General features: G+C 43.5%; 1 protein-coding gene across 13 annotated transcripts; it reads right to left on the reverse strand.

The window, feature by feature from the left end:
• Nucleotides 1-890: 890 nt before the first annotated feature.
• On the reverse strand, nucleotides 891-72,818 carry LOC123773130 (probable phosphorylase b kinase regulatory subunit beta). 13 transcript variants are annotated; one of them, XM_069315246.1, is made up of 27 exons: nucleotides 72,636-72,815; nucleotides 69,855-69,970; nucleotides 68,119-68,254; nucleotides 66,609-66,816; nucleotides 66,181-66,377; nucleotides 65,470-65,629; nucleotides 64,802-64,888; nucleotides 64,265-64,375; nucleotides 63,731-63,869; nucleotides 62,702-62,775; nucleotides 62,053-62,232; nucleotides 50,495-50,638; nucleotides 34,380-34,472; nucleotides 32,836-32,973; nucleotides 31,967-32,154; nucleotides 31,617-31,732; nucleotides 31,204-31,346; nucleotides 30,441-30,573; nucleotides 19,348-19,490; nucleotides 17,168-17,260; nucleotides 13,960-14,069; nucleotides 13,589-13,726; nucleotides 13,091-13,160; nucleotides 12,221-12,391; nucleotides 11,559-11,666; nucleotides 9,973-10,150; nucleotides 891-1,323 (listed from the first exon to the last, which is right to left on the reverse strand). In XM_069315246.1, the coding sequence occupies exons 1-26, from the start codon at nucleotides 72,737-72,739 to the stop codon at nucleotides 9,992-9,994; spliced, it is 3,459 nt and encodes a 1,152-aa protein (XP_069171347.1). In that variant the 5' UTR covers nucleotides 72,740-72,815; the 3' UTR covers nucleotides 891-1,323; nucleotides 9,973-9,991. The 13 variants fall into 13 exon arrangements, 12 of the variants coding, with proteins under 12 accessions (XP_069171347.1, XP_069171346.1, XP_069171349.1 ...); XM_069315245.1 differs by lacking the exon at nucleotides 891-1,323 and adding an exon at nucleotides 8,322-9,007; XM_069315248.1 differs by lacking the exons at nucleotides 891-1,323; nucleotides 50,495-50,638 and adding exons at nucleotides 47,892-47,906; nucleotides 54,440-54,460 and having other exon boundaries at nucleotides 9,196-10,150.
• Between the last annotated feature and the right edge of the window lie 71,361 nt (nucleotides 72,819-144,179).

A 144,179-nucleotide genomic window follows, 5' to 3' on the forward strand; every position in this document is an offset into this window, starting at 1 on the left:
ATGCGGTTAAGCGGGTAGCTGCATCCTGAGGAGCAGCAGCAACGACACGTGTACCGAGACGGGAGTGGTTAAAAGTAACAGAGGCATCTACCGAATCAACAAGGTGTTTATGGAGGAAGAAATCGCTAGATGTAGAATCCAGACAGTCGAGATCGAAGTATTTAGCCCACGTAGCAGGACCAAACAAGGCATGGTACGTATTAATACGGAAAGGGATCGGGTGAGTGCGGCCGTGGCAGGTACAGCATTGAGAACCCCCAGAGAGGAGGTTAAAAGGCGCAGTAGTCACAATGAGAGACGGAGCCATGCCAGGGGACGAGGTGGTCACCACTGGGGACTTGGGGCTCGACCCTTCCACAGAGGGAGGGAAGTAATCCTGTCAGGACCCAATGTAATGGGAGCTACAGAGTCTGGTCTTCCATCACAGTCCGACTCTGGGACCTGGTCGCCCACCCCATGAGCCTGGGTAAGAGAGGTTGTTTCGTTTTCCCCATACAGCATTCGTTCTAAGTGGATGGCTGGGTGTCCAGGTTGGGGCTTAAAGGGATAATGAGGTCTTGGCACCAGTGTGGGAGAGTGGATGAAGCAGGAGGACTCCCCTGTTAAAAAGGGGGAGCACCACTGGGGACGACGCACCCCTTCCTGCACTGGTCCGCGCTCCACCTCCCTGGCTTCCCTGGTAGGTGGTATCCCTTGGTTCCAGGGCCCAAGGGATAATGAGATAATGGGGATAACTGGGGCCTGGAACCAAGGGATACCACCTACCAGGAGAGCCAGGAAGGTCGAGCGCGGGCCAGTGCAGGAAGGGGTGCGTCGTTCCCAGTGGTACTCCCCCTTTTTTACAGGGAAGTCCTCCTGCTTCATCCACTCTCCCACATTGGTGCCAAGACCTCATTATCCCTTTTTGCCCCAGCCTGGACACCCAGCCATCCACTTAGGGCAGCCCCTCAGGGGCGAGCCCTCCAGTGGGCGGTACTTTGACTCAAGGACCCTACATGGTGCCCTTCTGTATGTACAGCACCCAAAGAGGGGCAGGAGAGGGGGCGAAGGCAACCCTCACCAGTCCCAGGGAGGTGTATGCGAGCCCCTCACCATGACAAGGCAACACGATGGAGGAGGGGATCCTCGTACAAACTATATTTATAAGTATCATTCACTTAATTAAGATTTGGTATCCAACACACAGCATTTCTTTCAGACACTGAACACAATTTCTGCCAAGAAAAATTTGACTATCATATTCCCATTGCCGACTGACTTCTTACAACACTTCATGGGCAATGATGAATCAACAGACACCAGCTGTTTCTGCAATGCTGCCTTCTGAAAAAAAAAAAAAAAAATTTACACACTTAAAACAAAACTTTGGGAATTACCTCCGACACTGCCTAGGTATGGCAGTGTAGGTAGCAAGGTATGGGGGATACAGTAGTTCATAACATGATAAATAACTACAAGTTAGTTTTTGTGGGATATTCTGATGGTTTTATCTATGTCTAATGTTATGAGGGAAATATTTGGTAAAGTTCTGCCAGTGACAAGTTTATACACTGGAATGTTGGCCAAAATGTTTAGAGCCCCATTGATTTTGTATGTTTTACTTTTATTCCACATGCAAACTTTTGAATTTAAGACTATTGACTTTCCAGTACTTTCAGCAGTGTATATATTAATTTAAAATTTTTACCATTTCATGTAACTTATCATGTTCCAAGTTCCTATGACCACTTTCTATAAAATTTGCATCCATTGGGATGTTTAGTACACTCCTAGTTACAAACTGTTGATAGTGAACAAATCCTCTCTGAACCTAGGACAAAACTTCATTTGAGAGTGAACAGTAAACTTTTTTTACTTCAATATAATTTACCTGCAAACATTAATACAGTATTTTATTCCTTTTAATAATTCTAATTAATATAATCTATCCATGCTGCTTTTAACTCTGGTATGCTGTATGTCATTAGACTAGACCTGTAAATATTTGCTAAAGAAATTAGAACTGAACCTTTCTTGCAACTTAATATTCAAATACGAAGAGATTTAAATAATTAAATGAACAAATCCACAAGGACCATGACGAGGATTCGAACCTGCATCCGGGAGGATCCCAGACACTGCCTTAATCGACTGAGCTACGACAGAGTAAAAGGGTTGAAACTGAAGTTCTACTGAACTTACTGGATCCCGTAGCCTCTCCGAGGCACAAACCAGGCTTTTACACAACCCCCCCCCCCCTGCACCCGAGCTATGTCAATAGGCCGTTCTCCCTCTTCGCCCCCGAGGTTTGTGCCTCGGAGAGGCTACGGGATCCAGTAAGTTCAGTAGAACTTCGGTTTCAACCCTTTTACCCTGTCGTAGCTCAGTCGATTAAGGCAGTGTCTGGGATCCTCCCGGACGCAGGTTCGAATCCTCGTCACGGCCCTTGTGGATTTGTTCATTTGATGCATCACGTTAGTGTGAGCTCTGTGTGTGTTAAATAATTAGTAATTTTCAAAGATAATTCAAGTAGGAAAACCCCATCCAGTAAATCAAATATACCAGTACATATCACAACCTGCTAGAACAAAAAAAAATATGCCAAATATTCTGGAATGTAATAGTACAAAAACAAAATTGATACATATTTTCTTTAAAAAAAAACACAGCTGCTCTAACTGGAAAAATGTAAATTAAAAGTTTTTGTGTAACTTTTCACTTTGGCATTCATACAAAAATAATACATTAAAATAAAGGTTTAAATTGTAAATTACCTTAAAATAACACAATATATTTGCTCTTTTAAAAAATTTAAATATGAATATATTTATCTTTGAACCATTATATGGTACATGAGCCACCTGGGCTAGTCGGTAGAGCGACAGTCTCGCTTCATGCAGGTTGGTGTTCAATCCCCGACTGTCCAAGTGGTTGGGAACTATTCCTTCCCTTCAGTCCCATCGTAAATACCTTATCCAGATCCCTTCTAAGTGCTATTTAGTCATAATGGCTTGGCACTTCTCCTGATAGTTCTTTTCCCTATATGCAACATGTTTTCCTTCTCAAGCTCCTTGAGAAGCCTTGAGGCATTGTGGGCAGGTAGGAGGCATGGAGGGGGTGGTAGGAGCCATGGAAGGGTGGGCTGGTAGGAGGCATGGAGGGGCTGGTAGGAGCCATGGAGGGGCTGGTAGGAGGCATGGAGGGGCTGGTAGGAGCCATGGTGGGCTGGTAGGAGGCATGGAGGGGCTGGTAGGAGCCATGGAGGGGCTGGTAGGAGCCATGGAGGGGCTGGTAGGAGCCATGGAGGGGCTGGTAGGAGCCATGGAGGGGCTGGTAGGAGGCATGGAGGGGCTGGTAGGAGCCATGGTGGGCTGGTAGGAGGCATGGAGGGGCTGGTAGGAGGCATGGAGGGGCTGGTAGCAGGCATGGAGGGGCTGGTAGGAGGCATGGAGGGGCTGGTAGGAGCCATGGTGGGCTGGTAGGAGGCATGGAGGGGCTGGTAGGAGCCATGGTGGGCTGGAAGGAGGCATGGTGGGCTGGTAGGAGGCATTGTGGACTAGTACGAGCCATGGTAGGCGGCATGGTGGGCTGGTAGAAGCCATGGTGGGCTGGTATATGGGTCATATTTTGCCCAAACCCCCCTGCAGTTGGTGGTGGGGGGGTTAGGGTACCTTTTACCAGGAGAAATGGAGGGCTGGTAGGAGGCATGGTGGGCTGGTAGGAGCCATGGTGGGCTGGCAGGAGCCATGGTGGGCTGGTAGGAGGCATGGTGGACTAGTAGGAGCTATGGAGGGCTGGTAGGAGGCATGGTGGGCTGGTTGGAGGCATGGAGGGCTTGTAGGAAGTATGGTGGGCTGGTAGGAGCCATGGTGGGCTGGTAGGAGGCATGGTAGGCTAGTAGGAGCTATGGAGGGCTTGTAGGAGGTATGGTGGGCTGGTAGGAGCCATGGTAGGCTTGTAGGAGGTATGGTGGGCTGGTAGAAGGTATGGTGGGCTGGTAGGAGCCATGGTGAGCTGGTTGGAGCCATGGTGGGCTGGTAGGAGGCATGGTGGGCTGGTAGGAGGCATGGTGGGCAGGTAGGAGTCATAGTGGGTTGGTAGGAGGCATTGTGGGCTGGTAGGAGGCATTGTGGGCTGGTAGGAGGTATGGAGGGGCTGGTAGGAGCCTTGGAAGGTTGGTAGGAGGCATGGAGGGGGCTGGTAAGAGGCATGGTGGGCAGGTAGGAGGCATTGTGGGCTAGTAGGAGCCATGGTGGGCTAGTAGGAGCCATGGTGAGCAGGTAGGAGGCATGGTGGGCAGGTAGGAGGCATGGTGGGCAGGTAGGAGGCATAATGGGCTGGAAGGAGGCATAGTGGGCAGGTAGGAGGCATGGTGGGCTTGTAGGCGGCATGGTGGGCTGGTAGGAGCAATTGTGGACTGGTAGGAAGCATAGTGGGCATGTAGAAGGTAAGGTGGGCGGGTAGGAGCTATGGTCGGCTGGTAGGAGGCATGGAGGTGCTGGTAGGAGCCATGGTGGGCTGGTAGAAGGCATTGTGGGCTAGTAGGAGCCATGGAGGGGCTGGTAGGAGGCATGGTGGGCAGGTAGGAGGCATGGAGGGGCTGGTAGGAGGCATGGTGGGCAGGTAGGAGGCATGGAGGGGCTGGTAGGAGCCATGGTGGGCTGGTAGGAGCTATGGTGGGCTGGTAGGAGGCATTGTGGACTAGTAGGAGCCATGGTGGGCTGGTAGGAGGCATGGTGGGCAGAAAGGAGGCATGGTGGGCTGGTAGGCAGCATGGTGGGCTGGTAGGAGCCATGGTGGGCTGGTAGGAGGCATGGAGGGGCTGGTATATGGGTCATATTTGGACCAAACCCCCCTGCAGTTTTCAAAATATCTGAAATATCGAAAATTTGACTCCTGAGCGTGATTTTTTAGTCGAATTCTGACTCTCTGCAACTATTTTCATTTTTAAATTACGAATTTTTATGCCGAAAATATGCCAATTACTGAAAACGGGGATGGGTCATATTTTGACCAAACCCTCCTGCAGTTGGTGGTGGTAGGGGGGGGGGGGTTTATGGTACCTTTTACCAGGAGAAATGGTGGGCTGGTAGGAGCCATGGTGAGCTGGTAGGAGCCATGGAGGGCTGGTAGGAGGCACGGTGGGCTGGTTGGAGGCATGGAGGGCTTGTAGGAGGTATGGTGGGCTGGTAGGAGCCATGGTGGGCTGGTAGAAGGCATGGTGGGCAGATATGAGGCATGGTGGGCAAGTAGGAGCTATGGAGAGCTTGTAGGAGGTATGGTGGGCTGGTAGGAGTCATAGTGGGTTGGTAGGAGGCATTGTGGGCTGGTAGGAGGTATGGAGGGGCTGGTAGGAGCCATGGAGGGTTGGTAGGAGGCATGGAGGGGGCTGGTAAGAGGCATATTGGGCTGGTAGGAGGCATGGTGGGCAGGTAGGAGGCATGGTGGGCAGGTAGGAGTCATAGTGGGTTGGTAGGAGGCATTGTGGGCTGGTAGGAGGCATTGTGGGCTGGTAGGAGGCATGGTGGGCAGGTAGGAGGCATGGTGGGCAGGTAGGAGGCATGGTGGGCAGGTAGGAGGCATGGAGGGGCTGGAAGGAGGCATGGAGGGCAGGTAGGAGGCATGGTGGGCAGGTAGGAGGCATGGTGGGCAGGTAGGAGACATGGTGGGCAGGTAGGAGGCATTGTGGGCTAGTAGGAGCCATGGAGAGCTGGTAGGAGGCATGGTGGGCTGGTAGGAGGCATGGTGGGCAGGTAGGAGGCATGGTGGGCAGGTAGGAGGCATGGTGGGCAGGACGGAGGCATAGTGGGCAGGTAGGAGGCATGGTGGGCTTGTAGGCGGCATGGTGGGCTGGTAGGAGCAATTGTGGACTGGTAGGAGGCATGGTAGGCTGGTAGAAGTCATGGAGGGACTGGTAGGAGGCATGGTAGGCTGGTAGAAGTCATGGAGGGACTGGTAGGAGGCATGGTGGGCTGGTAGAAGTCATGATTACTTGACCAGAGAGGGGGTACATACCAGTATGATTCCCGCTCACACAACTAGATGAGTAATGATGATGTATGGTTGACGATGGTGCTCCGTCGTCGCCTTTCCACTTGGTGATTCTCTAAGTGCTAGTAGATTGACGATGTCGATTCTTTTCTACACAAATCTCTGGAGTCACAGTCACCACCCAACAAACACAGACACAGTTCCACGGCGGGCCGTCCCACCTGGCCGTCAGGTCAGGATGTGTGTAGGTGTGTAGGTGTGTGTATGTGTGTAGGTGTGTGTATGTGTGTAGGTGTAGGTGTGTGTATGTGTGTGTGTGTGTGTGTGTGTGTGTGTGTGTGTAGGTGTAGGTGTAATTACCTAAGTGTAATTACCTAAGTGTAGTTACAGGATGAGAGCTACGCTCGTGGTGTCCCGTCTTCCCAGCACTCTGTCATATAACGCTTTGAAACTACTGACGGTCTTGGCCTCCACCACCTTCTCCCCTAACTTGTTCCAACCGTCTCTCTGTTTGCGAAAGTGAATTTTCTTATATTTCTCATGTGAGTACTCAGTTTCCACCTGTGTCCCCTTGTTCGCGTCCCACCAGTGTTGAATAGTTTATCCTTGTTTACCCGGTCGATTCCTCTGAGGATTTTGTAGGTTGTGATCATGTCTCCCCTTACTCTTCTGTCTTCCAGTGTCGTAAGGTGCATTTCCCGCAGCCTTTCCTCGTAACTCATGCCTCTTAGTTCTGGGACTAGTCTAGTGGCATACCTTTGGACTTTTTCCAGCTTCGTCCTGTGCTTGACAAGGTACGGGCTCCATGCTGGGGCTGCATACTCCAGGATTGGTCTTACATATGTGGTGTACAAGATTCTGAATGATTCCTTACACAGGTTCCTGAACGCTGTTCTGATGTTAGCCAGCCTCGCATATGCCGCAGACGTTATTCTTTTTATGTGGGCTTCAGGAGACAGGTTTGGTGTGATATCAACTCCTAGATCTTTCTCTCTGTTCGTTTCATTAAGTACTTCATCTCCTATTCTGTATCCTGTGTTTGGCCTCCTATTTCCACCACCTAGTTTCATTACTTTGCATTTACTCGGGTTGAACTTCAACAGCCATTTGTTGGACCATTCACTCAGTCTGTCTAGGTCATCTTGTAGCCTCCTACTATCGTCCTCAGTTTCAATCCTCCTCATAATTTTTGCATCATCGGCAAACATTGAGAGAAACGATTCTATACCCTCTGGAAGATCATTTACCTATATCAGAAACAGTATAGGTCCAAGGACTGACCCCTGCGGTACTCCACTCGTAACGTCTCGCCAATCTGAGACCTCACCCCTCACACTGACTCGTTGTCTCCTGTTACTTAGGTATTCCTGTATCCAACGGAGTACCTTCCCTTTCACTCCAGCCTGCATCTCCAGTTTTTTCACTAGCCTCTTGTGTGGCACTGTGTCAAAGGCTTTCTGACAATCCAAAAATATGCAGTCTGCCCACCCTTCTCTTTCTTGCCTTATTTTTGTTGCCTGGTCGTAGAATTCAAGTAACCCTGTGAGGCAGGACCTGCCATCCCTGAATCCATGTTGATGCTGTGTTACAAAGTTCTTTCGCTCCAGATGTTCCACTAGCTTTCTTCGCACAATCTTCTCCATCAACTTGCATGGTATGCAGGTTAGGGACACTGGTCTGTAATTCAGTGCCTCCTGCCTATCCCCTTTCTTGTATATCGGGACTACGTTAGCTGCTTTCCAAATTTCTGGCAGCTCCCCTGTTGCCAGTGATTTGTTATACACCATGGAGAGCGGGAGGCACAGTTCTTCTGCTCCTTCCTTTAGTATCCAAGGGGAGATTCCATCTGGACCTATAGCCTTTGTCACATCCAATTCTAGTAAACACTTCCTTACTTCCCCGCTGGTAATCTCAAACTCTTCCAGTGGTTCCTGGTTAGCTATTCCCTCTCTTATCTCTGGGATTTCTCCTTGCTCCAAGGTGAAGACCTCCTGGAATTTCTTATTCAGTTCCTCACACACTTCCTTGTCGTTTGTAGTGAATCCTTCTGCCCCTAACCTTAATTTCATAACCTGTTCCTTTACTGTTGTTTTTCTCCTGATGTGGCTATGCAGCAATTTAGGCTGAGTCTTTGCCTTGCTTGCGATGTCATTTTCGTATTGTCTTTCTGCCTCTCTTCTCATCCTAACATATTCATTCCTGGCATTCTGGTATCTTTCTCTGCTCTCCAGTGTCCTGTTATTCCTATAGTTTCTCCATGCCCTTTTACTTTGCTGCTTAGCTAGCCTACATCTCTGATTAAACCATGGGTTTCTCATCTTCATTTCACTGTTTTCCTTTTGGACTGGGACAAACTTGTTTGCTGCATCCTTGCATTTTTGCGTGATGTATTCCATCATATCTTGGGCCGTCTTTTCCCTGAGCTCTGTTTCCCATGCTATATCTGCTAGGCATTTTCTTATCTCCTCATAGTTTCCCTTTCGGTATGCTAACCTTTTGGTTTCGGTATCCCTTCTCGAGTTCAATAACCCTTCTTCAATCAGGTACTCAAACACCAATACACTGTGGTCGCTCATTCCTACTGGGTCCTCAAAACTGATTTCTCTTATGTCAGAGTCGTTCAGGGTGAAAACCAGGTCGAGTCTCGCTGGTTCGTCGTTTCCTCTCGTCCTTGTGGGTTCACTGACATGCTGGGTTAAGAAGTTTCTAGTCGCCACCTCCAGTAGTTTGGCTCTCCACGTATCCTCGCCTCCATGCGGTTCCTTGTTCTCCCATTCTCCCACACACGGTTCCTTGTGTGTGTGTGTAGATGTGTGTGTGTAGATGTGTGTGTGTAGATGTGTGTGTGTAGATGTGTGTGTGTAGATGTGTGTGTGTAGATGTGTGTGTAGGTGTGTGTGTGTAGGGGTGTGTGTGTAGGGGTGTGTGTGTAGGGGTGTGTAGGGGTGTGTAGGGGTGTGTAGGGGTGTGTAGGTGTAGCAGGAGAACGGAGCAAAGGGAAATCACGAAAGTGGTGCTCAGGAGTAACAGTCCAATACTGAAATGATGTACTGTAGCTAGAAAAGTCATGATTTTGCTTGAGTAATATGTTTAAAACTTTTACAAATACGGTACTTTAAATAAATATTAATTCTGTACATTAATACTGTACCAGCTTTATGCACTTTCAACACTCACTCGTTTGCTAATTAAGCAAGAAGTCTGTTTTTGTTATCAAACCTCGAATATCTTTTCAGTTTTAATATTCACGAACTAGTGACTAACATCAGGGATTATAACAATCTACAATAGTTCCCTGGCACATCGGTTCACTCCTATACTGCACAATCAATGAATTACTGGGCTTTCCAAAGTAAACTTTTTACAATACAATAATGCCTAAACCGACTTCTCAATAAAGATAGAATACCTGTATAGTTCCAGCAGTATTAATGTTTAATAGCTATATAGTACACACAGTGTTTTTATCATTACAAACATTATTTTATCCGAACACCTAAAAATTGTAATTAGGTAAAATTATTTTATTAAATAAAAAATATATCTATTGAAGAGGCAAGACTGGCCCAGGACCAGTCTTAGACCAGAGACCAACCAATATCAAAAACAAATGTTTACATTTGTGAACACAATTTAAAACTGTTTAGTTTACACAGTTTTGTTGTTCACAGTTTAAAACTGTGTTTTAAACTAAAACACAGTTTAAATTACTGTGTTGTAATGAAATTCATTTGCAATAAATTAAAATTCTCTTAAAAAATCCATTTCAATTACAGACTTTTCAGTTAAAAACTAATTTAATTTTAGACTTAAAATATTGGAAAAGCTAATTTAAAAAGAAATAAGACGTTATGTACAATAATTACATGCAATTATTTTTTACAAGAAAAAAAAAAAAGACCTATGGTATATAAATACTGACATATTTAAGATTGTCAATTTTACTTTCGTCTTAAAATTTCAAATGCAGTCAATCTCTGTACTTAACACCAATAAAGCCACCTTGCAATTTTTGTGAACTTTATGATACGCGGCAGAAAGTGGAACCTTCTTCAATCTCACTACGGATATCACCCGACAGCATGAAATTAACAATAGCCCGCGCCAAGTAGCTCGTCACAGCGACTTGTGATGCATTGTAGAAAGACGACATGTCATTTGTCCAGTCTCTACCCAAGTCCTGAAGAAATAAAGACATTTTAAAGTACTGCAGAGGAACAAGAAAAACAGTCCTGCTGAATGATGCAAAAAATAATTACAATATTTAATTACAAGAAAGTACAATTAAAAATAGAATTTAACCCAAAGTTAAACACTCCAATACACCCTTCTTGATACACCACCAAAAATAAACTTTTTAATCCTTTTTAAACTCTTTGACACCTAAACAACTTCACCTTAAACAGTTTGGTGCTATGACCATTATCAGTCTAGTATCCATTAATAAAAATTGGAAACTGCATATCTAGAAAATATTTTGAATACAGTAAACACAAAAAAACTTAAAAACATGTATGTTTTTAGACATTTTACAATAAACTCCTGAACAGCTGGTTATTCAATTTAATAACTTAATAATACTGTACTGTACCTGTACTGTATAGTACAGCCATTTATAGATGTTACAAAATTTAAGGTACTGTACATTATTAACCAGTTTATAGTTTTCAAAGAGAGACATTTGTCCAAACTGAAAAAAGCAGTTCAGGAAAGGGAGTTTTAAAAATATTAAAAATGCCAACCATACCATACCTTTCAATTTCAACGGTATCACCGAGATCCAGCACTCTGAGCCAGCCAAGGCAGTAATTTCACCACTTTGTAGGTGCATGATACTCTCATGAATTGTCTTTTACAAAAGTGGCATATAATTACTCATTCCCTTTTAAACAGATTACCCTTATTCTTGTACAATATTGTTTCACGCTGCTTCTTCATACTCACTATACACTTCCTCCCACACTCATTTAGCCATGCCTGTCGGTATCCTTCTTGAATACACACTGTCTTCCAACAGCCATTTATCTCACAACAAAACCGACGCAGTACTCTCATTATTCTTACAAGTAACCAACTTTGCCATTCTACATATTGTCTTGACATTCCCTATTATATTCATCAAGCATACCACATGTTGCTTTAGCTCCATCTTTCATGCTCTCGCCACAACAGCATTTCATTTCATTTATCCACATGTACGAGTTGGCACTACCACCCACTAATGCAATGATCTATTCACATCCTATCTTGTTTTAGCAATCGAGGCCTTTCATTGCAGCAACTATATTAAAGCAATGGTGCATACTTTTCATCAACCCATTTGCATAAATTCCTCTTAAAAAATCACATTCAATGTATTTAAACTCAAACTTCCAGAAGCACTAAATATGCCATTCACAGGATTGCATGCAAATTTTCATTGCTCTCCATGCCTATGAACCTAAGCATGCACAATTAGAAAACATATAAAACCTAAACAATTAATACAAGTTTGCAGTTTAAATGCTACCTGAATCTGAATTACACAATCTAAGAAACCAGTAATATCACATGCATATGTGAAAGGAACAAAAGAAAATCCACCTTACCTTTAAAAACATCTTAAAAGCCTCCTTGACAATCTCATCCAAGTTCAATTCATGAGGGAATTTGAGCTCAGGATTTCTCTCTAGTATCGTTGCTACCACTGAGAAAAGCTGAAAAACAATTAACAAGTAAAACCCCAAAATAGACACTTGTTTAAATCATAAATAATAAGATCTGTATTTCAGAGTACATATATATAGGAGACACAAGAGAAACTACCTATAAAAGAGAATGTGTTTATCTATCCAAGGTTGGAGGCCAGAAGCTTGGGGCTACTCTCACAAAACTTTGCAACACAACACACAGCGAGTATGGAAGTGTCGGGTCAATTGGGATCAGCCCCAGTGCCACCCTTAAAAGAAATATTGGCATCAATAGTGACCCCTGCAAATTTCACTGATATTGATTATTTGTTTTCCTGTATAGTTTCCTTTTTAGTATTTTCTTGTAGCTGCTAAATTTTTGATAGACAAGAGGAGAGAGAGAAGGAAGTGGGGAAGACAGAGGGGCAGCAAATACAAGGAAAGAGGGACTTTTGTTGCCCATACTAACTTGTTAACTAATCTCTTACACCAACAAGGTTTACATGTAGTACTACTACTGAAATAATGTCCACAAATGATTAAAGAAGAATGTCATCCTACTTGAGTTAACAGTACAGTACCTCAACAACAATTTGTCGATATTCAGGGTGCTGAATGCGGTTGAGAAGCGACTGGACAGCAAGAACAAAGTTTAATTCTCCACACGACATTTCAGAGATGGTGGGTTGTTGTGGAAGTAACTGGTCACAAAGACGAAGTCCCTGTGAAGTCTTGGACAAAATGTTAAATACCTGAAGAAAAAAATATATATATTAATTAAGCAAAGAGAGTATTTGGAGTACCCCCACAACCAGTATATTGAAGTTGTATTTATCAGTCAAATTTACTGTACAAAGCAAAAACAAAGAAAATTTTGAGTATGGCAAGTAGTTTATAAATGAACTACTGTATCAACTGCAGCATTAAAAAATAATTATAACAAATTACCTATTCAGAATCCAATTGGGCATCATACTCATACTGCTAATCATGGCTTAAAAATAATCAGTCATATAGCTGGTCACGTTTAGTATGTACAGCAAAAGTATTCAACATTGGTACATGTTAAGGAAATGCATGGGAGAGGAAGTAGATTAGTGCCTGGCAGTGATGGTGTGAACAATTCACACTATTTGGGCCATAACATTGTTAAGGAAGTGCTCTGGCATGTGCTACTTGCTGGGTATTACTGTATGAACAAATGGTTTGTTATTGTTTTCCCCAGTGAAGAGCAGAGGTGCCATAGGCACAATCAGAGAACACACTGTAAACACCAGAGGTCTGCGGTTGTTCAACGTCCTCCCAGCGACTTTATAAGAAATATTGCCAGAACAACCGTTGCCATCTTCAAGTCATGCCTGGCCTCGGGCCGGGCTTGGAGAGTAGAAGAACTCCCAGAACCCCATCAACCAGGTATCAACCAACCTCTAACTCTTAGTAAACAAACAAACCTTTTCATAAAACCTTTTGGGTGTTCGTCCTAGACATCCATCAATGACTCGAATTTGTTGTGGACATAATCTGAAAATATAAAAGGAAATGACGTTAAGTGTAATATAATTTAAATCGAAATACCCATCCATTTACCATACATAACACACTTAAAATCCAAGAACAAGCATGATCATAATGAAAATGCAACTATAAAGGCAGATTTGGGATATAATTCCAGCACTTACAAGAACATACAAACAGATAGAGGAAATAAGACAAGAGGACACTGGTGGATATTAGAAATACAAATGTGGACAAATACTGTATACCAATCCTTAAGGTTAAATGCAAAACAATTGAATGTCAAGATATTTAAAAATGTTTTAAGTTTCAAAAAGCTACATGAGGCAAAGAGCTACGCATTACTCTCCATAGACACTAAAAGCTAAGCAAGTCAATAAAATCACTCTGAGCAACTGTATAGCCATTTCCAATACTGTACAATGAAAACCTACTTTTCCTTTTGTGCCCACTCGTCTAAGGAGAGCACCTTGACGACCAATCGTCGGACTTCATTTGGCGCCAGCGACTCTACAGTTTCCTTTCTTTTGCACACATCATGCAAGTAATAGGACATGGCTTTGATCACCCATCTGTATAGAAAAACTTTCATTATAATCATAAGAAACATTGATAAAACTTGTATCTTTAATTCATCAAGCCTAATTTAACAAGGTACTCTTTTATTCTTCAATGGCAATATGTGAAATACAGATTAATAAAGACAGCAACTAAAATGTAGATCTCTCAAATGAACCAGTACTGTACTGTGTATATTTTTAAAGAATTTGAAAAAACAATCCTGACAAAAAAAATGGTCCCTTACCCAACTCTAATGTTCAAAATGCCATTGAAGAGCTGCGTGTGTGTAGCAATAAGTTTGCCACAGTAGAGTACAACTTCTTGCTGCAGAACTGCTTGCACAACACTATGGCCCTGCCAATACAATACACGCCAATAACTGAACATGTTTACGAAACAACAGTAATAGGATAAAAACCCACACTTCTGTATACAGTATGTGAAATTGTGTATTTAAAGGTTACAAAACATACAAGACAAATGCCTAAAGGTTATGGATCTCTTGAAGCTCCTCCGCTTCTGGACAGGAACCGAGGACGCAGCAAGCATTTCCCCTCTGGATCGCCACACTGAGACGCTGAAACAAAAAACTGAAAGCCCTTGGGTCTCTGGTGATGTCAATGAGCTTGGAACCCAATTCCTTGAGAAATCCCAAGGCACAATCCCAAGGGTTGAAATTTATGTAAGGAATTTACAGAGTGCTTGATAAAGCAATCAGCTGATTGCAAAAGACCGTGTAAATTCCTTACATAACTTTCACATATACACAAGTGTGTGTTTTTATCCTATGTTATGTCTGTGAGAAGACATTACCATTACTACAATGGTAATGTTTCAGCAATTGCAATTTCATTATCTAATCATGTTTATTTTACAAACACTAAAAAATACATTTTTCCCACTCATCACTTTTTTTAACACTTTCGCTCACCCCGCACGCCACCCCTCAATAGTGCGATATGGGACCCAGGGTGTCACGGGAGCGTGCGTAAATTCTGAAAAGTGTATACTCTCTTCAACTTTGTCACCTTAATTCTCGTCCTACGAGATTAAATTTGGTATCATTGTGTTCGCAATAGAATTCTCTACAGCACTAAATGCATATAAACTCCAAAAGCCCGGCTAATTACCCGCAGCAAACAGAGAAAGTGCGAACGAGTTACCCAAGAGCGCGCAAACGCGATAAAATGTTTTCACTATTTTCACTCTGGTCACCTCAATTTTTGTCCTAGGTCTTTCATTTTGGTCTCAATGGGTTCGCAATAGAATTCTCTAGAGGAACATTAGCATATAAAATATAAAACCTGGTCACGCTCCAACCGCCGATGAGTTGAAGACGGGCCACGCGTTAGCCGGGAGTGAGTGCTCAGACGCCTTCCAGCTACACTCCCAATTCCCTTCCTTTTCAAGCCTTTCTTTCACAATTTTCTTCCTGGAAGGGCCTTGTTCATGATCACTATCCATCGTGGAGTAAGCGTAGATAGTTTCTAAAGCCGCAGTAAGAAATATAGCCACGGAAAATAGACGAAATGTTCACATGTTTGAGATGTGAGGGGAGGCGACATTGGTCACAACAGTGGAGCGAAAAGAATGGGCCGACATCGTGTGCCAAGCCACCTGAGGGCCACGAGGCTCAAAGAAAATGGGAAGACATCGGCGCACATTTTAAAACCAGTCCCAAAAAAATCGGATAATAACCTGATTTTTTGGCGATTATTTAAAGTGGATGACGCAATGCTGCGTCATCCCCGGTATTACCGCCAGTAAACGGATGACGCAATGCTGCGTCATGCCCGGGCGAAAGTGTTAATATGTTAATTACAGAATAGACTGCAGGAAAGACAGGTTCCCACTCAACAGATCATGGAAAAATTAGCTATAATTTCCAATAAATCTCTGTTAGCTTCTTTAAGACTGGAGATCACAGAGACCACTAGACTAAGCTTTGCCTCCGGACCTTTGTTGATTGGACAAAGATGTACTGAGCTTTTGGGAGTTTCAAGGATGGTTAGTGGCCTATGTCTAGCCTTGAGAGTTCATCCCTAGATTGTTAGGGCCTTCCTTTGTAGTTCTGAGTTGGGTGGTCTGATGTTTCTACCTATCCAATGTGCTACTTTCTGGACCCTTTTTTATGCCCTTTATTGGGCTTTGTGATGCTCTGGGTGACATGGTTGCTGCCATATACTTGTTTGCTTTGTTAAACTTGGGAGGTGGCCTCTGAGGAATGCTCTGCTTCTGGACGTGGACCGTGGCCTCCCTGCAAATCTCTTCTTTCTGTTTGGTAGTTTTGCTTTGTGATGCCTCCTGCTAGTGATGGCATGGTGAGCTGGTAGGAGGCATGGAGGAGGCTGGTAGGAGCCATAGTGGGCTAGAAGAAGGCTTGATGGGCAAGTAAGAGCCATGGTGGGCTGGTAGGAGGCATTGAGGGGCTGGTAGGAGGCTTGATGGGCAGGTAGGAGCCATGGTGGGCTGGTAGGAGGCATCGAGGGGCTGGTAGGAGCCATGGTGGGCTGGTAGGAGCCATGGTGGGCTGGTAGGAGCCATGGTGGGCAGGTAAGAGGCATGGTGGGCTGGTAGGAGCCATGGTGGGCAGGTAAGAGGCATGGTGGGCTGGTAGGAGGCATGGTGGGTTGGAAGGAGCCATGGTGGGTTGGAAGGAGTCATGGTGGGCTTCTCAAGGAAGCTGGCTTAGGGACACACACACTACTCTGGGTTTGTTTTAGTGTCCCTCCTTGTTTCTGAGGCCTCCTTTGCTTTCATGCTAGTCAAATTTTGTGGGCTACTGCACCACGTGAATGTGAAGAGGGAGCTCTTCACCCTAGCTCCCTGGGAGCTTCAGGGAGGTAGAGTGGGCCAGCACACAAACTGACAAACTGAAGGAATGATCCAATACCATTTTTTAGAAAAGCAAAAAGTGTTGGGGACATTTTGCAATGGTTGTTTGAATTTAACCCAAGCAAATGTAATGTAATGAAGACAGGTGTAGTGAGCAGGAGGCCAGATACACGGTATCATTTGGGAGATGAAATTCTTCAAGAATCAGAGAGAGAAAGAGAAAGATCTGGGGTTGGATATCACACCAGACCTGTCCCCTGAAGCCCATATCAAAAGGATAACCGTGGCATTTTTTTTTTGTGTCAGTACTTGACAACTGGAATGCATTAGGAAGTGATGTGGTGAGGCAGACTCCATATACAGTTTCAAGTGTAGATAGGATAGAGCCCACTAGGCTCAGGAACCTGTATATCAGTTGATTGACAGTCGAGAGGCGGGATTAAAGAGCCAGAGCTCAACCCCCACAAGCACAACTAAGCGAGTACACAAACACCACACGTGGACAAACAGAAGCTATGATGTATGCACAATCTAAATTTTTGCCAACTGTATTTCTCCACTTCTTAATGTGGAAGGAATAAGAGGCAACACTTGAGAATGAGGAACGAGTAATGTACCTGAAGAGCTGGTGTGTAGAAGAGATCGTGTATTTCTGACGGTTGAACCGGTTTATCAAGGAGGATCTCATCCTTGCCATAACCAGCTGTTAACTGTAATTATATAAATTATTACATAAATAAAATAATAATAGTAATAGTATAATAAAGTTTACAACTATGGTAATTTCATTTAATTTTTTTAATAAAATTCTGAGTATTCCTGGCATGCAGTTTATAAACTAATTAAATATTGCAAGAAATACAATATTTCCTTTTTAAGACATCTACAAAAGTGTATTGGTCACATAATATAAATGACTAAATCAAACTTTGCTGTAGTTGCAAAATAAGTTCAAATGCTCTTAAGGTTATTCTTAGCACCATTAGTCAAGAAAATAGTAAACAACTGAACATTTATAGTGATACATATTAACCTAGTCATTGTTTAAGGAATTAAGAATAGCAGTAACTCAAAGACAATGAATGGAAGCTGAAGCAATTATATATTCAGTTACAAAAACATAACACTGTAAATGTCAAGTGACATCCATCTAAAACTTTCAAATTACATTTATACTTACAAAAGACAATCATATACATATTATGAAAACAATAACCATGAAAGAAAATGAAGCAGGAAATACTAGATCGCTTGTGTATGTGTGTGTTCAAGCACATCCTTGGAATGAGTTGAAATGAGGGATGAAATAGGCACGAAAGTGCTCAAGTATTTGAGCTTCATTTTCCTTCACGATTATACGATTTCATATAAATCATCACAAGGGAATTTCGTGATTTACGCACAAATATTTCACATTATACTGTATAAAGAATGCTAGCTGCCGAAATAAATGGAATGTGTGCACAGTGGGAAGGTTAAGAACGAGTGATAAAGATGAGTGTGCTATTTGATACATTTCTCAAGGCATCTCAAGTGTCAGAGCTTGCTGTACAAGATTTGTGTATCATAGATATGAAGACAATAGTAGGCTTAATACAGTGTTATAATATGATCAAATCTGTTATGACTAAGAGATTTAAGACTGCTAGTAAGATATAAGAATATGTGGTAGTATGTTTAAAAGTGTTAGCAAAACCATTTTGCTTGGGCAAAACAAGACAAAAAAAACAACAACAACAAAGTCAATCAGTTAGTAAGACATCCAATAATACTACAATAAATACAGTCAGAGATTTATAAGCAATACAACTGAACCACCAACTGACAAATCACAGGTTACATTTTTAACAGTTTTATCCACTACCTGAACAGCCATTTTTTTTTTTATCTTGTTTTTCCGGAGAAAAAGGCAATGATGGCTGCTTAGGTCAGATGTTTTGGGGAAAACTTTGCAATGTTCCTCTGAATTCAATGACAAATTAGTTACCAATAAATGTTTCACCAAAGCAAACCAAAATTGCTCCTCTTCTACAAGACTTCTGGGACTACAACCAAATTGGGGAAGAGACTTAAGTCTACCAAAAGAGTTTCTGAACCTCAACAATAAAAAGAAGCCAGAGCTGTACAAGATGAACACAGTTAATTTCTTAGCTTTATGTGAATAGTTGGCTCTCAAGACGGTGGTCTGAGTGCATGCTTGTATATAAAGTTTGTAGGATTTTTTTCCATGTCTGCTTATATAACTAGAATTATATCTCCGCACCAATAAATATTGTCCCTCTAATGTTTACAAATACCTGTAATATTAATTTGCCTAGAAAATTGTTAATGACTGACTTTAAACCATCAGTTTCATTTTATACCATGATACTGTAAGTCCAATATATATAAAGCTAATGATTGAAAGCAATAAATATATTCTCTCAATACAACCCAAACAGTCTTGTCATTAGAATATCTAAATTATGAGCAATACAATACAATCTTCATCAACACAAACTCTTATCCTTACTTTGATCTAACTGTAGCAATAATTATTATCCTTACTTTCATCTGTGTTAATACCTTTATAATTAACAATCATTAAACAAAAAGAGCATAATGGAATTCTATTCAAAAATCAAATTAATATGGCATAAAATTCCCCAACTTAAAAATCCAGCGAACTTTTGCTAGCAATACTTCACAGCTACATGAATCATGTACCCCATTTGAACACAGCTAAAACACAGCAGACAAATGAGAGACATGGGACATTTTCTCAAACTATCTGTGGAATCTCAGTTCCTGGCATTACCTGTTTTCCTGAAACTAAGACAGTAGTGATGTAAGGCGAGATTGACTCCACCTCCTTGGTGAGCAATGCAGTACACTCTCGCACTGCGGCCCAGTATCGGAGAGAGGAAGCCTGATGGAGCAGTGCACGAACTCGGTCTTGTACTGATGAAGGGTAGGGAAGGGCAGCATGCATATAAAATGAGAAACGAGTTAAGAGTTAAGCAGGCAGGGAGAAGCAGAGGAAAAAACCAGCGTTGAATGTAATGAAACGCCTTTTTCTGGGTGAGCCCCGGAGGCTCCCTGAAGCTATCCGAACTGATATGTGCTAAATTTGTTTGGGGTCATCAGTCACACGAGTCCTTATGCCTACCGGGGACCACGAGCCAAAACCTGGCCCCCCTCAGAAAGCCACAGGGAGCAAATGAGCATTTTATGAACATTTTACATTTAAAGCACACTATGTCATAATTGCCATCAACTGTGGAAGGCCCCAGAAAGGTAAGTGAATCAAAACCACCACCATCTGGTTAACCTAACAATCTACATCCGAAAAGATGAAAATAACTCCCCTAGGAAGAAACCCAACAAGCAACACTTCATGTAACTAGCACTCCCGCTCCTTAACATTACCCCCCCCCCACATAGGGGGAGTAAGGGGGAGCCGGCAGCCCCCCACTCCAGTTCATGAGCGATGAAAACCACCGACCAGAGTGAGGGATGGTTTCAGGGAGCCTCCGGGGTTCACCCAGAAAATGGCATTTCATTACATTCAATGCTGGTTTTCTGTGGGAAGCCCCTTTGGCTTGCTGAAGCTAACTACCTAAAGATAAGTAAATGGAGGGACTTACCCAAGAGGTGGCAGCACCGCAGGTCTCAAGACGAGGAAGAGAAATATGGCTGTGACAGGTTCCCCAAAACTACACACGGCCGGGAAGGAACCGGAATGTTCACGAGACACATAGTGGCCAGGACTGTTCGATCACCAAAAACCCCCGCGCCCGAATGTCGACCCAAGACATGTTGCTAAAAACTGCTGCGAGAGCAGCATACTTCTTAACATCATGGGCACGAGGGTAGACCGCAAGCTGGCTAAACTTGATGACACTGCAGAAAACCTGAGACACACAAGCCCTAGAAGAGGGAACCAAGGACAACAGATCCACCCAGAGAGCGTCCACTGGAACAGAACCAGTTGCCTGCAGGTAGTAGTGCCAGCTATCTCATTGTACACCAGAAAAGAAGGCAGCAAATAAACAAAATGATCACCTGGACCAAATGAACAGAACCCCCAGCATCATAGGAGAGCATGAAGCTCCCAATCCGACCCCCAGAGGCAAAGGCCCACAAAAATAAGTCCTTCCAAAAGCTATCCCGAACTGAAGGGGCCACAACATAGCGAGGAGAAGAAAGAAAAGAAAGAACGGGGTCCAAAGACCAAGAAGGCTAAGGCGGTGCATGAGCAGGTGGGAGAAAAAATGCATGAGAAAGCTATCAGAATGGAGTGGAAGTAACATCCACCCCGAACACAAGCAGAAGCGGCTCTACCAACGCCATGCGATACGAAACGAAAGTAACAGGCATGGGATGCTAACCCAGAAAAGCCAAGAAAGGACAAAACAACCTGGTACAAAATTGACAAAAACTGTCGGAGAGAAAATGAAGGAAAGACCGCCTAGAAACTCCATACTGTTGCTGAGAAGAAAACTGCAGGTGGGACACCAACAAAGAAGCCACCTAATCACCATACAAAGGGGGGATATACAAGCATCAGAAAATCCAGTCATGTAGTGTAGAGCAGCAAGGTGAACCAGTGAGGTACCTCACCAGCCCGCTCTGCTAAAAAAAGGTGGAGCTGCGGAAAAACTGCCTGGGTTCGGACACCAAGATAGCAGTACCTGAAACCAAGGCTGGGCCAGCCACCATGAAGCCAGGAGAACCACATGCCCCCAAAATGAATCCAGCCGAGTCAGAACCTGGAGCAACAGCAGGACCGGGAGGAAAGAGGGGACAGGAACCCCCATCTTGACAAGTCATTCCAAAATGCGTCTACTGCGAAGGCCTCAGTCAGGGAAACACCCACACCATGCTGGGAGGATACAAAGCCCCAACCGAGAGATGAGGTGTTCATGAACACATCAAGCGAGGGGGGGAGAGGAAGGTACCATGACATTGAACTTCAAAACCCGAAAAGGACTAGTTGCAAGTCGTTTGTTGGTTTCTTTCTAGGGAAGTTACTTATTTTGATCTATTCAGATGTAAATTGCACAGGTTAACCAGACAATGGTCTGTTTTGATTCGCCTAACTTTCTGGGTCCTTTCCCCAGTCGATGGCATTTGTGACACTCTTTAAATGTAAAGTGCTCATAGGCCATTGCTGCCTCGCACCTCTCTGAGGGAGCCAGGTTCTGGCTCGTGGACCCCGGTAGGCATAAGGACTCCTGTGACTGATGACCCCAAACTAATATAGCACATATCGCTTCAGGGAGCCGATGGGACTCCCCACAAAAATATCCGTAGTCTGAACACAAGCACCACCATCATACCCCTTATCTACTACTAGCTCAAGCACCCCTACCACATACAGTACTGTATTGTATAGCAGTTTGCCCAGTTAATACTTTATGACAAAAGATGTTAACCAATGATCAGTTTTGTTATTGTGCCTTTCTCACTTGTTACATAATGCTATCTAAAGCACACTTCACGGCAGAAATAGCATGGTAACGCAGATGAATATTACGGCACCAAGATATCTTTGAAGACACCAAATATGAAACGTTGCAGAAAGGAGGTGAAATGTCCAAATGAGGCTTTATCTCCTACACACATTTCTATTTACCACAAATAGCTTCAGAAATTTAGCGATTGGTTAAATATACTTAAAACTCCATGCTATCTTAGAACGTTACTCACCATTCCTATGTGGTTTCGTAACTCGCTTATAATTACTGTATACCCAATTTTAATTGTTAAACACTTTTCAAATGTTGTATTCTTAATTTTTGTTTGTGAAGATGCACAACTACTTGGAAATTATTTCATATACTGGTAGTTAAAAAGGAATGATACAGAAAGGTTTTTCTGAAATCATTTAATCAACTTGTAACTTTTTTTTTTTTTTTTTTAGAAATAAGTTAATGGCTTCAGTCCTCTAAACTTTCATATACAAAAGTAATTCATGACAATACCCCTGGCTTAACTATCTCTAAATACCAATGCATTAATGGTAAGATAATCTCTAAACACTAAGATCTGCTATACAAGTACACTATTTTACTTTGCTGCTTCCCATTACTTGTGCACATCATCTCCCTTGTTTTTCTAAATTTTGTGTATGTTTATGGAGAAAACCCTCAAATGTACATAGGTGCCTTACAGCTCTTAACAAGAACAGGACTAGGATTTATCAACCATTTACACAACCACTCACAAAACCAGTACATCTTTCAACAATTATGGTGGCGTTGGTTACATTTACTGAACAGATTTCGAGATATGAAGCAATGAAAAGTCCCAACAACGTGGCTGAAAAATTTTGACCAAACCACACACTAGAAATTGTAGACCACAACGACGATGTTTCGGTCCGTTCTGGACCATTATCAAGTCAATTGTGTTGCTTCACAATCCAAGGTTTATTATTATTACAAGCAAGCTTGTAGTGCTTCAGAGATCACAAACTGTTTAATATATGTAAACAAACATGCCATAACTAAGGATGTACAGGTTTCATAAGAAGATGTGTAAAGGCTTGACAACTCCTGAGCCACTAGTCCAGATACACTAGTGTGAAGAGAAACACCAGAAGCTTGTGCTTGAGCAAAATGTTAGAGAAATTAAAGCTTGTCCCCTATTAAACCCATGTGTGTGAAGAGAAACACCATTTTGCTCAAGCTTGTGCTTGAGCAAAATGTTCGCTCGGGTACAGATTAACTGTTCACCCCAGAAGCTACAGTGGTAAGCAACATCGGTAAGCAACATCGGTAAGCAACAGCATCGAAGTCCTCCAGCTTAGAATGGTTACACGTTTTTATGTCACTTCACTTTCCCCACTTGCGATTTGAAATCTGTAATGCTTGAAAACCCCACTGTACATTCTTGTAAACATTTAATTGAATGAATAAATTAAAATATTGATTTGCATTTTTTGCAATTTTTGTGCAAATTGGTTTGCAACTCCCACCCTCCTTCCATCACCAACACTCTGACCCCTCCCTATCTTGATCCTATTGTATTCTTGTGTGATTATGTCTGTCACTGAGGATATATGAGAGTCATCCAGCCCATCTTCCCGTTTTGAGAGTACGTACCATACTTATAGTAACCATGTCTACCATCATGCATATATTGATGTAATGGACAATTATAAAGTAGAATTTGGTACAACTGAATTTGGACAAACTAGAAAAGATTTTGTATTTATGTTGCTAATAAAACCTAACCTAATCATCTCAGGCCTAATAATGCTATCCGAGGCCTAATACAGTACATAAATGTGCTATACATGACATAGGAATATCTAAGTTTGGTTTTTAGCTTTGTTTTGCTGGACTGTACAAAGGAAACAGTACCAAATTCTATTCTTCTAATTGCCCATTACATCAATATATGTACGATGGCCCACATAGTTACAAACAAGTATGATCTAAACAGGTGGATGGGCTGGCGTCGTATGTATCAACAAACAACTTTGTCTGCTAGCAGCGACATCACCTGCGAGCCGACACCCCATACTCACACCCATCAACCACTCCCAACACCCATTACCATATAAATACTTGTCAATTTTTTATGCAAATACTTGCCGTGTAAGAAATTAAGGTTCACCTGAACAAGCTTAGTAAAATATTTTAAATATGTATTTATGTATTAGTAATAACAGGAGAAATACCTATGAGGCTTTGAGATAATATGAAAAACATCTTTCTGAACAGCAGATTCAGTTGCTCCACAAGACATGATCCATCTTGGTCCCAAAGGATCATGATATTCAGGGTAAGAGGGCATTCTGTACCAGTGCAACAATGATATTTTCAAATGTCCGTATTGAGTCACACTGATGCTATGGAAGCACTGGATAAAATAACAATCTAGTTCACAGTGACCAAAAAAAATTCACAAACACTTAAAAGCATATCCAAGCCTAACTTGCTACCATAAAGAATGCTAAGTAATAGTCTTGCAAACCTCCAGCTTGCCTACCTGGCTGTTATTACCCAATTGCCATTAGATGGTAGCACCCAAGTACCTATACTTAAGTTGACCAGACCACACACTAGAAGTTGAAGGGACGACGACGTTTTGGTCCGTCCTGGACCATTCTCAAGTCGATTGTCTTGACAATCGACTTGAGAATGGTCCAGGACGGACCGAAATGTCGTCGTCCCTTCAACTTCTAGCGTGTGGTCTAGTCAACATACTTCAGCCACGTTATTGTGACTCATCGCCTATACTTAAATATGATTTGTGGGTCAAGTCCTCGTTTGCTATTGTTTGTTCGTTAGTGTTCATCCCAATAAACCATATTGCAAATTCCGAGGAACTACAGCTCTTACACTTACATTGTTGACTGAAGGGGTGCTTGAGGTTGGGTTCAACATTCCTCTTGTGTTCCTGGTAGGTTGTCTGGGGGATCTCCGTACCTCCCGAAACTTTTAGTCCCCCCCCCCTCCCTCCCAGATGGACTGGTTAACATTGGGCACAATGGTAACCCATAGCAGAGAGAACTGCACCCTCCAAGGGTTAAGCTAGTCTCTGTAATACTGTACAGTACAGAATAGCTACATTCCAACAGCTTTTCATGAAAACCAAATGGTCCACTATGTAAGGAAGGGACCCTAAGTCTATTTTACAATGAACACTTACAGAGTACATTTGAATATTCTATTAGAAATATATTTTGAAACTCAAAAACACTGGGACACATTGGCGGGAAGGACAAATGCAAAGTGCGACTGTCATTGTGTGTCTGGTGGCAATACCGAGGCGACCCAAAGCGGGAGACTCGTATCCTGGTCAATTGTAAATGATCTTTTGCAGCACCAGAGGAATGTTGTCTGTAATCTTTACGTATCGGTGCAGTGTGGTATATTGTGGGTTTGTTTTTACAGAATAGTGTAGGATTTCAGAGAATGAGTAGGTTTGGTAGAGCTTTCTTATGAATGTTCAAGCTAACCTCGGCAATGTTTTGATTTCAGCCTTTTGCGTGCTGAATGGAAATCTGTGGGATTTAACACACGTTCTTTAGTAAATCTCAAGTGCAAAGTACCCTATATGGTGGTAACTTCACACTTCTAATCATACTTACACTCCCCTTAGAAAAAACTGTTATAAAAAGAAGAGAATTAATTACATGCTCCTTTTTAGTTCTTTTGAAAACTTCAGATTAGCTAGTTTGGGAAGTACATGCTGTATTATTATACTGATTGTTCTTGTTGATCGAGTCTCACTTCTGCCAGACAATTCTAGTTTCTAATTTAGAAGCAATTCAATTTTTGTCAATTCGAGTGAAGTACTGTAACTCTAAACAATATTTTTATAAACTAATTTTTAAGGCTATTAACCACTGTGCTGTGCAGAGCGCCTGAAGGCGATCTGAGAGTTGTGCTTTTTCTTAATTAGGGTATATTTTAACATTTTTTTAATGTTTTCATCACATTTTGTGTTTTGAAATTAAAATGTTTGAGTTAGGAAACATTTTGACATTAACTTTACCTGAACATTTATAAAAAAAACATACGTTCTTGACAATTGCACTATGAAGTTTTTGCCGAAACCAGGTGTGCAGTGCGGTGGTTAAACAGGTTTACAGTATTTCCAAGCACTCATTTAACCTAATCCTTTGTATTAACCATACTTGATTCTAACAGTAATAAGGATGAGTTCCCCCTCCATCAAGGCAAAGTCTCATTTAGAATACTAAATGAGATAACCTAAAGCTAAATACTTTAGCTTTAGGTTACACGTTTGGTTAAATGCATAGACTCGGATGGACTCGACATTCTCATACTGTACTATTTCTGGTACTTGTATGTAGCAAGAATAGGAGAAACAAGCTCATACCCTTACAACTAATACCCAGCCAAACTGTAAGAGTTACATATCTTTCTATCTCTCCCTTGCTTTGTAAGAGTGGCAAGGCAACAGAGTTCGTAAACTGACGGATTCATAAATAATTGGGAACGTTTACTCAATACACGCTAATGTTAGCAAGTCCATACGAAATAACGTCTTGAAATATTCAGATTAGTAACCAAACAAAAGGAGAAAGGAACCATGAGTTAATTAAAAACCTGATTAGTGGAATACAGGTGAATTGAAGTGACATGGGTTACAGGGCAAGATCAGAGTAGGTGAAAATAACAGCAATAGAAAACAGTAACCTATACAAGTGAAGTGTGTATGCAGGTTGAGGTAAAGTGATAGAAGTCTTGGAAAGAAGTGCCAACAAGAAGTAGTGTGCATCCTGAACAAACTACAGTTGCATTTGTCAACTAAACTTCTTCGGTGACTATACATTTGGAGCGTCAGCCTCCCCATGTACCCCAGTAATTCCCTAAGGATCTCTGTACTACCTTGAACAGATAAAATATAATATAGCTACATTATGCCACTCATATGTATCCTGAACTTCCCTACAGTGAGCTTGAGTGAAAGCAAAACCGGCAAAAATATTGAGACCGCATCCAGGAATGTGGGTTCAATCCCATTATACACTTAATTTTTTCTCATAGATCCTCTAATCTCTCTGCATTAACTGGGTATAATGAAAGATTGTGAATAATTTATAAGTTGGCTAACCACAGCATTCAAAATACAAGTATACTGTAATTATAAACCCCATTAGCATTATTAACTTTATTTAAACAAAATCCAAGCCCTATATCCTTGAAATGAGTGAGCTAAGAAAACTTAAAGAGGGAAGATATTATTCTACAAGGTTTAGTAATGCTACTGCAGGGTTTGTGTATCTTTGGAATCAACTTTTAAATATTCCCAATGCAGTTCTCATCGGTTGTCTTAAAATATTTGCAGCTCATTTTTTCCATTGTAAAATCAATGCTTACCAAAAGGAACATGTAAACTTCAGTGTTCAACTTCAAAGCTGTAGTATGTAAATATAACTTGCAAAAGCAAATGAAAAACAGTGTCTATCAGAAGCCATCTTTGAAAACCCGTCAAAGCTCATGTAAACAATAGAACATTTGTTTCCAACATTTTACTACACACGCACACACTGATGCACCAAATGTACAAAACAGCAGAGTTTAGCACAGCAGTTTCATGTGTAGCAACGCATACAGGGAAGGAGGTCACTCATGAAGCAATGTCACTCTCATAAAGCCCTCCACAGTCAGTCACAGTCACCTGACAACCCTGCACCAAAATAGTTGTGATGTGCGACACGGATGGGTAGAGTTTGTTGAGGGTAGCAGCTGCAAGACGCATGGCACCCCAGAAGTGGCATTCGCTGACCTCCTTCAGCAACCTCTCCAGCCGCACCACCACTAAAACCTCATTCCAATTAATATAGGTACTAATTAGCACCAAATATAATTTTAAATATCAAATTATTTAACCACTCTCCTCAAAACAGATCATTATTTAATTGATTTACTGCTTTCAAGAATAAATTTTATAACCAATTTATAAGTTGAAGATATTTGTATTCCGATTGGTAATTGATAAATTTAAAAACCATCTGAAAAAACTACGGTGAAAGTAATTATTGAGGGAAAACCGTTGTCATATTTTGATTGAATGTGAGGCGATCTAGAAAAGTATGAACAAATCCACAAGGGCCGTGACGAGGATTCGAACCTGTGTCCGGGAGCATCCCAGACACTGCCTTAATCAACTGAGCTACGACAGGGTAAAAGAGTTGAAACCGAAGTTCTATTGAACTTACTGGATCCCGGAGCCTCTCCGAGGCACAAACCAGGATTTTACACAACTTCCCCCTGCACCCGAGCTATGTCAATAGGCCGTTCTTCCTCTTTGCCCTTACATCATTACACATTTGATGCATCACGTTAGTGTGATCTCTGTGTGTCTAGAAAAGTATCTCAAGGTCAGAATATCTTTGAATACAGAAGGTGTTGTAGGAAATACCACATATTCTACCACTCTTGCTGCATTCGAGTGTTTCCTTACAATTCTGTATCTCTCTTTTTCCAACTCCCACGTTCTCTTGTCCTTGTACTCACTAAATGACATGTAAGAGAACAGCTTTACTGAAAGGAATAGGCAAAGGTGCTGACCAGTGGAAAAAGCATGCACAAGACCAGGATTCAGGAAAAGCAGCAGCAGTGGCACACTACCTAAACACCTCAAAAGCATGGTAAGGACATGGGACAACCAACCAGGAATAAGCAAATTGCCAACACCCAAAGCAAGAAGGAGGGTAGGAAACAAAATGGCCAGCAAGTGGGTCCCAGAAGGAAAGAAGAAAAACACCACAATCAAAAGTGTTAAAACACACCAGCCAAACAAGGCCGACATAGGCCACAGCCAGTGGACACTTCTGTCCAACCAGCAGATTGAGACAAATTGGACAAGGACCAGCCAAGAGCTTAGCAGAAAAGACCATACCAGAGAAACAAAAATTCTACTGTATCCATTCCAAGTTGCAGAGAGTAAAATCCCCCACAAAAGACCCCCACCACTACCACACATGCATCACACGAATATGCGAGTGAAGGTGTTTGTTGACAACAACCCTCTGTGATGCGGAGCTAACACCAGGTGGCTATCAGGTAAGCTGGAGAGAGGGGGTTGTTTACACTGCCAACTATCATCTGCCTTGTTTTCTAAAGTTTTTAGCTGGTACTTGGCAGTTTTCTCATTTCTTTGTTGATATCTGATCCCCAGGCTCCTCTCACTCTGATGAGCAAACCTAATTCTGGTCCTGATTTGGGTAGCCCTGTGCATGTCCAAGGCCCTGGTAACATGCGAGCGATACCAGAGCCTACCCATGTGGTTACCTTGCTATGATTTCGGGGCTCAGCGTTCCCGCAGCCTGGTCCTCGACCAACCTAAGAAGAGACTGAAATGCCAGCCGTAAAGTATTTTTATTTTATTTACTATTTAAATCAAAACTAATGATTTTTTTATAGTAAATATAACAAGAAACACTTTTCTTAAAAATGCAATGCAAATTGGGAACAAATGTAAATCCCACCCATCCAAATAAAATACCCCCTTCCCAAAATTTTTGTTTATGATTAATGTTCTTGATTGTAATTCTAATGATATTCTGTGTTGGCAACATGCATATGACATGGTTCTGTATCGAGTTATTTGGACTATATTTTGTATTAGAAAATACAGACAAAATATGCGTTATTTTCACCATTACCACTTCACAATTATGATTGTTATTATTAATTATTATTTTTTGTGGTATCACTGGAACTCGTAGAGTGTCTTGCTATAGATTTAAACTTTTTTTATTTATTTATTTTTTATTTAGCCCCATAATGACAAGAAATTTATGAGGGTCAAAATGGAAATTCTGCAGCAAAATAGTTAAACTATCCTTGTGGTAGGTAGTATGGCAGCAGGTGGTGGTGCAGTGGTATGGTCGGCGAGAGTGTGTGTGTGTGTGTGTGGGACATGATAATTAACTATCAGTATTTATCAATTTCTGTGGGTCCTGCTTCCTAGCTACTAGGGCTTCGTGCATTTTATATTTCTTCATGTTCCAGTTCTCTGTCCAATTTGCTCTCGAAACTGTGAATGGCGGCAATTTCTACTAATAGAAATTAGTAGAAATTACCTGCTTAAAAATTCCCTAGTAACAAAACTTTGAACTTCCACTCCCACCCCCACTGATTATATGTATCCCTGCCATTAAGGAACTGCCCTTACTCACTCATTGTTTCATTAACAAGTATGCAATTTGACAAAGCTAAATTTATTGTTTAATATGCAAAATGAATAAATTGCTACAATAAATTTGTTTCATTATTAACTTATAATAAAGAATTTGTATTTGATTAACTGCCAAATAATTCATCATATTAAATTCTTTTTTTTAGGATTTCTATAGCATTTATGTATAACATTTTTCAACTAAGCACAATATCAAAATGACAATCGACTGTAACTAACCTGAAACTCCATCCACCTGGAAATCGTGTCCTTCTCGTCGCAAGAGGATTCCCAGTAGCTGGGTCTGACCGTGCAAAGTTGAAACCGACCTCAACACATTAAGAACTTCTGAAGTTGGTTGCAAATCCATATCCTGAAGAATTAACAATCAGTTAACTTTACTTAATTCCCTAAAGGGATACATAGGAATGTCATTCCTATACTTGTTCACAACAGAACTTCTAACATGAGCAAAAACAATGTATGTAGATTATCTAATTTATTTGTATAAGTTTCCATTATCAATATAGCAATACTACACCTTAAGAGGAATGACACTGCAGGACCACTATTAAATTAGCATTGGTCACAAGTTTCAAAATACCTGTACAGTAATGCACTGGGTCGAAATATTGTGCTACGTACCTTCAACTTGAACCCAATCTGCATTCACAAGCAGAAAGCAGAGACAGCCACCTCCTTCAACACTGTTGCATAGCTGGTGCTGCCACTGGTCAAGTGGCAGGCAGCTCAGTAACTAGTAATTACCCAAGTGTAGTTACAGGATGAGAGCTACGCTCGTGGTGTCCTGTCTTCCCAGCAATAGTTAACAGAAGATATTATCCTTCAGATATCTTAACAGAAGATATAACTATATAGATAAAATTATCCTTCTGTTAATAGTAGTTAACAGAAGGATAACTGGCTGACCTGATGACCCCAATTACTGATTGAATGGGGGTATTGCTACTTTATTTTTCTGTGCCTGTTGGCTTCATCTTACCTTAAAGCTCATTGAATCCTCAGAGTAAGTGATGGCAGTTGGAACATCAGTAAGAGACTGATAACCAATACTAGCATGCTGAAGCTGCTCAAAGGCTTTGATATCCAAGTCAATATCCATCGCACTCATGAAGTCCAGATGCTCTGAAGGGTAAAAAGAAAAAAGTTTTATATTCAAGTAATTGTTTACAATATAAATAATGAGTGCAGTACTATACAGTGATTAATAAAAGAGCGAGCAAAACAAACAGATCCAAGCTAAGTACTGTACTAAATAAAACGTGAAAGTGTTCAATTTATCAATTAAAACTTGGCTTACCCCTAAAGCTTATTACGTTTTAGATGAACAGTATTTTGTTTTTGTTTTTTACTTTAGCCTTTTTTTAGGTACAAAATAATACTGAATATAACTACCAATACAGGACGATGAAATAAGGTTCTGCAGTCTGCCAGTACGGACTTTGAGCCCATCACAGTATCCAGTCTTGAGCATTGCCAATAAATCGAGCAGCTCACGGAAGTGTTCATCTCTACAAAACAAGAGAATTCACTCATACTTAAAGAGGACAAGTGTCTAAAAATTAAATTGCATACAATTTATAAAGTGAAATAAAGCTCCACTAATAAGGAAGAATTAGTCCAAAAACAGGTCTAGAGTCAGGTTTTACTGCATCTGACTCTTATAACAAAGAATTCCTCATTCATTTGTAAATTTGCTTTTAAGAAATTGAAATTCATTTGTAAGAAGCTCCAACTTTACCCACCTCATATGCTCTTCTCTTATGAGAATGCAAACAGTTGGGCGACCTGATAATCTCCAGTATTTTCCAACAAAGTGCAGCTCTGTTTTAATGTCATCAATGAGAAGAGCCATATCATGCGAGAGGTAGAAGTCACTCACTTCAAACACCAAGGGGTAGCAAAGTACTGTCTGGCCACATACACGATATATCTGTGAATATTGAAAATATTGTAGTAACAAACTTTTAAGCAATGTAATGCATTTTTTATCGATACTTTTCTCCTTCCCCAGGTCGCTCCTCGAGGCATTTTTTTATGGTAAATTGCTTAGGGGTAAATGACAATCACATGGAAGAGACAAAAGTAAACGAGGAGGATAAACCAAGATACACATGCATAATCATTATCTAACTTCCTACTTTTATTGACAGCAAGTATCAACTTTGAGAAAGAAGATACTGTAACTGATAAAGATAAAAAGGTTAGAGACATTAAAAAGATTAAAATACCACACTTACTCATTCATTATGTCATTCACACTATAGTGGATAGCACCTCAAGAAGATACAGTACACGTCATTTTTAGTAAACTAAACTTGTAAAGCATACACAGATAAGGAAGTTGCAGTAAATAAGATAGTACTTTAATTTTGCCTTTCCTATAAAATACTGCATACAAACTATGCTCGTCTCTCCATAGAGAAATAGGCAGGTAAACAGCACACACGTGTTCACCTATTGCACGCTTTGAGATATATAGGGACACAAGCAATTGACATACAACAATCTTGAGCTCAAGCCTGTACACTACACTGTCCTAGAGTTTTATAGAATGACCATGACCAACTGGGCTACAGCTGCATTTGTAGTAACAAAATTATTCTGTGTTTACCTTGCTTGTCCCTAATGCACCAATGGGTCGAGTCGGGCGACCTCTCAGGCCTAATTTTTCACTGACGCCAAGGTTCTGGTACACCTTGACCAACTCTCTAGGAGGCCAAATCTGCACTGGTTCTACTTCGTGTGGAGTCTGAAAAAAAAAAAAAATATCACTTAAAAATTTTATTGTGTTAATTTAATGCAAAAAAATATTGTACAGTATTTGGGGAGATTATAAAAATCAGGCTTTGACTGTACAGTATATGAAAAGCACCTGTATAAGCAGGTCAATCAGTTGTTCCTTATGGTAGGATCCTACTGGTCCCATGGATAAGACCATGCTTGCTCTCGGAAGATCAACATTCTGCTCTTATGCACCAGCAGGGATCTTTCAAAATTGGAACTGCTAATTCTTACTGGTGCTAGGGACACGAGAGAATACTCAACCCAATCTTAAACGATCTGTACATGGCTCATAAACACACACTCAAAACTGCCACAGGATCATCATCATCTGGTCATCTTTATTGCAAATGGGTGGCAGCAATTGCACCACAACAGTGTCCTCGAACATGAGCATCTTCTCATTCTAAACCAACTCAAAAATTAACTCGGAAAAGGGATATAATGGAGTGCCCAGGAGTAGCAGAATGTCCTGCTCATAAAAAGGAGCTTTACACATACAATGACCTAAAAAAAAATCTGGCCCTTATTATTGCAGAAACCTTAATATTTCAGAAAGACTTTTCCTGTAGGAACACTTTTTCAAAGATCAAAATAGAGCCTGGAACTTTCCACTCCCTGAGAAGTGGGCAGTCCAGTGGAAATTAATGTAATAAAAGTTCCATACTAAATGCAGATGGAGTTACAAATAATGAGGTAGAGCTACAAGAACAGGTGGTAGAACTTCACCCTAACATTAGTGCAGTTACAAAAGACAAAACTTATGATAGTGGTAAAGGATTAGATATTTGCAACAGGATACCAAGTAGTAAGGAAAGGATAAACCTGGGGGTTTATTAGTAGGTAGAGCAGCAGCCCTACCAATACAACAACCTTTAGAATTTGAGCAAATGGAGATCCCAGAGGTAACCAACCAACCAACAGGACTACATATTAGGTATGGTACCAGCGAGGACCATGAAGATAACAGTAGGGGGTTATTTACTACCCTCCACTAAATGCCAAGAAAGTCAAGAGAGGAATAGGGCAAATGCAACGAAACGTGCACGAAGCCAATAGGCAGCCACAATGGTAACAGGAGTGAGAGAAACAATTCTAGTAACATGGTACTAGAATCTTTTAGTACTCTGGAATAATGTTCTGTGACCCAACAAAACCTCAATGTTTATCCCTAAAAGCTGAGTACTTGGTTAGTCTCCTATTTTTTCACCAAAAGAGGGAAGCTTCACAAACCACATTCAATTGCCCATCAAGACTGCGGAGCATACAGGGTCCCCACCAACACTCTGCCATTTTAAAAGGAAGTGCAGCATATAAAAGGTACAGTAGATTAATTTCCCCTTCATTACTATTCTGAACAAAAATTCAACACACCTGAGTTTGAATACCATATGTTGCCATCATTGCTTGTAACCGCATACTCTCTGCAATTAGGACAACCTGCACTACCAAATCACTTGCTGTTCCCTGCAAGACAATCGTGCAAAACACTAGGTTTATCCTTCAAACATTTTTAATATATATTTTTCATGACCTGAAACCCAATTGTATGTCAGCATTCCAATATAAAGGAACAAATCTATTAACAATGTTTGATATTTATAATAGATTTAGTCATGCCTCAATTCTTCATAAAGACTAACAATGTCCTTACTCTGGTGATGTACTTATACAGTATATATAAAAAAAACGTCAATCAGGTGGTGTAACCATTATTTATATATACACGAGTACCAAACAACCACATTAAACTAAACAATGTGAGATGCGGGTAATACCACATGCTCCGGGTAAGGGTAATACCACATGCTCCGGGTACACCTGCCTGACAATCCAACATAATGTGCTGTTCACTCTAGATTTAAACATACTACAGTGCAATATTAAGTGTGCTTATTAAATTTACAAAACACTTTTTGTATTTACACACACTTTTTACACAAAACAGGATACTCTATACATCACCAGAGTAACTAGAAAGGACTATGTGTCTAACTTTATTTATACAATTTTGTAATTACTTAACTAAGCCAAGTTATGTGAATCTGAATTACTGTACACCAATTTTACAAGATAAAAAAAATAGTCAATTATATATGCTGCCTCATAAGTAATCACATTTTTATGACGCACTTGGCAACACTGGGCCCTAAATATCATATAATGAAAGGTGACGGTATTATTTAGAACACCTGATCTTCCAGACTGTGCATTATTTTTTCAATATTAAATGGAATTTTAACTTTAATAATGGTATGCAATTAGGTCATGGACACGAGACATGTGATTTACCAAGTTTATACAAAGTTTAACGTTAACCTTAAAAAAATAAATAAAAGGGTTCTGTATCTATGCTTTCAGTTACAGTGTAAACAGACCATATACAATCCTCTTCAAACAAGTTACTCCTTATTACATTTACTACCAATTACAAAAAGAATAACAAAACTGCTAACATCGACGAGTACATTAGCACAAAACACTACAAGATAGGCAAGAATGTCTGCACAATAGCTCAATTGTACCCAAATTAAATATAAACATTTCTCACTTGCCAATAAAATTAATATGCCAAGTATACACTATGCAGTTGTTTCCCAAATGGTATACAGTAAATGGATATATGAAGTGGTTCAAGTGGTCATGCATGACACAGTAAACTTTTAATGCAGTAGTAGAGAGATTAGTAATGCAGTAAGAGTGAACTAGCAATGCAGTAAAAGTGAACTAGTAATAAAATAGTAAACTAGTAATACAGTAGAAAATCTAGCAATACAGTAGAAAAACTAGCAATACAGAAGAGATAACTAACTACAATAAAAGATAATCAGCAATACAGTAGAGGAAATAGAAAACGGATCGGTATTAAAATGACCTCGAAAGTTATTTTATTTAGAGATAAAGGAATTCATAAATGCCGGTACAGTACTGTATAATAGTGCTGTTTATCAACCAAATCAATTGGTTAAGATTTTTGAGAGAACTATTTATGTGTAACCCAACTCCTTAGAACGCATTTTGTATGGACTATTTTGCCGTGTAACTGGGAAAGCAGCCTATGATAACAGAACACAGAAAAAGTTATAAATAATTTCAAATTTATAAACAAGCCCTCAAGTATTGTAAATATTAGGGTTTCATATTTTTCTACAACTGACATGGGTAGTTATTGTCTCCAGTCTGTCAGTTCAGGGTTAATTATTGGCTTGGTAATATCATATAGACTAGTTACAGTACTTCCATTTACCAGTGATCTAAAATTTTGTCGTTGGTTATGTTAGGGGATAGGGCCAAGGATGACCCCTATTGCAATGGATTATAGTTTCATAATTTAATATTATTAAATGTAATATTTGCTTGGTGCTTTGGTCCTTGTCTGCACCATCCAAACATCTGCACTAATCAACACAAATTTCATGCAACATAGCATAAAACTAGATCTATAATGGGAAAACTAGATCTAAAATAGGAAATGACACCAAACCTATTAACTTAAACAAAAATATCTCAAAGCTCATTTTGGATTTGCAATACATGCTTTAGAACCAAGATGAATCAAGAATTTTTTTTTTACAGTACTTCACTAGACTCCCAGTTCTATACCGGGATTTAATTAACTGATAATTTACTGGATAATATTTGAGACGAATTTTAGTTTTAAACGGTCGACTCTCAGTTTTACACAAGTTTGCCTATTTATGTAAATTGGCAATACCAGAAATTAAAACCTGCAGAAGTAAAATGAAAATAATAGAATTTATTGTTACATTCTCTGATACCTAGCAACTTTTGTAAAAATACATAGACCATCTGGCAAGTTTCCTAATGCAACCTAGTACCAATGTACAGAATGTCACTTGTTAAACTGTCCCGATCCTTGTTCAGAAGACACGGATCTTATCCGTATTTTTACATCAGAAAACCCTGCACTGCATTGTAGTTTACCTGCAGTCAGTCAGATTTGAGAATTATTCTTCTCCTGAAGTCCTACCTGGAGGCCAGGCTTGTTTGCCAATACTTTGTTTGGTCAGGCTGTTGCTTTCAGCAACCCACAGGCCCACAAAATACATCCACCACTTTAAATGAATCAATCTTGTTCCAGCAATATTTCTTATACTGTACTTGATTGAAAGAGGTTGAAAAGCCATGGACCTCTAACATTGCATTATGCCATATTAATGAACCATAAAGTTGAGGTCTATGTTACAATATTTACTTTATGTAATAAAGATTCTTGGACATGGAACACATCTTATCTTTTCTTGGAACATCCTTAAACAAAAATACCAAGATGAATGGTTTAACGCAGTGACTTTAATGCCTTCTCACATGTACTATGATGATTGGCTTGATGCAGGGTCTTGAGAAATGTATCCCCACATACAACTGGGAGTCAAATTTATAAAAATCATAAAAAAATGGTACAAGAAATATAAAAATGAAATTAGATACCAAACTCAAATGTGCAAGTATTTAATTTTTTTTTTTTAAGTACTGTACTATAATATGCAAAACTCACCATTTTTAGAATTTAGCAAAATCATAGAATTTTGTGAAATCCACAATGGGTAAAATAGAAAATATTATAATTTGAGAGCATAACAGATGAATAAATCATTAAAATAAATAGTTTTAAATAAAGCAACAATTTACAACACTCCCTACATTACCACCTTTAGCTTTCTATGCGACTACATCAAACAAATTACTTACATTTATCTGTCTGTCTTAGCCTATTGGTGTCGTGTCGTAGTCATTAAATCTTTAACCTGTTACACAAATAACATCTACAACACACAACAAAATAGACCAATACCAAAGAAACAAAACCACTTAAACCAAACCCTTATCCTGTCTTGTCATTTTCACTTGGTTTTCTCAAGAAAGAAATGTCCTTAAATTTAGTTTTCAAACTGCAAAATATAAAACACAACAGGAAACTCGTATTGTGTGTTGTTGTTGTTGTTGTACTAGACGTATTGTGTGTGTATTGTTGCAGTACTAGACGTGTTGTGTGGTGGTGTTGCAGTACTAGACGTGTTGTGTGGTGGTGTTGCAGTACTAGACGTGTTGTGTGGTAGTGTTGCAGTACTAGACGTGTTGTGTGGTGGTGTTGCAGTACTAGACGTGTTGTGTGGTGGTGTTGCAGTACTAGACGTGTTGTGTGGTAGTGTTGCAGTACTAGACGTGTTGTGTGGTAGTGTTGCAGTACTAGACGTATTGTGTGTGTATTGTTGCAGTACTAGACGTGTTGTGTGGTGGTGTTGCAGTACTAGACGTGTTGTGTGGTAGTGTTGCAGTACTAGAAGTGTCAAGCGATAGGCAAGACATTATCTAAGTGCAGATTCAGATCCCACAAGTAAGTAAGTAATTATCAAAAGAAGGCACCAAACCGGGAAGGCTATGTAGCACCATCAAATACGCAAAATAATCAGAGGGCGCTAAATATCACCAAGGATGCCAATACGAGAACAAAAACGCATAAGGCGAACGATATCAAAAGTATCCGAGTCACCAAGAATTCTATCGAGGGACAGGTGACCGCGAGGGGCGGTCGGAAAGCAAGACACACGCTCGTCCTGGAAGTCAGGACATTCAAGAAGGACATGCACGACCGTAAGAGGGACAATGCAACTAGGACAATAAGGAGCAGGGCGGCGCTCCATCAAGTGACCATGGGTTAAGCGAGTATGGCCAATACGCAACCTCGCCAGAGCTGTTTCCCACCGCCGGTTACGGTGGAAGGAGGACGGCCACGAGGAAACACAACATTTAAGAGTACGTAGCTTGTTACCAGTAACAGACAACCAAGAAGCCTGCCAACGGGTAAGGACTGAGGAATGGATAACCGGGTAAAAGTCGGAATACGGAATGCCTTTACGAGAGATGGGACAAGAGCGGACAGCTTCCTTAGCGGCAGCATCCGCACGCTCATTTAAAGACACGCCAATATGGCTGGGAACCCAACAAAACTCAACCGACTTAAATTTACTGTGAACGAGAAACAGCCAATGCTGGATCTCGACAACTACCGGATGAACTGGATTAAAGCACCCGAGAGCCATGAGGGCACTACGAGAGTCAACAACAACCACAAAGGAAGACTGACAACGAGAAAGCAGGAGACGAAGAGCATAGAGAATAGCATAAAGTTCTGCTGTAAAGATGCTAGTCTCCGGAGGCAAGCGACACATATAAGTGCGATCAGGAAAAACAACAGAGTAGCCAACACCGTCCGCTGACTTAGACCCATCGGTGAAGACAGAAACGGAGCGGGAGTGAGAAGAAAAGTGCTCGAGGAAAAGGCGTTTTAGAACTGTAGGAGGGGTAAAAGCTTTAGTGATACGAGTCAAGGATGTACAAAACCGCGGAAGAGGGACCCTCCACGGGGGCAAAGAAGGAACAACACGAGGAGAAACATCAGAAATACGAATGGAAAGAGAATCCTGGAGGCGAGATAACCGGACAGAAAGAGGGAGGTGGTGAAGAGGAACAGGAACCGCAGGAGGGGTAAAAGTCAAAGCACGACAGAGGCGAGAGGAAGGATGTTGCAAGGACCGCGCAAGATAGCGAAGACAGTAGCGATCACGGCGGTCCTGGAGAGACAGGAAGCCAGTGTCAACATACAAGCTAAGGACGGGAGTCGAACGAAAGGCACCAGAACTGAGGCGCAACCCAGTATGGTGCAAAGCATCAAGACGGCGAAGAGTAGAAGGAGAAGCAGACGAGTAAGCAGGGCAACCATAATCGAGCTTAGACAGGACGAGAGAGGAATGTAAAGCAAGGAGAGTGCGCCTATCAGCCCCCCAAGAAGTATGGGACAAGACCCGAAGGAGGGTAAGGGACTTAGAGCACTCAACACGGAGGTAAGAGATATGGGGAGACCAAGACAAACGAGTGTCAAGGAATAACCCCAAAAGCTTCGCGGAATCTTTGTATTCAAGGGGATGACCATAAAGTGACAAAGAGGGACGAAGAACAACCCGTTTCCGCGTAAAAGTCATGGCACAAGTCTTAGAAGTAGAGAACTTGAAGCCATGACCTGTGGCCCAAGACGACACGGCATCAATCGCAAGTTGAAGCCGGCGTTGAAGGAGAGGCGAATCATCACCCTGACAACAAAGGGTAAGATCATCGACATAGAGAGCGGAGAAGACACCAGAAGGAAGAGAGGAAAGAAGACCATTGAGGGCAACCAGAAAAAGAGTAGTGCTCAGAACACTACCCTGGGGCACACCTTCGTATTGCTGAAAAGGGGGAGAGAGAGCGGTACCAAGGCGCACCCGAAAGGAACGACGAGAGAGGAAGCTGCGGAGAAAGAGAGGGAGATGACCACGAAGGCCAAAAGAATGAAGTTGAGATAGGATATGATAACGCCAAGTGGTGTCGTAAGCCTTTTCTAGGTCAAAAAGGACGGCAACAACGGAGGTCTTCACAGCAAAAGCAGTACGTATATAGACCTCCAAGTTCACCAGGACATCTGTCGTGCTGCGGCACTTGCGGAAACCAAATTGAGAAGGGGAGAGGAGGTGATGGTGTTCCAGGAACCACATCAGACGAACGTTAACCATACGTTCAAAGAGTTTGCAGACACAACTTGTGAGAGCAATAGGGCGAAAGTCCTTAGGGGAAGTACCCAGAGACCCTGGTTTGCGAACAGGGAGGACAACGGCATCGAGCCAGTCCTCAGGGACTGACGACGACTCCCAGATCCGATTATACAGACTCAGTAAATACTGAGACGTGCTCGGAGGGAGATGGCGAAGCATCTCATAATGAATACCATCGGAGCCCGCCGCCGTAGAACCGCAGAGGGCCAGGGCAGAACGAAGTTCAGAGAGAGAGAAGGGATCATTATAGGGAAGCTGAAGATGAGTGCAGAAATCTAAAGGACGAGACTCAAGGACAGGTTTACGAAGAAGGAAAGATTGGGGAAGATGAAGACCAGAGCTAACAGAAGAAAAGTGGGAACCCAGTTCGGAAGCGACCTGCAACGGGTCCGCCACAAGAGTATCATGGAGGTGAAGGACCGGTGAAACATCGGGAACGAACTTACCCGCTATCTTGCGGATACGCTTCCAGATCTGGGCCAGAGGGGTTTCGGACGTAATTGTCGAGACATAAGATGCCCAACATTCACGTTTAGCCGTACGGATGGCCCTACGGGCCACCGCACTCGCTCTCCGAAAGAAAAGAAAAGAATCGGCCGTCTGCCTACGGCGGTGCTTCTTCCAGGCTGCACGCTTACAGCGGACAGCCCGAGCACAGTCCGCATTCCACCAGGGAACGCACTTCCGTGGACCCCGAGAGGAAGAGCGAGGAATAGAGCGGAGGGCAGCGTCGAAGACAGTGTCATGAAAAAGGAGGAGAGCGCGAGAGAGGGGCAGAAGGGAGAGGTCAGAGAGAGTAGCACTGAGGGAAAACAGGGTCCAGTCCGCCTTAGCAAACTGCCACCTAGGGAAAGAGAGGGAAGGGCGAAAAGAGAAAAAGGAAACAAGGATGGGGAAATGATCACTTCCATGGAGGTCATCAAGAACCTGCCATGTGAAATCTAAGTAAAGAGAAGAAGAGCAGAGAGAAAGATCAAGACAAGAAAGGGTGCGAGTTCGAGAGTCCAAATGAGTGGGCTCACCAGAATTCAGAAGAGACAGGGAAGAAGAGAGGAGAAACGGCTCAAGGAGGCGACCCCGGGTATTCGTCAGAACGTCACCCCAAAGAGAATGACGACAATTGAAGTCACCCAGCAGGAGCACAGGCTCCGGCAAGGAGTCTAGGAGGTGTCTCAAATCAGGAAGAGAGAGCGGGACACTCGGGGGGAGATAAATGGAACAAACTGTGTACCATTTCCCCACAAAGATACGAGCAGCAGAACAATGGAGAGGCGAAGGAAAAAGTAAAGGAACAAAGGGAACATCAGCCCGAATCAAGAGAGCAGAAGAATTAGAAGCCCCAGCAATGGCTGGGGGGGGGGGAGAGAAAGGAATAGCCACGAAAACGACCAGGACGAGCACCAAGCATCGGCTCCTGGAGACAGACACAAAGGGGCGAAAACCGCGAAACCAGAAGTTGGAGTTCGAGGAAATTGGCGTAATAACCTCGAACGTTCCATTGAAGAATGGACAACGACGAGAAGAGAAAGGACAAAAACAGAGAACAAGGAAGAAACAAAGGCGAAAGACCAACAGAGCACGTTAAAGAATATCAGGGTCGGGATCAGGGTCAGCAAAGTCAGGGTTAGGGGGCATGGGTAAACTGAGCAAAGACGGAGGGAAGGAAACGGGAGAACAGATCAGAGGTGGGCGGGCAGGGTCCGGAGGAGGAGGAGGAGGAGGAGGAGGAGGAGGAGGAGGAGACAACGGAGAGGAGCAGTCAAGGACAGCAGCAGGAAGAGGGGGAGTAGAAAGAGAGGAGCGCACCCCAGCAAGAGCAGCAACCGAAAGGGAAGCAGGGGCCAAAGAAACCTCCATAGCAGGAACAGGGGGCGCAAGCACTGAAACGGGAGTGGAAGGAGCAACAGAGCCAGAAGGAGGAGCTGAGGAAGAAAGCGAAGCCTTCTTACCCGCCGGGGAAGAGGAAGGAGAGGAGCCAGGCTTACGCTTCTGACTTAAAGAGACCGGTGTCCCAGCAACTACGTACCGGGCAACGGATTCCAGTGTCTCAACAGGAGAAGCCGAACGAGAGCACACACGACGGCCATTAGGAGAGCGATGGACATCCGCCCGCACCGACAGGCGGCGGGGAGAGCCGATAGATGGAGGAAGAGGATGGGAAGGAGGATCGGAGGGGGACGAGGAAGGAGACACAGAAGACACGACAGACCGGGTAGAAGGAAGGGGAACCCCAGACAGAGGACCAGGAGGAGGATCCTTCGGGAGAGAACCCAAAGGGACAGAGGAGGGGGCAGTGGGCGCATCAGGGTCCAAGGCCTGGAAACGGTTGTGAGTCTGAGGAAGGCGGGAAGGACGAGGAGAGGAAGAGCGCAACACGCGAGCATAAGAGATATTAGCGTAAGGCGGGAGCCGGCGAACCTGGCGCCTCGCCTCAGGAAAAGATAAACGCTCCCGGTGCTTCAAGTTGAGGACGGCTGCCTCAAGCTTGTAATGGACACACGCACGGGAGAAGGTAGGATGGGCCTCACCGCAGTTGAGGCAACGAGCCTGGGGAGAAGCGCACTCCGACTTAGAGTGACCTTCGCCACCACACAAAGGACAGAGAGAGACAGTCCCGGAGCAGCGGAGGGCACCATGCCCAAACCTCCAGCACTTGTTGCAGAGCCGAGGAGAAGGAATGTACTCCTGGACAGAGCACCTAGCACCAGCAAGAATGACAGAGGGTGGAAGGGTCCTACCATCAAAGGTAATCTTCACAACCCGGAGGGGTTGACGGCGACTACCACGAGGGGGACGAGTAAACGTGTCCACCTGGAGAATAGAATGGCCCTGGGCAGCGAGGATATGTCGAATATCGTCGTGGCAGTCGCGTAGGTCCCGAACACCGGTCGCAACATGGGGCGGGAGCAAAATAGTGCCAACACTGGCATTCAACTGGACGTTCTTCGAGACCCGAACGGGGGTCTCGCCAAGGCAGGATAAGGCAGCCAAGCGGGAAGCAGCATCCTGAGAAGGAGCAGCAACGACACGCGTACCGAGACGAGTGGGGTTAAAAGTAATGGAGGCATCCACGGAATCAATGAGATGTCGATGAAGGGAGAAATCGTCAGGAGGCGCAGAATCAAGAGGGAGGAGATCAAAATATTTGGCCCACGAAGCGGGACCAAACAAGGCTTGATAGGTAGCAGAACTGGAAGGAATCGAGCGAGGGCGGCCGTGACGAGAACGGCGGTGAGAACCCCCAGAGAGAGAGGGGTTAAAAGGCGCAGTAGTAACAACTAGAGAAGGAGCCGCGCCAGGGGACGAGGTAGTCACCACTGGGGGCTTGGGGCTCGACCCAACCACAGAGGAGGGAGGGGAGCCAGGGGAAGGAGTCAGAGAGGCCAAAGGAGGAGCAAGGTCGGGGCCCAATGCAGCGGAGGCTACAGAGCCCGGTCTTCCAATACGGACCGACTCGGGGGCTTGGTCGCCCACCCCACGAGCCTGAAAAGGTAAGCCAGAAGCAGCCGAAACAGGGGTTATCATCTTGACGAAATTACGAATTCACTCACGAATGTGCCCCCACACCCACCATGGAGCCACAATTAGAGGCAGGACACCCAACAAGAAGCTATCGCCGATCTTGTCGGGGCCTCCTAGGGGTGCGTCGTGAGTATACGCCCCACAAACGCCACCTTAAGAAACCGACAGTCCGTCGAGATCGGGTTCAGTGACGAAGTGGGGATTGACAATAAAAGGTTCCCCTCGCTCTCGACGTCGGGTACTGCAGTTCTACGGGTGCAAGAGTATGCCTCCTCAAGCACCCGGGCGTCAAAGTAGAAGAAGTCCAAGGGAAGAACCAGAACGAGCAAAAGGTCGGCAGGAAACGGCAAGCAGATAGGAGAAGAGGGGGGAGAAAAACGAAACAGAAGGAAAAGGAAAAGATGCCCAGCAGAATTGGAGAGGACGGCAGCAGGAGCACAAGGCTAGAAAAGGACAGAGGACTGTCCCAAGGAGCATCACACTCCGGCAGCCGCCCACTAAGCCCCCAGACGGCGACAACGAGCTGAGCGGGGAGGGGGTCAGATCCCACAAGGCTTCCTTTATGCAGCTTCATGATGCACAGAACTCTTCCTCATACACTGCTCTCTCTCTATATTATTATTATTATCTATATAATATTATTATATTATATTATTATTATATTATACTGTATTATATAAAGTATTTTATGCTATTATCATTATATAATTCTATTCTATTATATTGTCATTATTATATTATTATATATTTTTTATTACAATTGTGTTTATTATTATATTTATTATTATTATTATTATTATTATTATATTATGTTATTATATTATATTTACATTATTATTATTATTATTATTATTACAAACAATTAAAAAAAGCTATTTCACAATGAGATGCATAAAAGAATAAATCTACACTTGGCAACAATGGTAAATTAATACCTTCACACACTGCCAAGATATTCACAAACATCTCTACCACTTCACAGACTACACGTTACGATGTTAACCTCACTTCACAAATAAAATATCAATTATCCCTGCCCAACAAAAGGGTTTCTCAAACACTCGCCATAGCTGTCCATCTTCCAAGCCTCTTCTCCTCCTCTTATCCCTCGTCAAATATGACATGACTATCATGCACTCAAATCTTATAAATCACAATTTTTCTCCCTTGAACATTTGAGAAAAGTACTACAGTTCCTTACACATGTAACCTCTTAACACAATATACTCCTCAGATTATTCCTTTCTACTAAGCAAACTTTCTACTACTACACAAATCATAAGTGTTTTTTCAGCCATCTAGTAGAGATGAAACGACAACTGCTCTTCCTTATCAAGTTTTCACTGTACCAGTCAATGTCCTTTCATAACTATTCTCAACTTTCCACCCAAAAATGCTACTTTTGCCAATCTCACATTTCAGGAACTGAAACATTTACAGATTTCAATACTTTTCAATTTACAGAATTATGATTTCACATTCAAAATCTTCCCTCTTTGCTCTCAAAAATATGTTTTATTAATTTTCAGCTATATTTCTTCCAATTATTTTACAATATCTACAAAGTTTCATTTACTCAAAATGTGCATTTTAATCATAGCAAAAAGCCATAATTTGCATACACGAAGTCAATCATGCTCCATTTACTTCAGTCATGACTCAAATTCATCTTATTTATAGATGGTTATCTGAATAGGGAAATGAGTAGTAGAGTTAATATCAGACGGAATTACATCAGGGATGTTTCTATAATATAAATGTTATAAGTTTGGCGAGAGAATTAGGTCTCTGTCCGATAGCACAGACGAAATACAAGGCGTGTGAGTAAGAGGTTTCAGCACCCCTCATCATTACCCATATCTTCCATTTTCATGGGCTGGGTATGCACTTTCTAAAAGACAGGAGAGGAACAAGGTATAGGAAAAGAGGGTTAAAAAATAACAGCATTCAGCTCACAGTTATCCATCATATGATATAAAGTTATCATATGATAGATAACTACACTGTACGAAGAGAACCTAAATTAAGAGATAATTCACCCTTATTGTCAGTACAGTACTGTATGTCCCAGCATCCTGCACCTTAAACCTTATCTTTGAAAGGAAGGGCTATGACTCCAAATTCATGTAAATGAAACACAGCCATTGACTTTCCATGCTCAAAACTTTGCCTTTACCACAAGATTTTCTATGAAACATCTTGTGAAACAGTTCCAATTAATAATGTAGGAGATGTAATTTCATTTCCTAAACAATATTTCTGGCATTTCCACTGACCTAAAGTGACCTCCACTGAACAATAAAGAAAGCCCAATATAAATTTTTGTTTTGTTTTAAATATGATCACCAGGAATTTATCTTACTTAATGACACAGATTTCACAGTTGCTCTCTCCTGAATCCAAACTTTTTTATAAATTTCAAAACTTGGAATGCAGATTATGTGGCTGAATTTGATCCAATGGCTTACCTGGAGCATTGGATTTTGGAAGGAGAGCATTGGATGGAGATCCAATGCTCTCCATTGGATGGAGAGCATTGGATCAAATGAATTTGATCCAATGGCTTACCTGGAGCATACCTGGAGATGGTTCTGGGAGTTCTTCTACTCCCCGAGCCCAGCCCGAGGCCAGGCTCGACTTGTGATAACTTAGCTAAAGGGATTCATTATAGGGAGATCTGGATTTCAGAAGTGTAACTGTATATCTAACAATGCTGGGAAAGCACTGGTGTATACAAGAAAAGTGAAGACCAGAAACAATACAAAGTATGCTCAAATATTCATCTCAGAGCTCAGTTTAAGTATGCAGTACAGTATATGGAATTCTACCCTTTAAATACACAACAGGGTAATACTGCTGAAACAGTGTGTACAGAATAATAATAAAAAATAGCAGGAAATGGCTGCCAAAATAAGCTACAGTGTAAGATAAAGGACACAAATACAGTACATAGAAGTATAGTAATATAGAAAGACGAGCAAAACCAAATACCGTATTTTGTAAACTAGTAGTCTTGGAGGATTCCAAATACACTGTACTTGAGAGCTTTAAAAATGTAAGACAGTTATAGCTTCAGCCATGGGTTTGAAAAAGACAGCCAAAGTAGTGATAGAAGGAATTAATAAACCAAACAATTACAAATGATTTTCACGTTTTGTGTTTGTTCACTAATGACCCCTATATTTTTCCCACTGATTAATCCAATGGAAAACGCTGCAAAGAGTATTACACAATTAAGGACTACTTTAAATCTTTAGCTATTTCTCTTTTAATATTATGCAACTGAATAAATCCTTTCTTATCTAGCATTTAAATACTAATTAGTATTCACGATTATTCAGAGAGTATTCTGATCATCAAATTGACAAAACGCAGCTTTCTTGCCGAATATTACGAAAGCAAGTAATTGTAATACTGAAATGCTATATAGAATAAATCAGCATTCACTACAGTATCATATTTTACACTAGAAAACAATCTAAATAGAAATACAATATTATCATGCTCATTATCAATATTTTATAAGTACAGTACAGTATAGAAGAGCATTATAGACAGTATATCCATGCACTAAGAGTACATGTCATTGATTAGTCTATAAAGAATGGTCACATCCTCTACAATCTCTAAGAATATAAGCATTTTATCCAGAGCATAACCTTGATACTATGATAAACCAGTGCAACACAGTCAACGATGCATCACAAGCATACCTCTAACACCATCTACAGAAGCAACAGTGGTCTATACTTACTTTGCTGTTCTTGCTCTACAAAAGGATGAAAAAAGGCATGATGTAGATAATCCACATAGCATAGGATCAATACAGACATGTAAGTAATTATGAAAATAGAAAATGTTAAAATTAAGAAGATGTCAAGAATGATACCCACATATCAAAGGTCTACACCACTCTCCACCAGCAACAATACTTAGTGAAAATAGGAATTCATACCACTCGATAAATTTCAGGAATTCCAAAAACACTCACAGAAGCTCAATGCACACACACACACACTACAAGTGAATACAAAGAAAGTGATGCAAGCAAACATCTACCTGTTAACTCCTCTGAAGCATCTGTTAATTTAGTGAATACCTAACCATGAGGAAGGAATGAGGATAGAGACAGCTGTACCACTTTGGTTAACAGCTTGATGGACTAGACATAAACCACCACATATACATGAATTTCGTGCATTATGATGTGAAATGTCCATTATTATAATGTGAAACTTGTAGAAAGCTGCAAAAATAAAGTTATTATAAATCTGGTGTGAAAGTGGAACGAGCAAACTTACAACTCAAAAAAATAATATATTCAAAGCGGTGAATGTAATGATATGCCTCTTTTTGGTGAACCCCAATAGCTTTCCCCAATGCTACACGTGCGTGGAACCTTGCAAGCCTTAGGAAACGCATTAAGCTTCTACAGGCTCATGCGCACCTAACTGAGAACAGGACCAGAATCTGGCACCCATCACAGTGACAAGGGAACCCTGGGAATCTGAGATCACAAGAGAACCAAGATAAATAATAGACAGAGGGAACAGTGCTCCAAAACAAGCAACTGCTTTAACATTTGTAACCCTGGCTCTAACCATGTAAACATTCATTACTGTGGCTGAATCACAGTCTTGTTGCACTCACCCGCCACAAGATGGTAGGAGTCTCAACCCGTTAGCCCAGTCATTCGAGAGCCACCCAAAACAACATGGGAGGAGGGGTAAAGGATTGGAATAGAAAGCTACTAAGGGCCTGCCAGAAAGAGGAGTTTCATTAAGTAAATTCAACACTAAATTTCTGGGAGGACCCCTAAGTAATTATCAACAGAAGGCACCAAGCAGGGAAAACTGTGTAGCCGGAAGAACCTTTAAGTAGCTCCCTAATGATATCTCACCAAAACTAAGGAGCCATCAAACATAAAAAGAACAATTAAGATGTGGAGGGAGGGAAGGAGGGGGAACAATGCAAAGAGCAGAGAAGCACTTAATGACAGTTTGTGCAATTAAGCCATTGTTTTGCTTAATTACAGCATTTTCTTATTATATTACAGTAGAGTATGTTGAAGCATCCTAAAACATTAGGATGCTTCAAACATCCTAACATCCTGTTCATCCAGTTAGGATGGTAAAACATCCTAACAGAGGTCGATAATTTCACCTCAAACTCTAGGCCCAGCAGAGGAGCCCACACCCATGTACACCTGGAGGCAAAACACGGAAGACTCGAAGAGACAAAAATCCGAACCTCACAGGGAGGGGGGGGGGGACCTGGAGGAGACAGGGACAATGCAAGCTGGCTCCCAAAGAAGAGAACCTTTGCCTCATCAGCTGGAGTGAGCTAATTATTGGGACACACACACACAAAGGGTGGCATAGAACAAACTTGTGAAGCAGAATTGGAACAAAAAGATCCCACATGGAATAACAGTCCCTGGGATAGCCAACACCAATTATTTAAAGGCACAAAGCCTTGGAGAGGAATTTTTGGAAGAAACACCCCACATGCAAAATTAGTGGACTAGTTGACAGGTACCCCTGGGTCACTGGAGCTGCCATCTGCTGCTGAGCAAATGTAATGAGACCGATTCAAACATGGTAATGAGGGACTTCATGGCAAGAGTCATGGCTGCGGCGTTCTGGTGGTTATGTTTCTCAGTTCTGTGGTGATCTCGGATCCTCAAGCTTTTTCCTTAACCTCTTTGAGCTGGGGCGAGAGACTGATTTAAGTCTCTTGTTAGGGGCGAGTAAGTCAGAAGAGGTTTGGGATGTTTCACAAGGAATGCAAGGTTCCGGCTTACAGAACTGGGGAGTTGCCGAGGAGGCCCACCCAAAATAAAAATTATATAGATATGTACATACTGTATGCTTATATATACACTATATTATAAATAAATGTATGCAACTGTGAACATTGACCTCAAGGGTTCAAACCTAGCCGGCTAGAGGTGGCAGCTCAGAACTGGGCCACCCAGCCTGGGTTCAAATTCTTTGGGATCATTAAGTTCACTGTTTAACAGATGTAGCTTGGAAACCATTCAAGCATTACACATATGCACACATACCACACACATTCATATAATTGCAGACAACAATAAGAAAGATGGCAACCGACTTAAGAGAAGACAACACATAAGAGATTGATTTTGCTGGTTTTAACAACATATCAGAAAGTTTCCATAGCAGAATGATGAAAATATAGAACATAGTAAAATTTCATGAACAATCAATTATGACTGAGGAGGATAAATGAAAACTACAGTAGAAAGAAATAATAACGACAGTATGGCTTTCAAACAGGAATATCCTGTGAAACAAATCTACTTAGCTTTTATGAGAGCTACAGATATCTTACAGTAGAAAGATGGTTCAGTTGACTGCCTTTATCAGAACCTAACAAGGGCTTCTGACAGAGCCCCATACAAGAGGAGGTTCTAGAAGCTGGAACATGCTGGAGGGATGACAGGTAGACTTCTGATATGGATGAAAATTTGTCTAACTGAAAGAAAAATGTGGGCGATAATCAGAGGTAATGCATCAGACTGGAGAAATGTCACTAGCATAGTACTGTACTGCATGATTCAGTTCTAGCACCAGCAATGTTCAGTGTGTGTATAAACTATTTACCAGAAGGGATACAGGGGTACATGAACATGTTTGCTGATGATTCTTAGCTACTAAAGGAAATGACAAGGCAAATAATGAGGGGGACCTTTGGCAAGCCGCCAGCAGTCTGTCCTCATCGAGGTCACTAGTGTTAGTGGCTCTCGAGTAAAATAAGAGGACTGTCGTGCCCTTCAAGACGACCTGGATAAAAAAGGAATGGAGCAACACATGGCAGATGGAATTCTATGTGAATAAATGCCACACATGAAAAGATTTAAAAAAAAATAAAATTAACAGAGCTCTAGGGGTTATCTGGAGGTTATCTGGAGATGATTTCGGGGTTTTAGTGTCCCCGCGGCCCGGTCCTCGACCAGGCCTCCACCCCCAGAAAGCAGCCCGTGACAGCTGACTAACACCCAGGTACCTATTTTACTGCTAGGTAACAGGAGCATAGGGTGAAAGAAACTCTGCCCATTGTTTCTCGCCGGCGCCTGGGATCGAACCCAGGACCACAGGATCACAAGTCCAGCGTGCTGTCCGCTCGGCTCCCTTCCGACCGGGTGATTCATGATGGTAAACTGCTACCAGATGCCCAAATAAAGAACACTGAGTGAGGAGCCTATGCTACACTTTCCAACTTCAGGATCACTTTTAAATATATACATATACTGTATATGGATGGTTAAATACTAAAATTATTCATGATTATTGTGAAACCAAAATTGGAATATGAAGCACCCATATCTTAACAAGAACATTAAACTGGAAAGAGTGCTACAAGGAGAGGCTCAAGGTGTTAAATATGGTATGCCAAAGCTAGATGGTACAGAGAAAAAGAGGCCATATGATCACTACGTACAAAATAGTAACAGTAATCAACAAAATACAGAGGAATTTTTTAAACCAGTAACTAAGTAAAAGAGGTCATAGAGTCAAGCAAAGGAAACAAGTGCTGAAAATTTGTAAGAAAGTTTTTGCAGTGGTGGACAGGTGGAACAACTTGAGAGAAGGTAGTGGATGCCTAAACCATCAGTAGCTTCAAGGCATCATGACAGCACCGGGAAGATGGAACACCACGAGCGTAGCGCTTATCCTGGAACTACACTTGGGTAATTAAATTACACATATGCAAATACAAACATACATACATATGCATATATACGCATACTTATACATATATATATTAAATTTTGGAAGCAGATGTTAATGAAAATGACTGAAATGATTAAAACAATAATTCTAGCATGATTCTATTTCTTAGATGCCTCTTCACTTGTGAAGATGAAAAACTAACTTTCCTAATTTATTTTACACTTTTAATGGGTCTGGTGGTTTCTGCTAAGGTACAACTTGGCATCCTCAGAGGCAGAGGGAAAGTTAATGCAAAAAGATACATAATCGCCAAGCAAAACATTCTGGTTTCTCTAGCTGTTCCCGATACCCACACATAGGATAGCTAAGCTAGTTGATGCACTGTTAACTCCAAGTGTATCGCATGCTCTCTGCCCCAAGTCTAAAGGAATATATCTGCTCATTTTGAAGTTTACAGGAATCTTTTACAAGTTCTCTGGATATCTAGTGGCCATTTACAAATAAGTCTGTGGATGAGGCATGATTATGCATAAAGCCAATAACTCTAGAAAGGGACCTTTAGAGTAGATGCTTAAAGCCATCAAACCATAAACCTGCTGGCTACTACTACTATTATATTGACCTCTTGCAAGTACCTAACAGAACAGAAAAAAGTTCTGAGAGAAATCATTGACAAAGATAATCAACTAATATTGCAGCCCGTTCTCTCAAGTATTCCCAACATCACTAAACTGGTGTACTAAATTACCTGAACCTAACCTAACCAAGGCCCTACAAATAAAAAATTGGACGTCACATCAATTTTCAGAGGCACTATGATTTTTAGTACATCAGTTTTTGGGCTTAGGGGTTATAAACGTCTAAATGAGATGTACTATTAGAGGATGGGTTGAATACTGAACAGAAGATACAGCTCACCATTTACTGTATTATAAAAGCACGAAGCCCAAAATTCTCAAAAACTCCCAACACCAATTGAAATGCCAAATGAAAGGCAAATGAAATGTCTTGCGCCAAATGTTGTGATTGCCTTTATATGCCCGTTTGGAGGACTCGCAGCCCAATCCTCTCAATATATAAGCAGAACAACTATCTTTTTCAAGATACCTCTAACAGCACAAACAACCAGGCTCATTTCTTCAAACAAACACACCCTCACCAAAATAATCAATACAGTGACAATAGAAGATTAAACATAGCAGAAACACTTCCCATCAAATATTCTCTTCCAATTATCAACAGCCAACTTTACGCCTTGGCTGTACCGAGTGTTCTACCCATTTATACAACACTAAATGAGAAGGTCGTTCAAGATGACCTGGGGCCAGATTCACGAAAGCACTTACGCAAGCACTTACAAACGTGTATATATTTCCTCAATCTTTGACGGCTTTGGTTACATTTATCAAATTGTTTACGAGCATGAAAACTTGCCAATCAACTGTTGTTATCGTTATAAACAGCCTCCTGGTGCTTCGGAGCTCATTAACTGTTTAATAATTGGAAAAAGAGCCACCAAAGATTGAGAAAAGATGTACAGGTTCGTAAGTGTTTGCGTAACTTCTTCGTGAATCTAGCCCTTGGTCCTCAACAGTGTAACCACTTCACCACACTCATCATGCATGCAGTTGGAAAAATATATTGACATCTTTTACTTTTAGCATTCGCTTTCTCTCTGCCTCTGGGGAAGAGGGGCACCCCAAATTGTATTTTAGCAAAATGTGTTGAGCCCATTAAAATGGTAAAATGAAAGAGTTCATTTTTCAATGTCCTTCCCAAGTGAAAATGCATGAATGAAACAATTTGTGCTCGATTCTTTGATCACTTTCAATCACATTCTATGGCAATAAATTTGGTATAATAAATGTTTAATGCAGAGCAACTACTCGCATATATACATGGTTTAACATACATATACTGTATACATACATACCAGCATACCATAAAATGGGGTAAACAAAAATGTGTGTTGTGGTGGCATATATGGCATATATATATTAGATACTGGACAAAACAGTGGATATAGAGGAATATTAGATATAATACTGTATATTTGACATAACAGGACAAAATGTACTTGATGTGAAAGCAATTTTAACTTACAGTATATGAACAAATAATAAATGAAGTTCAGATAGTGATCTCATCTTTAATTAAAAAAAATTATGAAATTAACACAATTTAGAAACATATTAAACATTCTCAAACAAAATTTAGTATCCTCCATTAGAGCCCAGATGGACACTACCAAATGTAAATACCATTATTATCTAGGATAAAAAAAAAAATGATTGAATTGCAATATTATCGGTTAATATTTCAGATCTGACGAGACATGCCACAAAACTGGGCATATATTAATAGCAGGCTACTCAACATCATAATTGAAGATGATCTCAAGTGCTATCATCATATTATTTGTCCATCAAATGCTAGTGAATAGTCATCCCCCATTACCAAAGGTTTGGGATGACTAGGAGCACTTATAGCAACCTTAATGTGCTGGACATTGCATGGGTAGGATGAGGGTGCCATAATAGAAACACTAATGAAGACAAAGATCAAACGACAGGAATCAAGTCTAAACGCACCCTCTCCTTACCTGCACAAAATACCTTGAACGCTGGGTAAGATACAAGAAATTTTCAGCTTAAAGTAGGTCAATATTAAAAGGAAAACATCAAAAACATGCTCAAATTTGATGGAAAAAAGCTAAAGCCATTAAGAAAAGATGCTACTTTTGGAGAAAAATAATATATAAAATATTGATCAGTCAAAAAAACACTAAACACAAAAAAAGAGTAAATTAACTGGTTATTAATACCTGCAAGATCAGAAAAAATTCACAGTGCAAACCTTTCAGTATATGAAAGGTATGCAAACCTAGCTTAAACAAAAATTAGCACCGTCACACAATACCGGCCAGTGTACGAGTAGCCTAAATGTTAGTAAAGTACGGAGCCACAACAATCTACCTGCAGAGTCTATAATGCTAAACAAAATAGGGATTCGACTACAAATCACGAGTGGGTTACCTAAAACTCACTATTTTGGTATTATTGTCATAATGTGAGCAACAGCCGTCGCCACATTACATTTGTAGCACTGTTATAACGCTTGCAATTATTGCTTACTGAAGTAACAAATGGCATGTCAGTTGCAAAGACAGATTGCAAAGTATTTTGAGAAAAAAGAAAGCCACAATAAAAGTGAGAAAATTATGACACTAATCAAGTACAGTTCCACCATATTAACTTGGTTGTGCACACAGGAGAAAACTAATGGGGTTTTTATTGCTTTACATTTAAATCGAATATATCATACATGTAAAACCAAACAAGATAATGATGTAAATAATGGAGATGAAAGTGATGGTAATGGTGATAATGGTTGTGGTGATAATTTAAGAATGGTGATTATGGTGTAATGTTAATAAGGATGGGTAACAGTGAAGTTGATGACAATGAAGGTACCTGTAGTGACAATGGTGGTGGAAATGATAATTATGGTAAACTGATGATTATGAGATATGAAATTGTATCGAACCGAATCGAAAAACTGTTTTTCATGTGTTTTTCCATGTGAAGGAAATCTTTGAAACTTTTTTACCGATTGTTTTAAAATTTTGACAACGTTGCATTCGAATAGGCGCATCTTCTTATATATCTACTATATACATGCCTCACCTGCGATAGGAAAAAACATGCTTTTTTTGAAAAACAGCGCCATCTGTTGGACGTAAGGGCAACACATTCTGTAATCTCAAAAAGTTCTTCACTGATTGCTTTGAAATTTTGATACAACGTTGCATTCGAATAGGCACGTCTTTTCATGTACCTACTATATCGATGCCACCCCTGTGACAGATAAAAACATGCGTTTTTGAAAAACAGCGCCATCTGTTACATATAATAGCAACATGGACGGTGTACTAAATATGTCACGAATTCCATTTTAATGTTTCCGATTGCATTGATATATTTTATTTTCATAGATTTCGATATATTTTATTTTTTATTGAATTACTGTATTATGTGTGACATTGTGTTGGAATTGAGCTGTGTTGTTTACCATACCATTCATTTCGTAAGTATAAGTACAGATGCCACACCTGTGACAGGTAAAACTATGCTTTTCTTGGAAAACAGCGCCATCTGTTGCATGAGCAATACACATGCTATACTAAGTATGTTACAATTCCATTTCAGCGTTTCTGATTGCATTGATAAATTGAATTTTCATAGATTTCGATTTATTTTCATTTTGATTTAATTATTTTGTGTGAATTGCGTTGGAATTGAGCTGTGTTATTTATCATACCGTTCATTTCATGAGTACAGTTTATTTTTTTTATTTTTTCATATTTTCATTTCATTTTTTAACTTTTTTTTTTATATTTCAGTGATGGGAACATCAGATCACTTTATGTTCCCAATTTTCTGATGGGAACATCAGACCATTTGGGAAGGCATCTGACGAGGGAGTGGGGAATGGTGGGGATGACGAGGGAACGGAAGTGAGAGAAGGTGGGGAGGACGAGGGGACAAGGGAGGGGGTAATGATGGGGGAAGGACAAGGGGATGGGGGGTTTTGGATGGTGGGGACGAGGGGATGAGGGAATGGAGAAGGGTGGGGAGGACAAAACGGGGGAGTGGGGAATGGTGGGGAAGGACGAGGGGACGGAGGAGTTTGGGATGGTGGGGACAAGGGGATGGGGGAATGGAGAATGGTGGGGGAGAACAAAGGGACAGGGAAGTGGGGCATGGTGGGAAGGAAGAGGGGATGGTGGAGTGGGGAACGGTGGGGAGGACGAGGGGACGGTGGAGTGGGGAATAGTTTTGAGGCCGAAAAGACGGGTGAAGGGGGAATGGTGGGGAGGACTGGGGGACAGGGAAGGTTGCTGTGGCCGGGTACTGCTAGTAAAAAATAAAATAAATAGGTAAAGTTATTTATATATACAAAAAGAGTTCTTACATCATTTTACAGCCACCAGTACGCGTAGCGTTTTAGGCAAGTCCTTAATCCGATGTTCCCTGGAATACGACACTGCGAAAAATCGTTTAACAACCAAGTACCCATTTTACTGTTGAGTTAAACACAGGCTACAGTTAAGGATTTGGCCCAGTAAATCCTCCCTGGCCAGGATACGAACCCAGGATAAAGCGCTCGCGTAACGCCAGGAGAGCGGCGAGCGTCTTAACCCCTACACTTTTGTCTGTCTTCATAGTTCAGTGACCCATGACTCTGAACGTTTCAGATTAATGAATCATTTCTAAAGCTGGCGTTTTAATAGCTTTTTATTATCCTAATTAAACTAAACTAAATAAAACAAAAAATATACTGTAATATGATAGATATCTGCTATTTGAGAAATTATTTATGTTACTGGCGGCACAACTCCAAGACGAGTGGACGGGTCTAATCCGAGTGCACACCACTATGCGAGTTTCGTTCGATTGTCACGACAGTTCAGTGACCTACGGCTTCGAATTAATAAAATTAATAAATCAGTTCTAAAACAAATACTTTTATAGCTCCTATTATCGTAATAATGTTGCTAAACTAAATATACATCCCAAAAATATATAATTTGATGCAAATCCAATATTTGAGAGAAATTTATGTTACTGGATCTGGCTTAAACACCAGCCTACTGTAGGGTGTATAGACCTAGTCTGTGCTCGTACAGTAGGCACCCAGTGCCCTTAGCTTTGTCTGCGATTGATGTATTTATCCACCAGTGGAAGAATAATCGTGGAATTTACCATTTTTTGACTACCTGTACAGGTATATTGATATACAACAAGATGTCTTAGAGGGGTTGCTAATAGTGCCTTATTACTGCCAAAAATTAAGCAATATTTTGCAAGAACTGGCAGCATCCCAGTAGTTGTAGTAGTAGCAGAAAATCAACCAGCACAGCCGTACCCAGCACCAGCACAGCCGTACCCAGCACCAGCACAGCCGTACCCAGCACCAGCACAGCCGTACCCAGCACCAGCACAGCCGTACCCAGCACCAGCACAGCCGTACCCAGCACCAGCACAGCCGTACCCAGCACCAGCACAGCCGTACCCAGCACCAGCACAGCCGTACCCAGCACCAGCACAGCCGTACCCAGCACCAGCACAGCCGTACCCAGCACCAGCACAGCCGTACCCAGCACCAGCACAACAGCAGCCAGCACCAGCTGAGAAGCAGCTGAAGCAAACACAGCAGCAACCATCACCAGCGAAGCTGATGCAAACATCAAACATCTAAGAACATCGTGTGTAGAGTGTACAGTTATAATTAGTGTTAAATTTAAATGCATAGTGTTAGTGTTCAAATCAAGGTTGCAGTACAGTAATTTTAGTGTAAAATAGTTTTCATAAAGTGTACTGTAGTACTCAACATACAGCAGAAGTACTTATCAATACAATGCTAACGGCATAATACAGTACAGTACGTATTTACTGTACAGCATTCACAACTCCATGAAAATTCAAGATGGACATAACTCCAACAATAAGATAAATAACAATTGTAACAGTATTTTTTAGTCGAGTAGCAATATATATATACAGGTACAGTATATAATATGATAATGGATTTTTATTGTTTACAAGAAGAGAGAGACACTGATGCAAATGCCTCTTGAAGGTCACCTCTTGCAACGAATCCAACGCACTGGGATTGGTCCCATATAATGCATTGAATCGAGGTTGTACTGTAATGCATTTGTAATAATAATTGCTTGTTATTGTAAGCATGGTAATTTTACAAATTCACAAAGCAGGGAGGAAAAAATAAAGCATTGTGCTTTCTTAATCCCTTAAGAGATAGCAGCCATGAGAAATATTTAATATAGTATTGGTTTAAAAAGTTTTCATTAGAATGAAAAACAAGCCGAGTTGGAGGTTTTCTTTGAAAGCTTGTTAATTCAACATTTGCCACTTATCCAAAACAGTGTTTGGATCATTTGATGAGTTGGAAACTGATTTGTTTAAATTATCCAGCAGTTTGAACAACAGTCTGGATCATCAAGAGTAGACTGTACATCTTCAGTATACTCTATATACAAGGATGAAGAGGGTGTGCATGTAGACATTGCATTACTTACCCAAGAAAAATAAAATCTAGACCAGTATCCCCATTGAATTTCCTTACATAATTTTATCCTTTTTATTGTGGCCACTTACAAAATAGCATTTACAATGTTATCTACATTTAATTACAGACAAGTAATGCTACTTGCACCAGATGTTACAGAAGTTACCGAGTCCTGTGGAGAGGCAAGTAATAAGGCAACATCCTAATGACAGTTCACATTGACATCAAAACGTCACTATATTCCTCCTAAATAATCAGGAATCATACTTAAAATATTGATAAATAAAAAAAAATCCTACATTTGGATTAATCTAATTACTATCGTAAAAGAGAAAATAAAAATGATTTGATCTTGCCATGAAGAATCCACTACTAATTTTTAATTTTCACTTTAAGAAGCCTTAAGCCTTTAAAATACAAAAAAATAACTTATTAGCTTTCTATCAACTGTTCATTATCTGATACACCTTGCCTAAACAGCATCTACCATTCTCAATCACACTGAAACCACAATGCCTTCAACAAGTAGAAGAAAACAAATGACAACTAACAAGTCTCAACTCTCAAGAGGAATGAATACCCCAAGTAAGCTTTCTTAGAAAAGAGGGGGGCACATATGTTAATATAATTAATTATAAATATGACTATCTTGTCTTGTTACGGGAATTTTATACTTTATTATTCCCAAGTTAATAACTTTGAATTAAACCAATGCAAAGTTTAAATTCCAAAGCCTAGTATTATGCTCTGCTTTAGGAATATTACATATTAAGACACTTTATATGTACATCAAACTTTTTTGTTCGCTATACTTTTCATCATGATTAGGACTACTATAATCTACTTACTCATTTATTACTGGATAGTGGATTCATTTCAAGTATGAATCTACAATGAAAATTATGTTATATGGGGGGTAAAGTCACTGGTCCTTGGCCAAATACGATACACTTTGATTTCCTAAGTGAAATCAAATACATCTTTAATAACTTTCTGGAAAAACCTTGTGGTATAAATTTAAAGAGAAATTGATCTATGAAATGAGACCACACTTGAGACTGGATACAGTACACGCTGAAGTAGCAACCATGTCAATGACCTAATACTTCAGCTCGGTCTATGATCGCTGCCTCCTTGACATTGGTGGTCAACCAAATTGTAGTAACGCTCATTTTTTGTATAGGTCTCGCCAATATAAACATGTTATGGTGTATTTAATCTACAGTACTTAAGCAGGCGATGAGTCACAATAACGTGGCTGAAGCATGTTGACCAGACCACACACTAGAAGTTGAAGGGACGACGACGTTTCTAGTTTTACAGTACTTAAATTTGTAATACTGAACTGTATATTTAAACAGTTTCAATATTCATCTACAACACATCATCCAATATCAAGTTACCTTGTATTGGAGTCCTCTCTAAAGGTACTGTACCTAGGACTACAAATACAGCATTACATAACCTGCCGATACTGGATTACTTTACATGAATATTAAAATACCTTTAAAGATATCCTACTTAAAGCTCGAGATCATAATACTCCATATAAACCTGCAAAGTTTAAATGATAATTACCAGGTACAGTACTGTTCACCCATGTTTAACCTTATCAAACCTCTCACATCAGGTCCTGTATAAATCCCTCAATCAATTTCGCAAAAACTTGGGACCAAAAATTGGGACTTATGATTGTTCACAATGCTTAAACCTACGGCTTCTTTTTAGGTCTCCTCCTCACTTGCACATGCAATCATAGAAATGCACGTTTAACGAGTTTGAAATTTATCTATATTTATAATATTTGAAATTTATATATATGCAATGTTTTAGCCGACAGTTTTTCCTTTACTAGCAGTGGCCAACGACTGATGACTTTACCTTACATATTAAACAAACTGGAGGTAAAGTAATATTCCCTTGTCTGTATAAAGAAAGCGAAGGAAACTTAACAAATATCCGAGTCAGGAGGAACATTACACGAGTACATTTTTAGGGAGGAGAATTGTTGGGTCAACTTGAAACTCTTCCTCTCACCTTTGTGCACGACTTGCAACTAACCCTGTCCCTTGTGTACGTTGAAAACAGGGCCTTGAACAATAAAAATTAACTATTTTTAGGGGGAAAGGGAAGAGAGGGGAAGGGGGCCCCCCCGAGGAGCCTGGGTTGACTGATTAGCTAAACATATAACTGAGAAACTAAAAGAATCACTGCTTCATCTGTGATAAGATCATCGACCGATGATGTGGTGAATTGATTTGTATCATCAATAACGTCAGCCTCTAATACTGCAGACACCTTATAACTACTGTTACTATTTGTTTACATACAGAGCACGCACTCTTAATATTTAAAAAACAAAAATGTAAATAATAAATAAATAAATAAATGAAAATAAGATCACACAATTCTCACGATAGTGTGGCAATTATAAAAAAATGTATCAAAATACATATCAGTTCTCCAAATCACAGGTACAATTCCTTCTATTATGCTATAATAACTATTCCTACACTGTACTGAAAATGAAAACATAATTAAACAAATGAAGCTCTATGCGAACATCACATCACATCCTGCAACTCTTCAGTGCCTTAAGCTTAGTAATGAAAGATACCTACATAAACATTGCTAGTTTATATTTAGTCATTACTGAGAATATGAGAATTATAATATTCTGTACATGCTACTTTGTTCAATCTTAGAACAAGTCATAAACACTAGCCGCTGGCAATTTTCATTCCAAAATTAGTTTTCGAAATATGCATTAGTTTTACAATACAATTATGTATAATTACTTTAACTAATTTATTGCACTCACAGTACTGTAATAGAGGAAAAATAGCAACACTAGGTTAAATAAAGTCACAAAAATTACACTTTTGCAACAAATTTCTGAAGTTTTTCAAAAAAATGTGATAAGCAAACTATAATCCAGAAAACTATTAAAACAGAAAATTGCCATCTTCCAAGACACTTAACATATTCCAGAAGAGTACCAACACTGAAACAGTTATATTTTGTTTGCATTATTGATATACAATAATAATGCCCAAAAATGTTATTCCAGCTCCCTTCATATAACTGAAGGAGCAAGACCCTAAATCATAGATGTGTACTTACTTGGAAGGCAGAATAACGACCACCCTTGCGGGGACGGTTATACGAGGGCAGGTGACGACGAATGAGGTCCAGTTCGTTGATGTGAAGAAGGTTGTCCATAAGCAACGATGTGATGATCCACACGCTCTGACCCCATAGGAAGAGGTTGTTTGGAGTACCTTCAACACTTGGCTGGCGATACTGAAAGTCATTCATAAACAATTTAAAACAAATTGCCAACAAACTATTTAAACAAATCCAATGAATATATAAAATAATTTACTCCTTAGCAAAAAGTATTTAGCAGCTAAGTAGGAAAAAACTACTCTGTTACCAAATGTGGATGTACACAATTTCTTTATACAATAATGGAAGCTTTCTCCATGGTTGTAAAGCAAAGCATGAAATTATTTAACATCTAAATACAATCTTGCAATTTGTGAACTCTGTTTATCTGCAGAGTCAAGAACAGAGTTGACACATTTAGGAATAGCAAAACACTATACAGTACTATAACCGAAATAAACTACAGTACATAGTCTTCAAACTTGTTAAAAACGGCAACACGTTAACTCAGTCTTACTTATGCCAGAGTATTTTGTTATTCCCAGTTAAGAGACTTTAGTCATCTCTTCCTGTGCACAAGAAAACCAATAATGCTGGTACCAACCTGGGAACCTGGGTCAGCCTTCTCATCCTCAACACTGTCCTTGTGAATGAAGTAATACATGGGTATCACTGGATCTGTAGGCCATGTACAATGATTAAGTTACTTGCTGATTATAAAACACTTTTCACCAGATTTTTCTTATGTCAAAGGTTCATATTTATGCCATTACGTTAAAGCAAGCATTTTCACATACCAAAACTTAAAGACTCTTGTATTTTACCTAAAGTTAGTTCCATCATGAAGACTACTTTTATATGTTATGACTAGAGTATATACAAATAATTATATTGTTTGCACAGAGTAATAAAACCACTAGCTATCAAAATGATATGCAAGTTTAATATGTTGTGTGATAAAAAATATCTATACTTGTCTAGGCTCACAGGTGATACTGATGACGCAAGAAGTGATTGCATTAGTGCAATGCAAGGATATCTATATTATTAGCTACACTAAATAAGTGGCTGGGTTGTAACATGGAGAGAATTTCAAAGTATTTTATTTGACAGTACTGTAAATAATGAGGTTTGAAGGCTACTACTGGGAAAGTAAATACATTTGTATCGAGAGGATTTTTTGTAAAGCTCTTCCTAGCAGCTCACTGTGGAATAAGTATGTAGGATAGGTACAGAAATGAAAACGTATACGAGATATGTTATGCAAGTGAATGGGGCGAGGGAATGAAAATGTGGATCAAGAGGTCAATAATTATCATGGAAAGCACTATGGCAAATGTTTGGAATGGGAAGGATGCAGGTGTATCAGTTAACAAAATGGGTGAATAAGTATTAGGGATATAGATAGCAAAGTAATTATGAAAGGTAGGCACCGAGCTATGGAGACTGTAGTGGAGATATAGACATAAATGAAAACATCCCTCCCTGGCTGCTATGAGAGGGAATATACTTGAACATTTACCATCATTAATACACATTCATAGAGGAGATATTGTGTACACTTAGCACCTTCCTGAAAATCTTGTGTAACTATAAGTAGCCGTAATAAAACAAACACAAAGTCATACAGTACCTCCCCACTTGTCTCGCTTGAGCAGGGGCTTCAGCTTGTTCTTGTACTCTTCTATTTGTTGTTCATTCGTCTTGAACATGCCTTCAAGGATCATGTACAAGTAGAATAGAGGCCACTGACATTCTATCTTCTCAAATTCCTGTTTAAAAAGTAAACTGTAAATAAAGGAGGACCACAATTCTACAAAAAACAAAACAGGACATTAACAAAAATTACACTTCCTCTTTCACAAGATGAAGGGACGGGGGAACTGAACTAGTCCCAGAGTGAACGGAAAAATATTGTAGAAGAGGATTAATTTATTTTGTACACCGTTTTCTTCAAGCGTAACTTACATGTACTACTGTATACATGTTTGGGAAATGTCACCTATACCCATCCTTAAATGATTAAGATTATAACCACCTTAAATTAATTATATCTCGAGGCTTTAGAATTATTTACGGAACAAATATTTTATAGATTAGGATACACTGTCTGGAATTGTATGTTTATTGTAATTCATTATACAGTAGTATCTAAGGTTCCCTTTACCTTTGTCTCTGCACTGTGATAAAACCTCCTCTTCTTGTCTTCTAAAACCGTTCCATAACCATCTCGATGAAATCTCTTAAAGCCATATTTGCCTTCCAGAGAATTTATAATCTATTAAATGAACAAATTATTAATGCAAGAAATGGTATAAACAAATCATGCATGCACATATATACTCTCTCTATACACATATTGACAATAATAAAAGTTATTACTCCTCCATGGCTGTTATGATACTCAGGCTTAGACAGAAGTGTAATATTTAAGATATTCAAGATTTACACATTTCAGATTAAAGATTAGGCTGGAAATCTACATATTGAATAAGGATATTCTTATCTCCCCAAAAGTATAAAACTCATTAAAATAAAATATATTGGCAAGAACATGGCAACCCATTTCATATATACAGTATTTAAATTCACTAATTTCATTATCCACAAGCTGAACATACCTACTGGAGCATCCCTAAATGGATGCCAGTTGCCAAGACAAGATATGACAGATGCCAGTGCAGTCATATCCAAGGCCACTCACCTGAGTTCTAGTTCTGGTGTAGAGCATTTGGTCATGAGTTGCAAAAGCAGGGAAGGATATGGTACACAAAAGGCTTGCATCCACTTGCTACAACGACAACAAAAAACATAATTTTAATAGAAGTGTTTTTGTAAATGGGAAGATTACTCAAGATTCCTGTGAAAATCATTAACATTTCATACTTTCATAAACACATTCCATAAACTCATTAATCAACACTGATACCAAAAATTACAATTTCATAATCATCTACTGTATGAACATGACAAAGTGGATAAAGTGAATGAACTAGAGAAACAATCAAGTTTTAGAGAGACTTTTGCCAAAATAATCATTGCAGATGTGCAGTCAAATATTTTGAGAGAAGATACACAAGTAAACAAAGTTATGGACTTAGCCTGGTGAATCACCAATGCATCTCCAATGAGCAATAACTGAACGTATAGAAGAATCTTTACAACTACGTATTTCACTTGAAGGTTAAAGGGGTGCCCTTAATTCGATTCATCTTGTATTTTATATTAATAATGAAAGATGAGGAGGAGGAAGGAGCAGAAAGAGGGCTAAGGAAACATGAAAGAGGAAGTGGGAGCAGAAGTATGAATATGAAAGAAGAGGAGCTGGGAGAAATTGATGGAAGGATGAACTAAAGAATCATAGGCAAATACCTTTGAGCTTGATTCTCTTGGTAACAGAGTTTCGAAGATGCTGCGGTTGCGATTGTGTGCATCAATATCAACAAAGATGACAGACCACGAAGCACCTTTCTCTCCAAAAAGATTACAGCCATTTATAGCTTCAAGGGCTGCTTTGGCCATCCCGATAGAACTGTTAATAAAAAAAAAATTATGAAGCTTTTTAATAAAATGGATTTTACGATTGAATGGAAAGTTCCTGTCTGAGCAAGACACTTTTATACTTCCAAAAGCAAGATCTAGTCTCATTGGACAAATAATCCTAGAGTGGCCTCTTAAAAAGATTCAATCACACACTGTTTTGCAAGTATTGCTCAGGGAATGAATCAAGAAAGACTTTCCACTGTCTTCCAGTCCCAACTACAGGAAGCCAAGGCCACTTGAAAATTTCCTATCATGGTGGGACAAAATGTGATCTGGATCTTGTTGTAAAAAGTGTCGTATGTGGACTTTTGCCATGGCTAAGGAGGCAACCGAGGAACTAGTCAGAAAGGAGAGTTTTATTCCATTTACTGCTTATACTACATGGAATAAATTGGGTATGTTTCCTATGATAATGAAACTTGAATTCAGAATCCTTCATAAAATTTCTTTGAAGGTTTTGCATGAAAAAAAAAAAATCCCTACATATTTTTACACAACATTGATCAACAGTGAAAACAGATTGAAGGCCACAACTATTACCTAGCATGTAGCTCGGGGGTGCCATTGTTGTACTTGCTACCACGTTCCCACATCCCAAAGTCTGGAGTGCGGTATGCTCTCTCCACGTAGTACACCAAATTTTGAACAAATGTCACTTCATCCATTGTATATATAATTTGTAGTCCAGAATTTATCATTTGTACCAGGAACAGCAAGTAAAGGGAAACTACATCTATCTGAAATACAAGAGCCCTCAAAAGTAAAGAAAGTGAATTACACAACTGTATATTGAATCCACTCGGCACACTTCTCATACAAATATACCCTCAAACATGTACAGTATATACAGCTGCCTATAAGCACCATTACAAGTTACACAATTCCTCCACTACAACATTATACAGGTACAGAGTGATGCACACCCTAATTCAGAAAATAATCTGTTCCTATTGTAAATTACAACCTACCTGAAGATGGCCATAATTTTCAGATGATATAACCTCCTCTCCTGTTATCAGATGAAACTTAGAGTGTAATGCATATTTAGGATTTTGGCCCTTCTTGAAGTTTTCTACGTGAGATGTTTGCCGCATCCAGCACGTAATTATTCCACGCATACACTTGACACACGACTGGCCTAGTTCGTATGCCTTACCACGATCGTCATCAATACGTCTAAGAAGAAAAACTATTTTACATTTTGACATACTAAAATATATTTGTGTTGGGTTCATAAATATGAGGTAAATATAAACATTTATTGAAGGTTACACATTTCAATAGAGATGAAATCTTGAGGAGATATTACTACATTTGATGAGGTTACTCATTTTAACAAGACAAGTTGAACAATGTGTGCCTTGCAAAAAATCTTGCAAATACTGTACTGTAAAAGAAGATTTGACTAAAAATTGCACAACCACTTCTCAACCTACGAAGCTCTACAATTTCTTTCGGTTTAACACATTTTACAAACTATTTTACTTTAAGTTACAAGGCAAGTACAGTACCTGAATTAAGAAGACCAAGCTATGAGGATATGTTAAGAAAAACCAGCCTAAGAGGAAAGAAGCAAAAAAGGTATGATCCCAATGTAGAAAACACAGTGGGGGAAATAAACAAGGTGCACAATAACAGCCACTTTCAGAGAAAGAGAGGATACAATGGATGTCGGTGATGGTCGAAAAGGCAAGCGAGTCAAAGAAACGTACGAGTGTGCTGTACTCTTACTTTGTATGGGTGGCCAACAATAGGAATGCTCTGAAAGATGCCATAGATGCCACTCCAATCCACAACTTCAAAAGCAAATATAAGATAGCCCTCAAATGTCAAAAATTTAAAAGTGCACCAGGTACAAAAAGCTAGGAGGCACCCGGCCTCCTAGCCACCGACAGTTAAATGCTATTAGGCAAGCACTGCACTACAGAACTGCTTTCAGCCTAACCCCACACTACAGCTCCCTTGTGGCATAACAGACCCTACATCCTTCTTTCACCCAACCAGGATCTGCAACCCATTTTCATCTTGTGAGGATCTATATAAAATAAAGTAATTATCAAAGGAAGGCACCAAACCAGGAAGGCTATGTAGCACCAAAAATAAAATGTCTAAGCAAAACTGGTACTGAATCAATCACATTCAGATATAGCCCTCATTTTATTGATTTAACATTCATTAATAAGGAGGTGAAGAAAAGATCAAATACTTGTGCAAGTGTATTATTAAACAGCATTTTCAGATTAACCTACATCTTTTATCAAGGTGTAAACAGTGATTTTTACATCACCTTGATAAAGAATGTAGGTTCATCCAAAAATGTGGTTTAATAATATACAGTACTTACACAAGTATCAGGTCTTTTCTTCACCTTCATTCAAGCACTATGGTATTGTAGCAAGCTTCTCCAATCATTACTTTATAATGAATCACTGTTTCAAGATAATGTCACAAAGAATTTTAAAAAGAATAATTTGTCACCTGTATGCCTGGAAGAGACTCCAAATAGACGCAGCACAATAAATCGTAGTGCGAATATCTGCCACTTCCTTTTCCTGGCTGACCAATGGGAAGATTCCAAGAGTGATACTTTGGTTTTGAAGTAGTTGTCGTTTTACTATTGGAAAGAAAAAAGATGTAACAAAATATGCCCATCACCCTTGTTTACTTGACATTAATGAACAGAGATTTTGTTCTACAGTGTACATGCAATAAGATAATGTGTAGGTATTTATTAAAAATAGCCAACCCTTCATTTTGTCCAGATTTATAGAAAACAAAGATTGTTATACATTCCTGTGTTTTATTTTTATAATAATCATAATATATATAATTCCTAGTGATGGTTACCTCGAGGTGCTTCCAAAGAACATTGTTTCTACGGCTCTGAGACCAGGCCTCTTTACTTGGCAGTCTGGTCAACCAGGCTGTTAGACACTGCTGCTTGCAATCTGACAAATTACAGCCCAAATGATCAAGTACTCTTTGGAGGCATTTATCCAGTTTCATTTTTAACACCGAAAAACAACAAATAAGACACAAGATTTCCAAAAATTTCAGTTTGTGAAAATCAGGAAAAGAAAATGTGGAGGCCTTTAAGGCTGTGTTGTACTACAAAAGCATACCATGTGGTGAATATTTAATATCATTATGATAATAGTCTCATCACCTGGGACATTGTCAAGTCTGTTTCTAAATCATTCTGTCTTTCCACATGGAAGAGTCACACCCAGATTTTAAAAACTTAAACCCAAAAGTTTAATATTTGTTTATAATGCAACACCGACCTTCATTACTGTGCTTGATCAATTATTTATAATTCTTGGTTTTCTGTATTTTTTCTAATGTAATTTTGTTCATTATCCAACTCACTCCTCTCCCACACTAATTCATTGTCATTCATTTCTTCTCACTCCCTCATTCATTCACTTCTCTTTGACTCACTCATTCCCTTTCTAATTATTATATTTCCATGACTTCTCTACCTCACTTTTTCAACTCCCCTCCCTCACTACTCATACACACCATGGATTAATTAGCTGCATTTTTTAAGCATATATATACAGTACACACACACCTATATGACTATGTATACTCTGACATATTTTCTTTACCCTCAGGCCATATCCTGTATATAGAGTGAGTGTACTCGCCTATTTGTGCCTGCAGGATCAAGCATTGACTCTTGGATCCCCGCCTTTCTAGTCATTGGTTGTTTATAGCAATGACTCCAGTCCTATTTCCCTATCATATCTAGTTTTAAAATTATGAATAGAATTTGCTTCCACAACCTGCTCCTTAAGTTCATTCCATTTTTCCACTACTCTCACGCTAAAAGAAAACTTCCTAACATCTCTGACTCATCCGAGTTTCCAGCTTCTTTTAATGTGTGTATTTTCAGTACATACTTTTTCTAAAACAAAAAAATTTATTGTGTAGTTTTACAGTGCACAATGCCAATGAGACATTCAATTTTACAATTTACTAAATAACACAGTATATTTATTATTTATTTATGCATTAAAATTCAGGGCCTGGTATAATCTCATTTAACCTATAATGTCCTAAACAATTTTTCTGAGAGACTTCCAGGATTGCAGTAAAAAAAAATAAAAAAAAAATTGGAGCCTACTGTACAGCACGATTAATGAAAATGCAATAAAATTACAACACAAGACTGTATTTAAAATACAGTGCACACATTATGAACTTCTTACCAATGCCATAGTAGTGATCAAGCTTGCGAACAGTGTCGTCATAACTTATGACGCGAAGATTTACATCTATATCTGAATCACAACAGCTAGCAGAACGCGCTCTTATCCGCGATTGTCTGAAAATGAACACAGTACAATATTATAATATGATTGACCCAATAATATCCACCAATCATTTCTCATTACAGTACAGTACTTTAAAAAATTTTGAATATTTAAAAGTAATTAGTAATAATGTACAGTTCCTCACCATACATCACCACTGCCTTAGTGTCTCCCAAGATGATACTTTATTACCCCAAAATCATATTTGCCTCCTCCAATTCCATGATAACACTCTTAAATCATCTTATTTCTTTCTAGTTTTGCCAGTCTAGTAAAGCCCTTCATGTGCCGAGCATTAATTTGTTGATGGTATCCATGTCCCAATATGCTAAATACAGCTAGCTTCCTGACAGTTTTATCTAATTTGTTCACATTTTTATCAAATCTTTGTTTATGAGAGATTGTACTGCATTAAAGGGTTTTTTAATTTAAAAATGTGCTTCATTAACAAACCATTAAAGATGACGGAGCCCAATGAAATTGCTAAAATGAATTTCTTCATCCATAGACCTAGCCTATATTCGGAATAACATATTTTATATGCTCTCCTGAACATTGAGGATACAACAAGATTCCTTATCTACTTTATCACAATCGAAGAACCTGGTATAATCCCTGGGCAGGACACATTTCATTTAACATGATGCTCCTGTTCACTTAGCAGTTAAATAAGCACCCTGTTGTTATGAAATTGATATGGATTGCATCCTGAAGGTCAGTAATTGGCCAAGCCCATGTGGGACCTCAGTAAGCACAAGCACAGTATAGTCTTCCTTTCCTCAACAATGGGAATTATATAATGAATTTCACTTAGCATAGAAGAGTGAAGACTTATGTAGATTAATTTAACAGTTTCATTAATATGTGAGAAAAGTATGCAAAAAATTAGCTATGATGATGAAGAGAAGAGAATTTTATGTATGAAATTAGTGAATGGAGAAATGCTAGAAGTAGTTGTTCAGTTTAAAGACTGTACTTCGAATGTACGATTGATAAGAGGAATTTATGCAAGTAGGGAACGAAAGGAAGTGGCTGGTGCAATGAAGGCCCTAGTTAGGAGAAATAAATTATAATCTTTTACAGAGTATGGAATGGCATTAACTCTGGTGATGCACAAGTAGAAAAAAGAATTAGATATATATTAAAAAAATAAAATAAAGATCTAATCCTAACTTGACATATAATCCTACATCAAAGGTGGTAATCAATGATACACAGTCAGCTAACTCCAATGAAATATTGTACTAACAATTCCTAACATTACATTCGACATCCCATAATGACCTGTGGACTATGGTGACCTGTGGACTACAGCAGCCTGCGGCAAGCAGTGGCCTACAGAGTACGGCAGCCTGCGGCAAGCAGTGGCCTGCAGAGTACGGCAGCCTGCGGCAAGCAGTGGCCTGCAGAGTACGGCAGCCTGCGGCAAGCAGTGGCCTGCAGAGTACGGCAGCCTGCGGCAAGCAGTGGCCTGCAGAGTACGGCAGCCTGCGGCAAGCAGTGGCCTGCAGAGTACGGCAGCCTGCGGCAAGCAGTGGCCTGCAGAGTACGGCAGCCTGTGGCAAGCAGTGGCCTGCAGAGTACAGCAGCCTGCGGCAAGCAGTGGCCTGCAGAGTACGGCAGCCTGCGGCAAGCAGTGGCCTGCAGAGTACGGCAGCCTGCGGCAAGCAGTGGCCTGCACAGTACAAGAGCCTGCAGCAAGCAATGGCCTGCAAAGTACAGCAGCTTGTGGCAAACAGACTACAGCAGCCTGCAGACTGCACTGGGCTGTGGCAAGCAGCCACCCTAGAATAACAGCAGCCTGCTGCAAGCAGCCGCCTGTTAATTGCAGCATCATGCAAAACTTAACAAGAATGGGCTTTGCAACGATTGACATTTATACCCACGGCCCAGTGAGGAAATAGTACACCCAAAGTAACCACTTAAAGAGATGACAGAATATGCCTGCAGTACTGACGGTGAAGGGACAGCCAGGGAAGCCATGGCGTGAGAGTCTAGGAGGTTGTCGTCGCCTGAAGAGGAGGAAGGATGCGAGTGTATAGTACTGCAAGAAGACCTCCGGCCTCCTCGACCTTCCTCAACTCTCAATGTCAACATTCCTCTTAAATACTCCCTCCGTAACAGACAAATTCCCCACCTTTCTTCAACATTAAACACATTGGCTTCACAAATCACAATCTACAATGTTACCTCGTTTATATGAATATGAGAAATATAATTTTTATATCGATCTTTTTGTAAATAATGATTGAAGATCCACTACATGATCTGTATTTAATTATTTATCAAAGAAAATGGCACAGTAAAGAGGAGGAACTCAAGCTTGTTTTGTGAAAGCCATTTAATATATATATGTATTCAATTCAATCTATAGGAAAGTGTATAGGACTTATGTGCCATCATTTACGGCATTGATTTGTGTAAAGACACATTAACTTGTAAGCCCTATATTGGGAAATAACTAATTTTCTTACGCGATCATTACATAACGCAAGTCACATCAAAAGTTTTTATATACAGAATAAATGGAAAGTTATCAAAATTTTAAAATAATAAATGACTGAACAACTAGTTCTTGGGCAAGCAGCAGCCCAAGGACACGAGTGTGCCAAAGAAACTCTTATATAAACCGGCACAATCCCTCTGCCGGAGAGGCATTAATATCCTCGACCTTACCCTATACCAACAGATATTTCACTCTCGACATCCTTGTCCCTTCCCTCGTGCGTGATTGACACATGTTTGGTCGTCTCAGGTGTGGCAGATAGCGATCTCGGCATGTTTCCCGCGAGCCAAGGAGTGCCAGAGGTGAGGTGTCAGCAGTAGCGGTCCTCGCTGAACACTGCAGACTGACTGACTGACTGCTGACCCTCACCCTCCTCGTTCCTTAACCTCGTCTAGCACTATCAAATTGTTTAAATACCGTCACTGTAAAGCCTTATATATGTGATATTTACGCATCTATATACATGTAACAATGTATTACTATTCCGTCTATATAAAGAGGCGAATGTTATTGATTATACTACATAATTCAGACGTTACTGTATTGATTTCAACTTTTCACAGTGACCTCGACCTTGCTACACATTCACAGTATGTATGGAAATATGTATCAATCTTCAGAAAGCTTTACTTTTCAAATATTTGTATAATAATAATATGTATAGACAAATATTACATAGCGTATGAATACAATAATCAAACGCGGTTGTTAAACAATACGTGGTTGTTAAACGATTCAGCGGGTCGTATTCCGGGGAAAATTAGAATTAAGGACTTATGTCTTACGTCGCTATTACATGTATATATATATATATTACATGTACATTACATGTATCTAAGCCACTAATTACGCGCAGAGTTTCCGGTGAACCTAATGATCAATTATGTTGTTGATTGAGGGCCAACGACAATGAATGATTAATTATGTGTTTATTTACTACATCTGAGGGTCATACGTCATACTAAGATGTATGTGAACATATAAATGTTTAATAATTTGAATTTAAGCCAATGATACTGATTAGTTTTGTGAATTGATACATGATGATGAAGTGTGTATGTATATAAATATATGATTAACCACAAAATTCGTTTAGGTAAGCAAGTTACAGCATCAATAAGCTGGTTACAGAGTTTAATGTATACATCAAGTTCAAGTATGTTTATTGAGATAAGAAAGAAATACATCTTAAGGGGATAGAGTAGCTTAGGCTATTTCTACCCCCTCTGTATACATCCATAGTCTTTCACAGCACAATTGGTTCAAGAGTTGGACCACAAGCTCAACAACCCATAATGTAGGCTAGAAAATAGATGATTTTTCCCCCATAGTGTTATATACCCATGGAACCGCCTACCCGCCGAAGCCATACATGCCTAAAGTTTGCTGAATCTCAAAAGCCAACTCGTCAGGACAAATGGAGGGATGTTTGACAAGCCGCTAGCGTCTTGTCCTCTATTCAGGAAGCGTGTATTATATAAATGCAAAGAACCAGATATAAACTGAAGAATATTATATACATATATATATACGTAGCGCAGAACAGTAGTTGTTGGAGGCCGGGACGAGATAATAATAATAATAATAATAATAATAATAATAATAATTTTTATTTAGGCAAAGGTACATACATAAAGAGAATTTACAAATATGTTTCATAACCCCTGATTCACTTGTTCATATAGCGTAAATAGGTTTCCTATTTATAAGTATATAAACAAGTCCACTACGGGCTCACCATAGTCCGTGCTGCTTGGGAGTTTTGTTCCAAGTATATGAATCTAAAACAACAAACAACAGGTATATAAATAGGAATATAAATAGGAGTTACAGAGAACTGTTGTGGGTTGGCTGCATCCTGGGAAAAATTGATTGATAAAGATTAAGCCACCTAAAAGGTGGCACGGGCATGAATAGCCCGTAAGTGGCGGCCCTTTTGAGCCAATACCAGTATCAAGAGCTGATACTGGAGATCTATGGAGGTGCGACTGCACCCTGCGTGACGGGAGATGTCTCCCGTCCCTGGGAAAGGTTAGTTGCTGGCCTAAAAGGACCTCGATAAGCTTTTAACAGACATCCTATCCCTGACTATGGGAACAATTCATGTTTTTTTGGAGTTTTCCGCTATATTTCTTTCTTTATTTCTTTATTTATTTATTTATATACAAGAAGGTACATTGGATTTGTGAGAATACATAGCTTAGTATTTACAATCTTGTAAAGCCACAATAGTACGCGCTGCGTTTCGGGCAGGTCCTTAATCTAACAGATAATTTTAAGTAGGTAAATTCTAGCAGAATTAATAAAATGATAACAGATACATTGCAAGAAAAAAATGAGATGAGAGAGATTAGTAAGTATATTAAAGCACATTTAATGATCATATATTAATGATCATAATGTTTATGTCACTGACAAACATCGAGAGGAATGAATATGTCCCGTGTGTACGGACAGTTACCAATGCCTGGAACAAGATACATCTGACTCTTGTGGTTTGTGAGTGGTGTGGATGGTGAGGGTTGGTGTAGGTGATGGGGAAGTATAGGGGGTGGAGAGGGGATACTGACCCGTGAGGTTTGTGAGTGGTGTGGATGGTAAGGGTTGGTGTAGGTGATGGGGAAGTATAGGGGGTGGAGAGGGGATACTGACCCGTGAGGTTTGTGAGTGGTGTGGATGGTAAGGGTTGGTGTAGGTGATGGGGAAGTATAGGGGGTGGAGAGGGGGTACTGACCCGTGAGGTTTGTGAGTGGTGTGGATGGTAAGGGTTGGTGTAGGTGATGGGGAAGTATAGGGGGTGGAGAGGGGGTACTGACCCGTGAGGTTTGTGAGTGGTGTGGAGGGTGAGGCTTGGTGTAGGTGATGGGGAAGTATAGGGGTGCATGGAAAGGTGGTACTGACCCGTGAGGTTTGAGAGTGGTGTGGAGGGTGAGGCTTGGTGTAGGTGATGGGGAAGTATAGGGGTGCATGGAAAGGTGGTACTGACCCGTGAGGTTTGAGAGTGGTGTGGAGGGTGAGGCTTGGTGTAGGTGATGGGGAAGTATAGGGGTGCATGGAAAGGTGGTACTGATCCGTGAGGTTTGAGAGTGGTGCGGATGGTGAGGACTGTTGTGGGTGATGAGGAAGAGGTGAGGAAGTGCTCTGAGGGGTCATCCCTGTCCTGTTATCCCAAACACTCCACAAACGGGTTCCTCCACTTGAGACAAAACAGTTAGTGAGAAAACACTTATCTTGCCACCATTTTTACTCTTGATAACACTGAAAATGGAGAGGTCTGATCTGGCAATTTCTCCTTGAATTACTTCTTAATTTCGTCTTTAGTTCAACATTCATAAGGCAAAAAGGATATTTAACGAAAATTGGTTCACTTATCCCTGCGTACTTTGTGAAAAACTAGTTTTCAGAATACTTTTTATTTTCGTTTGAGGTAAAAAAAAACACGAACATGTGTGCGGGGAATAATACTCAATCTTACCTTTTAATGGCAGCTGTGTAACAAAAAGCCATTGTGCGAGAACCTGTAGACCTTAAAAAAAAAAAGTCTTCGAACTCCCATTAGCTGGCGGCGGAGAACAATTAATTTCGAGTTGAAAAAATCTGTCACCTCACAGGAAAAAAGGCGGGGATAAATAAAGGCGCTTCGGCCAATTGTTTTGTTCTTTTCTTCCCCACCTCTCCCCCACCAATATCCTTCACCTTCAATTCCTCACCAGTAACCCATGGGCAGGGCAGGAGAAGCTCCTGCCCAGCTTCTCCACCTCCCTCTTACCCAACACACACACACGCGCCAATAATTTATCTTAGTTTACCTGAGAGCCACTAATACTAGTGGCCTCGACGAGGACAGGAAGCCGGCGGTCTGTCGAAGGTCCCCCCCATTGGCCTTGATGATCTTTTCCAGCAAGTTTACTTGTTTACTGAGTCCCCCATCCTGAGGGCGGTGGTGGGAAAGGTTAGACACACATATAATGGGTTCAGGAACTGAACCCCAAAATTAATTTGGCTAAGCAAGTTGCAGCACAGACGAGCTATAGTTACATCATAAACATTGGTTTTAAATATAGAAAAATGCAAGACCTTACATGAAGGGCATAACAGTGCACATCACAGCTACCAAATCAACAACATTACCTTACAACACACTGAAGAATTAAAGGAGTTTGGAGTTAGAATCCACAAATCACTGAAAGTTTCACAATAAGTGACAGCTGCAGTAAAAAAAAACGAGGAATAGTGAAACGAATCTTTGACTTCAAGGACAAGGTAGTTATTCAACAGTATAAATCTCTGATACAGTAGTCCAATTGGACTACTGTATACAAGCATGGAAACCTTACCTTCAGAAGGACATATTTTCTTAGTAGAAATATCAACTATTGACCAGACCACACACTAGAAGGTGAAGGGACGACGACGTTTCGGTCCGTCCTGGACCATTCTCAAGTCGAGTGTGTGGTCTGGTCAACATACTTTAGCCACGTTATTGTGACTCATCGCCTGCATAGAAATGTCAACACCTGGCAAGAAAAATCATCCCAGAACTAAGTGGCCTCTGATAGCAGGAACAGTTGAGGACTTCAGAGCTAACAACACTGCATATTACCTGAGACTTAATAAGGGTCCAGGACGGACCGAAACGTCGTCGTCCCTTCACTTTCTAGTGTGTGGTTTGGTCAACATTTTTCAGCCACGTTATTGTGACTCCTCATTTGCACTGCATATTTCATGTGACAGGGCTGATCTCACCGAAGCTTTTAAAATACCGTACAATTTGGAGGATATTGTTCCTGACCATTTCTTTAAAAGGTCGGATGTTCCGCAAATAAGGATGTTCCGCAAATAAGGATGTTCCGCAAATAAGGATGTTCCGCAAATAAGGATGTTCCGCAAATAAGGATGTTCCGCAAATAAGGATGTTCCGCAAATAAGGATGTTCCGCAAATAAGGATGTTCCGCAAATAAGGATGTTCCGCAAATAAGGATGTTCCGCGAATAAGGATGTTCCGCAAATAAGGATGTTCCGCAAATAAGGATGTTCCGCGAATAAGGATGTTCCGCAAATAAGGATGTTCCGCAAATAAGGATGTTCCGCAAATAAGGATGTTCCGCAAATAAGGATGTTCCGCAAATAAGGATGTTCCGCAAATAAGGATGTTCCGCAAATAAGGATGTTCCGCAAATAAGGATGTTCCGCAAATAAGGATGTTCCGCAAATAAGGATGTTCCGCGAATAAGGATGTTCCGCAAATAAGGATGTTCCGCAAATAAGGATGTTCCGCGAATAAGGATGTTCCGCAAATAAGGATGTTCCGCAAATAAGGATGTTCCGTGAACAAAGAACAAAGCTTCATGCTCAACAAGCCACAATGTAGGAAAGAAAACAGGAGATGATCTTTCACCAATTAGTTTCCACTGCTGCAATTCAAAATCCACGTAGATAAAATTATCAGGACAGATGGAGGGACCTTTAACAAGCAGCCGGCTTCCTGTCCTCATCGAAGCCACTAGTGAGATGATGACCCTCAGGTAAATTCAGGTAAATATTAGAACATAAACAAAAGGTGTTTGACACAGTGGCTAACAGAAGCCTGATACACACACGCTGGAGAAACAGAGCCGTAGTGATAGGGAAGGTGTCACCCTGCTTCTCCTCGTGTCTACAATGTACCGAAAGTGTCCCATAGTCCTGGACTATGGTTCAGACTAAAGTATACTTGCTGGCTACTAAGTAAGTTATCGTGGTGGCCAGGATAACCCTCTATACTCCTGAGAGTCCCTAAGCCTATCACCACGCCAGATTTGCATCAGCAGGAAGCCCAAACTTCCCAGGCATGCTGACAGCCGAGCCTAAGCCTAGTACGAACTAATTTCTCAGATGAGCAATAGGAATATTACAAATAATTTTCAGTGTTAGTAGTCAAGGAATGTAATGCATTACGATGTGAATTGGGGGGATGCAGACTCCTTAACAGGTTTCATTTACACCCATAACACAACCTCAAGTGTTTGTAAACCACTGAAAACCACCCAACAGTTGGTTTGTAAACCAACTGTTGACTGAAGGTTGAGGCAAGACTCAAGAGCTGAAGCTAAACCTCCCAAGCACAACTAGGTGATTACACACACTCTCCCTCAGCTGGCGGGACTGATCACCTGTCCAGGTAATTACTCCTAGGCTAATGAGCGCTTGTTTAGGCGTAGGGCAATTATCCTCTCTCATAGTTAATCATATAAGGCTCCTGTTCCTCTGGCGAGCCCCAGAGCCCCGACCAACAGACAGCCGAGGCGAGGAGAGACAGCCACCAGCGAAAATGATGATAATAATAATAATAATAATAATAATAATAATAATAATAATAATAATAATGTGAAAATCAATAGGAGCACACGGGCTCACCATAACCCGTGCTGCTTAGAACTTTATGTTCCAGGTAGGGAATCTTTCACAACAAACAAACAACAATAGGAACAATAAGGAGGATTCAAACCTCGCAGACTTGGTGCTCCTAAGCTTTTTTGACACACTGTACTCCACTTCATATAGTCTAGGGTAGCTGCACTAATGCAGATGTACCTCATGTATTAATTAAAGAAAACACAACATGCTCAAAGAGCAATGCAACTAGCTGGGATTCAACTGAGTCCCCCCCCCAGGCCCTAGGGGTCCTGAGGCCTCCACTGAAGCCCAGTCAGGGGGGGCTCCAGGCCTTGCCTGCATATACTCTGGCTGTGGTATACAAGTTCTGACCCCAACATCTATCTTTAAATGCACAAATAAATCACATTAACGTGATACGTATCAACGAGAGTGTTACGACCCTGGGTTCCTCAAGTGGAAACCAGAGGTCAAAATTGAACTAAATAAGCTACGTTAGATTAGCAAGACGCAAGTCGATGTGTCTCTGTTCGTATCTTCCCTGCCAAACGTAGGACGAATCTTGTTGCTCACAACCATTCAAACTCTTGAGCTTGTTGTGAATTAAGTATAACATTGTTATAAGATTAACTACCCTGAGAACGAGGAAAGTAACAATTCAAGTAACAAGTGATCAGTAGGACTGGCTCAGTAGGTAGAGTATCTGGCAATGCTCTAGGTAGTCAGCGGTTCGAGTCTTCGAGTGCTCACTAAGATGTGGATCACCTAACACCTTCATGGCACACCAGGGACCGCCTAAAGTTCCAGTTGGACACCAGTTTGGTGCTTCTGGAATCCTTCCTTTTTAAGGGTTGTTCGTGGCTCAGTGGGTAGAGTGGCTGGCTACGGTCTGTGTGGTTGGTATTCCGAGGCTTCGACTCTCCAGGTGAAATTATATAAATAAAATTTATAGATGACTTTGTTTCTCCCACCACCGTTATTAGAGAGCATTGTTAAGAGCGGCCGTGAGGAGTGATGAATGACTGGAGTGAGTGTGTCGTAAGTGTGTCGTTACAACTTGTGAGGCGCAGACCACTACAGATGCTTCATTGTCACCACGTACAAAATAATAACAGGAATCGACCACATTGACAAAGAGGAATGCCTGAAACCAGCAACTTCATGATCAGATGGGCACAGATCCAAGCTAATGAAACAAAGGTGCCGAAGAACGTATTGGAAAGTTTACTTTTGCTAACAAGGTGGTAGGCGGTCGGAGCAAGTTAAGTGAGAAGGTGGTGGAGGCCAAAACCGTCAGTAGTTTGAAGGTGTTATATGACAAAGAGTACTGGGAAGACGAGACACCACGAGCCTAGCTCTAATCCTGTAACTACACGTATGTAATTAAACACACACACAGGAATTGACAGGGTGAACAAAGACGAACTATCTAGCATGGATGGAAGATGAACAAGGGGGGCACAGGTGGAAGCTAGTACTCAAATGAGCCACAGAGCCACTACAAACAGGTTTTTTACTGTCAGAGTAGTTAACAAATGGAATCTACTAAGCAGTGATGTGGTGGAGGCTGACTCAATACACATTTTCACGTGTAGATATGATAGAGTCCAATAGGCTCAGGAGCCTGTACATCAGATGATTGACAGTCGAGAGGTGAGACTAAAGAGCAGAAGCTCAACCCCAGCAAGCACAACTAGGTGAGTACAATTAGACGAGTACACATGGGTCCTCGCGGCCGAGCGGATAACGCTCAGAAGACGCAGTAGAAAGGAGCAGAGTTCGATCCCCCGATCGAGGCAAAAACCAGTAACGGGAAATGGGAAGAGTTTCCTCACCTGATGCATCTATTCACCTAGCAGTAAATCGGTACCTAGGAGTTAGACAACTGCTACGGGCTGCTTCCTGTGTGTGTGCTTGTGAGAGAGAAATATTTATAGTAGATATCAGAGAAAATTAGATCGGACGTCAGTGCATTAGACAACCTACAGTTAGAAAGGCGGAGCCCAAGAGATAATACCTAGTCTCTGCAGGCACAAATAGTAAATTAATACCCAAACGTAAAATATATGCAGAAAAGCGTTTAACATCTGGTTATTCACACGGTTCTTAGGCTATACTGGGCGGTTTTTGCCTCAACGTGGCTGTAATTTTATTTGATAATAAGCATTTTATGGGAATCTTCACGCCTGGGGAGACTCATCCACTCACATCACCCACCACCGGTAAACATTCACACTGAAATTACGACGAGTTTATGTTGGGAGTGAGTTACTGTGGGTGGCTGAGAACTGAACACTAATGCTGTGAACTCCTGTAACCTTGTGGAGCTATCATCACCTGGCGCGTCCACGCTGTCATCCCTGACCAACTTAAGCAACAGTCAACACAATTAACAAAACTTTACTGTTTTCTGTTATTGATTTGTTGCCGGGGGGGGAGGGGGCGCGGGCGGCTTGGCGGGAGCGCGGAGGCGGGAACATACAAATTCAAATTCAAATTCAAATTTTTATTCAGGTATAAGGACATACATAGAAGATGAGTTACAAACATAAAAGTTGGATTTACAGATAGAGCTAGTAACATACAATACCTAAAGGGCACTAATACGCATATAGCGTTTCGGGCAAATATACACATACACGGCAAAGGATGAAGGGACAACAGGGCACCAAGGACAGACAGACAGACACGTACGGACGTTCACAGGCACTTACCAACACCAGCCGCCACCACCACTAACTGTAATAATGACACGCAAGGTTTTACCAACATTAAACGATTCGATTGTCTCTGGAGGCGGCAGTCAGTCGACCGTCGCAAGACCCTGACTGTCTGTGACCGGTTACTGCTACACTGACTGCTGGCTCACCTGTCTCTCTCTCTGTCTCTTTCGTCTTCTCTGTACTCGCCTAAATGTGTTAGCAGGGTAGAGAGACAGCTCATGAGCCCCGCCTTCACGGCTTCAAGTCAATGAATGCAATAACACATTCCTCTCGTCTCTATTCACATTCCTCCAGATACTTCTCCGTGGCATCTTTGTCTCTGTTCCCACCATGTCCTCGAGTTCCGTCAAGAAATCTGTCAATTTCTCGCAATATCTTGTATGCTGTTATCATGTCCCCCGTTTCGTCACTGTTCGAACGGGGGTGAGGCTGACTTTCTTCAGCTCTGGAACAAGCCTTGTGGTATATTTCCGAACTTTTTCTAGGGTTGAATTTTTATTTAAATGGGAACTCCAGGCCGAAGCTGCATACTCAAGGGTTAGTCTGATGAAGGTTGTATGCGGAGAATGGATAGATTATCTTAATGTGTTCCTCGGGTGACAGGTTTGAGGTTACTTGAGGTTATACGTCTTCCATGTAATGGAAGTGTGTGTGTGTGTGTGTGTGTGTGTGTGTGTGTGTGTGTGTGTGTGTGTGTGTGTGTGTGTGTGTGTGTGTGTGTGTGGGAGAGGGTGGGTGTGCGTGTGTGTGAGGGCGTGTGTGTAAGGGTGGGTGTGTGCGTGTGTGTGAGTGTAAACAAAGAGAACTCTTCAGACCGGAGCAGTAATGGCGTGTAGTGCAAGTTCAACAGCACGCCAATTACCTCGCCCACCCAAACCGACGAACCTCCCACTAAGATCTCCACCCACTCACCTACCACCCACCGTGCTCCCCTCACCCAATCACCTCCCACCCACTGGGATCTCCCCCAATCACCTGCCCCCCAACAGTGGTTCCCCCTAATCACCTCCCACCCACTGGGAATCTCCCCCAATCATCTACCACCCACTGGGAATCTCCCCCAATCACCTGCCACCAACAGTGGTTCCCCCCAATCACCTCCCACCCACTGGGAATCTCCCCAATCATCTACCACCCACTGGGATCCTCCCCCAATCATCTACCACCCACTGGGCTCCCCCCCAATCATCTACCACCAACTGAGATCTCTCACCAACCACCAGAACTGAAGGAACAGAGGGGATATGATCACAATATACAAGATTCTAAGGAAAATAGATAAGGTGAGCAAGGATACCCTCTTTAGACTGAGAGAGAGAGCAGGACAAGAGGACACAGGTGGAAGCTGGGAAAGCAACCGAGCCGAAGGGATGCAAGGAAGTACTCGTACCCTCTATGGGAATTCAACAAGTGGAATGCTCTGAAAGAAGTTATGGAAGCCACCTCCAGCCACAACTTTAAGGAAAGATTCGACAAAGAATTTGAAAGTCAGAATAGTTAGGTGTAAATGCATATAGGTACAGCGTTAGTAGGCGGGGTATGAAGAGCTGGACTCTCACTTTCTTGTAGACACTGACTATAGGTAAGTACTTGCCGCCCACCGCGACTCATCCCACCCACCTGCCGCCCACTGCGACCCACCCCACCCACCTTTCTTTCACCAAATTTTCTTTCACCCTGAATGCCCCTGTTACCTAGCAGTAAATAGGTACCTTGGAGTTAGTCAGCTGTCACGGGCTGCTTCCTGGGTGTGTGTATGTGTGTGTGGTGTGGGAAAAAAAGTAGTTAGTAAACAGTTGATTGACATTTGAGAGGCGGGCCGAAAAAGCAGAGCTCAACCTCCGCAAACACAACTAGGTGAATACAACTAGGTGAAATACACACACACACACACACACACACACACACACACACACACACACACACACACACACACACACACACACACACACACACACACACACATACCCAGCCCGCAACAGCTGTCAAACCCCCTATTTACTGCTAGGTAACAGGGGGCATCAGGTGTAAGAAACTCACATTCCACCCTCTACACCCACACCCTCTACAGGAGTGGTTCACAGTCCTAGGTCACATTCTTCCCCTTGTGCTCCCAGGTCACCTCAAGTCCTCCCCCATTTTGAGACTGTCATCCGGTAATATTTTCACCATTATATTTGTAAGCAATACCGACAGTGTATAGCAGCTACCTTAATATTTGCTCAATATTTGCCTGTACTGCTCAATACCGTTTGGCACAGCAAAACACCGTCCAATACTGCACAATTTCTGGTCGCGCCGTCTAGGTAACCGGAACGCAACACTAAATTGCCATTGAAATAGCAGGTAAAACCAACCAACGCAGACCCCCACTTTGTCCTGTGCGCAGGTCGGTCCATTACTGTGTCCAAGCGAGGGAAAGTTTGGTTCCTCCCGTCGGTCGTTGTGTCCAAGTGAGGGAAAGTTTGGTTCCTCCCGTCGGTCGTTGTGTCCAAGTGGGGGAAAGTTTGGTTCCTCCCGTCGGTCGTCGTGTCCAGGCGAAGGAAAGTTTGGTCTTCCCTCGTCGGTCGACGGTCCATCGTTGAGTCCGAGTGATTGAAAGATTACGTCCGTATTACTTACCGCGTAATTACGGGTTATGTTTTGTTTGTACACAGAAGCACGTGCTCGGCAAGTCAGCATGTTTGGGTCGCTTACAAAAAGTGACCTTCAGGGCGGCCAGTGTGGTAAATAGGGGCTATGTAAACTTGCGGTGTGTGTGTGTGTGGAGTTACTGAGGCAGGGAAGAGGTCTCTTAGAGCCCCGTTAACGAGGCACGAGCTTCGTCTTTGCTGGGTGTCTAGAACAGCATTCTTCAGCACGGGGATGCAAGGCTGAGGGCCTTGACGCCTATGCTAAGTGTGAGCCCAGGGGCCCCCCATGCTGTGGTCACACATGATGGTGGTAGATTACTACTGCTACTATTAACACTACTGCCACTACCACTACTACTACTACTACTACTTTAGCCACGCTGGTATTGGAGATATTGCTGCTCTTATGGTTGTCACTGTTCCACCTGTTACTGCTCTGTTGAGGCTCATGCTGTTGTTGACCCTCTTGCTGCTGCTGCTGTTGTTGACCCTCTTGCTGCTGCTGCTGTTGTTGACCCTCTTGCTGCTGCTGCTGTTGTTGTTACAGTCGGATTCGTTCTCGACTCAATCGAAAATTCAGGATTAGAATCCCGGGCGGAGACAGAAATGGTTGAGCGCGTTTCCTATCACCTAACGCCACTGTTCACCTAGTAGTAAATATCCAAGAGTTAGTCAGCTGTTATGAAGTAGCATCCTGGGCGGGGTCAGTAGTTCAACCTCAGTGGAGGACCTCTAAATAAGCCTAGCATGTATAAATACATAGGACACAAATACATAGGCATGTATAAATACAAAGTCAGGAGTATTTTCCCGACATCTCGATCTCCCAACGACGCTAGCCATGACAAGAGTTGAAAGATCATTTTCATCAGTCAATCACATTTACTAGAGAGAACGGGGGCCACATATTACATGGTACACTTGTGTAAACTTACAAGTCATAGGTAAACACATAGGACCCCCACCCCTGTGAGAGGACTCGAACATTAGAAGGCCAGGTGTTCGCGCACCTTGACGTAGCCGAGGGTTGAGCTCTGGCTCTTTGGTTCCGCCTCTCAACTGTCAATCAACTGGTGTACAGATTCCTGAGCCTATTGGGCTCTATCATATCTACATTTGAAACTGTGTATGGAGTCAGCTTCCACCACATCACTTCCTAGTGCATTCCATCTGTTAACTACTCTGAAACTGAAAAAGTTCTATCTAACGTCCCTGTGGCTCATTTGGGTACTCAGCTTCCACCTGTGTCCCCTTGTTCGTGTCCCACCCGTGTTAAAGAGTATGTCTTTGTCCACCCTGTCAATTCCCCTGAGAATTTTGTAGGTGGTTATCATGTCTCCCCTTACTCTTCCGTTTTCCCTTACTCTTCCATTCCACAGAGCCCTGTGGAACCCCACTGGTGACATCTCGCCACTCTAATGTCCCCCCCCCCCTCATAGTTAGTTACTCACTGTTTCCTGTTGCTTAGATGCCCCCTTATCCACTGGAGCACCTTACCTTTTACTCCTGCCTGTTGCTCCAACTTTGTAACAGCCTTTTACGAGGTACTGTGTCGAAAGCTATCTGACAGTCCAAGAAAATGCAGTCTGCCCACCATTTTCTTTCTTGCCTAATTTGTGTTGCCTGGTCATAGAATTCTATTAAACCTGTGAGGCACGATTTACCATATCTGAACCCATGCTGGTGGTGTTACAAAGCTGTTTCCCTCCAGATGCTCTACGAGTCTTTTCCTCACGATCTTCTCCATCACCTTGCATGGTATACAAGTTAGGGAAACTGGCCTGTAGTTCAGCGCCTCTTGCCTGTCACCCTTTTTGTATATTGGGACTACATTAGCTGTCTTCCAACTTTCTTGTAGGTCTCCTGTTTCCAGTGACCTGTTATACACCATAGAGAGTGGCACACTTAGGGCTTCTGCATCTTCTTTTAGTATCCACGGTGAGATTTTGTCAGTCCCAACAGCCTTTGTGCTGGGGCATATGTGGGGAGAGGGACGCGTGATCCATGTTGAGGTAATGGGGGCGGGGGTATGAGTGAGTTGGGGGTATGTGGGGGGGATGCCTGGGAGGGTAGGGGCATGTGTTGGTGTGTATTTAGCTAGGGCAGTAATGGGTGAGGAGGCTTTGTGAACGTAGAGGGTACGGGTGAGCCGTGGAGCCTTATGGAGGCCGTGGAGCCTTATGGAGAGGGCGGAGGAAGGTGGGAGAGGGCGGGGAGGGTGAGAGACGTGAGTGGGAGGATAAAGTGGGTGTGTGAGGATAGACAAGAGTCTCACACATATTACCAGCTTCCGGTAGAGCGGTGAATCACTGTCAGGGGCGTGGGAGTTGTGGTAGTGTGTGTTCTTGTGAGAACCCTGCCCCGCCCGCCCACACCCCGCCCCGCCCACACACACCCCGCCCATAGTCCCTCAACAAGCACCATTCCTCTTGACCTGACTTATGGCTTCACAAGTGAGGTTCGCCCCGGCTCGTGTGATCCGTAACTCTCCACAGTAAGAGCCACTCACCGGAGCCGTCCTCAAGCGCCCTCTCTCTCTCTCTCTCTCTTGGTGTTCAGTGAAGCATTCTTCCCGAAAGGTATCCTGGGCGGGCCTTGAGCCTCTGGCTGACCTGATGTTTAGCCTTCACGCTTTAGATGAGGTGCGACCATGACAATCAGGTGAGGTGCAACCTTGAGAGCTAGGTGACCTGTTATCCAATTATTTACCTTACCTTAACAGCCTTACCTTACCAACCTTACTGTGGGTAAGGGTGCACTTGGGAGCATCCGTTTTAGCAAACTTGGCTGAGACGAAAATGCATCACGTTTTTTCTTTGATCTCTGCAAGTTTATAGATACTGCGTCGCTGCCTTAATACTGGTAAACAAAAGAAGCTTACATAGCCCATTTATCACAGCTGAGCACCAGAGTGTAGCTGTAATAAAGAACAGCAGAAGATTACACAGCGCAGCAGTTTATCGCTGATAGCAACCAGATTAATTTAACGAAGCGACTGGCTCATTCCCGCCGCACCTTACCCGCCACGGACGGCTTGGGAGGGGTGACTCAGGTACGCCGCCACGGACGGCTTGGGAGGGGTGACTCAGGTACGCCGCCACGGACGGCTTGGGAGGGGTGACTCAGGTACGCCGCCACGGACGGCTTGGGAGGGGTGACTCAGGTACGCCGCCACGGACGGCTTGGGAGGGGTGACTCAGGTACGCCGCCACGGACGGCTTGGGAGGGGTGACTCAGGTACGCCGCCACGGACGGCTTGGGAGGGGTGACTCAGGTACGCCGCCACGGACGGCTTGGGAGGGGTGACTCAGGTACGCCGCCACGGACGGCTTGGGAGGGGTGACTCAGGTACGCCGCCACGGACGGCTTGGGAGGGGTGACTCAGGTACGCCGCCACGGACGGCTTGGGAGGGGTGACTCAGGTACGCCGCCACGGACGGCTTGGGAGGGGTGACTCAGGTACGCCGCCACGGACGGCTTGGGAGGGGTGACTCAGGTACGCCGCCACGGACGGCTTGGGAGGGGTGACTCAGGTACGCCGCCACGGACGGCTTGGGAGGGGTGACTCAGGTACGCCGCCACGGACGGCTTGGGAGGGGTGACTCAGGTACGCCGCCACGGACGGCTTGGGAGGGGTGACTCAGGTACGCCGCCACGGACGGCTTGGGAGGGGTGACTCAGGTACGCCGCCACGGACGGCTTGGGAGGGGTGACTCAGGTACGCCGCCACGGACGGCTTGGGAGGGGTGACTCAGGTACGCCGCCACGGACGGCTTGGGAGGGGTGACTCAGGTACGCCGCCACGGACGTCTCGAGAGAGGTGACTCAGGTACGCCGCCACGGACGTCTCGAGAGAGGTGACTCAAGTACACCGCCACGGACATCTCGAGAGAGGTGACTCAAGTACGCCGCCACGGACATCTCGAGAGAGGTGACTCAGGCACGCCGCCACGGACGTCTCGAGAGAGGTGACTCAAGTACGCCGCCACGGACGTCTCGAGAGGGGTGACTCAGGTACGCTGCCACGGACGTCTCGAGAGAGGTGACTGAGGTACGCTGCCACGGACGTCTCGAGAGAGGTGACTGACGTACGTCGGATGATCCTGTCAGTGTTCTCCCGAGACGACGGAGTCCATAAGAATAAGGACACTGCATTATACCTAGCGGTCCATACGAGTGAACTCTCAATTATATCCACCCCAAACCCCTCCATATATGTCTAACCTACGCTTGAAACAATCAAGTGATCTATTATCCAACAATCAAGTCCCTTATGTTACCCGGTATACAAATATACCTACCACACACAGTAGTAGAATTTCTGGTTGCAATTCTTTTAACCATGTCGTAGCGCAGTCGATTAAGGCAGCGTCTGGGATGCTCTCGGACGTCGATTCGAACCCTCGTCACGGCCCTTGTGGATTTGTTCAATAAACCTACGTGTTTCCAAACCGGTATATATATTTACACAGGTTTTTCCTGAATATAAACTGATCCGATTTATAACTATTCTGTCGATATATATAACACTTTAACAATGTATCTCTTGTCCCATTCGTTCATTTGTACGCATCAATCGTGTCCTTTCGTAACTCTTCGACTGTATAGAAAATGTCGTCGTGTCTCCATTTTCTGATGTTTGGCCGCCAAACGCTTTCTCAATCTCTTCATATTAATGGTTCCTATTTCCTGGGATTAAGTATGTCATCCTTCGCTGACCACGTTCAGGTGAATTCGTGTCCATTATACAGTATTGTGGCCAGAATTGCATTATCTAAATATCGTTGAGGACTAACGTTGTTTTATTGCTAATGCTTCTGGAAATAAATCCCAGTACCTCATTCCCAGAATCTAAATCCCAATATATGCCTTATTCCGTATATTTATTATGCATTGGGAGCATCGTAGCTCTTCAGTCTGGCAAGGGCTATGCTGTCCTTACTCTGTTCTTGGTACCCCAGATCACAGTTCTGTTGTCCTTGGTACTCCAGGTCATTGTTCTGTTATCCTTGGTACTCCAGGTCATTGTTCTGTTGTCCTTGGTACTCCAGATCATTGTTCTGTTGTCTTTGGTACTCCAGATCATTGTTCTGTTGTCCTTGGTACTCCAGATCATTGTTCTGTTGTCCTTGGTACTCCAGATCATTGTTCTGTTGTCCTTGGTACTCCAGATCATTGTTCTGTTGTCCTTGGTACTCCAGATCATTGTTCTGTTGTCCTTGGTACTCAAGATCATTGTTCTGTTGTCCTTGGTACTCCAGATCATTGTTCTGTTGTCCTTGGTACTCAAGATCATTGTTCTGTTATCCTTGGTACTCCAGGTCATTGTTCTGTTGTTCTTGGTACTCAAGATCATTGTTCTGTTGTCTTTGGTACCCCAGATCATCGTTCTGTTGTCCTTGGTACCCCAGGTCATTGTTCTGTTGTTATTGGTACCCCAGATCATCGTTCTGTTGTCCTTGGTATCCCAGATCATCGTTCTGTTGTCCTTGGTACCCCAGGTCATTGTTCTGTTGTCCTTGGTACTCCAGGTCATTGTTCTGTTGTCCTTGGTACTCCAGGTCATTGTTATGTTGTCCTTGGTACCCCAGATCATTGTTCTGTTGTCATTGGTACCCCAGGTCATCGCCCAGTACCAGACTGTCACCAGCACCTCTCCTACCCCCGGATAGGCAACAAAAAAAGGTAGCTGGGATGACTTGACTATCCTTTACACCTCTCCGTCTGCCTTCCGATCCTCTGCTTTGTATTTGTCTGGCGTCTGGGCTGATGACGCAGACACACGAGAGAGAGAGAGAGAGAGAGAGAGAGAGAGAGAGAGAGAGAGAGAGAGAGAGAGAGAGAGAGAGAGAGAGAGAGAGAGAGAGAGAGAGAGAGAGAGAGAGAGATTTTGCATAGTAACTGATTATTTACATTCATTTCTATCACTCTCCTTCATTCATTCATTCACCATCTGCTGCCATTCATTGACTACATTCACCCCCTAGAGGCTCTTTAGCCTCCTGCTAAAGTTGACAAAAAATTATCGTCACGCTACCTTCTCCTTGAGGGGTCAGTCGGCCTTTCTGCCACATGGAGTGACTTGGGCGACGACCTCTGTGTCCCCCTAGACGGTGGCCTGCCTCCCTGTCTGGATGGACGGTGGCCTGCCTCCCTGTCTGGATGGACGGTGGCCTGCCTCCCTGTCTGGATAGACAGGGGTGTTTCTGGTTCTCTCTGGATAGCTCTATTCATCATACCTAGGCCAGAAGGGCGCGGCATATCCTATTAACTACGGGCTAGTGGCCTGTCTTATACAGGCTCTTCTTGCTTATTCTTCCTGTCTAACCTGGGAGTTAGACAGCCCGTAGCAGCTGTCTAACTCCCAGGTACCTATTTACTGTTAGGTAACAAGGGCATCAGAGTTAATGAAACTCTGCCCATCTGTCTCCACCGGGCGCGGGGATCAAACCCCGATCCCTAGGTCCACGAGTCAAAAGCGCTGTCCACTCGGCCACCCAGCCCCTGTGTGTGTGTGTGTGTGTGTGTGTGTGTGTGTGTGTGTGTGTGTGTGTGTGTGTGTGTGTGTGTCTACCACACATCTTTCCTCAATGATATACTCTTATTAAATAATATTAAATCTGGTAGCTTAGACACAGATATTAATGAACTTGAATGGTTATAAATAGGAGCTGCCTCGTATGGGCCTAATAGATGTGCTACTGTTACCCCTAACTACCACGTTTAAGGAACATTCACGACCACATCGCAAATGAGGTCTCGCAGGTGGAAACATGTCGCCAGAATGAACAGGCTAAGTCCACAAGCTGGGTCAGATCTTGGGTCATCAGAGGTCACCCCCAAACTGCGTGACCCCTTGCGCTTATTGCAGTATTCTGAGGCCACCCGGGTGGAGAGGACTGACAGACAGCGCTAGTTAAATGGTGCACAGTAGTTAATACTGTCTGAATAAGTAAATAAAAAAGGAAATATTGTTTGCAATGGCGACTGTCCATGCCAAACAATAATACCACTTTATGTCTTTATTATCGTCGTGTCTCTTAAATATTACTGTCATGTCTCCTCGATTACGTAATCGAGGAGACATGACAACGACATAGAACATTTTCAGGGAAATAATCAAAGACAAAATTAAGAACAATATCAGAAAATAGACAAGATGTCTGGGAACCAAAGCAGCACATGTGCCATAGGATCATTAGGAAGCACTTCAGCGTAATATTGTTAACAAAGTGGATAAGAGGGAAAGATGGTAGAAACCAATTCAATAAATAGCTTAAAAAAAAGGGATATGATTAGAAGGCAGAATGTAAAGGGATTGACTGAATTAAACTACTGACAGCTATCACAGGGATTAGGAGCTAGCGCTCAACCCTACCAGCACATTTAAGTGAGTACACACACACACACACACACACACACACACACACACACACACACACACCACAAGTAATGTGGTGGAGGCTGACTCCATACACAGTTTCAAGTGTAGATATGATAGAGCCCAATAGGCTCAGGAATCTGTACACCTGTTGATTGACGGTTGAGAGGCGGGACCAAAGAGCCAAAGCTCAACCCCCGCAAACACAACTAGGTGAGTACACACACACACACACACACACACACACACACACACACACACACACACACACACACACACACACACACACACATACATACACACACACACACGAAAGAAAAGGCTGGGATTTTGAGGAGATGGATATTCAGGGCTGTGAAGGTTTCAGTGACTACATAGCAGGTACTGTAACAAATGGAGGGAAAAAAATTATAGTCGCAGTCATATATAATCCACCACCAAATGACAGAAGACCTAGACAGGAATATGATAGAAACAACATGGCCACCATTAACATAATAGAAAGAGCAGCTTCTGTTGCTAGCAGGAATGGATCTGGACTACTAATTATGGGAGACTTCAACCATGGGAAGATAGATTGGAAGAACAGAGACCCGCATGGAGGACCAGAAACATGGAGAGCTAAGCTGCTGGACGTGGCAACAAGAAACTTTCTAAGCCAGCATACCAAAGAGCCAACAAGAATGAGAGGAGAAGATGAACCAGCAATGCTTGATTTGATATTTACCCTAAATGAATGGGATATAAGGGAAGTTAAGATGGAAGCGCCCTTGGGAATGAGTGAGCACAGTGTATTGAACTTTGAGTACCTGGTAGAGCTAGGACTTATCTCCCCCCAAAAAGAACTAGGAATCAAAAGGCTGGCATACCGAAAGGGGAATTATGAACAGATGAGAAGTTTCCTAAGTGAAATACCTTGGGACACAGACCTCAGAGACAAGTCTGTACAGGGTATGATGGACTATGTTACCCAAAAGTGTCAGGAGGCAGTAAACAGGTTCATCCCGGCCCAAAGGGAAAAATCCGAGAAGCAACAAAAGAATCCATGGTATAATAGGGCATGTATGGAAGCGAAGAAACTGAACAAGAAGGCGTGGAGGAACTTCCGGAATAACAGAACACCAGAAAGCAGGGAGAGATACCAGAGAACCAGGAATGAGTACGTCAGGGTGAGAAGAGAAGCAGAGAAAATTTTTGAAAATGATATAGCAAACAAAGCCAAGACCGAACCAAAGCTACTCCACAGTCACATCAGAAGGAAAACAACAGTGAAAGAACAGGTATTGAAACTTAGAACAGGCGAGGACAGGTATACAGAGAATGACAGAGAGGTGTGTGAGGAACTCAACAAGAGGTTCCAGGAGGTCTTCACAATGGAACAGGGTGAGGTCACTGTGCTAGGAGAAAGGGAGGTAAACCAGGCGGCCTTGGAGGAGTTCGAAATTACGAGAGAAGAGGTCAAGAGACACCTGCTGGATCTGGATGTTAGAAAGGCGGTTGGTCCAGATGGGATCTCACCATGGGTACTGAAAGAGTGTGCAGAGGCACTTTGCTTGCCACTCTCCATAGTGTATAGTAAATCACTAGAGACGGGAGACCTACCAGAAATATGGAAGACGGCGAATGTGGTCCCAATATACAAAAAGGGCGACAGACAAGAGGCACTGAACTACAGGCCAGTGTCCTTGACTTGTATACCATGCAAGGTGATGGAGAAGATCGTGAGAAAAAACCTGGTAACACATCTGGAGAGAAGGGACTTCGTGACAAATCGCCAACATGGATTCAGGGAGGGTAAATCTTGCCTTACAGGCTTGATAGAATTCTACGATCAGGTGACACAGATTAAGCAAGAAAGAGAGGGCTGGGCGGACTGCATTTTCTTGGATTGTCGGAAAGCCTTTGACACAGTACCGCATAAGAGGCTGGTACATAAGCTGGAGAGACAGGCAGGTGTAGCTGGTAAGGTGCTCCAGTGGATAAGGGAGTATCTAAGCAATAGGAAGCAGAGAGTTACGGTGAGGGGTGAGACCTCCGATTGGCGTGAAGTCACCAGTGGAGTCCCACAGGGCTCTGTACTCGGTCCTATCTTGTTTCTGATATATGTAAATGATCTCCCGGAGGGTATCGATTCATTTCTCTCAATGTTTGCGGACGATGCTAAAATTATGAGAAGGATTAAAACAGAAGAGGACTGTTTGAGGCTTCAAGAAGACCTAGACAAGCTGAAGGAATGGTCGAACAAATGGTTGTTAGAGTTTAACCCAACCAAATGTAATGTAATGAAGATAGGTGTAGGGAGCAGGAGGCCAGATACAAGGTATCATCTGGGAGAGGAAATTCTTCAGGAGTCAGAGAAGGAAAAAGACTTGGGGGTTGATATCACGCCAGACCTGTCTCCTGCAGCACATATCAAGCGGATAACATCAGCGGCATATGCCAGGCTGGCCAACATACGAACGGCATTCAGAAACTTGTGTAAAGAATCATTCAGAACTTTGTATACCACATATGTCAGGCCAATCCTGGAGTATGCAGCCCCCAGCATGGAGTCCATATCTAGTCAAGGATAAGACTAAACTGGAAAAGGTTCAAAGGTTTGCCACCAGACTAGTACCCGAGCTGAGAGGTATGAGCTACGAGGAGAGACTACGGGAATTAAACCTCACTTCGCTGGAAGACAGAAGAGTTAGGGGGGACATGATCACCACATTCAAGATTCTGAAGGGGATTGATAGGGTAGATAAAGACAGTCTATTTAACACAAGGGGAACACGCACAAGGGGACACAGGTGGAAACTGAGTGCCCAAATGAGCCACAGAGATATTAGAAAGAACTTTTTTAGTGTCAGAGTGGTTGACAAATGGAATGCATTAGGGGGTGATGTGGTGGAGGCTGACTCCATACACAGTTTCAAGTGTAGATATGACAGAGCCCGATAGGCTCATGAATCTGTACACCTGTTGATTGACGGTTGAGAGGCGGGACCAAAGAGCCAGAGCTCAACCCCCGCAAACACAACTAGGTGAGTACACACACACACACACACACACACACACACACACACACACACACACACACACACACATGCCCAAGGGAAGCAATCATAGAAGAAAAGATCAGATAAAACTGGTGCAGCACAAAACAATTGAGAAAGAGGACTGGGGTTCGCTGACCACGTAACAGGTATGATAATACCAGGAGCCCCGGTAATGGTGGTACCAATAATTTAGGTCGGCCCAGGGCTTTTAGTTGCCACAACTACCAGCCCTAGGCCTATCGCACGCCTATGTGGCAAACATTCTCAAGATTCCTCAGACTGCTTCAAAGACAGTTCACCGATATGCATATTCATATGTACGTATGCATACCTATACACATACATACACACTGAGTTGTAGATGGTTGGAACATGTTAAGGGAGAGGATGATAGTCTCGAGGTGTCATACGACAAAGAGTACTGGGAAGACGGGACACCGCGAACGCATCATGTCCACCTTCCGTGTCCTCTCTAGGGTGTCCACCTTCCGTGTCCTCTCTAGGGTGTCCACCTTCCGTGTCCTCTCTAGGGTGTCCACCTTCCGTGTCCTCTCTAGGGTGTCCACCTTCCGTGTCCTCTCTAGGGTGTCCACCTTCCGTGTCCTCTCTAGGGTGTCCACCTTCCGTGTCCTCTCTAGGGCGTCCACCTTCCGTGTCCTCTCTAGGGTGTCCACCTTCCGTGTCCTCTCTAGGGCGTCCACCTTCCGTGTCCTCTCTAGGGTGTCCACCTTCCGTGTCCTCTCTAGGGTGTCCACCTTCCGTGTCCTCTCTAGGGTGTCCACCTTCCGTGTCTTCACCAGTCAAATCTCAATTCAATTTCAGGACCCCATGTTTCGGGGCAGTACTGGTCGGGACACAGGCAGGAGCATAGCAATTTCGTCCTGATAGTGATCGAGGAAGACTGTCAATTCCTACCACGATCTACCTGGCCAGCGAAGGCACTGATCTCTTAGGTATGCGATTCTCTCTAACATTCAAATCGGCCAGGGTACTGATCTGTGATGACTGGCCTTTTGCATGTGTTATTTGACTTTTCGTTTAATTACCTGTCATTCTGTTTATCTGTATCAAATGTTGAGCTCCGACATAGGTTGTACTGCAACATATGTTGAATTGTAAGATTTTTTGAAGCATATGTTGTCACAGTGGAACCTTTTGTGCCACATATCGTGCCAAAGGGTAGAAGAGGGTGCTGTGGGACACACTATGACACACTGTTCCAACTCTACATACACAGTTTCAAATGTAGATTTGATATGAGCCCAATAGGCTCAGGAACCTGTACACCAGTTGAGAAGCGGGACCAAAGAGCCAAAGCTCAACTCCCCCCCCCCCCCTCGCAAGCACAACTAAGTGAGTACTGTTTTGATACCAGCTCTCTAACCCTATCCATAGAGGACAGAAGAAAATGTAAATCTGATGGTTAGCATTGTAAATATGTGGCCACGTCTGTGGTAGAAAATTATAATAATAAAAATGTTTTTATCTGAATTCCAGTGTTTCTGCCATGGCCTTAAACGCTTGTGCTGTGAGACTCAGCAGCTTGGAGGCCATCTCCAAGCTTGGGCCCCTCCATATGGCCGGAAAGCTAGGCTGTAATGTGTATTTTGTTGATACAGCGCCATACTTGTGCTGTATGTTGGTACACCTGTGTGTTGAGTGTTGGTACACCTGCTTCTATGGTCAGTTGGAGCGACTGGGGGACTTTGTTGTTCTTCAGTAAATGTTAGGTTGAGATGTGTAGATTCACAGAACATTACTTAGTGTGGGCTGTGATCCTGCTTCCTCCTCCGCCCTCTCTCTCTCTCTCTCTCTCTCTCTCTCTCTCTCTCTCTCTCTCTCTCTCTCTCTCTCTCTCTCTCTCTCTCTCTCTCTCTTTCTCTCTCTCTCTCTCTCTTTCTCGCTCACCTCTCTCTCTCTCTCTCTCTCTCTCTCTCTCTCTCTCTCTCTCTCTCTCTCTCTCTCTCTCTCTCAAGTCGTTTCATCTACCGCTGCCTCTGGCAACTGTCTGAACTTCCGGTCTCACCTCCATACATCTAGGTACACCTGTCCTGGTGTGAGGGGGCTACCTGTCCTTGTGTGAGGGGGCTACCTGTCCTGGTGTGAGGGGGCTACCAGTCCTGGTGTGAGGGGGCTACCTGTCCTGGTGTGAGGGGGCTACCTGTCCTGGTGTGAGGGGCTACCTGTCCTGGTGTGAGGGGGCTACCTGTCCTGGTGTGAGGGGGCTACCTGTCCTGGTGTGAGGGGGCTACCTGTCCTGGTGTGTGAGGGGGCTACCTGTCCTGGTGTGAGGGGGCTACCTGTCCAGGTGTGAGGGGGCTACCTGTCCTGGTGTGAGGGGGCTACCTGTCTTGGTGTGAGGGGGCTACCTGTCTAGGTGTGAAGGGGCTACCTGTCCTGGTGTGAGGGGGCTACCTGTCCTGGTGTGTGAGGGGGCTACCTGTCCTGGTGTGAGGGGGCTACCTGTCCTGGTGTAAGGGGGCTACCTGTCCTGGTGTGAGGGGGCTACCTGTCCTGGTGTGAGGGGGCTACCTGTCCTGGTGTGAGGGGGCTACCTGTCCTGGTGTGAGGGGGCTACCTGTCCTGGTGTGAGGGGGCTACCTGTCCTGGTGTGAGGGGGCTACCTGTCCTGGTGTGAGGGGGCTACCTGTCCTGGTGTGAGGGGGCTACCTGTCCTGGTGTGAGGGGGCTACCTGTCCTGGTGTGAGGGGGCTACCTGTCCTGGTGTGAGGGGGCTACCTGTCCTGGTGTGTGAGGGGGCTACCTGTCCTGGTGTGAGGGGGCTACCTGTCCTGGTGTAAGGGGGCTACCTGTCCTGGTGTAAGGGGGCTACCTGTCCTGGTGTGAGGGGGCTACCTGTCCTGGTGTAAGGGGGCTACCTGTCCTGGTGTGAGGGGGCTACCTGTCCAGGCGTGCCGGGGTGTGGTGTGAGATGTGTGTGTGGGTCGGGGAGTGTAGGCGGGAGACATATATGCTGCCCAATCGTCGGACCTTGGGACGAGTCAGTGTGTAGTTTGGCTGTGTTTAGAGAAGAGCTGAAGGGGACCTTAGGGCCGCCTCTCCCGCCTTCGCTACACATCTGCTGGTTAGTAAACAAACGCCCTCTCCCCCTCTCTCCATTTGGCGCCATTTTATGATAAACTATTTCATTTTTTTTGTTTACTGATTATGTAAATTCCATGATTCTAAGTGCTCGACTGTGTCACGGTTTTGTGTGTTTGTTATGTTTGACATAAGTGTTTGTTTGTGTTAATCTGTAATTGTATTATTATTTTCTGGTCCTATGATAGGCCTAGGTGTGGCCTTGTTCCGCCTGAATAGTTCTCCAAGATAAACGACCCGCGTACAATGAAAGAGTTGACTTAACTTATATCTGCTTAAATACGTGTTTCAATAATTATTCTTACTGTTTAATTGGGATATTAATCTTGCCCAGTATTAAATAAGAAAACTTAAGATATGCTCCATGTTTTATCCCAAAACTAACAAAATTATATATATATATATATATATATATATATATATATATATATATATATATATATATATATATATATATATATATATATATATATATATATATATATAATGTGTGTAAATCATGAAAGTTAACACGTGATGAAAATGTTACAGTGTCAGACCACAGAGGAAGAATTGAAACAGGAATTTCCTTAAATACTTAAGGAAATTCCTGTTTCAATTCTTCCTCCGTGGTCTGACACTGTCATATATATCAAATGATAAACCTGAATGGTAAACAGGCCTCACTGTAAATATTTGAAAGTTCCAAATGCCCCTTGCTGGGACTCGAACCTCCGCCCGCGTGATACAAAGTCGAGTGCTGTACCACTGTACCACCACTAAACAAAAAGCACGGGAAAGTCTTTATGAACTCATTGAACTCCATGCACCCGAGTGCATGGAATTGCACTCCGATGTTTCTTCATGTCCTGTCACCGCTCCTGTGCCAGGTAAGTCCACTGCGGGCTCACCATAGCCCGTGCTACTTGGAACTTTTTCCGAGTAACTGAATCTATAACAACAACATGTCTTGTCACGGGCTATTATTCATGCCCGTGCCACCTCTTGGGTGGCTTAATCTTTATCAATCAATCAGCATGTCCTGTCATCCCTCACTAGAGAATGAACCTTTTAGGTTCGAAACGTTGTGTAAATTAAAATAAATACATTATACAGTTATTGTTCTTCTCGTCAACCTTGAACAAATATGACAATTGGATAAATCCTCTTTCATTTAAACCAAGATACAAGAGCACTGGTCACAGGGATAGCAGCCCTAAACAAGAAAATAATCAACACGGAATATGTAGTCATATTCAATGACGACCAAAAACATAAACAATGATTCTAGCACGAATTATTCACACCACTTGGTCCGGGAGACATCTCCCGTCACGCAGGGTGCAGTCGCACCTCCACAGATCTCCAGTATCATCTATTGATACTGGAAATGGCTCAAGAGGGCCACCACTTACGGGCTATTCATGCCCGTGCCACCTTTTGGGTGGCTTAATCTTCTCTCTCTCTCTCACGAATTTTCTATATTATTCTTAAGTTATTCTTCATTCGGGAAGGAAATTGAAGAATTATCTAAAGTTTACTTGACACCATTAGTGGGACTGACGTGTTTTGCTAAAACACACGTCAACATCCTCAGAGGCAGAGGGATAGTGAATATAAATAAGCAAAGACACAAGTATATACATTGGGATGTGAAAACTGAGATAAAAAGATTATTAGACATAGCCGGAGTACTTCCCATTAAACATCTAAACTAAATCTAAAGCAACAACATTGCCCGGTATCCTTTAGAAGGATACCCGCCCCACGTCACACCAAATGTGCATGTGTATGTCAAATTGTGTGCAGTAGCCTACTTGTGAGTACAAATAATGTGTGTGTGTGTGTGTGTGTGTATCGCGCACACGCGCACACACACACACACACACACACACACACACACACACACACACACACACACACACACACACACACACACACACACACTTGGGATGATCCCGGGAATGCAATACACTCCGCCTTCCCGGAGGAGACGCATGCGTAATAGAATCAAGCCAAACCGCCACATAGGAGGGGATTCAAATGACTTATCTGGAGAAGCTCTGCCACCAAAACAATCCCCAACACCCTTCAGAGTCCTCCCTAGAAGAGTGAGAAACATACCCACCTCGTAGAAAGAGACCGCGGTTGTTCAACGTCCTCCCAGCAAGCATAAGAAATATTGCCGGAACAACCGTGGACATTTTCAAGAGGAAACTAGATTTATTCCTCCAAGGAGTGCCGGACCAACCGGACTGTGGTGGGTATGTGGGCCTGCAGGCCGCTCCAAGCAACAGCCTGGTGGACCAAACTCTCACAAGTCGAGCCTGGCCTCGGGCCGGGCTTGGGGAGTAGAAGAACTCCCAGAACCCCATCAACCAGGTATCAACCAGGTATCAACCAGACCTTCAGACCCTAAGTGACACAGCGAGAGAGAGAGAGAGAGAGTAATGCTGCTGGTCCTTCGCAGCATAGATGTGACATAGAGCGTAGTAAGAGATGTGGTGTTCCGGCCGGGAGCACTCAAGATTTACCTGATTTACCTGAGGGGGCCACTTAACACCATTGGCCTCGACGAGGACAGGAAGCCGGCGGCTTGTAGAACGTCCCCCCCCCCTCTCCCCCATAACAAGAGAGGTAATTTTTGGTTGTTTCATTCGACCAAGTTTGAACAGTTTGTCATTCGAGTTTGTACAGCTTTGGTTTTATTTTGGTGTGAGTTGGGAGGAGCTTGTGCCAGGGAATGGAGGGCTACATAGGTTAGGCACAGTGTATAAAGGCTCAATATCAGTGACAAGTAAATACACAAAATCACTAGACATACATAAACTGTTATTTACCCAAAAGTTTTCTCTCACTTCCCGCCAAACACACACCGGAACTACGACGTTGATACAACGTTCGAACAACTTTTAACACCTAACCAGTTATAACAACTAATATAGCAAGTTGTAACAACGTTCTAATACGTCATAAACACGTTAAGCCAAGATGTAACAACTTTATTACAAGTTGTAACAAGCGGAAAATAGAGACAGTTTCGGTTTGTGTCTCCAGGGTTCCTACCTTTCTCTCTCTCTCTCTCTCTCTCTCTCTCTCTCTCTCTCTCTCTCTCTCTCTCTCTCTCTCTCTCTCTCTCTCTCTCTCTCTCTCTCTCTCTCCTCACCCCCCCCCCAGCACAGGGGCTGTGTTCTCTAGCTGGAGACAACCAATAATCGCCGACTTCCTGGGGACCTGGAAGTGAATCATAGACCTGGACACCGAGGAACATTACCGTCGACACAGTACACACACCTTACATGTGAGCGGCTCATTACATGTGTGAGTCGTCTTCTACATATATGGCTATCATGTTATTAAATGCGAACGTTTGCACGTGTGTTTGTAAGGTTATCGTTCGAACCCCTTTTCGAATGAAGTTCGAATAAAACTTTTGTGAGGAGGCCAAGAGTCTTGTTGTAATACACACAACACTCTCTCTTGGTGATTTGAATGCCGCATATGTAATGATCCTTGTCGCGTGTCCTCGTCCTCTTCTCACTCTCTCTTGAGGTTATCTTGAGATGATTTCGGGGCTTTTTAGTGTCCCCGCGGCCCGGTCCTCGACCAGGCCTCCACCCCCAGGAAGCAGCCCGTGACAGCTGACTAACACCCAGGTACCTATTTTACTGCTAGGTAACAGGGGCATAGGGTGAAAGAAACTCTGCCCAATGTTTCTCGCCGGCGTCTGGGATCGAACCCAGGACCACAGGATCACAAGCCCAGCGTGCTGTCCGCTCGGCCGACCGGCTCTGCCTCCATCCCCACCCTTCAAGAAGCAGGGAGGCAGAGAGAGTACTCACTAGCAGCCTAGTGCGCCGACGCCATGCCTAAGCGTGCAACATTCTTCATACTAAACATCTCAGGTACATTCATCCTCTCACTTTCTGCCCCGAGAGTTCTAATCGTTGCACGTCTCAACATTTTTCCTGTTGTTGTCTCTCACTCAGGTCATGAATCCATGACCTGAGTGATCTAAGGAAGGTTTGAGCTGAGTCAAGACTCATAAATGAGTCAAGGGGGGTGAGTGATAGCAGTGAGTCACACACCAACCAGCAGACGCCGTGCCAAATATGGAAGTCTCCACCACCTTGTTCCCGCACAGCTCCTCTCTGTCGCGGCCAAGCCTCGCCCTCCCTCCCCTGTCAAGCTGCCCTCCCTCCCCTCTCAAGCTGCCCTCCCTCCCCTCTCAAGCTGCCGTCTCTCTGTCCCCTATCATGCTGCCGTCTCTCTGTTCTCTGTCAAGCTGCCGTCCCTCTGTCCTCTGTCAAGTTCCCCTTTGTAACCTATCCAGTTCCTCCGTTTTCTGGACACAATTATAATGTTTTGAGAGAGAGAGAGAGAGAGAGAGAGAGAGAGAGAGAGAGAGAGAGAGAGAGAGAGAGAGAGAGAGAGAGAGAGAGAGAGAGAGAGAGAGAGAGAGAGAGAGAGAGTGTGTGTGTGTGTGTGTGTGTGTTTGGGGAGCTACCCAACCTGTCACCCAGAGACTCCACAGAGCCTCAGAGGAAATAACTGCGAGGCTTTCAACATCAGTTGGTGGTGACGAGGTTCTTCTTCCTCAGTTTTGTGTGTGTGTGTGTGTGTGTGTGTGTGTGTGTGTGTGTGTGTGTGTGTGTGTGTGTGTGTGTGTGTGTGTGTGTAGGGGCTGTGGAAGGCCCTTTACCGTTCTGGTCCTAGGGGGCTGTGGAAGTCTGAATACATTGATCATTCGATATTTATCCTCTGAATACTGTATATAGTAATGTGGAGCACATGTATGTACTGTGGCGGGACCCATGCTCCTGTATACACAGTGGTGAGGGCTATGCTCCTGTATACACAGTGGTGAGGGCTATGCTCCTGTATACACAGTGGTGAGGGCTATGCTCCTGTATACACAGTGGTGAGGGCTATGCTCCTGTATACACAGTGGTGAGGGCTATGCTCCTGTATACACAGTGGTGAGGGCTATGCTCCTGTATACACAGTGGTGAGGGCTATGCTCCTGTATACACAGTGGTGAGGGCTATGCTCCTGTATACACAGTGGTGAGGGCTATGCTCCTGTATACACAGTGGTGAGGGCTATGCTCCTGTATACACAGTGGTGAGGGCTATGCTCCTGTATACACAGTGGTGAGGGCTATGCTCCTGTATACACAGTGGCGGGGGCCTATGCCCCCCTCTTCCACAAGCACACTTTTTTTCCTCTTCATCACCCTTACCTTACCCTTAAACGCTGCCCCAATGTCACCCTCCTCGTCTGTACCTACACTCCCAGTCCCCCCTCTCCCTGACGCCCGCACGCCCACAGGGTCCTTGTGAGGGCGTGGGCGGCCAGCGAGGTCCTTGATCTGTCTGGAGGACACGAGTAATGCCGTTGTTGACAACGCAGGAATTAAACTGGTGGAGAGAGAGAGAGAGAGAGAGAGAGAGAGAGAGAGAGAGAGAGAGAGAGAGAGAGAGAGAGAGAGAGAGAGAGAGAGAGAGAGAGAGAGAGAGAGAGAGAAAATAAGGAAGGTGTCGTAACATTACTAGTAGAAAATAGAGAAGCAACTGAAGTAATGTTGGAGGATTGGGAGCCACAGGAGTAATAGGAGCGGTGTTAAGGGGAGACTGAGATAAGGGCAGGCACAACAGTCCTCCTCGGTACTGAAGGGGGACAGGTGTAGCTGAAGCAGTAGCTATAGTGCAGAGGGACACTCTGGTATCAAAGGCAAACTTAGACAAGGTTCGTCCTCGCCATCAGTGGGAAATTGACCGCCGGCGGATGTGTTGAGAGCGCCGGTTGGTGGAGTGTCCGTAGCCAGATGTTGTTGTTGTTTTAGACTCAGCTACTCGGAACAAGTTCCAAGTAGCACGGGCTATGGTGAGCTCGTAACTTACCTGGCACAGGAGCGGAGCAAGTAGCACAGGTTATAGTGAGCCCGTAGTGGACTTACCTGGCACTGGATAGCTTCTGAATAGGGTTTGACGATCCATACGAGACATCAACTTCTTAAACTATGATCACATCTATCTACTCCTTCTCTCCTAGCCATTCCTTCACTCTTGGTCTTCACATCCCAGTTGCTATCCGGTTCTCATGGGATCCGTCCAAGTCAATCCATCTTCCTGAAATGATAGCTAGTAATTAATTGATCCAAAGTACCAATATGTAGTGATGGTGCACCAGTACACCACTTGTACTTGTATAGCTTAACAGTCTTGATAAAATAAAGCTAAAAGTCAAACTTAAATATTCCCTAGGTCTAGTATAGAAAATATATGTACTATATTATACCTTAGATAGCGTGTATTAGGCCCAGGATGGCTAGGAGAGGTTAGGTTAGGTCTCATATTTATGTTGCCGTTAAAAAAAATAGTTTCCTGTTTGCCCAAAATTTAATTATACAAAAGCCAACTTTCTGGGAGTCCATCACTACAAATTGACACCTGTCAAGCAAACAGTTACTATAAGCGACTTCAGGATATCGCATGGAACCTTGGACGTCTCCGGGATACCTTATGGTATCTTCGACGTCCTCGGGATAACTATTGGTACCCTCAACGTCTCCGTAATACCTACATGGTACCTTCAACAGGATATATACCTCCCTCCGTTAAGTCCGGATGGTTCCCCTCCACGACAGGTCGTGGTTCTTCAAGCAGGAGGCCGCGTCCAAAGGACTACCTCGTACCCACGACACAACCTCGAGGGACCTCGTACCCACGACACAACCTCGAGGGACCTCGTACCCAAGACACAACCTCAAGGGACCTCGTACCCAAGACACTACCTCGAGGGACCTCGTACCCAAGACACAACTTCGAGGGACCTCGTACCCAAGACACTACCTCGAGGGGCAACATTAAGATCATTCCTGCCCACTGACTCCTGTCATTATCATCATCACTGCTATGTTAAGGTACTCGAACCGGTTCTCAAATGAGCAGCTGTTAAAATAAGAAACATTTGATGGACACCGACATTGAAAAATGTTGTTGGAAATACACAAATTTTCGTACATATAAAAATATTAAGTTTTTTTGGTCTGTGTGTGTAATGACTTTTGGACGTTATTGACGCAACGAGACGAAGCGTAACTGATATGCGAGCTCTTCGGTAACTTTTTCGCTGCTTTCTTTGTTGGGGTCCATTGAGAGCGCTTGCTTTTGTTTCATGTTTGTGCTAGCGGACACCGCTGGCTCCTGCCAACATTAAGGTCTATGCAGGGGCGACTTAACTTCACATTTAAGGGCTGGGGGGGTCATATGTGGCCCTTCCGACGTACTCGGGGAGCACTCGAGACGAGTACTTCGATGTAACCGGACAGTAAGCGAGAACGATGACCTACTTCGATGTGTAACTAGAGAACACATTGGAACAACGATCTAATTCTAAGTTATCTGAAAGCAACCTGGGACGACGACCTAATAGCTTAGATGTAATTGAATATGTTTGATTATATTTATTGTTAGGTCATGATATATTTCGACACGCAAAGCCCGCACACAACTCTCACCTGACACTCAAAACCCGCATGCAACTCTCACCTAACACGCAAAAAACAGCACGCAGCTGTCTTCCGACACGCAAAAACAGCACGCAACTCTCCTCTGACACGCAAAAACAGCACGCAGCTGTCTTCCGACACGCAAAAACAGCACGCAACTCTCCTCCGACACTCAAAAACAGCATGCAACTCTCCTCCGACACTCAAAAACAGCACGCAACTCTCACCTGACACGCAAAAACAGCACGCAACTCTCACCTGACACGCAAAAACAGCACGCAACTCCCCTCTGACACGCAAAAACAACACACAACTCCCCTCTAACACGCAAAAACAGCACGCAACTCCTCTCTGACACGCAAAAACAGCACGCAACTCCCCTCTAACACGCAAAAACCGCACGCAAGTGTCACACGAGACGCAGTTCTCACTATGGCAAACTAAAACTCCTTTAGAAAGATGTAGGTGTCCACCAAGTAGTAAGCTTGCCCTTGAGAGTTGAGTGTTGAAAATGATTACCTGAAAATGATTAATACAAGAATGTCTTACGAGGAGAAACGCGAGGAGCCAGCCTGTGACATCACTCACGCTCTGACGTCACTCACCAGCCTCCATCAAAACACCTCTTAGAATATCTCTGACTTCATGAAATCCGGATACATCAAAACATTGAATAAGAACGGCTTGCTGGAGATGTGGTTAGGCAACGGAATAGGTTCAATATGATGACGGAGCCAAGTTGATGACAACTGATGAGCGCTTCTGTGATTGATTGATTGATTGATTGATTGATGAAGATTTAAGTCACCCAAGAGGTAGCATGGGCATGAATAGCCCGTAATGTATGTGAGCTACGAACGAACTATATATTTAATGGCAGTATGTACCTGCATAAACATTGAGGAGAATACACCAAACATACCAAGTATATACATGCCATTGTTGTTGTTATAGATTCAGCTACTCGGAACAAGCTCCAAGTAGCACGGGCTATGGTGAGCCCGTAGTGGACATTCCTGGCACAGGAGCGGGGCTGTTTATACTTGACAGTATACGGGGGTCATGTATACAGAGGTGTTGGTCATGGTGTTCCCATACACGTCGCTACTTGTAATGACCGGCCATCAATCACCCCTCATACACAGATATACACACACACACACACCTGTCAGCAGGTGTGGTCAGTGGTGATTGTGGCGGCGACGGTGGTGCTTGATGGGCTTGGCTGGGTGCCATCTCCTCCACACCCGTCCCCCATCCTCGCTACACCCATCCCATCCCAGCCCCTCATCTGCCACTATCCATACATCACCTTCCCTTATCCTTCACTCTGACCGCCTCCGCCCTCTACTCATTCCGTCATTCTCTTCACCCCCTTCCTCTTCTTTATCTTTCTGCCTCCCTCACTCCCTCCTTTCCTTCCTGTCTCCCTCCCTCCTTGCCTCTCTCTCTCTCTCTCTCTCTCTCTCTCTCTCTCTCTCTCTCTCTCTCTCTCTCTCTCTCTCTCTCTCTCTCTCTCTCTCTCTCTCTCTTCTTTCAAGTTCCCCTCCCTGTCTGTCTCCTGAAATTTCTGAATTTCAGAGATTTCTGAAAGAGGGAATACATAGCCCCCCACGTCAACCCCCCCCCCCCCCTCCCCAAAAGGCCACGAAGCAGGAGCGGGGAAAGTAGGTCACAGATTTGCCTGACCTTTGATAAGGTACTGAAAAGCATTGAATTTATTATTAACATTAATATAATTATTATTTTTTAACTTTTTTTTTACATATTTTATAATTAAACTATATCTGGAAATGAAGGTGGCTTGTTAGCGTGTCTGTATTTCAGCCCAGAATTGAGCCTTGGGAAGGGAGGATCGACTGGGCTCCGATCCTCAACTGCTTGCCCCTGTTCACCCAGCCTGGTTGTAAGTAAGTAATTATCAAAAGAAGGCACCAAACCGGGAAGGCCCTGTAGCACTAAGGCCTGGTTGTAAGGCGATTGTCCAACGTATAAATTGTGATGTATTGAGGCTAGAGGGTAAACTAGTAGACTCGAGATTGTAGGGTAAACTGAGGCCCTGACCTGCGCGAGGCCCTGGGGGAGGCATCCTAGGCTTCCCTTAACCCTGATCCACCTTTCCCTACCTTTCATGTGTAGCGGCCGTCGTAGCCCCGTCCTCCACCAGCCGGGAAAGTGAAGTTCCTCTGAATTACGTAAATCATTCCATTAGTCTAACCAAAGTAAACCGTATGCACGAAATTGGTCACAACGATTGTGTAGTAACTGTCATCGTAACTTTGTAGAATACAACGGAATGCCAGCAGGTCCTAATCTTAGGCTACGTCGTGACCTTTCTCACAATCTTTATATCTGTTCATGTCATGACTTTTCTCTGACCAAGAAGATTGTATTTTGATGAACATCTTCGAGGAGAGAGAGAGAGAGAGAGAGAGAGAGAGAGAGAGAGAGAGAGAGAGAGAGAGAGAGAGAGAGAGAGAGAGAGAGAGAGAGAGAGAGAGAGAGAGGAGAGAGAGAGAGAGAGACAGAGAGAAGAGAGGTGGGGGGGGGGGAGTAATCATTTCCCAGGGAATTTATCAAAGGAACGCAAATAACCCTTTAGCACGGTGTAGACTGATTGTCTCTCTCAGCCAATCAGCGACTAGGTGACCCTGACATGGTTATCGTAGATAAATGTCAGTGCGTTAGGCAAGGACTCGAACCTTTTCCAAACACCTGCGTTGTATTTTCTCAAACAATTCTGTATATTAATCAACAATACCTTCATACAAATCAGACTAATGCAAAGTGTAAACATCTCTCAAGATATACATAGATACCATGTACTCACCTAATTGTGCTTGCGGGGGTTGAGCTTTGGCTCTTTGGTCAACCATGATATGATAGATATCATGTATGATATCATGATAGATACCATGCATGTGATATGGTTTCCTGTATACCCTATATCAGAGTTGTATATTCGCTTCTTGATAATATTATTCACACATTCAATACAGATGTGTATACATTCATACACAACTATACATGCAGCTCCTATCTTTATATATTCATACACATTCTACACAAAACACACATAAAACTCCTCATATTTACACATACCTTTCTCATCTAGTAAATAAAACAGCCTTTCCTACATGCTTGTATATATTTAAATCTTATTCTATATAAGAAAATATACTATTTTGTCAATGTTAGGCTGTGATGGGCTACAGGGACAAGCCTAGCGTATTGAGTAATGGGCAGCTATCCTGCATATTATATATATATATATATATATATATATATATATATATATATATATATATATATATATATATATATAATATATATATATATATAATATATATATATATATAATATATATATATATATATATATATATATATATATATATATATATATATATATATATAATTTTATAATATAATTTTCACCATTAATATTTCATAATGTTGGCTTCTCTGTCTTCTGCTCGGCTGTATTACTGAAGTAATAATATTTCATAAGTGTCATCACCTTTATTAAAAGTATTATTGTTGCTGATGATAATTATAGTAAAGAGAGGAATTCAAAGCCATAAAAAATAATGAGGTTAATCGCGATAACATGTGAAGAGTAGATGGAAACATCGCGATAATTGATGGAAAATTATAGGTGGCGTTGAGATAATTGATGAAGAACTACGCAAAAACACAAAAAATAGAACAGCTTCACCCGCCAAATTTTGGCCCAAGTAGCCAAATGTTTGACTTTCCCGCCAAATGTTTGATCCAATATGGCGGCGACTCACCTAGGCTAGCGATGCACCGGATAAAACGCCCGCTGTAACTGTGAACGTACTTACGGGCTATTCATGCCCGTGCCACCTTTTGGGTGGCTTAATCTTCATCAATCTGTGAACGTAACAACATCTATCGTGTCCGCAATTACTTTCGCCGACAGCTACAGCAATTATCACAGCGCCTGCATGTGACCTGTGACCTTCCACTCAGACCTGAATCTTTCGTGATTTGCGTTCATTCAAGATGTAAACATCCGCTACATAAGGTTTCCATTTTTTTTTATCATTTCCACATTCGAGAAAACCAGGGGCCAGATTCACGAAAGTACTTACGCAAGCACTTACGAACCTGTACATTTTTTCTCAATCTTTGGCGGCTTTGTTTACAATTATTAAACAAGTAATGAGCTCCGAAGCACCAAGAGGCTGTTTATAACAATAACAACAGTTGATTGGGAAGTTTTCATGATTGTAAACTGTTAAATAAATGTAACCAAAGCCGTCAAAGATTGAGGAAAGATGTACACGTTCCTAAGTATTTGCGTAAGTGCTTTCGTGAATCTGGCCCCTGGACATTTTATGTTGTCGAGATTCAAGATCTGAACGCAAATTCTAAGATATGTTAAGAATAAATGTGTAGAGACAACAGTATTTTTTCTTTTAAAGAATTTTAGAGTGAGATACAAATACAAACCCGTTTTCCGTTGTTGGTAATTTCCCTCCCTGGCGAAATTTTGGACCGTGAGTGAATTTCAGAAATGACTCAAAATTCAGCCCGTCCTCCAAACAAAGACTCATAGTCCATTCCATGCGCCCGCCTAACCCCCTGTTTATGAATGAAAAACGGTTTACACACGACTCACCACTGATGACGTTCGAACATATCCGGAACAAGTGCTTCACCAACGAATTTTGTTCGAACCACAACGCTGTAAATGCTTCACCCACGTACTACAAATACAAATAATCACCAACAGAACCTAAACACCTAACCTTATCAGTCCCTAAATATGTACAATATGCTAATATATAATAATATTAATTTATATTTTAGAAAAATCCTGTTTTGAATGAACAGTATGTTAAAATTGATAAATGCGTCTTTGGGGTCGACCGCTGGATGGAATGGACTTGATCTCAGGACAGGTTACAAAACTAATAATCCCGTGGCTGTGCAATTTACAAAAATAAATACATAAATAAATAAATAATCATATCGCAGTTTTGTTGTTGATATACAAGTCCATATTATTGGCGGGGCAGTTTGGCGGCAAAGATGGAGGCGCCAGGAATGTCCAGAAAACATAAGGGTGTAGCCTCATGTGGTTGTGAGGGGGGGGGTATGAGGTGCCCTCGGTGTGACTCCATACAGGTGTGTGCAGACACTAGAGTGTGTGTGCTGACACTAGAGTGTGTGTGCTGACACTAGAGTGTGTGTGCTGACACTAGTGTGTGTGTGCTGACACTAGAGTGTGTGTGCTGACACTAGAGTGTGTGTGCTGACACTAGAGTGTGTGTGCTGACACTAGAGTGTGTGTGCTGACACTAGTGTGTGTGTGCTGACACTAGAGTGTGTGTGCTGACACTAGAGTGTGTGTGCTGACACTAGAGTGTGTGTGCTGACACTAGAGTGTGTGTGCTGACACTAGTGTGTGTGTGCTGACACTAGAGTGTGTGTGCTGACACTAGAGTGTGTGTGCTGACACTAGAGTGTGTGTGCTGACACTAGAGTGTGTGTGCTGACACTAGAGTGTGTGTGCTGACACTAGAGTGTGTGTGCTGACACTAGAGTGTGTGTGCTGACACTAGAGTGTGTGTGCAGACACTAGAGTGTGTGTGCTGACACTAGAGTGTGTGTGCTGACACTAGAGTGTGTGTGCTGACACTAGAGTGTGTGTGCAGACACTAGAGTGTGTGTGCAGACACTAGAGTGTGTGTGCTGACACTAGAGTGAGTGTGCTGACACTAGAGTGTGTGTGCTGACACTAGAGTGTGTGTGCTGACACTAGAGTGTGTGTGCTGACACTAGAGTGTGTGTGCTGACACTAGAGTGTGTGTGCTGACACTAGAGTGTGTGTGCTGACACTAGAGTGTGTGTGCTGACACTAGAGTGTGTGTGCTGACACTAGAGTGTGTGTGCAGACACTAAAGTGTGTGTGCTGACACTAGAGTGTGTGTGCTGACACAAGAGTGTGTGTGCTGACACTAGAGTGTGTGTGCAGACACTAGAGTGTGTGTGCTGACACTAGAGTGTGTGTGCTGACACTAGAGTGTGTGTGCTGACACTAGAGTGTGTGTGCTGACACTAGAGTGTGTGTGCTGACACTAGAGTGTGTGTGCTGACACTAGAGTGTGTGTGCTGACACTAGAGTGTGTGTGCTGACACTAGAGTGTGTGTGCTGACACTAGAGTGTGTGTGCTGACACTAGAGTGTGTGTGCTGACACTAGAGTGTGTGCTGACACTAGAGTGTGTGTGCTGACAAAAGAGTGTGTGTGCTGACACTAGAGTGTGTGTGCTGACACTAGAGTGTGTGTGCTGACACTAGAGTGTGTGTGCTGACACTAGAGTGTGTGTGCTGACACTAGAGTGTGTGTGCTGACACTAGAGTGTGTGTGCTGACACTAGAGTGTGTGTGCTGACACTAGAGTGTGTGTGCTGACACTAGAGTGTGTGTGCTGACACTAGAGTGTGTGTGCTGACACTAGAGTGTGTGTGCAGACACTAGAGTGTGTGTGCTGACACTAGAGTGTGTGTGCTGACACTAGAGTGTGTGTGCTGACACTAGAGTGTGTGTGCTGACACAAGCTGGCATAATGCTTAATAATAAACCATTATTAACACTATATCAACATATATATAATCAACAATTTAACGACAATATTTTCAAAATTAAAGAATCCTAAAAACAAATCACATGTTTTCCCTAATAAAAGTATAATTAAAGAACCAACGAACTATCCAATCGCCTCGTTACCCAACGACCCAAGTTAAATCATATCTCAGACGCAAATAACAAGTAATCAGTGAAAATGCCTGTTTCAAATTCAAATTTCTCGTAGGTATCGCTAGCGACAAAGAGAATCCAATTCTCTACGATCTGCGGCATGGAGAATACAATTCTAGAACCTTGGCGATAAAAGCCTTAATTTCCTATCGTAACCTCAAGCAGCTGAACCTCTTCAGCGGTTAAGTGGAACACACACACACACACACACACACACACACACACACACACACACACACACACACACACACACACACACACTACCCATAAGCCACCACTCACTGCCCACCCCTTCATCCCAAGATATACAATTACTATCATCAGTAAACGCGACCAAAAAAACTAATCTTATTGAGCTGCAGAAAATGAGAAGCACCATCATTGTGAAGGTGAGAGAGAGAGAGAGAGAGAGAGAGAGAGAGAGAGAGAGAGAGAGAGAGAGAGAGAGAGAGAGAGAGAGAGAGAGAGAGAGAGAGAGAGAGAGAGAAGAGAGAGAGGGGTAGCCTATGCCTCTATGGTGGACGTTGGTATGCCTGTTTTATCTGCAAGGGAACAAACTCAAATGTCTCCTTGAAGAGGGCCAGACCCACCTGCTTGTTCTACAGGCGGGCTCCTTCGCCTTCAGGTGATGTTGCCGGTAACGGGGTAGTGAGAGGAGGGAGGGATTGTGATGGGTGAGGAGATTGTGGTGGGAGGGGGGTTGAGAGGTGGGGGGAGCGGTGGGGGTAAAGTTGCAGGGCATGTTGCAGAAGAGAGGCTATACATACCCAAGGTGAACCGCTCAATATTGGTGGCGAACTGAACTCAACCTCTTCCTGCACGTCTCACTCATACACCAACTTACTCATTCGCTCACTCATCCTCTCCTACTCACAATATTCTGGAAGAAGACACTCCTTGCAATTGCCGACCCCTTAACTGCCCACTTATAATCTTAAGTCCCTCACTCCACCACCCATTTGAGGGTATTTTTGTGTTATGGTCTAAGATCCCAATCCACTTCTTAAACTTGTAGACAACAGCACCATTAGGATAAGACCTATTACTTAAAACCCATTTGTGAACTGGTTTAGGGGTCAAGCAACCGGTGTGTCTGTGATGCAGCGATACATTGACCTCTCGGCTTAACATATGTTTAAAAAAAAAAATTCTGGAGGGTTGAAAAGAGGATTGACCTCTGGTGGTTGACCTCTGGAATCGCAGTAGGCCTGAATAGGAGCCTAAAAGACCGTCCCCCCAAAAAAGGGGGGATGTGAATGGCTGTACTTCCTTGTACTTCAAGTCATCTTGGGGTTGTAGGCCAGTGATGACGTCGATCTTTCGCTTGAATACGTGTTGGCCAAAGCTTTTGTCAAGTGGGTGTAGGTGTCACCTGGTGGCCAGATGGTTCTTAACAGCCAGATGGCTCCACTCAGATGGATCTTCACCTCTACATACCCTCAACCCCTAGGTTCCTCTCTCTCTCTCTCCCTCCCTCTCTCTCTCTCTCTCTCTCTCTCTCTCTCTCTCTCTCTCTCTCTCTCTCTCTCTCTCTCTCTCTCTCTCTCTCTCTCTCTCTCTCTCTCTCTCTCTCCCCGTGGTAACCTGGCTTGTGGTAATCCTTATGATGCCCAACCTGGCTTCGGTGAGGGGGGGGGGTACTCCTTCACGGCGCGTCACATACCCGTTACTGCCTGCCCCCCTCTCCCCCCCTTGTTAGTACCTCTGCCCCCCCCCCCCCCCTCTGTGTGCCCCGTGCCCCTCTGCAACACCGGAGCGGTCAGAGAAGATGAGAGGGAGGAGGGTAGAGAGGGAGAAAGGGGAGAGGGAGGAGGGTAGAGAGGGAGAAAGGGGAGAGGGAGGAGGGTAGAGAGGGAAGGGAGGGGAGGGATTTTGCATGTGGGAGAAAGGGAGGTGGGGAAGGAAAGGGGCCACGAAAGAGAGGGCATGAACGCAGGGAAACAATAGAAAATGCTTCGGAGATGGTGGGAGAACGTGTGGAAATAAGTGTAAACACAATTAAAGGGGGTTAATTAAAGGGTTGGTTAATTAAAGGGGGTTAATTAAAGGGTCCCCATGGCACCTCTGGTGCCATGGGGACCCAATGCCTCGAAGAAGGAAATAAAGAGCATTCAGAGAAAATCTTGTCCTTGGACTCTATATAACGTATGAGTCTTTCTGTTCTCCTATCACCTCTTTTATTATTACTATATACTTTATTATACAAGGTTACAGTTACGAAATAAAAATATTAAAAAAACATAAAAAAACAGTTATATATATATATATATATGTGTGTGTGGGGGGAGGATATATATTATTTTCCTTTATATTATATATTTTTAATGAAAGAAACCAAACTTAGCGCCCAGCGAGGTCACGCCCACTCCCAAGGTAAGAATGTAGGCAGTGTGCACTGTACCACACTCTCTACTTCATGTACAAGGGACAAAATGTTCATAAATATGTATTTAAATGTAATATGTAAACGTGTAGGAGAACGGGAGTCTATACTTTGATACAATAACATCACCAGACACCCACCAGCCAGTGGTGGTGGGGGGGGGGACACCACTCTTGTCCACAACTGGTTACCTGCTCCTCCTGCTCCTGCTGCTGCTGGACTTGTGGCACGTACCCCTCTCTCTTCCTCCATCCTTCTCTCTCTCTCTCTCTCTCTCTCTCTCTCTCTCTCTCTCTCTCTCTCTCTCTCTCTCTCTCCTACTCTCCCTCCACCCCCACTCTCCCCTGCACCCTCCTCCACATATCCTGACATGATGTGTCCAGGAAGGATGTGAATCAGAAGCTGTGAAAGCCTTGATATAAACCACCAGGTCTTGTGTTACATGTCTACTTTCTTAGACTTTCCCTCTCTGTCTGTCTGTCTGTCTGTCTGTCTGTCTGTCTGTCTGTCTGTCTGTCTGTCTGTCTGTCTGTCTCTCTCTCTCTCTCTCTCTCTCTCTCTCTCTCTCTCTCTCTCTCTCATTATACTACACTTGTTTACTATTATTATCTTTCTGTCTCCCTGGCGCCTCCTCCCTCACCCTCCTTGCCTCATCCTCTCTCAACAACTTCCTCCTTCTCTCCCTCCTTCTCTCCCTCCTTCTCTGCCTGAGATGAAAGCTGATGACCTCGAGTTCCCTTCTCTTACCTCCTCCTCCTCCAGCCCCCTCCCACCATCATGCAAAATTATGCATATTTCAATGAATATTATGTATAGCCTCGTAACTCATTAGAGGAAGATGAACGCAAGGTGATTATGTGAGCACAGCTGCAACTTGCCCAGACACAAGGGTTATGAGAGTTGTGGAGTGTGGGTGCTCACAACACATGCTTAGAGACCCTTAGTGTCTCAGTCTCTCACTCTCTCTCTCTCTCTCTCTCTCTCTCTCTCTCTCTCTCTCTCTCTCTCTCTCTCTCTGCTGTTGCTGTTTCTCATTTACTGCAGCTCAACAAGTTAAGATTACCTCGCCTCCTCGGCCACCTCCTCGGCCACCTCCTCGGCCACCTCCTCGGCCACGTCCTCGGCCACCTCCTCGGCCACCTCCCTGGCCACCTCCTCGGCCACCTCCCTGGCCACCTCCCTGGCCACCTCCTTACTGAAGCCTCGTGTTGGAGTGGGCGTTTAATTGTCGCGGGTAAATTAGTAATTGTCAGGCGAGCCTCTGGCCCTAATGGCCCTCAGAATAAACATGTTCACAGTGTGGTGGATGGTTGTTGGTGGTGATGGTGGTGGTGATGGTGGTGATGGTGGTGATGGTGGTGATGGTGGTGATGGTGGTGATGGGTGACACCCAAGAATTCCCTCAACTGTGAACCCCCGTCGCACTCTGCCACAACAACCTCCACCATATTGGTTCTTAGACTTCAACTCCAGTAAGTGCAAGGTAATAAAGGGTAATAAAGGTTTGAACAAATAAATAGAAAATCAGACGGACTCTACACATGAAAGTCGGGCTTGCGAGTGGACCTATACCAACATAAACACCAGAGGCACACACGAACAGGGTAACATCAGCAGCATATGAGAAGCTGGCGAACATCAGGACAACATCTATATAAACAGAGACTCTTTCAAGACCTTATACACAACCTACGTGAGTTCCTTACTAGAGTATGCAGCACCGGCATGGAATCCGCACATCATGAAACACAAAAACTTGATACAATACAAATCTACACTATTTGTGCTTGAATTAAGAGAAAATGAACAGAGGGGACATGATCACTACATATAGGGTACAGAGGGGACATGATCACTACATATAGGGTACAGAGGGGACATGATCACTACATATAGGGTACAGACGGGACATGATCACTACATATAGGGTACAGAGGGGACATGATCACTACATATAGGATACAGAGGGGACATGATCACTACATATAGGGTACAGAGGGGGAAACAGACATGGGGTATTATTATCCCGCCATCACTACAACACTCCAACACTTCTACAACACTTCACCACCACTACAAAACCTCATAACCTCCAGCACAACATCTTAGCCACTTCAAGGATCTTCCAAAGACCTCCTTGCAATACACGTACGTCAATCATTTACGTCCAAACACTTCTTTATTACAAGAAGAAGCAGAAGATGTAGAGGCAGATGATGGTGAAGATGAAGATGAGGGAAAGAGTCAACACGTGGAGAGTGTAAAGAGGCAGCAGGTCACCTTAGTGACACACAAGGTACGAGGACAACTTCGAGACAAAGGCACACTCACAAGCGCATGTATAAATAAACACGCGCCCACAGGAAAGTGGCTCATTAAACTTACAGATATTTGCTCCTGGAAGGAACCATGCATACACAAGCGCACGTGAGGAGTACACACACACACACACACACACACACACACACACACACACACACACACACACACACACACACTCACACTCACACTCACACACACACACACACACACACACACACACACACACACACACACACACACACTCACACTCACACGCACGGAGTATGCGGCCCCAGCATGGAGCCCGGACCTTGTCAAGCACAAGACGAAGCTGGAAAAAGTTCAGAGATATCTAGTTCTGGGACTAGACTAGTCCCAGAACTAAGAGGCATGAGTTACGAGGCAAGGCTGCGGGAAATGCACCTCACGACACTGGAAGAAAGAAGAGTAAGGGGAGACATGATCACTACGTACAAAATTATCAGGGGAATTGATAAGGTAGATGAGGATAAACTGTTTAACACGCGGGGTACGCGAACAAGGGGACACAGGTGGAAATTGAGTACCAAAATGAGCCACAGGGACGTTTAGAAAGAACTTTTTCAGTGTCAGAGTAGTTAGTAAATGGAATGCATTAGGCAGCCATGTGGTGGAGGCTGACTCCATACACAGTTTTAAGTGTAGATATGATAGAGCCCAATAGGCTCAGGAACCTATACACCAATTGATTGTGGGCTGAGAGGCAGAGACCAAAGAGCCAAAGTTCAACCCCCTGTAAGCACACCTAGGCGAGTACAACTAGGTGAGTACACAGGTATACATACACAAGGAGAGACAACCGCAGACCACATTGCTTACATGGAGGAAACCACAACACTGGAGACCCTCCAGTCCCCACCCACCACCTCTGGAGGCTCACAACTCAACCCCACCACCTCCAGGGGTACTCTAGGAACACCCACCACCTCCAGGGGTACTCTAGGAACACCCACCACCTCCAGGGGTACTCTAGGAACACCCACCACTTCCAGGGGTACTCTGGGAACACCCACCACCTCCAGGGTACTCTGGGGACACCCACCACCTCCAGGGGTACTCTAGGAACACCCACCACCTCCAGGGTACTCTGGGGACACCCACCACCTCCAGGGGTACTCTAGGAACACCCACCACCTCCAGGGGTACTCTAGGAACACCCACCACCTCCAGGGGTACTCTGGGAACACCCACCACCTCCAGGGGTACTCTAGGAACACCCACCACCTCCAGGGGTACTCTAGGAACACCCACCACCTCCAGGGGTACTCTAGGAACACCCACCACCTCCAGGGGTACTCTGGGAACACCCACCACCTCCAGGGGTACTCTAGGAACACCCACCACCTCCAGGGGTACTCTGGGAACACCCACCACCTCCAGGGGTACTCTAGGAACACCCACCACCTCCAGGGGTACTCTAGGAACACCCACCACCTCCAGGGGTACTCTGGGAACACCCACCACCTCCAGGGGTACTCCAGGAACACCCACCACCTCCAGGGACACCCATCACCTCCAGGGGTACTCCAGGAACACCCACCACCTCCAGAAATCAACCTGGATATGTTCATGGCACACCTGTCGCAGATTTGTCATCAGTCAATCGCACACCTGTGCTAGTCTTGTCACCACGATACCACACCTGTCCTGGCCTTGACTTAAGCTCATGCCGCACCTCTGATACGCCAACCCGACCCAATGACAGAATCATGCATAATGTTTTAAAATGTAATTCGTATTGTTCAATCTTAGTGATTACACGCGCAAAACCAGCTCTCAACTTTCTAATACAAATGACGCGTTAAAAACCTGTTAAAGTTGTTTAACTTCGAGATATCTTGAGTTAAACGTCGCCAAATCTTCTGTTCTGGGCTGAGAGCCCCACCCTCCGCCCACCGCCCACTCAGCCCTTCACTCTGAACTGAGGGCGCCGCCCACCACCTCGGCCAGAGGGCTACACCCACTTCACCCTCCAGTTATTCTTGAATAGTGCTTACGACTATATTCAACTTCAATTACGTTTATTGAGACAATTAAATACATCTCAAAAGGATAGATGGATTGATAAAGATTAAGCCACCCAAGAGGAGGCACGGGCAAGAGTAGCCCGTAAAAAAAGGACAGAGTAGCTTAGGCTATTTCTACCCTCTGGATGTACGACTGTATAGCACTTGTAAGGGATAGGAGAACAAGGATTTGGGATAGGAGAGAGGGAAGGAATGGCGCCCATCTCTTGGACGGTCGGGGATTGACAGCAAACCATCAAGAAGAGAGACCGTCACTCAACCGTCCACGCGATGTGATTGGTCGCCCAGTCAAAATCAAATGTGATTTGAACCTAAAAAATGTAGCCTAACGTTTTGGAAAGCGCTCTTAGTACCGGGTGAGATGTAAGGTATCCGATCCGGTAACTGCTGTGTTTACTTGTGCAGAGGAAGTAATGACTTGAATATTATGAGCTGTAGCAGAGGCTGCCTTAATTCTTTACTTTCTTGTACTCGATATTTTGTATGTAGCGGTCATGTCCCTCTCTGGTTCTTCTTCCCTCTACGGTTGTTAGATTGAATGTCACTATCAGTCACGCAGCCTTGTGAATATATGAATGTACGTGAGCATGAGTTATGTGGCCATGAGGTATGTGGTCAGGAAGGAATGTTACCATGATGGCATGTGGGCATGTAGGTGTGGACAGGTGTGCAAGAGGGCGTGAGTCTCCTACCATGGCCAGGGAAGGGCGTTGCCTACAGGTGTGTTCTGGTAATGACACCAGGTGGGAGGTGCCGGGAGCCCCCTGGCTCAAGGCGAGTGGTGTGTGTGTGTGTGTGTATGTGTGTTTGTGTGTGTGTGTGTGTGTGTGTGTGTGTGTGTGTGTGTGTTTGTGTGTGTGTGTGTGTTTTTTTTTTGGAGTGCGCGCACGTGTGTACTCACCTATTTGTGCCTACAAGATCCCTACACTGTTAGCACTTTGACCTCGCCTTATATAGCGTCTATCGTCTAATGTAATGACTACGGACCTATTTTCTATATCATATCTGCTATATATGGCGGCCCGGAGGCCCGGAGGCCTGGTCGACGACCGGGCCGCGGGGAGGCTAAGCCCCGGAAGCACCTCAAGGTATATTACACCCACATACTCAGGATGCAGCTCCCAATAGTTGCCAAACTTCCAGGTACCTAATCTTAATGATCGGTGAACAGCTGCATCAGGTGAAGGAAAACGTTGCCCAAACTCTTCTGTCCTCCCGAAGGAACTGAACCCATGAACATCGGTTTTAATCCTACAAAACATAACCCACTGGCCTCGTCCTATAGCAAGCTATCAGCGAAGCTTGTCAGACAGACTAACACTCTTAGTCTGTCTCATATTTACCAACCAGAAGAGGGTAGCTTCATAAGCATGGCATGACGGTCTTCCGGGTCATCAGCCAACAAACCACGGGCTCACCATAGCCCGTGCTACTTGGAACTTTTTGTTCCAAGTACCGAATCAATAACAATAACAGCCAACAAACACATTTTCCAGCAAAAAAAAATGATATATTATGGTCATCATTAGTCCGTATTCGAAAATAATGTTCCTAGTTTCTAGCATTATGAAACAATGACATATAAATACTTCTTACGAGGCGATAAACCAAGTCACCCAACGAACCAGTGGCCTTTCGAACCAGTGACCTAACGAACCAGTAGCCCATCTAACCAGAACTAGTAGCTGGAGAACAAGAAATGGTAGCGTAAAGAACCAGTAGCCTACCGAACCAACAGTCTAATAATCAATCACCTTCCCAAATCTAGTCTAGTTGGGGGGGGGGGGAAGTGGACAATCAGGTGTCCTCAAACTCCCCCCCACCATCCCCCATTACCACCACCACACCTCTCCCCCTCACCCACCAACACCACGCCTACACACGCCCCCCCAAGCCTCTCTCCCTAGAAATTTCCCTAATTTCGCACGCACTACGGGTCAGTTTCCCCGTCAATTCGCGAGGAAACGCTACATAAACCATCAAATCCAGCTTGAAACAGCTTCAGGGGGACTTGAAACGCCCAGGTGTGAGCGAGTGTATTCTCAGGGCCGCTGTGAGGGCCTTGGCCGCCCATGTTTGGTTCGGTGGGTGGGTGGGGATGAGGGAGCTATCCCCCCCTCTCCCCATGAGGGGCGCTATCCCTCCCTCCTCCCCATAATGCCAAGCTTAGGCCCACTCTAGCCCCTAAGCCAGTCTTGTAGTGTCCCCTTCCTTGTTGAAATGTCAGTAAAGATCAAAGGAAAAAAGATATATTTAATGTTTTGGATCGGTTAGAAACGCTTAGTGGGAGAATCATTTTATCTAACGGTAATCAGGGTTGGCAGGTGTGTGTTTGGACGGAAAGTGTGCGTGTTTTAGGACGGTAAGTGTGTGTTTGGACGGCAGGTGTGTGTTTGGACGGCAGGTGTGTGTGTGTGTTTGAACGGCAGGTGTGTGTGTGAACGGCAGGTGTGTGTTTGAACGGCAGGTGTGTATGTTTGGACGGCAAGTGTGTGTGTGTGTTTGGACGGCAGGTGTGTGTGTTGGTGACTTATCATAGCTGACTGACTGATGAAGATTCAGCCACTCAAGAGGTGGCACGGGCATGAATAGCCCGTAATTATCATACCTTAATAATCCTGTTTAAATTCCACATTCCTGTGACCTACAACACAACAGCCTATCCCACAACAATACTCGCCATGCATACTACAAAGTATTCCAAAAGGTTTTAACGAAGATTCCAACACCATGACATAAACAAACGAACTTTGAATAAAAACTACGAAAGTTAAATTTAGAATTTAAAAACAAAATGCAGTAGGCTTGACGATATTCAAATTCTAGTAGCCTATATATATTTATTGAAAGACTGTTGTAACCCGTGGATATATATATTTCATATATTTCTGGGTCGATATATTACAGAGATAATATAACGATATTTGGAAATGTGTTTCAATCATGACTCGTGCAAAATTTTAGAGAAATCTTTTAACAATTACCTGAATGTTAATCCAGTGTTTGAATCAGAGCTGTCTGTCTCTTAGACCTTGGGAGCTGACCAAACGCATTAGCAGTCATGCAGAAAGACAATTGGACAGACACAGATAGCCAGCAAGCACGCAGACATACAGCAATTATCAATAGAAGGCATCAAATAAATCCGCATAAATCATTGTATGCAACACAGAACCTAGAGTTAAATAAGAGTTATTTTAGATTTTTACATATCTATCTGTGTCCCATATCTTATACATTTATTAATATATATATATTAGGTCCTAGGCCTTACGCTATCTTAGGCCTCATTTAGTTTACATATGTGCTATACTAGGCCAAGGAATGCTTCGGTTTTGTAGCCTTCTTGCGCGTACTCTATACTAAATTAATAGTACAAAATGTATGTTTCTTGGCAAGGGATGAACAGTCCGTTTTTGTACGTTCTACTAATGGTTGCTATATGTATTCTCATTTTCGGATGATAGGTTGCAAATATGTAAAAAACGTACATACGCAAAGTATACAGAATAAGGAAATACTAGAGTGGTTTCGTGTGGATTCCAACTCATGTTCGTAAGCAGCAACACGACACAAGATTGATGAAGATTAAGACGCCCAAGAGGTGGCACGGGCACGAATAGCCCATAAACAAGAAAACGTTGTTGTTTAGATTCAGCTACTGGGAACAAACAGTTCCAAGCAGCACGGGCTATGATGAGCCCGTAGTGAACTTAACTAGCACAAGAGCGGGGCTGTGAAGACACAAGATTGATTGATGAAAATTAAGCCACCCAAGAGGAGTCACGGGCATGAATAGACCGTACGAATGTAGTTGTTTTAGATTTAGCTACTCAGAACGAAGTGTCCATATAGCACGGGCTATGGTCAGCCCGTAATTCAGTTCGGTTATTCGCGATAACCTTGTAACTGTGATATTTGGGTCAAAGTTTTTAAATGGAGGTGGGGATTCCTCCTTTTTCCCTGTTTCTTTTTCGCTTCTGTTTTAGTGCACTGGTTTTAGTCTTGTTCAAAGACACAACCTTACTGTATAGGTATATAGTCAGAGTATATAGACAGGCGAGGTGAAGGGAGCCTAGAAGGTTAAGTAGGACCAGGTGCTTCTATGACCCAACTCTCTTGATGGGAATAATTACTCAGTAATCCTCTTATTGATTCTTTATTAAATAAATTAATAACGAACGAAGAAAGATCAGTCCATTACTGATATTCATATTACACAATTGGGCAGTCATCCCCTGAGTTAATATACCGCCACAACGTCTTGTATAACACCTCCCAGCGGGAGATAAGTGATACGAGAACTCCCTACCCTACACCTCATCCTTGTATCTTTCATTTGTTTTGTAAATTGAGATTTGTTTGTCTTAGAATTACAGTTATGAGATCTGTTTATGCGTCAGATAACCTCAGGCTGTCTAGATATTATGAGTAGTGACAGTATTATAAACAATGCTCTTTTTAAGTTGTGACAAGTGACAATGTGACAAGTGTTTTGATTCGAGCCTACATGTAGTGTCTCCCAAAAACAACATTCCAAGAACACGGGCAGGAACACTCTGCTTACACGCGTGGGATGACGGAAGCTAAGTTGGTCTTGCCTACCATTTCCCAGCCATTGGACCAATCAGGCGCTGCCCTGTCGCCGACATGACCAATCAACTGCTGCCCTGCCGGCGGCGCCGACCAATCAGCCGCTGGCTTGACATTTACACTAGCGCGCGCGCGTCTCCGTGGCCTTCGTCAGTGATAGAAGAAACTGGTAACATTGACGGGAGTCTTGTTGTCCTGCAGTATTCGTCATACCTATTATGTTTGCCTGGCGCTGGTGTATACCTGTTCCAGGCGCCGATGATCCTAATGGATGATATTATGTATACAATAGTATACATAAAGTGGCAGATTTGCACTGATGCATTTTGTACATTTCTGTCCTCCGAGCTTCACCCATTCACTCTCTTAAGTTACCATGCCACTGTCCACCAAGCTAAAAAAAATCCATTCCCAGTAAAATTTCCACTAAATTTTTGTTATCAATATTTGTCAAAAAGCTACTCTTCTATTTACCAAAAACCTTCAGTCTTCTTACGAATAAGCGCCACTCTTCTACTTACCAAAAAGTACCACACTTCTACTTACCAAAAGGTACCTCCTCTTCTACTTATCAAAAGGTACCACTCCTCTACTTAACAAAAAGCACCACTCTTTTACTTACCAACAAACAGCAATCATCCACTAGAACTGACGTGTTCAGGTCCGCTATCCTAGTACTGACGGAGGTGGATCTGATACGGTTTATCATATGGACAAGCCACGATGTCCACTCAACGTTATCGTATTACCTGCAACGTGCATGGGATGCAGGATGGGAGGGAGGGAGCGATGGAGGGTGGAAGGGAAGGGTAAAAAAAAAAGAGAGAAGGAATAGGACAAAGAGACTGAGAGAAACAGACAGGCAAAGTTTACCCACAACAAACTCATCTCTCAAGAAGAGAAAATAAAAAGTCAACAAGAAAGACGGGGAAAAAAATCAACTCGAGAAAAAAAAAACATGGTTTGATAACCAGCTTAATGCAGACGCTCATTCCCTCTACTGGTACCTCAACCATTCCCTCTACTGGTACCTGGTACCTTATCAATTCCGTTTCCTGGTACCTTACACCCTCACTTATCCTGTCTCCTGGTACCTTACACCCTCACTTATCCTGTCTCCTGGTACCTTACACCCTCACTTATCCTGTCTCCTGGTACCTTGCACCCTCATTCATCCCGTCTTCTGATACCTGATATCTCACCCATTCCGTCTCCTGGTAGCAGGTATCTCACCGTACCATCTGTCCCACCTTTGGTCCACCTCACAGATGGTATCACGGGCTTCCCGCCACATAGGCTACTGGACAGTGGAACTCAAGACTACCAATGAGGCTAGCCGCGCGACCGTAAAAAAACCATTCCATAACTATCGCCCATCTCCATATCTGCCTCCATTTCCTTTCCTATTCCTCTTCCCACTGGTCGTGCTAATGGGGAGCTGGAGTCTAGGGGTTAAGGGTAGCTCCTGCGTGATTTACTTTTATATATTTACGTAAAAAAATTAAAAATAAAGAGAAAAAACTTACCTCCTTCTAACGGTGGGAAATTGGTCCCCAATGAATTAATAATATCCTCTTCTATAGGCTTGATAATAGCCTAGTCGCTGCCAATGACCTGATATTCGTACAAATTCAAATATTAATTTTCCTCAACATTCCAGCAGGACAAATACTAGTGTGTGTTTAGGGTGTGTGTGTCTAGCATGACCATTGTGCCAAACCTCACATAAAACACCTCCAGGCAAACAACCTTAGACTGCTTAAAGTTTATATGCTGGAAAACTCGTATTTCTTATATTTCCTAAAGAATTTTTAGTCTAGAGTAAAGTTAAATGACCCCCTCTCCTTACAATGGGAGGCCTTATTAGGGGTTTAGATAAATTGAAACCCTATTAAACCTGGCCTCATGTATGAATGCTGAAGTTCAGAAATTCTCAGTGAAATGAGAATGCTATACAAGTTACTGTTGTCAAGTTCAAGTACTTTTATTGAGACAATAAAATACATCTCAAAGGGATAGAGTAGCTTAGGCTATTTCTACCCTATCTTTTTTTTTTTTTTTACTGACTTGCCAGCAGACAAGACGAACGATTATCGTGCACCAGCAACTGATTATAGATTGTATTTACTTGCACAAAATCATGTTTTCTCCTAAAAAAAATAAATGTGTGATGTTACGAACATAGTACTTAACTTTTAAGGATTAAGCGCTAAAGTCAAGGTCCGCTACAGTTACATCAGAATTGATGATTTAATTGATCCTTAATTATGAAGGGTAAATTCTTATCCCGCTGAGGCACGAGCATATCCTATCCCAATGGATAGTCCTCCCGTCCCCTGACCAGATCATCACGGGTATATTCCCTCTTGCGCATATCGGCTCAAGAGTGCTATATACCTCCAGTATTAAACACACAAACCTGCATTCACATAATCCGTTACCGAGACCGGCCGTGCTGTATCTCAGTCAAGGGGGGGGGGGAGTAGAAATAGCCTAAGCTACTCTATCCCTTTGAGATGTACTTCTTTCTTGTCTCAATAAACACACTTGAACTTGAACTTGAATCTCAATCATAAGGTTAAATCTAGGCAACAGGACTATGCTATAAGCAGGCGAGAATGGACCAGGACCATCGACTTGAGAATGGTCCAGGACGGACCGAAACGTCGTCGTCCAATTCACCTTCTAGTGTGTGGTCTGGTCAACAGGACTATTCTAATTGCGTGTCCAGGAGAAAATCAAAGCACGTGTCAACGCTGCAGAGCAAACACCGCAATCAAGCAAACAATACAACACAGCACATGCAAACAACACAGCAATCTAATGAACACACTGCAATAGTTTCTGAGCGATACCTAACACGTTGCTCGTCTCGCAATGTCTGCAAATCGCGGTTCAAATAACACATATTAATATAAAATTTAAAACAAGTCTTAAGAAATGTACGTATGCTATAAAAGGTTGAATTAACTGCTCTAATCTACTCAAATAATTCAAACCGTAAAACTGGCCACAAAGAACCGGATTCCCTTCCAACTGTCACATCAGAAGGAGAAAAAACTTACAAAAACGCCAACAAATCCGTCGCTCACGAACGTCGGCACAGTAGTAGTGGTCGCTTCCAGGAGACCGAGTCTCCCTATGGGATGGGAGGCAAGCCGCTGTGGTTGAGGTGGTGAGGTTGTGATAGTGTGGTGGTGGAGGGTGTAGTAGAGTAGCTGTGGGTGTGGTAGAATGGTGCTGGGTGTGGTAGAGTGGTGGCTGATAGTTGTGGTAATGTGTTGTGATTGATTTATGGTTGCCATTACAAATGCTCAAACCAGTTAGAACGCCCTCTCTCCCTTCCCTGTTTGTGCTAGACTGGACCTCTGTGTAGACCCAAGATGCTAAATTAAGTCTCAGAATGTTTTGAAGTGTCGCGTCGGATCCTGTCCACGAACGCGTTCGTTTTTTTAGGGGGAGGATTTGGGGGCTGGGCGGTGGAAGGTGTAGGGGAAGAGGGGGGGGGGAAAGAGATAAGAGAGGGAGAGAGGTGGCGGAACACAGATAGGTATATGAGAGTAGGAGTGTCGACCTGTCTCTTAAGATCGGATCCTATAATCATCGGATCATATTTTATTAAACAAGTGTCTGATCCCATTCAGTCGACGCTTGATCCTCTCTTCGTCTCTGATCCTACATCTCAAAGCTCCTTGTGACCAGCTCACCCATACGAGGCCTAGGACCCAGGTAGTTAGTGTGATTTAAGAGGATTCAAGTTAACGATAAGCTGATTCCTTACCTTGTTTAGAGGATTCTTTTTTTTTGGCTTTTCTGTCCTGCTTTATTACTTCAAATCCTTATTTAATTGGGCTGGATCATATTATAGCACGATTAGATAAGCCTACCGAGTCATGAATCTGTCCACCTTTAGGCCCCTGAAGGACGGATGGACGTACACAGAGGCGGGACCAATGAGCCGAAGCTCAACCCCGCGCAAGCACAAGTAGGTGCGTACACACTCACAAAGGCATTACTTATCTATTTCTACCATCCTTGCTCTAACCTACAGAATGCTAAACGCGACAGTTTCGAGTTTTTTTTAACCTCGTCTCTTGATTAGTTTTACCCCTGACCGGCACCAAATTGGGCAAGAGACCATTGAAATTGGCGTGGGGATAACAGCTCGACAATTCTGCCCAATTACCGGTTACGTCGTCCTAATGCCCGGGTGAATACTGGTAGATTTATGCGAGTGTGTGAGTGCTTCCCCCGTGGCCTGGCCTTCTGGGGGCCCCGCCGACCATGGGCGGGAAGCTGAGGTACTAAAGAAAAAGTTTCTTTGGGGTTTTCAACCCTAAACATCTTCCAGAGGTCGATGACCCATGAGTATGGGAGTAAGAAACGCGGAGGTAAGGAAATTGTGAGGAGTAAAACCGATTGATTGATTGATGAAGATTAAGCCACCCAAGAGGTGGCACGGGCATGAATAGCCCGTAAGTGGTGGCCCTTTTGAGCCATTACCAGTATCAAGAGTTGATACTGGAGATCTGTGGAGGCCCAACTGCACCCTGCGTGACGGGAGATGTCTCCCGGACCAAGTGGTGACCAGATGGTCGACTAAACCCAGTATGAGGTAAAGCTCTAAGCTAGTATGAGGACAAAGGAGATGAGGAGCTGGGATAGGACGGATGGAAGGAACTTAAGCAGCATGGAGGCTACACAAGATGAGAAGAAATCACCTTGAGCGTCAAGATGTGATTAATGCCGAAGGAGTAAGATGGATGGAGATGTAGCTTACAGGAAAATATCTTAATGATATCATTAGAGAGGGCAATCCAGCAACCAGGAGGCCTGGTCGACGACCGGGCCGCGGGGACGCTAAGCCCCGGAAGCTCCTCAAGGTAACCTCAAGGTAACCTCAAGGTAACCTCAAGGTAACCTCAAGGTAACCTCAAGATAACCTCAAAGTAACCTCAAGGTAACCTCAAGGTAACCTCAAGGTAACCTCAAGGTAACCTCAAGGTAACCTCAAGGTAACCTCAAGGTAACCTACCAGAAAACTAAACACTATCTGAGCTTAAGAACTGCATCTTTGACAGGCATACCTGAAAGGTCTTGGAGAATTAAACAGATGACTAATGGATCATCTAGACCACACACATTTTGCTATACAGTTCCAACATGGATTCACACAAAGAACCGTCTAGCAACCCTGTTACATGCTAGACGTTTATACTAGATAAGATGTAAATCCTTACACGTAAAAATGAAGTAGGGGCTGAATGTTTCTTCCTTGTCTACCAGAAAGGCATCGTCACTGTCTTGCTTTGAAATATTACACACAATCTCCTACAGCAAATGTAGAAGCAAGCTACAGGAGAGTAGAAATAGCCTAAGCTACTCTACCCTCTTGAGATGTATTTTATGGTTTCAATAAACGTACTTGAACTTGAAGAAGCAAACTGGACTAACAGAATGGACATTGAACTGCGTAAGAGAATACCTACCAAACAGAAAACAAACAGAAAGAGTGAAACTGGATAGTTTCACCCTATGCCCCTGTTACCTAGCAGTAAAATAGGTACCTGGGTGTTAGTCAGCTGTCACGGGCTGCTTCCTGGGAGGTGGAGGCCTGGTCGAGGACCGGGCCGCGGGGACACTAAAAAGCCCCGAAATCATCTCAAGATAACCTCAAGATAAGAGGGCACCTGCCACTTCAGTTTCAGGTTACACCTCTAGGCAACGCTTCCATGACATCTTATTTCATCTGAAACACCTGTAATTACGTACACAGACATATAAACACATACAGGGGTCCTGGAGAGTCCCAAACCTACTTCACCCCCCCCTCACCTTATAAACATATAAACACATACAGGGGTCCTGGAGAGTCCCAAATCTACTTCACCCCCCCCCCCCCCTCACCTTATCCGTACCCTGGCTTGGTCATTGGTCCTATACCCAAGAAAACCCGTTCTAGAATTGTCGGGTTTGGAGAAGGTGAAATCGAGGACAATTCGGGTGAAGGAACGGTCGAGGGGACCATCGACCCGCTCGACCCGTAGAAGGGCGAGATTAAGTTCGTCTCAGATATAAAATAATTGTATTATATAATGAGGCTTTAAGATTAGTTAGGTTTATTAAGTAAGGTGTTTTGATTACTGAAAGTAAACGAAGCACGTGTCGAGTCATAGCTTCGAACATGGTCAAGTGCGCTGTAAGTCAAATACGGACTTGATTGATTGATTGATAAAGATTAAGCCACCCGAAAGGTGGCACGGGCATGAATAGCCCGTAAGTGGTGGCTCTTTTGAGCCATTACCAGCATCAATAGATGATACTGGAGATCTGTGGAGGTGCGTCTGCACCCTGCGTGACGGGAGATGTCTCCCGTGAATACGGACTTAGGCAGATATGCCTTTTGAACCCAACGGCCCTTTGAACCCAACGGCCCTTTGAACCCAACGGCCCTTTGAACCCAACGGCCCTTTGAACCCAACGGCCCTTTGTTTTGATGACGTTCTGGGATTGAAAAGGGGGTCGAACAGAGGACGGTCGAACTGAAGAGCGATCAAATTGTCGAACGGTCAAACTGAGGAAGAGTCGAAAGAGATAAGTGTCGTACCACATGACTCGCCAACTGAGAAAGTTTAGAAAATATCGAGTTTACTATAGTGCCGAGTACGACAGAAGAGGTACATAGAAGATACATACAAGAAGTACATGGCTGGTCAGTTCTAAGTGTATTCACCAAGTTGTGTTTGCGGGGGTTGAGCTTCGTTCTTTCGGCCCGCCTCTCAACTGTCAATCAACAGTTTACTAACTACCTTTTTCCACACCACACACACACACACACCCCAGGAAGCAGCCCGTGACAGCTGACTAACTCCCAGGTACCTATTTACTGCTAGGTAACAGTGAATTCAGGGTGAAAGAAACTTTGCTCATTTGTTTCTGCCTGGTGCGGGAATCGAACCCGCGCCACAGAATTACGAGTTCTGGGCGCTATCCACCAGGCTACCAGGCCCCAAAGTGTGGGAGACTCGTTACGACCATTTCGTCCACTACACCTCGACTTGCCCAACAACCTATCCTAAAAACATATGACGAGCGATGATGTAGGAACATGGAAATATTTACCCAGTTCTTTTCTGAATCTAAATTTACCCAATTTCCATCATTTGCTTCGTGTCCTATTTTATGTTGAAGTATTTAACATCCTATTAATATCTCGTGAACAAATCCACAAGAGCCGTGACGAGGACTCGAACCTGCGTCCGAGAGCATCCCAGACGCTGCCTTAATCGACTGAGCTACGACATGGTCACAAAGAATTGAAACCGAAGTTCTACTGAACTTACTGGATCCTGCAGCCTCTCCGAGGCACAAACCAGGGTTTTACACAACTCCCCCCATGCACCCGAGCTATGTCAATAGGCCGTTCTCCCTCTTCGCCCTTACTTTATTACACACAGCAATTACACACACAAATTAATATCTCCCTTGATACTACTTTTCCTCCATTTCTATTCAGATTTGTTAACTTCAAAATATTCAGCTTATATCTGGTAACTCAGTGTTTCCTAGACTCGCAACTCTATCTTTGTAGGCATTAAACTGCACCTGTCAATTGATTGATGAAGACTAAGCCAGCCAAGAAGTGGTACGGGCATCAGTAGCCCGTAATCCTGTCAATCATATGTCCATTTTACTATATCTAAGCCGTCATTTTGAGTGCTGGCATAAAGTGCCTTTCCGGCCTTGTGTAGTGCTATCGGCTAATGTTGCTGCTCCAAGTCGTTAACGTACAAAGGAAGCCCAAAGATCCCACAGCAGAGCCCTGAGGCCCTGTACTTTGTTTGGAAATATCCGTAAAATAAAACCAGATATTTCCTCAAATATGATGCGTCTCAATCTTTCTTGATGTACAGTATCAAAGGCTTTGCTGGTCTAGGCATATTATGCCGTAAACACACTAGATTAGTCCCCAACTAATAAAATTCATGTCGAATAATATTCCGCACTAGGCTATTCCTAACCATCCCGTATGGCTCATGCTTTCTATATCGTCAAGGACCATCCCTTTCCTTTCCTTTCTATCCAAGTATAATGCCTTCTCTCGATACTTGCGCTTGGTGACTTTCCATTGTCTGGGTGACCTTGTAGAAGTCGCCGCCCACAGCGCCCAGCCAGCGACCCGCGCCGGGCGAGGGCGGACCACTTCCCTTTCTGGCGAGTGGTGGACGAACCAGCCCTCTTTATGACCCCAACCCTCTGCGCGCTCCTTCGACCAGCCCTCTGTACGACCCTTCGATCAGCCCTCTGTACGACCCTTCGACCAGCCCTCTGTACGACCCTTCGACCAGCTCTCTGTACGACCCTTCGACCAGCCCTCTGTACGACCCTTCGACCAGCCGTCTGTACGACTCTTCGACCAGCCCTCTTTATGACCCCGACCCTCTGCGCGCCCCTTCGACCAGCCCTCTGTACGACCCTTCGACCAGCCCTCTGTACGACCCTTCGACCAGCCCTCCCTCCTCTCTCACTTCATTTATCTAACTCATTTGCCAATGTAATGGGCTGAGGAGCCTGAAAGACAATTCCATTCTCTGCAAAGTGTTGCACCGTACAACAAATCTTACAATGGGCGCACGAAAAGCGGTGTAGTGAAACACACTTCCGCACTTTACAGTGACAGACAAAACCTTTCCAGCGTTAGGTAGAGCGAAAGTGGACTGGATTCCATACGTAGTTTCAACTCCAGGTAATATTAATCACGGTTATCGACAGTGGTCCATTGGTTAAGAGGCGGGGCCCAGCAGCTGAAACTCTAACCTTGCCAATATAGCAAACGCACATACGAATAACATGAGTTCCAGTCTGTTTATCGCAAACAAGTAATCACGCGCTTATAATCGCTTTCACCTTCATTTTTTTTGTACTTCAGTCTTACCTTTATAATTCACGGCTTCCATTAGCTGGAGTCCGTCAACACGACAGCGACGCCCCTGGCGGTGGACGGACAAAACTACGAGATAAACATAACATTATACAGCTAGCTAGCTCGCTCTCTCTCTCTCTCTCTCTCTCTCTCTCTCTCTCTCTCTCTCTCTCTCTCTCTCTCTCAATCAGACAGTTTGTCTCTTCCTGTCTGTCTGTCTCTCTCGTGTGTTGGTAAATCTTAGGGAGAGAGGGAGTACCCAGCCTGGGAATCTTTCATATAACCTCCAGCCATTAGCCTGGGCCGAGTTCCTCGAAGTAGCATCGGTCACTTTAAGGGCATTGGGACGGTGAGGAGCGGAGGGTCATGTAGGATGTGAGGAATGTGGAGGCGGAGGGTCATAGAGGATGTGAGGAATGTGGAGGCAAAGGGTCATGTAGGATGTGAGGAGTGTGGAGGCGGAGGGTCATAGAGGATGTGAGGAATGTGGAGGCGAAGGGTCATGGAGGATGTGAGGAATGTGGAGGTGGATGTCATAGATGATGTGAGGAGTGTGGAGGCGGAGGAATGGAGGATCATGGAGGATGTGCAAGGGGTGGAAGGGGGCAGCAGGGGTGGAAGGGGGCAGCAGGGGTGGAAGGGGGCAGCAGGGGTGGAAGGGGGCAGCAGGGGTGGAAAAGGGCAGCAGGGGTGGAAAAGGGCAGCAGGGGTGGAAGGGGGCAGCAGGGGTGGAAAGGGACAGCAGGGGTGGAAAGGTACAGCAGGGGTGGAAGGGGGCAGCAGGGGTGGAAGGGGGCAGCAGGGGTGGAAGGGGGCAGCAGGGGTGGAAGGGGGCAGCAGGGGTGGAAGGGGGCAGCAGGGGTGGAAGGGGGCAGCAGGGGTGGAAGGAACAGCAGGGGTGGGAAGGGACAGCAGGGGTGGAAGGGAGCAGCAGGGGTGGAAGGGGGCAGCAGGGGTGGAAGGAACAGCAGGGGTGGGAAGGGACAGCAGGGGTGGAAGGGAGCAGCAGGGGTGGAAGGGGGCAGCAGGGATGGAAGGGACAGCAGGGGTGGAAGGGGGACAGCAGGGGTGGAAGGGAGCAGCAGGGGTGGAAGGGGGCCAGCAGGTGTGGAAGGGGGCAGATGTGGCAAGCGGGGTCGACGGTCTGTAGTGAAGAGGACCGTTGAGAAGGGTCACTGTACCGGGTCTACCCTCATCGAGCGCGTCTCTCAGCATAACAAGTACTGAAACACAAGACCAACAGATACAATACTAATAACGCTAATCACAAACAGCATCAAATTGTGTGAGATGGCTTCTTCTGAGGTATATTGGCCCCTGGGTGACGCTAGACTGTCTAGGAACAGTCAAGGAACACCTCCAGGGCGCCCCTGGGGGGCCACTGGACCGTCCAGGAGGAAGGGCAGCCTAACAGAGAGCTGTGATGGCTCGCCCTCCAGAGTCAAAGCGACGTAAACAGAAGTTGTCATGGTAATACACTTCTTATGACGACGAGTAGTGGTCATGAATAGTGGTCCCCTCCTCCTTCCTCTCTCTCTCTCTTTGTCCTCCTCCTTCCTCTCTCTCTCTTTGTCCTCCTCCTTCCTCTCTCTCTCTTTTTCCTCCTCCTTCCTCTCTTGTCGGAAAATCCGACACCATTTAATAATCATACAGATAATAGCTGTGTTGTATAAACAAGTTAACCATAGAAAACGTAACTTGTAGTGGAATTACCGTTTAAAGAAAATACAAAATACAAAATACAAAATACAAAATAAAGAAAATACATTAGTCTTTGGACTTTACCATCATAAACCATCTCATATAAATTAACTTAATTATCAATATTAAAGTAGAGTAAATGTGACCCTTCTATCACTTTCTGAAATCTGGACAATGTAAGCCAGGCGTCAGGGTGAGGAAGGAGGGCAGCTGTTGTTGATACTAGACCAGAGGCTCACAGGAGCAAATACGGCTCCTGTTAATTTTACTTGGACGAAGTGTTATGGAAACCAAAGGTGTACCATTATCACACGCTGTCAACAAATTCAAGTTAAGTGTCTTTCCGAAACCCGTATATCTATCATTAGTGGCCATTGTGTCATTGGGTAGGGTGACCCGGTTAGATCACGAAATCGCCTCATACTAAAGGTAATTAAGCCAGGTCTTCAATGTTCCATGTACAGTATTTTCTCTGATATAGCTTGTCATATATAGGTATCTGGCTTTACAGCTAGCGCCCTTTTAACAGGTCAAGACGAGGAAGCAAGGCTTTGTGCATCAGTTACTGGGTGATGGAAGCTACCTCAAAGAGGATAATTTGGTGTCTACACCCTAGTTATACCTGGTGGACTAACCTGCTGTACTATAAGATAAGGAACCTCTTCAATGTATGTAGTCTATTACTGTAGTTTGATTGGCTGCATATATAAATTTAATAAACCCCCCTAATGTGTAGAGGATCGATTTGTGAGATTAAGAGATTATTGCAGAAATACAGTCCACTTATCATTATACAAATTGCTATCGAAGTATATAAATTAACGTAAATATAAATTCATATAAATTAAACAAATATAAATCTCACAGGTCGGTTCCCACATCTCTCTCTCTTTGTCCTCCTCCTTCCTCTCTCTCTCTCTTTGTCCTCCTCCTTCCTCTCTCTCTCTTTGTCCTCCTCCTTCCTCTCTCTCTCTTTTTCCTCCTTCTCCCTCTCTCCTCCTCCCCCTCCACTCTCTCTTCTTCCTCCTCCTTCTTCCTATACTCTTGAGCGTGTAAGGGGTTGAATATATTCAATTGTTCTTCGCTGTATTTCATTGCTCCATTTCTTGAGATTTTTAAGTAAACAACTCTAAATTACAGAACTACTTTCATCGTGTTGCGTCTATCTACCCCCTCTCCCCTCTCTCCTCTCTTCCTTCTCCCCTCTCTTCCCTCTCCACTCTCTTTCCCCCTCCATCTCCCTCTTCCTGGGCAGAATGTGGGTGGTCACTGAATGGAACACCATCCATCCCTCCTCTTTCCGAGGTAGTAAACAACATATGCCAACCATCACAGCCTTGTGGTACGCCGCGACGAATATTTAGTCCTCAGAAAACCTCCTTATGGTGTTAAAAGGCGTAAATAGCCGCTATAAACCTGGGACTCTAGACAGAAGTAGCTGTGTTCGGATCCTCGTATGATTCGAACTGAAAGGTTAATGTTGGGGGGGGGATACGTTCGGATCAAACTAAGCTGGGTGAACGGGTGTTTGAATTCGTCATTATCCTTGTTCCAATTGTTTAATTCGAACTAAATGAAGCGACAGTACTGCCCGATCTCATCAAGAAAGGAGCAAATGTTCATTCCATACAACCGTCCAAACCCTCCCCTGCCCCATGTTTAATGAATAAAAACCCCATTTAAACATGAATTAAAACTAGTCACGTTCGAACATGTCTTGAACACGGCTTCGCTCACCACCTCTGTTCGAGTCGCAACTCCGTGAATACTTGACCCTCGTCCTACATATAGAAATAATTGCCAAGTATGACTGAATAGCGCCTGGAAGGGATATGAGGACGAGGAGCTGGAGTATGAGGACCAGGAGCTGGGATATGAGGACAAGGAGCTGGGATATGAGGACGAGGAGCTGGGATATGAGAACCAGGAGCTGGGATATGAGGACAAGGAGCTGGGATATGAGGACAAGGAGCTGGGATATGAGGACAAGGAGCTGGGATATGAGGACCAGGAGCTGGGATATGAGGACAAGGAGCTGGGATATGAGGACCAGGAGCTGGGATATGAGGACAAGGAGCTGGGATATGAGGACGAGAAGCTGGGATATGAGGACAAGGAGTTGGGATATGAGGACCAGGAGCTGGGATATGAGGACCAGGAGCTGGGATATGAGGACCAGGAGCTGGGATATGAGGGCAAGGAGCTGGGATTTGAGGACCAGGAGCTGGGATATGAGGGCAAGGAGCTGGGATTTGAGGACAAGGAGCTGGGATATAAAAAGATATATGGACGTAATGAAGAAACCATGTCCAGCTACTTACACTATCAGGGATCGAACCCCGACCCTGCAGGAAGCGAGGATAGGTATAGTGCATACAATAAATGTACCCAAGTTGTATTGATCAGTGATTATTTGATGTATAAGTGTATAAGGAACAGTTCCAATACAGCTCCCCGTGTACGGGAATCGAACCCACGACCAATCGATTGTGAGTCGATTACACTGTGGTTGAGACTTGAGGGAAGGTGTGAGGGGTGAAGGATGAGGGGTTAGGGAGGAGGGGGGGGGATGGTGCCCACTATAAGAACCCCCTCCAGGGGGGAGGTGGGCAGGTTGGGGCATGACTCACCTCCGGTGCCCACCAGCAGGATCGACCCTGCCCGACCCCCCTGTTCCATTCCTCTCTCCGGCCGTCCTCCCCGCTGTCTCCTGCCCTCTTCCATGGAGCCTGCAACCCTGTCCCATGGAGCCTACAACCCTGTCCCATGGAGCCTGCAGGGGTGGAAGGGGGCAGCAGGGGTTGAAAGGACAGCAGGGGTGGAAGGGGGCAGCTGGTTACGCCTGTTCCATGGAGCCTGCAACCCTCTTCCGTGGAGCCTGTTGCAGGCTCTTTGCCACAACGATAGTCTCCTCCACTTTCACGTCCCGCCTTTCATTTTATTGTTGTGTTCCCTCTGTCGCGCCTAACTTGAGGGCGCGAAAAAGAAATTTCCTCATCATGTCACTGAAAACGCGAAGTGGAATGTTGAGAGGAGAAACTCATTAAATTTAGGCATACAAGCGTACCTGTGTAAGTACATCTAGGTGAGCACACACACTCGCCTTCCTCCATAAAGCCGCGTTCGATCTCCCTCAACCCTAAGTAGTGCAACAGAGATAAGAGGGGTATCGAACCGAAGAAACAGTGATCCATTATTTCAGGGCGTCGAAGCGTCTCGTTAAGCCAGCGCAACGCACCGCCCCACCCGTGTATACATACATACATACATACACACACACATACCACTCATGTACACATACACAGGTACACACACACACACCCAGTGTGTATGGGTGTACACGGTGCAATTTGTGCATGTGCGTATAATCTCGTGTACACAGACGTCGCAACCCGTGACGGACGCTGTGGACAGTGTTTTCGTCTGTCTATCTTTTCATCCGCCTGTCTGTCCGTCTGTCTATCTGTCTGTCCATCTATCGTCTGTCTGTGTCCCTCTCTATTTCACTAATATTACTACTAAAAAAATTAAGAATAATGTTAAATACTATTACTATTACTACTTATACTACTAGTAATGATGATATTCTTCTTCGTTAATATTAACATGCTTCAACGACATCCTTTGACACCACCATCACCTCTCCCTTCCCTCCCCTCTCCTTCCCCTCTCCCTTCCCTTCCCTCTGCCCCAGGAAGGTGGTCATGGGCAAGGAAAAGGTACTCTTTCCCTTCAGCAAAAGTCTTACTCCTCCACAAAGGTAGTGGAGTTAGCAGTGGAGGACTGAGAGAGAGAGAGAGAGAGAGAGAGAGAGAGAGAGAGAGAGAGAGAGAGAGAGAGAGAGAGAGAGAGAGAGAGAGAGAGAGAGAGAGAGAGAGAGAAAGAGAGAGACGCCAATGATTAACCTTGAATTAGAGCTGTTGTCCAGGTAAATTCTGCCCTTGGCCACTTTCCTGGACCTGCTGGGCAGAACGTGGGGGCCGGTAGATTAGGTAGGAGGTCCAGGAGGGGTAGATGGGTAGGAGGTGGAGAAGGAGGAGGGATAGATGGGTAGGAGGCGGTGGGGAGCGTCCTGCGCCAGCCAGCACCTGGAGACGGTCGAACCAACGCCTGTACAAACAGACAGACGTGTCCAGCATGCAGCACTCCCGGGCGTCTGGGACAGGTGGCTCTAAGATGACAGAGTTTATGGTTATAACTGTCAGTTATTGCCTCAAGTTATTCTTATTAAAGTATATTTATGTGCACTTGTGTGTACATAGTTACGCCTGTATGTACATGGTATCTATGGTTACGCCTGTATGTACATGGTATCTATGGTTACGCCTGTATGTACATGGTATCTATGGTTACGCCTGTATGTACATGGTATCTATGGTTACGCCTGTATGTACATGGTATCTATGGTTACGCCTGTATGTACATGGTATCTATGGTTACGCCTGTATGTACATGGTATCTATGGTTACGCCTGTATGTACATGGTATCTATGGTTACGCCTGTATGTACATGGTATCTATGGTTACGCCTGTATGTACATGGTATCTATGGTTACGCCTGTATGTACATGGTATCTATGGTTACGCCTGTATGTACATGGTATCTATGGTTACGCCTGTATGTACATGGTATCTATGGTTACGCCTGTATGTACATGGTATCTATGGTTACGCCTGTATGTACATGGTATCTATGGTTACGCCTGTATGTACATGGTATCTATGGTTACGCCTGTATGTACATGGTATCTATGGTTACGCCTGTATGTACATGGTATCTATGGTTACGCCTGTATGTACATGGTATCTATGGTTACGCCTGTATGTACATGGTATCTATGGTTACGCCTGTATGTACATGGTATCTATGGTTACGCCTGTATGTACATGGTATCTATGGTTACGCCTGTATGTACATGGTATCTATGGTTACGCCTGTATGTACATGGTATCTATGGTTACGCCTGTATGTACATGGTATCTATGGTTACGCCTGTATGTACATGGTATCTATGGTTACGCCTGTATGTACATGGTATCTATGGTTACGCCTGTATGTACATGGTATCTATGGTTAGCCCCAATCACTTGGGCTGGACGGTAGAGCGACGGTCTCGCTTCAAGCAGGTCAGCGTTCAATCCCTAACCACCCAAGTGGTTGGGGCACCATTCCTTTCCCGCCGTCCCATCCTAAATCCTTATCCCTTCTAAGTGCCATATTGGCTTGGCGCTTTCTCCTGTCAGTTCACTTCACTTCCATAGTACAGTCATGACTCTTCTAGGTTGTAGTAGAACACCTTATCAGCCTATCAACGTTAAAACTGTAGCTTTCTCCAAAAAGACACAGGAAAAAGGTTATCATGTTACCAAACTCAATTACGGGCTCACCATAGCCCGTGCTACATGGACACTTCGTCCTGAGTAGCTAAATCTTTAACAACAACAACAACAACATCCAAAAAGACCAAGTTACAGCCCCGCTCCTGTGCCAGGTACGTCCACTACGGGCTCACCATAGCGCGTGCTACTTGCCCCGCTCCTGTGCCAGGTAAGTCCACTACGGGCTCACCATAGCCCGTGCTACTTGCCCCGCTCCTGAGCCAGGTAAGTCCACTACGGGCTCACCATAGCCTGTGCTACTTGCCCCGCTCCTGTGCCAGGTAAGTCCACTACGGGCTCACCATAGCCCGTGCTACTGGCCCCGCTCCTGTGCCAGGTAAGTCCACTACGGGCTCACCATAGCCCGTGCTACTTTGGAACTTTTGTTCCGAGTAGCTGAATCTATAACAACAATATATATCCAAAAAGACATTTAGCAATTTTAAGCAACTGTACAATCCAAAACATTTTATTTTTCAGAAAAAGAATATATATTTAACATTACAAAGGTGTATAGTTAGACCTAGGTGAGGTTATGTTAGGGGCTTTGGTTCAGTTGGTAGCAAGTTGCATTTGTAGTAAGTTGACGCAGTGATGAGAGAATTGTGCTTTGAAAAGCAAAAATGGTGAAACATTGTTAAGAGAAATATCCCTACAAACTCCAGTTGTCAATCGCGTTAGTCATTAAAGCGATAATAATAAAAACAATAATAATACTTTATTTATACAATAATTATTGATAAGGGAAGGGAGAACCACCTCTGGCTGGAAGAAGGGGGGACCCTTAGCCTCGGAAGAAATCACACACAACGCATGAGAGGGAATGTTTAGGTCCCCTCCAATACAGTTTCTGTGTGTTTTTCTCCTACCATTCCCTTATTTATTATATAAACATTATTATATATTGAGACATGACATTTCGACGTTTTCGTAAACATTATTGTATATTGAGACATGACATTTCGACGTTTCGGACATGACATTTCAACGTTTTCGTAAACATTATTGTATATTGAGACATGACATTTCGACGTTTCGGACATGACATTTCGACGTTTTCGTAAACATTATTGTATATTGAGACATGACATTTCGACGTTTCGGACATGACATTTCGACGTTTTCGTAAACATTATTGTATATTGAGACATGACATTTCGACGTTTTCGTAAACATTATTGTATATTGAGACATGACATTTCGACGTTTCGGACATGACATTTCGACGTTTTCGTAAACATTATTGTATATTGAGACATGACAAACGACCGACGTTTCGGTCCAGGACGGACCGAAACGTCGTCGCCTCTCCATCTTCTGAATCGTTTTGCACATCATTATTGTACATTATGTCGTGTATTTTTAATATAAACATGGAACCGCCTGCTAGAGTAATTAGCAATTAGCACATGTTTACAATGGCCTTTGAAAACACCCAATTGGTTTAGAACACGTCTGATAAGGGAGAGACATACCTTCATGTCTATGTCTGCGGTGGTGAATCTGCAGCCATTCATGGGGGGTAGTAATAAGAGTCCCATGAATGGCTTTGGATTACGACACCCCCCATTCACGGGTCAGGAATCCAGACCCGTGAATGGGGGTCGTAATCCAAAGACATTCATGGGACTCTATTACTACCCCGACCCGTGAATGGGTTGAGTGGTAAATAACACTATAGTGGCTGCCCTGACCGCTCTCTGCACGCGCTATTTCAGTAACAACACATAGTTAAACATGTAAATATTTGCGTGTCACCACAACCACCTTGATCAAAGCACCAGTCACCACCCCCTCAAGGCCTTCACAGTCACCATCCATCACAGTCTAGACCAGTTACCATTCCACCAAGACAGTCAACCTTGAGGTATCTGAAACGTCATTAACTGTAGCATATCTGGCCTGAGTGTCACGCGGTTAGGGGGAAGTGATGGGGGGGGGGGAATTAGGGGAGGGGAGGGAGGTTAGGGATAGAAAGGGGTGGAAATGAACGAGAGGAAGTAGGGGGATGGGGGAAAATTCCCATCTTAGTTTGATCCTTCACCAATAACGTCCATTCGTCAGCAAACTATCATTATCTTCGTATTTTCCCCATCACCATTTTCACCATCCATCAACACCCCTGCTCGTTACCACCATCACCCCCATCACCACAATTACACCCCCCCCCCCTCACCACCACCCCATCATAATCTTAATATTTAACGTTATATAGGCAGCCATTTATTAAACTAAGAGTAATAATCCAACAAAAGTAACAACAGCTGTCTAGTCCCACGTGAACCAGGTGTTTAGTAACCATAACCTAAACACAATATATGTGAAGGAACATATTAAAACAGCGCCATGCCGTCATTAGCGGAGACCCGCTAATGATGAGCTAGATAGCGCTAACAGGGTTGTTGATTTGTGGAACCAATTGCCGCGTAACATTGTGGAGGTGGGGTCCCTCGATTGTTTCAAGCGCGGGTTGGACATGTATATGAGTGGGATTGGGTGGTTATAAATAGGAGCTGCCTCGTATGGGCCAATAGGCCTTCTGCAGTTGCCTTTGTTCTTATGTTATGTTAACATAAGAACATAAGAACATAACAAAGGCAACTGCAGAAGGCCTATTGGCCCATACGAGGCAGCTCCTATCTATAACCACCCAATCCCACTCATATACCTGTCCAACCCGCGCTTGAAACAATCGAGGGACCCCACCTCCACCATGTTACGCGGTAATTCGTTCCACAAATCAACAACCCTGTTACTGAACCAGTATTTACCCAAGTCTTTCCTAAATCTAAACTTATCCAATTTATACCCATTGTTTCGTGTTGTGTCTTGTGTTGATACAGGTAACCGCTCAGGCAAGACTTAAACAATCAATCAGGAAACATGATGGTATAACACAAGGCAAAAAAAAGCAAGACTGGTGAGATATTTCCCTAAATGTGACGAATATGGATTATGACATTTGCCGATCAGGTTGTGGGGGGGGGGGGGGAAACTAGTGAGAAGTGTATTGTTGACCAGACCACACACTAGAAGGTGAAGGGACGACGACGTTTCGGTCCGTCTTGGACCATTCTCACGTCCATTGTGTTCAGGACGGACCGAACCGTCGTCGTCCCTTCACCTTCTAGTGTGTGGTCTGGTCAACATACTTTAGTCACGTTATTGTGACTCGTCGCCTGCATAGTGAGAAGTGTAGTGTTTGTAATGATGTCATTAGTGATGTTGGTAATTGTGGTGTTGTCATTTATGATCATTTGCGGCGGCGGTGCCAGCAGGGAAGGTGTGAGAGTGGCACAGGTGCCTTGACTGGAGAACGTGAAAGGGTCTGGGGGTGACGGGATGACCTATCTGTCCACCTCTAGGGTGGGAACATCTGTCCACTGTCCACTGTTATATCAACCGTGGAGAACATGAAGCGAGCCACAGGCAACCCTGGAACAAGAGAGAGGGGAACTCCGCCCGCTTGGAATTCACAACGCAGAACTGCTGTCACCTGAGCTCGGTGGGGAGTGGAGCGGTGTACTAAGAACAATACATGACCCCTGCATAGTCCGGGAGAACATTGACCTATCAACATCCCAGCGAGGAAGTGGAGCGCTTCTGAACACTCAAATGTCAGTGGACGAATCGAGTTTGAGCATGAGGTGACGTCGGCAGGGCGGTAGGATCCCTGTGGGCGGCGGAAGCCACGTGGGCGGTAGGATCCCTGTGGGCGGCAGAAGCCACGTGGGCGGTAGGATCCCTGTGGGCGGCAAAAGCCACGTGGGCGGCAGAAGCCACGTGGGCGGTAGGATCCCAGTGGGCGGTAGGACTTCAATACAAGGCTAGCTAAACCATGACAAAACAAACTCGGTAATTACTTATAACTGCTCGCAAACCACTTAGCGAAGATTAAGTACAAATGTAAGATTCACTTTTCCCTGTAACTGTATTCGTGCCAAAGTATATCTTAACGCCTGACTGGACTATGACAATTGTCTAGCGAGGCAGCAAGAGTTCTGGAAACTGTTATTATGTAAGTTTTGTCTCCGGGTGAGTGGATGGAGCTGAGTAAGACGCCAGGTGAGTAAGACGCCAGGTGAGTAAGACGCCAGGTGAGTAAGACGTCAGGTGAGTAAGACGCCAGGTGAGTAAGACGCCAGGTGAGTAAGACGCCAGGTGAGTAAGACGCCAGGTGAGTAAGACGTCAGGTGAGTAAGACGCCAGGTGAGTAAGACGTCAGGTGAGTAAGACGCCAGGTGAGTAAGACGCCAGGTGAGTAAGACGCCAGGTGAGTAAGACGCCAGGTGAGTAAGACGCCAGGTGAGTAAGACGTCATGTGAGTAAGACGCCAGGTGAGTAAGACGCCAGGTGAGTAAGACGCCAGGTGAGTAAGACGCCAGGTGAGTAAGACGCCAGGTGAGTAAGACGCCAGGTGAGTAAGACGCCAGGTGAGTAAGACGCCAGGTGGATAAGACGCCAGGTGAGTAAGACATCGGGAGAGGTTATGCATAAAATAAACCAAACGTCAGGTATGGTGGGTGAGATGTGAGCAAGACAGATTAAGTGACAATTTCAAGCTTTCGCTTCAACCACAACTACACCGAAAGGTGTGGCGTGTCCTCGCTAGCCACACACCCGTGTCCTCGCTAGCCACACACCTGTGTCCTCGCTAGCCACACACCCGTGTCCTCGCTAGCCACACACCCGTGTCCTCGCTAGCCACACACCCGTGTCCTCGCTAGCCACACACCCGTGTCCTCGCTGGCCACACACCCGTGTCCTCGCTAGCCATACACCCGTGTCCTCGCTAGCCATACACCCGTGTCCTCGCTAGCCACACACCCG

The sequence above is a fragment of the Procambarus clarkii genome, chromosome 81, assembly GCF_040958095.1.
Source record: "Procambarus clarkii isolate CNS0578487 chromosome 81, FALCON_Pclarkii_2.0, whole genome shotgun sequence".
In the NCBI taxonomy this organism is placed as follows: domain Eukaryota; kingdom Metazoa; phylum Arthropoda; class Malacostraca; order Decapoda; family Cambaridae; genus Procambarus; species Procambarus clarkii.

Coding starts and splice junctions, on each gene's coding strand:
- LOC123773130 (XM_069315246.1), bottom strand. CDS start 72,739: ATGCCGAGATCGCTATCTGCCACACCTGAGACGACCAAACATGTGTCA. Junction 62,233..62,701: donor AGGCTGACCCAGGTTCCCAG/GTTGGTACCAGC, acceptor AATGACTTTCAG/TATCGCCAGCCAAGTGTTGA. Junction 32,974..34,379: donor CATATGGTATTCAAACTCAG/GTGTGTTGAATT, acceptor TTTTTTTTTCAG/ACTCCACACGAAGTAGAACC.